At 40.9% G+C, this 144,179-nt stretch overlaps 4 protein-coding genes and 1 pseudogene across 10 annotated transcripts; 2 read left to right on the forward strand and 3 right to left on the reverse strand.

Moving 5' to 3' along the window:
* The first annotated feature begins 330 nt into the window (after positions 1 to 330).
* RXFP3 (relaxin family peptide receptor 3) lies at positions 331 to 3,003 on the forward strand. Its single transcript, XM_054489657.2, has one exon. It carries the CDS (start codon positions 687 to 689, stop codon positions 2,094 to 2,096), a length of 1,410 nt encoding a protein of 469 aa, XP_054345632.1. The 5' UTR covers positions 331 to 686; the 3' UTR covers positions 2,097 to 3,003.
* A 5,541-nt stretch (positions 3,004 to 8,544) lies between these two features.
* Positions 8,545 to 46,684, reverse strand: SLC45A2 (solute carrier family 45 member 2). Of its 2 annotated transcripts, XM_054488511.2 has the most exons (7): positions 46,190 to 46,684; positions 44,227 to 44,403; positions 25,930 to 26,255; positions 16,601 to 16,744; positions 15,573 to 15,696; positions 11,161 to 11,372; positions 8,545 to 8,855 (listed from the first exon to the last, which is right to left on the reverse strand). In XM_054488511.2, the coding sequence occupies exons 1-7, from the start codon at positions 46,572 to 46,574 to the stop codon at positions 8,631 to 8,633; spliced, it is 1,593 nt and encodes a 530-aa protein (XP_054344486.1). In that variant the 5' UTR covers positions 46,575 to 46,684; the 3' UTR covers positions 8,545 to 8,630. The 2 variants fall into 2 exon arrangements, with proteins under 2 accessions (XP_054344486.1, XP_054344487.1); XM_054488512.1 differs by lacking the exons at positions 8,545 to 8,855; positions 11,161 to 11,372; positions 25,930 to 26,255 and having other exon boundaries at positions 15,392 to 15,696.
* Positions 32,848 to 34,627, forward strand: LOC129036869 (26S proteasome regulatory subunit 10B-like; annotated as a pseudogene).
* A 6,801-nt stretch (positions 46,685 to 53,485) lies between the features above and the next one.
* AMACR (alpha-methylacyl-CoA racemase) lies at positions 53,486 to 74,964 on the reverse strand. 3 transcript variants are annotated; one of them, XM_063664704.1, is made up of 6 exons: positions 74,830 to 74,964; positions 73,039 to 73,135; positions 70,513 to 70,656; positions 69,345 to 69,505; positions 63,407 to 63,593; positions 53,486 to 54,242 (listed from the first exon to the last, which is right to left on the reverse strand). In XM_063664704.1, exons 2-6 carry the CDS (start codon positions 73,109 to 73,111, stop codon positions 53,833 to 53,835), a joined length of 975 nt encoding a protein of 324 aa, XP_063520774.1. In that variant the 5' UTR covers positions 73,112 to 73,135; positions 74,830 to 74,964; the 3' UTR covers positions 53,486 to 53,832. The 3 variants fall into 3 exon arrangements, with proteins under 3 accessions (XP_063520774.1, XP_054344909.2, XP_063520775.1); XM_054488934.2 differs by lacking the exons at positions 73,039 to 73,135; positions 74,830 to 74,964 and adding an exon at positions 72,528 to 72,921; XM_063664705.1 differs by lacking the exons at positions 53,486 to 54,242; positions 69,345 to 69,505; positions 73,039 to 73,135; positions 74,830 to 74,964 and adding an exon at positions 72,528 to 72,910 and having other exon boundaries at positions 63,409 to 63,593.
* Positions 74,965 to 84,085: 9,121 nt separating this feature from the next.
* Positions 84,086 to 108,069, reverse strand: C1QTNF3 (C1q and TNF related 3). 4 transcript variants are annotated; one of them, XM_063664703.1, is made up of 6 exons: positions 107,732 to 107,903; positions 100,327 to 100,438; positions 98,089 to 98,142; positions 93,448 to 93,577; positions 88,569 to 88,668; positions 84,086 to 85,398 (listed from the first exon to the last, which is right to left on the reverse strand). In XM_063664703.1, exons 1-6 carry the CDS (start codon positions 107,743 to 107,745, stop codon positions 85,239 to 85,241), a joined length of 570 nt encoding a protein of 189 aa, XP_063520773.1. In that variant the 5' UTR covers positions 107,746 to 107,903; the 3' UTR covers positions 84,086 to 85,238. The 4 variants fall into 4 exon arrangements, with proteins under 4 accessions (XP_063520773.1, XP_063520772.1, XP_054344912.2 ...); XM_063664702.1 differs by having other exon boundaries at positions 107,552 to 107,902; XM_054488937.2 differs by having other exon boundaries at positions 84,354 to 85,398; positions 97,988 to 98,142; positions 107,513 to 108,069.
* Positions 108,070 to 144,179: the final 36,110 nt, after the last annotated feature.

Below are 144,179 nucleotides of genomic sequence, written 5' to 3' on the forward strand. Positions count from 1 at the left end.
CAGCTCTCCCTCGCGGCGCGGGCGCAGCTGGGTTCAGCACCTCGGAAAGCGCCGCTGGCGGCGCCCCGGGATTACGCATGCTCCTTGGGGCCGCCGCCTTGGCCGTGCAAGTGCCACTGTAACTGGTGAGAGCCGCTGGCAACCCACAAGGAGTTGACAACCGCGGAGAGACGCAGACACCCACTAACCTCCAGGAAGCAGAGCGTGGTGGATGGAACTCTACGATCTTTCTCTCCAAGGACGGAAACCTCATCCAAGCAGTCCCAGAGGAAACGGATAAAGGTATTTGAAAGAGACCGAGCAGCCCCAAATCGCACAATTGAGCGGCTGGGGGAGTTACGCGCCAGTGCCCCAGTGACCGCGGGACACGGAGAGGGGAAGTCTGCGTTGTACATAAGGACCTAGGGACTCTGAGCTTGGCCTGAGAACCCTTGGAAGCCGAGTGCTTGCCTTACGGGCTGCGCTCCTCAACTCTGCTCCAAAGCAGCCGCTGAGCTCAACTCCTGCGTCCAGGGCGGTTCGCTGCGCGCCAGGACGCACTTAGTACCCAGTTCCTGGGCTCTCTCTTCAGCAGCTGCTTTGAAAGCTCCCACGCACGTCCCGCAGGCTAGCCTGGGAACAAAACCGGGGTAAACCGTGTTATCTTAGGTCTTGTCCCCCAGAACATGACCTAGAGGTACCTGTGCATGCAGATGGCCGATGCAGCCACGATAGCCACCATGAATAAGGCAGCAGGCGGGGACCAGCTAGCAGAACTCTTCAGTCTGGTCCCGGACCTTCTGGAGGCGGCCAACACGAGTGGTAACGCGTCGCTGCAGCTTCCGGACTTGTGGTGGGAGCTGGGGCTGGAGTTGCTGGACGGCGCGCCGCCAGGACATCCCCCGGGCAGCGGCGGGGCAGAGAGCGCGGACACCGAGGCCCGGGTGCGGATTCTTATCAGCGTGGTGTACTGGGTGGTGTGCGCCCTGGGGTTGGCGGGCAACCTGCTGGTTCTCTACCTGATGAAGAGCATGCAGGGCTGGCGCAAGTCCTCTATCAACATCTTCGTCACCAACCTGGCGCTGACGGACTTTCAGTTTGTGCTCACCCTGCCCTTCTGGGCGGTGGAGAATGCTCTTGACTTCAAATGGCCCTTCGGCAAGGCCATGTGTAAGATCGTGTCCGTGGTGACGTCCATGAACATGTACGCCAGCGTCTTCTTCCTCACTGCCATGAGTGTGACGCGCTACCATTCCGTGGCCTCGGCTCTGAAGAGCCACCGGACCCGAGGACACGGCCGGGGCTACTGCTGCGGCCGGAGCCTGGGGGACAGCTGCTGCTTCTCGGCCAAGGCGCTGTGTGTGTGGATCTGGGCTTTGGCCGCGCTGGCCTCGCTGCCCAGTGCCACTTTCTCCACCACGGTCAAGGTGATGGGCGAGGAGCTGTGCCTGGTGCGCTTCCCGGACAAGTTGCTGGGCCGCGACAGGCAGTTCTGGCTGGGCCTCTACCACTCGCAGAAGGTGCTGCTGGGCTTCCTGCTGCCGCTGGGCATCATTATCTTGTGCTACCTGCTGCTGGTGCGCTTCATCGCCGACCGCCGCGTGGCAGGGACCAAAGGAGGGGCCGCGGTAGCCGGAGGAGGCCCGGCCGGAGCCAGCGCCCGGAGACTGTCGAAGGTCACCAAATCAGTGACCATCGTTGTCCTGTCCTTCTTCCTGTGTTGGCTGCCCAACCAGGCGCTCACCACCTGGAGCATCCTCATCAAGTTCAACGCGGTGCCCTTCAGCCAGGAGTATTTCCTGTGCCAGGTATACGCGTTCCCTGTGAGCGTGTGCCTGGCGCACTCCAACAGCTGCCTCAACCCCATCCTCTACTGCCTAGTGCGCCGCGAGTTCCGCAAGGCGCTCAAGAGCCTGCTGTGGCGCATCGCGTCTCCTTCGCTCACCAGCATGCGCCCCTTCACCGCCACCACCAAGCCGGAGCACGAGGATCAGGGGCTGCAGGCCCTGGCGCCGCTCCACGCGGCCGCGGAGCCGGACCTGCTCTACTACCCACCTGGCGTCGTGGTCTACAGCGGGGGGCGCTGCGACCTGCTGCCCAGCAGCTCTGCCTACTGACGCGGGCCTCAGGCCCAGGGCGCGCCGTCGGGGCAAGGTGGCCTTCCCCGGGCGGTAAAGAGGTGAACGGATTAAGGAGGGCTGGGAGGCCCCGTTTAAGAAGTAGGTGGGAGGAGGGTGGGCAGAGCATGGAGGAGGAGCCTGTGGATATGCCAGAGGACCTTCTCTGGAGAGGAGATGCTTCGAAATCAGGTGGAGAGAGGAAACTGGCAAAGGGGCAGAGACGAGCCCCACGGGCCAGACAGCCAATCTCCGCTCTGCACCCCACAGCCTCTCCTTACTCTTCCCACGCTGGGCAGTGTGGGGGCGCCCAGAAGCGAAGAGAAGCAGCAAAAATGTAGAGAAATTGTCACGGGGAGCGGGGCTTAGCCAAATGATGCGCAGACAATTGTGCCCGTTTATTCCAGCGACTTCTGCGGAGAGGGCAGCCGTCGGCACAAACTCTCCTTTGCGTCTTGGCAAACGAGACTGCAGCAGCGCCAAGGTCCTACTTGCTGCGGGGCTGCCCCAGGAATCTAGAGCTGGGAGGCAAGAAACGCTTTTGGAGTTAAGAAAAAGAACTGACCATCCTGGTCCGCCCCCAGGAGAAACGGCAAAGGAAAGCCACCTCCAATGGAGTCATTATGACAATTATCATTCCGGACTGGGCCAGCGGGAACACCCTGAGCCCGACCTAGCTGCACAGCCCCGGAGCTCAGACGTTAGCAGGGGGATAACACCTGTCACCAGCTTGGGAGAGCGATTCTCTGGGGAGTGTCGTCACTGCGGGAGGGAGCAGACACAGTGTGATTAGAAGGGCTGGACAGGGAAATTTCTTCAGGCTGCTGCCCCAAAAGGTAAAAGGGGGCTCATATGCTCACGTGGTAGCAGAGTTGGAAGTGGAGCGCTGGCGCGTTGCGCGCAGGAAGCCCGGGCGCTCCACTTCCTCTGGAAGCAGTCTGGGTGCCTGTGGGCACTCTGGTCTGCGTGCTGCCGGTGAGCTGGGCCCAGAGGCATCTTGACTAGCTCTACTGGCAGGAGTGGGGGCACTTCTTCAGTTCCTCCCTTCCCACGCTTTGGGAATCAAGCTGTTCCTTTGATTGAAGCCCCGGACCAGCGAGCAGAGGGATGGTTCAGTAGTTATTTTATTATTATTTTTTTCTGGTAGGCTTAGATAGAAGAGCAAGAGATGCCACAGAAATGTGCAAAGGGAATTGGGGCGGGGGGCGGGGGAAGCGGAATCTTGGAAACCAAATTCCTAGAAGCTGGGTCGGATCTCTCAAACAGAGGTGTGGGGTAGGAAAGAAAATAGAAGGTTCAGGTACTATGTTCTAAAGCGAGCAGAGTACTGGGGAAACTGTTCTGAGGGTATCATCAGAATTTCAGGTGTGGGCTTCTTTATTGCTTATATTATTGACAAGAGAAGGTAGGAAATAGGAATTCCCTTCGGACATTACCATCTCCATTTTCCATTTATTCTAAAGAGTGCTTTACATATTAAGCATGCATGACAAATTCTTTCCCAGCCTCCAGACAGTTTATGGAGCTGTCTCTGAGGATTGCCTCACGTTTCTCATGTTGACTCTGTTTTGATCACAGGAGCTTAAGATGTTAAACCCTCACAAAGTCCTTTCTTGAGACTCTTCTGAGAACTGGGATCAAACATTAGTCTACCTACCCATCTGCTAGCTTTCATAGAGGTACTGCTACTCTCTTTGGCAACCTGGTTTGGGGCCAAAAAACCAATGATGCAGGCACCCACCGGCGTGGTTGGTTTAATATAATAAATAGCCATCGGTAAAAACAGGTCTGTTTAAAGAGCCTCTTGAACAGTAGAATTGTTTAGTGATGTCGTTGAAAGTTTTCTGCAGTATCTGAGATTCAGGGCTCAAAATGTGAGATCTACAACTCCCACCTTCCCTGATCTGCTTTCTGTGATTGCAAAACACAGTGAAATGACTAAACACTCATGCCTTCCCACAAAGGCAGAAGCTGCCAGTCTCGATTCTGAGCAGTCTTGTGAAGTCAGCTCTTTTAGGAAACTCAATGGTGTGTTTGTTTTGAAGTTGTCCATTTTTTTCTTCACCCTTTGGGAAGAACAATTATGGATATAGATATTGAATAGCAATTGGGCTAACAAAGACTGAAATGTAAGCTCCACAAAGGTCCCCAAAATACAAAATACATGAAAAAGTAAATACAGGAAAAAACTAACAGTTGCATGGTAGGAGATACATCTATAACACGGATAATAGACTCTTACTGGGAGATTCTTATCAAAGCAAATTGCCATTTCAATTTAACCATGAAATAATGTGTGGGTAGCTCAGAATTTTTAGGAAAGGGTATTGAAGTATGTGCATCTGCCACTATGGACACCAGAAAAACAGAAAAGAAGGAGCTGGAGGAGCGGAAAAAAAATAACCTCTATAAAAAGGGTCACTTGGTCCAAATCCCAAGCACAGGGCTTCTGAGAACATGGCAGGAGGGATCAAAGATCATGACTCTGGTCTACCACGAAGACAAAAGGGTCACCAAAGGAAATGGTCAGATCAATTGTAATCAACAATTACTTTTCGAGTGGCTGTTGTGTGCCATCCCCTGTGCAGGGTGCTGAGGTGATGTATATGAACCAGACATGTTTCTGACCTCCACATGTGAAAGGACAGACAGCGGTGAGCACAAGCAAGATAAGACAGGGAATGATGAGCTGAATGTCAAAGTAAGGCTGAAAGAAAGAAAGACAAAGGAAGGAAAGGTTGATGCTGCTGGGAGATCAAACTTTCTGGTCAAAATAATATTTGAGATAGGTCTAAATATATTGGCACAGTTTAGGCAGAATGGCAGGGGTGGTTTCAGAGATAGAGAGGATATTCGATGCTAATAAAATGTGGTGACTAAAAGCTTTGATGTTGGAATGTCAGATGCTTGGTTGAGGAAGCAGGAAACAAAGTAGTAGGGATTCTCTTTCTCTTGCAGGATTTCCCAGGATTTCTGTTGAGAGTATGCGTCCTTGTACTAGTTTTATTTGTCTGGGGAAAGGAAATTTCTTTTGCCAGAAAGACTATGTCGTTGGTATACTGACAACAAATAGATTCCCAAATGAGGTTAAAGACTTTGAAAATTGGATTATATTTATTCATTCAAACCTCAAGGGAGTTGAGTTCAATGAGTATTTGCATATTTGTGTGTGTGTGTGTGTGTCTGTGCATGCACACATAAGTGCCCTGTGGTTGGTTAGGGATGATTACATTTGACTTCTTGGGGGTTCAATAAGATGGCCCTCAGCTATGGGTCACCTTTCCAGCTGGCCCATCTATTCATTTCCAAATCTTCACACATCAGAACTGTTTTTGGAGAAACGGACAGGAAATAAACACTGAACCCTGGAGAGGATTCCATTTCTAAACTTTGCAGAGGCCAAGTACAAGTAAGGGAAATAAGAGAGGTGGCTTGTTGCTCTTTCTTTCCTAATACCAAGAGCTATGTGCCATGAAGTCCTCTGAACACTTACCCATCCTCATCCCACACAATGGGGTTGGGAGCAGGTGTTTTCCCTAATGACCTCTCTAAATGAGTCATTAACTTATTTCTCCAGGATGGATAATGGCAGGGGCATGGGAAGGTGGAGGAGAGAAGAAGGGGTAGTTTTGTATATATTCTGTAAAAAGAATGAAATTATTTCATTTGGGAGTGAATGTACTAATAGAATACAGGGGGACCTGATTGGGAAGCAGAAAATGAGAAGGGAGCAAGGCTTGGAGGGTGATAAGTAATAGAGCATGCTCAAGCCAGAGAAGACAGCCTGGCTGGGTCTGGAAAGCACCAGAGATCTGGAGAGAATGGGACACACTGCAGGAGCCTGGATAAGGAAGGTGCATGCCCTGCAGGTGACGAGGTTGAGCAGGGGGCAGGAAGAAGGGGCCACTTTAGCATAAACCCCTGCCCTCTATTGTTCCCCCCAACATATACACCAGAAGTGGCCAGATTCACAGGGGCATTTCAGATGCCTTTCTCCACACCCCTAGCACCGCCTCAGTCACAAGTATAGGAACCAGGTAGCTGCAGAGAGTGGATTCTTTAAACACCAAGGAGGCAATGGTGGAATTGAAGCAACAAAGTGGAAGCCCAAGCAGCAGCAGGAGGGAGAGAGCGCCACGTGAGATATCAGGGATGCCGCTGCCTTATAAGACACTTGGGGAGGCTGGGAAGGAGAAGGAAGCTGCAGCACAGAATGACAACAGACGACTCTTTGCTCCTAGGCTGGCCAACTTCAGTAGATACAGTTCTTAGACCTGGGCAGCCAGGGCCCCTGGTCTGGGTGTCATCATTAGAGGAGACCCTGCTCTGCCCCTGCCCCTACCTCTCCCCATATGGCAAGGATTGCACAGGACCTTCTGGAGCCTGTGCCCCCCTAGTCCTCCTACCTGCTAGATTATGCTTGGGTACCTAAGACCTTGGAATTTCTTGTCCAAATGGCCCTGAGTCTATTTACAAGGAATCCATGGGTTCTTTCTTGAGTCTATCCTCCGGAGGGAATTCCATGCCACTGAGTCTGTTCACCCTTAAGTGGCTAAGGGTGGTCATTTGCAAGAGCGGTAGAGGGTGGAGGCAAGTGGGAGGCTGTGGATGTGCTGATGCCAGCATGCACACAAGGACTCTACACTGCTTAGGTAGAAAGAGGAGTAGGGGAAGCAGTGAAGAGGGATGGGCTGTGGATCACGTGCCTCCATTCATGTGCCAGACACCAGGCTAAGTGCTGTCCATACAGAAAGCAACAGAACCAAAGTGGCTAGGTTCAAAGCCCAGCTCTGTCACTTAAGAATTGTGTGGTTTCATATAAGTTATATCTTTCTGCCTCCATTTCTTTACCTAAAAAATGGAGAGTGGTAACAGCACCCACTCCCACAATTGCTGTGTTAATGTTAAAACATTTAGAATAGTGGTAAAGACTACAAAAATGTCATGGTTTATGTTTTGTGGTTGGTTGGTTGGTTTGTTTGTTTTGAGACCAGGACTCGCTTTGTCTCCCAGGGTGGAGTACAGTGACAAAATCACAGCTCACTACAGCCTCGATCACCCAGGCTCAAGCAATTCTCCCACTTCAGCTTCCCCAATAGTTGGGACTACAGGACTATGCCCAGGTAATTTTTTAAGTATTTTTTGTAGAGAGAGGGTCTCCCTATGTTTCCCAGGCTCGTCTCGAACTCCTGGCCTCAAGGGATCCCCCTGCCTCGGTCTCCTAAAGTGCTGGGATTACAGGTATGAGCCACTATGCCTGAACCAATGTTACATACTATTAAACACCACAACTCTCTGAGATAGCAATTCTTATCCCAAATGTATAGATGGGCAAGTGGGCCTTGGGGCGATTACATAGTTTACTGCTGAGTGGCAAAGCCGGGATTCAAAACCAGCTGATTCCAAAACATGATTTTTATTAAACCATGCTTTCCCTCAAGGCTGCTGAAAACCTCATCATGGGGCAGTTGAAGGGGTACGGTTAGAGAAAAACTGCTTAGCTTGGAGAAGAGAAGATCATAGGAGAAATAGGGGGCTGTTTTTTTGAAAGACTTTCACATCAAATCCAGAGGACAAAACAAGGGTGCAGACTAGAGAGAAATATTTTTACTGTGTCAGTGAAATGAACTATTTTAAAGTGGTGAATTCTCCAGCATGAGATGTTTGAGTAGACTTGTCAGGGGTATCATAAAGTAATAGAAATTAATTATGAGCAAATTATGAATAAATTAATATCAGAGAATAAATCATTAGCAATATTTTGAATATTTGTGAATTTGATGAAATATATGATTCCCCAATATATATGGACCCCTGGCTAAAAAAAAAATCAAATCACTTCACAGAACACATCCAAGCATTGTATATGGAATTAGTCTGCTTCTGAGGTGTCAGCAAGATTTGTAATGCCCTGTGAAAAGCAGCTCCTGCCTCTTCCACCCTTGCACCGAGATGCTACCACCCACACTTACCCCTTGCCACAGATGCATGGAGGCATAGTCCAGGCAAACATTGCCTAAAATATGGGGACTGTTGTGCAGAGGATGGGTTTAAAGTGAGAGGTGGGGCCGGGCGCAGTGACTTGCGCCTGTAATCCCAGGACTTTGGGAGGCCAAGGGGGGCGGATCATGAGATCAGGAGATCGAGACCATCCTGGCTAACATGGTGAAACCCCGTCTCTACTAAAAATACAGAAAATTAGCCGGGCATGGTGATGGGCACCTGTAGTCCCAGCTACTCAAGAGGCTGAGGCAGGAGAATGGTGTGAACCCAGGAGGCAAAGCTTGCAGTGAACCGGGATCTTGCCACTGCACTCCAGCCTGGGCGATAGAGCAAGACTCCACCTCAAAAAAAAAAAAAAAAAAAAAAAAAAAAGAGAGAGAGAGAGAGAGAGAGGTGGGCAGATTCCATGGCTGAAATCACAATACTGGGCATCCAATGGGCAGACCCTAAGATTCAGAGCTTCAGAAAATGTTAACTTCCTGCCATGTGCTTCACTGTGTCTGAGGTTAGGGTGATTGTCTCTTTATTGACCTAATCCACATATCTAACAAAGAGAGCCACAAAGCAACAGCCTATCAGTGCCACTGCAGACGCTGTGATCACCACGACGACAACGGTCCCGGCTGTGTTGACCAGAAAGCCCAGGCCACCTCCGACCAGGATCTGAGCCAGCTGCACCATGCATGTGAGGGTGGCGCAGTCCATGCCCTTCCCTCTCACGCTGTTGTCTGGGTCCCCTCCTGGGGCCTGCTGCCTCTGTAAAGGAAGCACAGAACCACCATTTGACCTACAAGGAACTGTCATTTAGGGTACAGGTTGGCAAAATTTTTCTGTGACCAGCCAGATAGTAAATACCTTTGGCTTTGTGGATTATACAGCCCTGGTGATAACTACTCAACTCTGCTGTCACAGTGCAAAAGCAGGGGCAATGTGGAGCTGAGTTGGCTTTCCAATATATATTGATGGACATTATTAGCATTTGATTTCATGTAATTTTCATGAATTGGTGATGTGGAACTGAACTGAATATTGATGGGTATTAGCATTTGATTTCATGTAATTTTCACCTGTCACAAGATATAACCTTCTTTTGAACGTTTTTTTCAATCATTTAAACAATTAAAAGGAATTCTTAGCTTGCAGACTGTACAAAAACAAGTGGCGGGCCATAATCAATACAATGTAGTGGATACTTAATAAATATCCCATTCTTTTCCTTTCTTAGTGTTAAAAATTCAAAGATTTTAAGAAGGATGTTGAATTGCTGATGTCCTTAAGAGAAGCAACTTTAAAAAGCATTTCAATCTTTCAAAATATGGTTGCTACTTGATTAATACAATAATGTTTGGTTAATATTTGATATTTGTTCCGAACTTGTTGATAACTTTGTCATTTGTTGGGTATCTCTTATGTGCTGGGCCTGGGTTTTTTTTTACCTGTTACTGTATTTCAACCTCACCACCTCCCTAGATGCACATGTTATTATCATTACCCCCGTGGTTACAATTATAATACTAGCTACCACATTTTGAGTCTTTGTCAGGTGGTAGGGGGCACTATGCTAAGCACATCCACTATCTTGTTTGCTTTTTTATAAGGTAAATAACATTCTTTCCATTTGCCTCATGAGGAAACTGAGGGCCTGCCAGCTTAAATGATGATTTCCTACACTATTAGGCAAAAGAAAAGCATTATGCTGAAAAACGCATATTATCCTTTGAATAAGAAAGGAAAATAAGAAAACAGATTTACATTTGCTTGGTTTTTATTTAAAAATGCAGGAAAGATAAACAAAAAACTAGTAAGAGTGGTAACACATTAGGGCTGGAGGGAGATGGTAAATGGTAAAGGGAGCACACAGTGTGCACTTTTGTGTATCATTGTGAATATATTATCTCACCAAAAAATGAACTCATTCTAAGTGCTACCTAATAAATGAATAAATAACATCCCCAGTGTAACACAGCTTCCAAGTGAGAGAGGCAGGATTTGAATCCAGGTTTCTCTGAGCCTGAAGTGTAGGTTTTCTTCCCCCAACACCACGTAACACTCTCCTTGTAGGGACAGGTTTTTATGATGACTATCCCATTAGCAGCAACATCCCTGTCATGCACTAAAACCTTGGTGACAATGTTTGCCAGGGGATGAGGAAAGCCACAACTCTTTTTTGAAAGGCTTTTACTCCTGGTGCGCCTCTGCCCTGCTGCCAGATCAAATGATGAAAAACATGGCCAGAATTATAGTCTCATGGTTATATGTTCAGTGTTTTTGCAGTTTCATGCTGAGCTGGATTAAACTTGGAGTTATCTCTGTAGCTTTTATATCATTGCTCCAGTTAAGGAACTGTAAGCTTATTTTTATGGGAAGAAAGTTGCAAATTTTGATAAGAAGAGGTGGTAATTTTAGAGTGGAAATACCAACTCTGTTATAAGCACTGCATAGGTGCTTGTTCACTAGTTGAGTTCCAAGGTTTAAATGGCGCAGGTCCCGCTCAGGGCAGCAAAGTGGAGATTACCACCCATGATTCCAGCTTTCCTTCTCACACATGGGGTCTGACTTACTAAAATCTGGACTCCATTGCCTAGGAGTTTCCTACCCTCAACAAATAATGCCAAGAAATTCCACCATGTACCTCTGCAAGTTGGGGGTAGGGAGACCCCTATTGCGGGTATCTAGAAATGTTGCAGGTGGCACCAGGGAGACCTATGAGGTGGTTATAGAAGACCTGGGTCCCCCTTTTTTTGTCTTTGTGTAATTGTGCGCTGGTTTCTCAGCCTCACCAAGCCTTCTTTTTCTAATCAGAAAAATGGGAGTAACTCTTCTTGCCCTACAGCTCCTTAAGTGAGCAGGAGTTGAGAATAAGGAGGACAGGAGAGCTGGGCTCGGCTGGGCTGGTGAGCATGCCTGTACCAGATCATGGTTGCAGTTGGTTGGGCATTTGACTGCTGCTGTTTCAAGAACCCTTATTTTCCAGCTCTGCTCTACACATTGCTACCAAATCCTCCCCAGCCTTCAGATGAGTCTGGATGTTACCCAAGGCAGAGTTTCAATGACAGCACACCTCCTTTTCTTCCTCGCGGTGGTACTCAGTAATGAGGTTAAAGGGCACGGTGTACAGGGTGCTGGACATTACACCAAACAGGCTGCACAGGACCAGCGTGGAGTAGACATTCGGGAAGAGCCCAATAAATCCCGTCCCCAGGCCAAACAGCAAATATCCCGTGAAGTAAAGACCCTTTAATCCAATGTAGGATACCAAAACTTTCTGAAAGTCTGTGGGAAAAAGAGAGGGAGAAATTACAGCTGGCAGTGCCTCATAACATTTAATAATTTCAGACAATCCTTTCTTCTGAAGATTCACTTTTTCAGACATCCTTTGATACTGAGCCAGGAACAAAAGAATCCCCTTATCTGTGGGTTGAAAACAGCTGGCTTTAGGAACCATTTTAAAGACCTTTGCATAAAGGACAGCTTGAAATTGCCTTGATAGGCTGATTTTTTTTCTACAAAGAAGAGTCTGGCACTGTTTAGCAGACAGCTGGATAGCAAAAAGAAGCGAGAAAGGTGGTGGAAAATCTGACCTAACTATGGGAACCTGGGGCTTCAAGAAAAGTGTGGGTTATTCTGAATCAGATGGGCTGTGGCCCCATAGGACCAAAACAATAACACAGGCCTATCTTGGCCCTACAACCCAAATCAGGTTGGGGAAAATTGAAACAACCAGAATTTACAGAATGATCTAAGTCATTCATGATTTCTTAGCCCCCATCTGAATGGAGTCTGCACACCTGAGAATGAGGTAAAGGATGTGCAATTATCTGAAGACACTTTCCCTGACTTGCCAATCCTTCCCAGACTGGTAAGGGGCTCCCACAGCACCCAGCATCTCCTCATCGCTGGCTCCCTAACTCTTGGTAAACAAGTTCCTTGACTTCTCAAAACCCCAGCTTCCTCATCTGAAAACTGGGAATAATAAAACCATCTTTTGGAGTTGTTGCCAGGATCAAGTGAGATGAAGTGTCTATGAAATCACCCAGCCTAATGCCTAGCATGTAGAAAACATCCAATTAAGCAACAAGACAGGCTGAGCTGGAGACAGTTGACTCTTAACTGGGTTCCTCTTCTAGCAGGTCAACTTGGCTTGCTTATATCAGTATAGTGGCAGAGCTAATTTTTAAAAATGAAAAATTCTGCTTTAAAACATTTTACAGGGTTTTCCACAACGGCAAGGAAAATCTCTAAATTGTTTTTATCTTCCTTTCTTAATCAGTTGTTTTTATTCCACACATTCCTCATCTCTTCCCTACCCCATTCTCCTGGAACACAAGAATCAGGGGATAAATAACAGATACTTGAAATATGGCTATTCAAGAATGACATTTTCCATATCTATTCATATAATTATTGGACTTACACCTTGTAGACAAGCAGCCTTATTTGCAGTACATTTGAATCAATTATGAAACTAAACACTGTCTCACATTGATGGAAGACAAAGCTCTGGAAGTGACAAGTGGGCAACATTACTTCCTCTATTAAACTTATACTATGACAGGAGGACTGTTGTGAAGGTTGAGAATACAAAAATGAGAATAAAGCTAGAACAGTTTCTGCTTGCTTAATAATTATATTTATACAGAAAATGTAATCTAAGGTGTCTCAATACCTAAAAGATACCATCAATACCCATTAGGGAAATGCTGTTATCCAAGTGTGTATGCCAGCAGAGGAGAAGGTAAAGTAGAAGGTAAAGTAGGATAAAGAGGGATTTGGAAACATAAGTAACTTCAGTACAAAGACTGAAAGTCTGGCAAAGAATACTTTATTCACAAAGATAATTCAATAAACTTCAGGGCCAAGCTTGCATTGCCCTCTGATGGGTCGGATACCCAGTGGTAGTCATATCCTCACACAATGCCTGTCTTCAGGACTGGGGGGAAATTATAGATTTAAGCACCAGTTATGACTAGTAGTGTATGATATTATGGTATGAACAATTGGCCATATCTTAGTACTCAGTGTTGTTATTCTAACTGGTATATGTGTACCTGCTGTATACAAAAGGAGCTTGGAAACAAGTCCCTATCAGCATTCTCCACCTCAGCAGCCAGATTGTCCTGCCAACCTCCATGTGGATAGAAACTCTGAATCTGCTCCTGATGTTATGTGATGAATCCAAAATAGAGGGTAATATAGTCAGCTCTGGAAGGAAAGGAAAGGATTGATTCTGCCCAGAGTGGGTTGAGGTGCAGGGGGAAGAAAACTTGAATGATTTCACTGAGGAAGTAATATTTAAATTGGGTCTAAAAACATTATTAGAAGTTGTCCAGTTGGGGAAGTAGAAAGAGTAGTTCGGGTAGAAGAAACTAAAAGCAGCGGCAAATACCCAGAGAGGAGAAAGTCTGCATAGTGGGTCATTGAGGGTGGTTAATTGATATGGGAGTGAAAGAGGGCAAAGTATGAACTAGGCCAAACTGTGAAAAGCTCAGGAATTTGACTTTATCCTACGGGCATGGAGAACCCCTAAAATCCTTGAGCAGAGCTGGCTGGTATTTTATAAATAAAATGTTGATTTGAATTTATAATGGTAGGGATCCCATATATTTATACATTAATAAAACTTTGGAAAACTATTCAACTAATAATTTCTTTTGTAACTAGAAAGGCTTTTAACTAGAAGGGACCTAAAAATAATATACTTTAAAGTTTCAAATGCCATAAAATTTATGCAGACAAGACTAATGGAATGTTATCTAGTAGGAGTTCCCTGAGGAAAAATAAGTTTAGATTGACACATTTTTTTCTGACAAAGATGAAGGTAGGGCTGGATGTAGTGCCTCATGCCTGTAATCCCAGCACTTTGGGAGGCTGAGACAGGAGGATCACTTGAGCCCAGGAGATCGAGACCAGCCTGGGCAATGTAGGGAGACCCCATCTCTAAAAAAAAAAAATTTTTTAATTAATAAGCCAGGCACAGTGGCATGTGCTTGTGGTCCCGGGTACTCAGAGGGCTGGGACTTGCTTGAGCCCAGAAGGTTGAGGCTGCAGTGAGCCATGATCACGCCACTGCACTCCAGCTCAGGTGGCAGAGTGAGACATTGTCTTAAAAAAAGAAGAAAAACAAACAAACAAAAAAATTAGGGTAGTAGTAAATAGTCCCCTCAGCCCTTGAAATCATGAAGGACTTAAGCTGGATAATTTACTAAACCCTTTTAGTCTAACATTCTTTTATTCTATTCTAAGTGCTTGAAATCTTCCTCCTGGAATTTTTCTTAGTTTGCACACTCCAAGGGGAAGAAAAGAGTTTGCTAAATAAATGTAATCTTTAAGCACTACTCTTTAAGTATCATAAATTTTAAAATAATGAATGTGTTTATGTGATTATTGGGCTCATCAACTTCTTGCATGTTTATATGAGGTCCCATTTTCCCAATTGTGCTAAATTTTTAAGAGGTCTTGAGGCAGGTTTCCTGCTGTGCTATGGCTAGGTAAAGGGAAGGGGAAGGGGCCCTCACATATATCCACCCTTTCCCTTCACAAGAAGCAGGCTGACAGTGACAGAGTGAGTCCCCCTGAGAATGGTAACAGGGATTCTCCCCATCTCTTCCCACTTCCTTCACCCGGGCCATATCCCTGCTGTCCCCTGGACCTGTCCAAAGCCCAGAGCCCTGACTTGGAGGTCAGTTATTCTTACAATCTTGCAGAAGAAGAGCCCTTTATAGGAGCCCTTTATAATTAGGAGAACTGCATACATTTTTCAGGCCAGACTTTTCACTTAATTCAATGTATACAGAGCTTGGAGATATCCACACACAGTCACAAGTACAATGCAGCCTGTGGGATTCCCTGGAGTTGTAGCACAGCCACCTGGGCTTACGTAAAGACAGTAGCAGAAATCCCTTTGTTCATTGTCTTCACAGCTGCAACTTAGGTAAGTGGAGGTTAATAGGCTCAGAAAAGCTAGCACCTGGGAAGAAAAGCCAGCTGTCCCCAATCCTGGTGTGGTGCTCCGATAACCCACCCAGCTACACATCTGAGCTGAGGTCATTTTGCATGCTGACTTTGTCACCTGTCATATTAATATCACTTCTCTTCTGTATCATCTACAAATCTGATAAGCCTGTCTATGAAATGCCACCAATGATCTAGCTCCAGTAGAACATGAACCTGCTGGGACTCATCCATCCAACACTTCATCTTGTAAAGATTCCCTTTTATTTTCCAGAGAAACTTGATCAGGAACCCACTGATTCCAAGAGCAAAGTAATCAGTGAGGAAAATGACACCTAGAATTCATGATGAAAAAAGGATGCTTTATATGGTCCTTTTTAAGGTAATAGTTTTTCCTGATGTCCATAGATTTATTAAGATCTGGTATTTTAAACAGTAGGAAATACACATAGAAACATCAGATCCAAGTTGTGCTAGACCAGAACCTTTTAGAAGACATCCTTAGGAGAGAGAGAGACTTACAAGAATATAGTGAGGAAAACACGGAGTTGATGCACAAGCCCCAACATCCAACCTCGACTCCTCTTTCGTAGATGAGAAACTCCGTGGAGTTGTGTGCACTATAGGGATCCCCACGGTACACAATCTGAAAGAGAGATTGGAGGCTGTTGAGGTACTGCAATGTAGTAAGAACCCCTTCTCATGCACTCTGCTTCTCCACCCCTGGGGAGCAAATGTCCCTGCCTGAGGGACCCTTTCTAGAGTACAGAGCTGATGCTGTCATGACAAAGTCACCCCTTCCATCCTATCACATCTTCATTCAAGGGCCTATCAGAAATCTAATGCTTGCTGCATCAGATCTCAAAAACACTCTCTCAGATCCTTCACATTCCTCCTTCCATCTCACAGCTGGCCCCACCTGACTTAGGCAATCCCACCACTCATCTTCTGCTACAGCCAATTGGCTTCTGACTCATCTCCACATGGGCCATTCCCGTTCCTGCTTGGAACATTTTCTCCCTCTCTAATATTCCTCTAACTCCTACTCACCCTTCAAGGCCCAGACCATACTGCACCTCCTTTTTTATTTGTATTTATTATTATATTTTATTTTTTAAGAGACAGGGTCTTGATCTGTCACTCAGAATGGAGTACAGTGGCACAATCATAGGTCACCACATCCTTGAACCCCTGGCCTCAAATGATTCTTCCACCTTGGCCTCCAAAAGCACTGAAATTACAGGCATGATCCACCATGCCCAGCCTGAACCCCACCCCTCCTTTTTGAAGCCTGCCATGATTGCTACAGCTCACATCAATTTGCCCTATTTGTTGTATTTGATTAAATACTGGCAGGCTCCGTAGTGTCCTCTAGTTGTCCAGGGTATAGTAGCATGTTTCTAGACCTGTCTGTAAGCCAGCTTCTTGATGGTACCCTTTCCTACATTCTTACTGTGCCAATCTTAGAGGATAGCCCAATAGAACCTCAACAGGTGTTAATGGAGGAAATGATGTGTAACAGTGAATGTGTGCACAGACATGTTCATTACCTGGCCCATGAAATCTGTGAAGAACAGCATGTTGGACAGGAAGGCCGTCCATCCAATGAGGTGGCTGATGCAAAGGTAGCGGTAGTGAGGAGGCATGCTCACCAGTGCTCTCAGCAGTGACTTTAATGTCATTGCCCTGCGAGTCTGAAATAAAACATGAAACAGAGGTGTGATCTTCACTGCAGAAATTTAGCCAGCTAAGGGAGCCAGAGCACACAGCCATGTTATGTATTTGTCAGTCAGCCATCACACAAAGTGTCACTTTTCCTGGACATGGAACTAAGTTTCCATGGAGTAGACTCACAGGAGGTATTCTGTTAAGCATGAGTGGCTGCTTGGCAGTTTCAGGCCCAGAATGAGGCTTTGGACCCAAGGGCAAAGGGAATGAGAATCGTCCTAGCTTCAGGCCAAGGTGTAGGAGACATTGAGCATCCTATCTCTGAAAGACAGAACTGTTGCACAAGGACAAAGCTCACAGACATAAGCCAGCTCCTAGATGATTGTAATTCTTGGGTCTCTTAACTGTGAGAGCATAGTAGGCAAATCCAAGATGTCTGTCACGATCTTGGTCCCCTGATGTCATCCCTGTGATTATGTGCTGTTACATGGCAAAGGGATTTTGCAGATATATTAATAATTAAGGTTACTAATCACTCACCTTGAGTTAATTGAAAGGGAGATTACCTGGGTGATCCTAACCAAATTCCATGAGCCCTTGAAAAGTACAGAATTTTCTCCAGCTGGTAGTAGAAGGGAGAGTCAGAGCAACTCAAAGCACAAGAAATGCCTGCTTTGAAGGTGGAGGAAGCCACTTGAAAAGGACCTGAGAGTGACATTTAGGGGCTGAGAGCAACTCCAGGCCAACAGTCAACAAGAAAGCAGGGATCTCAGTCCTACAACCACGTGGAACTGCATTCTGCCAACATCCTGAATGTGCTTTGAGGTGGGCTCTTCCCACTGAGCTTCCAGATGAGAATACAGCTCTGCTAACACTTTGACTTCAACCTTGTAAGACCCTGTGCAGAAAACCTAGTGCAGCTTACTCAGGCTTCTGATCTACAGAACTGTGAGATAATAAACTGATGTTGTTTTAAGCAGCTAAGTTTGTGAAAATTTTTTATTCATTAGAACATTAATACAAAGAGCCAGTCAGCTCCCTGTTCTTAGCCAGATGTCTCCTCCCAGGTTATTTCTCTGAATCCTAATGATAGCAGAAACATGTTAATGAGCCCTACATTGAGTTAGAAGTAAGAACAATGTAGAACTCAGATATATATATTTACACGCACGCACACACACACACACACACGGGGTCTTCAATATGTTAATGGAAAATACATATTATGAAAAAATTATGCATGGATTCCAAAAATTTTTTTGAAGCAAAATAAACTCATACTAACTTGTTATAGCATGTCTGAAGAAGATTTAGTTTGAGGCACTGAGAAGGATAAGACATCAGTTTGAAAACAGCCCCTAACAGAGCAACATGAATTCTACTAAAATTGAAGCTAGAATAAACATCAAATTTATGGTGAAGCTTCAGTAGAAGAATGGTGAAACACTGATTTTTTTTTTTTTAAGTTTATGAAGACAATGTCCCAAAGAAATCAGCAGTTTACAAATGGATAACTCATTTTAGGAAGGAACCAGATGGTGTTAAAGATGAAGTCCTCAGGGGCAGACCATCTACATCAGTTTGCAAATAAAAAAGTTAATCTTGTTTATGCCCTAATTGAAGAGAACTGACAATTAATGGCAGAAACAATAGTCAACACCATAGACATCTCAGTTGGTTCAGTTTACTCAATTGTGACTGAAAAGTTAAGGTTCAGCAAACCTTCCACTCAGTGGGTACCAAAAGTATTGTGCCCAGATCAACTGCAGACAAGAGCAGAGTTTTCAATGAAAATTTTAAACATATAAGATCAAGATCCTGAAACATTTCTTCAAAAAGTTGTAACAGGAGATGAAACATGGCTTTACCAGTATGATCCTGAAAACAAAGCACAATCAAAGCAATGGCTACCGGAGGTAGAATTGGTCCAGTCAAAGCAAAAGCGGACAGGTCAAGAGAAAAGACCATGACAACAGTTTTTTGGGGATGCTCAGGCATTTTGCTTGTTGACTTTCTGGAAGGCCAAAGATTGATAATATCTACTTACTATGAGAGTGTTTTGAGAAAGTTGGCCAAAGCTTTAGCAGAAAAACACCCACAAAATCTTCACCAGAAAGTCTTTGTCCACCGTAACAATGGTCCTGCTCATTCCTCTTGTCAAACAAGGGCAATGTTGTGATAATTTTGATGGAATTTCTTTAGGCATCAACCCCACAGTCCTGATTTAGCTCCTTCTGACTTCTGTTTCCTAATCTTAAAAAATCTATAAAGGGCACCCATGGTTTTTCAGTTAATATTGTAAAAAAGGCTGCATTGACATAGCTAAATCTCCAGGACCCCCAGTTCTTTAGGGATGGGCTAAATGGCTGGTATCATTGCTTACAAAAGTAAGCAATGAATTCAATGGAGCTTATATTAAGAAATAAAGTTTATTCTTTTTAACTTTTATCTTTTAATTCTATTTTTCCATTAACTTTAGGAAGGCCCATCCCACACACATATATGTAAAAAATGAATATATAGGCCCCAATTCCTTAATTTAGATTTAAATTAGGTTAAAACTAGAAGCTATAGTTTTTCTGGTTTCAGAAACATTGAGAGAATGAGAAACTTTAAACTATTGATACAACTGTTTTGAAATACAAAGAATGATAATAGCTTTTAGCATCTTGTCATATAAGAGAAGAAAGAAACCTTGGGAATATTAATTGATTAGCTTCCCTGAAGACACTGAGATCATCAACATCAGACACGATTTGGTAATGAGTCTTTCTTGTCATATTTTTATTTATTCTGAATCATGACATTGAGTACTGGCTAGTTTATAAGACAGTCTACTGAAATTTTCTATTTTAACTGTAATAGCATATTTTTTATACTTCTTAACCTTATATAATCATGCTTTTTACTTCTTTGTTGTGGAAAATTATATTCACCCATTTTAATTTTGTTGTGTAAGTTGATTTTTTTAAATTCATCAGTCTTGCAGTATCTAGCCCACTGACCATAACTATACTCATTTTCTGATAATCAGTGTTAAACACTATAGACATTTCCCTAGATTGAAGGAAAATAACTGTTTTTCTGCAAGTAGAATATGGTACCTGTAAAAATAAATGGTTATAACCAAAATGAAGTGCAGAATTACTACTTTTTCATCAACCACAGAAAGAAGCAGCTAACAATAGCCCAAGAAACAACAGCCTGGTTTTCATGCCTCCAACTAAATGGTTTGTCATCACTTTCCTTCCTCTCTTTCCAAAAATGCAAAACTGAGAAAGTGAATCTGGCCAGCAAGTATTCAGCCTCATTCTAAATATTAATATATGCTTCTGACTTATACATAATTTTCAGCCTGCTTTCATTGTTAGCCTAATTTCTCCTTTCTTCTAAAAATAAATATGAGCTTTCAAGATGTGCCTAGTATTTCCGTAAAAGCTGGGAGTGTAAATATTCAAAGCCCCTTTGTATATTTTAACTCAGAATAAAAACCCAGCTGGGATATTATTCCTGACTCATCAATTTCCTTGGTAAAACCCTTTCAGTGGTTCTGAAACCTTGGGAGTTGTTTTACTGCATTTATTTTTCACCACTGTCAGCTGGAGACTGGGTAGCGATGAATTTACAAGCGAAAAAGGTACAGAGTCATCAGGGAGAAAGAAAACTTCACAAACGTACCCTGAAAAGGAGACTATTTAAATATTAAAGGGAGCAACTGATGACATGGAGGAATTGGAGATAGATTTTATGAGATCTGGTTTAAACTCCTGAAATAATTCAGCCCTCTTGCCATTAAAAAAGAAAAATTTGTTCTTAAATTACTCAGCCACCCTTATTTTGGAAAGCAATGTCTTTGGCAAGCAATGACAGCCCTGAAGCCTTGGCCCTGACCCTGGGGAAGTGCAGACTTCCTTTGCTTAACTGGAGACCTCCCAGGGCACACATTTGGAAGAAAAGTGCAAATCCATGACTTTGAGAGTAAGATGTATTACTCTGTGCTATATTCTTAATTTATCTTTTTGTCTTATTTTATTTGCTTATTTATTTATGTTTTTAGAGGTGGGGTCTCACTCTGTTGCTCCGACAAGTGTGCAGCTGCATGATCACAGCTCACTGCAGCATCAAACACTTGGGTTCAATGGATCCTCCCACCTTGGCCTCATGAGTTGCTGAGACTACAGGAATGAGCCACTGCACTGGTCTCAATTTGTTTTTTAAACCAAATAACAAGATCGTTCAGAGTCTACAAAATTTTTCATGTGGCCCCTACTAGAAAGTTCGCTGTATCTGTTGTATTTATTTTTGTACTCGTGTGGGAGTTCCATGCCTTTCAAAAGGCTTCCACTCAGTTAATTTCATTTGATCCTCACAGCAGCCTCTGAGTGGATGGGACAACCCCTGTCCTATGTGACTCTTGGAGGGGGAGTCCCAGTCTATCGAAGGGGACATCAAAGAAGCAGATAATCTATCAGGGTGTTATCTATTATCACGTATATACTTATATTTAGTAAAACCGCGCCTTGTTTTGTTCCCCAAACCACCACATTATTTTTTAATTTTCACTTTCACATTATTTGATTACTTTTTTCCTTATTTTTTATCTATTATAGAAATTTTGGATGTATTGTAGGATTTAAAAATAGAAAATTAAAGCTTCCTGTGAGCCTATCATCCAGATTTTTCATTTTTGGTATATTTCCTTTCCATTTTTTCCTCTATGTACGCAGCTTGTTTTCTCTGAAAATAAAGATGGTTTTGTGTATGTAATGTACATTTTACCTGATATATTTTTAGTAAACCTTCAGAAACATACATTTTTAATGACTGCATGAATGTTTTCATATAGATAGTCCATGATTCTTTGGCTGTCCTGCATAAATGCACAAAGGGCTCCAGTCCAACTAGTAATCTTAGAGTTCTGATTTGTTGGTGAAGGAGGTGCAAGGAGTACAAGTATTCTCTGCCAGGCAGCCTGGTGTAGGGAAAGGGGGTTGAGTCCAGGCATTAGGAGACCTAAAATCTCAAATTTTCTTCACTTGTGTGATCGAGATAAAATGAAGGCTTTATCCCAATGACCTCGCAGTTCCTCCTTGCACTCTTACAGTTATGAAAAACACTGCACTCATCCTAAAATAGGAGCTACTGTTGGAATCATATGAACAGATTACTCTCTTCGACTGTATTCTCCTATCAAGTGGCATGGGGAGAGGCAGGTTGATGTGCTGTGGCAACTCAACTCCAAGGCAGTCATGTTTATAGAATGAGGCCTCCTTTCAGCAGATCACACTCAACCATTTTGCCAATTCAAACATAAGCAGTGTCGAAGTTTACTTTTGCATTTATTTTGGAAAAATGCTAAGCAAATGAACAGAGTAAACAATACTGGAGGAAGCACTTGATCTCAAGGAAAAACTACTCACAGATTTTTATAACTAACAGCTAAGATGTATTGCTTTTATTAATATACATAACTGAATACCAAAAAAATGAGGTTTTCTACTGACTATATGTACCAAAAAAAATTCCCTAAAATACCATTAAAATAAAGTACAGTTTTTAAATTTTGTAAACCACTTCGCTAAATGTAATGTGATATCCAAAATATCCTTTTTGGATCAGAAAAAGGATATTCCCCAGGAATGGGATTGCTGGGTCAAATGGTAGTTCTATTTTCAGTTCTTCAGGAAATCTCCACACTGTTTTCCATAGTGGTTGTACAGTTTACATTCCCACCAGCAGTGTAGAAGCGTCCCCATTCACTGCATTCACGTCAACATCTATTTTTTTTTATTATGGCCATTCTTGTGAGAGATATATATATCTCACAGTTTTTTAATTCACTCGTTGATTGATGGGCATTTAGGTTGGTTCCACATTTTTGCAATTGCGAATTGTGCTGCTGTAAACGTGCGTGTGCAAGTATCTTTTATATATATGATGGAATACTACTCAGCCATAAAAGGAATGAATTAATGGCATTCACAGTGCCCTAGATGAGACTGAAGAATATTATTCTAAGTGAAGTAACTCAGCAATGGAAAACCAAACATTGCAAGTTCTTACTTATAAGCGGGAGCTAAGCTATGAGGATGTAAAGGCATAAGAATGACACAATGGACGTTGGGAACTCAGAGGGTAAGTGTGGAAAGGGGATGAGGGATAAAAGACTACAAATTGGGTGCAGGGTATACTGCTCAGGTGATGGGTGCACCAAAATCTCACAAATCACCACTAAAGAACTTACCATGTAATCAAACACCACCTGTTCCTCAATAACCTATGGAAATATATTTTTTTAAAAAAAGGACATTAGTAGAAAAACTGGTGAAATTCAAATAAGTCTGCTGTTTACCTAACAGTATGGAAGTAGTGATAATTTCTTAGTTTTAACAAAGGTACATGGTTCTCTATGATGTTAACATAAGAGAGAAGCTGGTAAAGCATAGATAGGAACTCTCTCTACTATATGCAATGTTTTTGTAAATCTAATTAAACTTTGATTAAGAAAGCAAAATAACACATAGGCACACTTTGCTAGATGACAACTCCATGGGGCAGAACAAGGGCTGTGGTGTTCACTAGTCTTCTGATGCTCAGCACTGGGTCTGGCAGGGGTAATTAATAGCTATTGAATGAATAAAAGAATGCACAAGTGAATGAACCATGCACGCAGTGCAACGCATTCCAAGAAATCTTATTATTCACCCAAATAAACCCTCCTGGGTACCTCTTTATTCCCTGTAGCAGCAGCTGGATTAATATCAAAAACAAAAAGCAAACCAAAAAAAGCTAACATCAAGAAGTCCTCCACCCCACTAGTTTTGATGGACCTCCATCATCTACCTAATAAAATTTCAGTTCCTATGCTGGCATTCAAAAGCTTCCAAAATCTGTCTCTAATTTGCTTTCCTAACTTTATTTCTAAAGTTACAAACTCTGTGATCTATGGTACCACTTATACTTTCTACAAATATGCTTCATGCTTTAAAAACATTTTTTTATATCTGTGGCTTTGCTGATGCTCTTCTGTCCGAAGTATTTTTCCCCCAAAATCTCTATTTAAATCCTAACTATCATTCAAGGCACAACTCGGGTGATCTCCTCCTTGACGCTTTCTCCATTTATTTAGGCATAATCCTTCCCTCTTTAAAACTAAAAGCAATTGCTATTTTGCCATTTGTGGCCACCTTGGAAATGTGCCATTTGGGTCACCTACCAGAGAAAACACAGTTGATTGACAGCCCCAAACGCTGCTTCTCTGGATCCACTGTTCCTGTTCCTGCCAAGGAGCTCTGTTTCTGTACCTGTTCCTGCCAAGGTTACCCCTTTCCTGGCTGTTCCCAGATAGTGACTAACAAGACGGGGGGTAATAGTGTTAGCCTGTTCGTACAAGAGTTGGGACTCCTCTAAGGAGCAACTTTGGCTGGAGGACTCCTGTTTGGGCTGGGTGAAGCTTTCTTGGAACTTCACTGCATCTGAGAGGCTTCCTACCCTATCCTCTTTCCTTTCCTTTCTTCTTTCACAGGTGTTTGACTTGCATCAAGATAAGAAGACTTTCCCTTCCTATTTCTGCTTTCTCCACTTTATCTTTCATGCTGTTTTCTCTAATGAACCTCTTACATGTCAAATCCTATCTTGGTGCCTTTTTAAAAGATCTGAACAGATACATTGTTTCTATAGCATTTACCATGTTCTATCACGGATTATGAGTCATGGTATAAATGGCTATGCCACCTGTTAGGCTGTAAATTCCTGGGCATAGAGACTGGACATTTGTCAGCTTTATGGTCCCCAAATATCTAGTACAGTGCTTTGCACATACTCAGTACCTCAAGCTGTTTGTTAAATGAATAATGAGTATAATGTGTTGATATATTTATGTGAAGTTTGAAAAAGTGTTTTTGTATGCTTTACCTTAGTTGAACATCCTAATCATCCTAGAAAATAGACTGGCCAAGCCAACAAAAGAAGTTGACCTCACAGGAAGGTGAGATTCACTGAGCTTGTCTGAAAGTTGTTGGAGTCCAGATTTGTGTTCCCTGTTTGTGCTTAAAGCACTCTAGCTTTCTGCCAGGGTCATAATAACAAGACCTAAACCCAACAGCTTACTATGTGGTAGCAAACACTCTAAGTAACTTTACATGGATTAGCCCCTGCAACCTGCACAAAACCCTTGTAGGTAGATGGAATTATTTTCTCATTTAACAGAAATGTAAATGCCCAAAGTCATGCAATCCAGAGGTGGCATAGCCAGGATTTAACCATTGTGCTCTTAATCTTTAGGTTACCCTATAGCAAGCAGCTATTTGTGAGTCATTGAATGAATAACACAAGTCAGCAGCTAGAGGAAACATGATTTGAACTTAAGTCTTCTACAACCTTTTGTCAATCAAGGAATCCTTTGTTCTATATCCCTGAGGTTTTGGCATTCAATTTTAGCTTGAAGGAAAATGCAATTATTTCATCAGTGTTGTCCAACAGAACATTCTACAATGATGAGAATGTCTTACATCTGCACCATCCTATATTTTAGCTACAAGCTCTATGGGGCCTTTGAGCATTTGAAATGTAGCTAATGTAACTGAAGAAATGAAGTTCTAATTTTATTTTTATTTTAATTTAAATAGTCCCATGGGATTATTAGCTACTATATTGCTCAGCTTAATTCTAGTCTCTTCTCTGATCATTTCATCTGAACGTGGTCTCATTTCTCTGGCAGTTAGTTGAGTTTTATTTCAAATTTTAAGCTGATGAATTCATTGTGCAGTTCACTGAAAATGAACTAAAATATCCAATCAACTCATGACAGGCAAATTCAATATGCCCAACTCAGTCACCAACCCAAGGATGCTACTATTTGGAGGAAAAAATTTCTAATTTATGATCCTAATCTAAGAGGATATTTATTCCGGCCTAAGGATGATTTTAGGCTTCTCTTGTGGCCTAATCTTTCTCAACTGGTTTCATCTTCCCTGGTTGGATGCTCTGAGGGAAGTAAGAGACAGGAGGACCAGAGGAAAATGCAGACATTTTTCTTTGAGATATAAAATTTTAATTCCAAGGGATGATAGCTACTGGGGATTTGGGAATTCAATTAGACTCCATGAAACTCTTCTCGTCAAACAAACAGACAAAACAAAGAATTGAAAAAAAAACAAAACAAAGAGCAAGAATATTTTTCCCATGTAAAGAAAAAAATGTTCATCTTTACCTGTTCAGCATGATTTTTGTTTTTTGCTCCCTGCATTGCCAGCTCTGGATTTACATAACCATTTTTAACTTTCTCGATAGAACCATACTCGTACATTCCATCTGATGACAATGGAGGGTCCTGAGGGGTTTGCTGTGGGGGAATGCCCTTTGCAACATCTGTAAGTGGGGCTTCAGAGATACTGCACAGATGAACAATAAAACACAAAGTGAGCACCAACGCAGAGAAGAAGAACATGACCTGGAATTCTGTACCCAACAGTCTTCCCAGTTCCAGATGGGCCCAGTCTATAGCACCCAAAAGGTAACCCAGGGCACCTCCAAAACCTGGAAAGCAAGAAAAGCTATGTTAGCATATTTAGCAAATTATCATTCATTTTCCTCATGCATAGACACTCCCCTTCAGTGGGAAAACTCCCTGAAGATAGCAGAGGCAGCCTGGATATGATTGGAAAAGCAATACAGCAAGAGGCTGGAAAACACACAGCCAGGCAATGTGGGTTCAAGTTTTGTCTCTAGCATTTACTTGCTGTGACCTTAGGCTTCCTCACCCAGAACATGGAGGTAATAGTAAAAGAGTAACCTACTAGTAGAGTCATGATTTGAAAATAGAAAGTGTTCAGGATGGGGCCAGACACATAGCAAGGGCTTACTAAATATTGCTACCATCAGGGATACTGTGACCTTTCCAAAGTGTATTCTCTAGACTCCTTTTGAACTTAGATTTCTGACCAGAAAAAGCCCCAAAGAAAACCAATTTCTGGCAGCAATAAAATTAAATGACTTGTAGTTTCTCTATTATTAAGCTTCCTGGGATGACGTAAGCTTGCAAAGATCAAACACCCTCAAAAGCTGTCTTTCTTCCTCTATTAGAAGCTCAAGGTACTTGTTCCCAGTTGATAGCTGGGAACAGGAAATAATGAGAACAAAAGTTTAAACATGAATTTTTAAAAATCTTATTATCATTTCACAGGACTCCAACCTGAGGTCTTTTTGGCGCTTGTTTTATCTTTTCAGGCTTAAACATAGTGTCACTTAAGGGATACTGAGGAAAGGCTCCTCAAAATCTATTCAACCCTAATTATCCGATATTTAAAATCCCATTATTAGTTATTCCTTTTTTGAGTTTCTGTTTTAAAATACACGTGTTCCTGGTATGGGCAAGAAATTACTCAGCACCAAAGTAGTAACTGTTCCTCAGATGTTCCTTCTGGTGCAGACAACAATGACTTCTGATAAAGGTGGGGAGATAGCATGGTTGGGGAGGTGGCAGTGGACATATTATGGGATGTCGAGGGAATTAAAGAGTTCAGTGCTGAACACATCCACTACATATGTCACAAACTTACGTAGGACTGATCCTCCTGTCAAAATTCTTCAAACGTCAAACTCCCATCATGCCTAGCAACCACAATTTATCTAGCTGAACAGATCAGCTTTCATTTTTGTTTTTGATTTTTTTTGTGTGTGTATGAGTGAAGTCTCTATTTTATTTCTCAGATAAGGACAATATCTTCACAAGCTAGAGAATCAAGGAAGAAAATAGAACTAAAGGAGTTCCTCTCTAACCCTAAATATCTAAAGTTACATAAACTCTGACCTCAAGAACACAAACCTGAATGTCAAGTACCATGAATCCTAATTTATTCAAATTAGTGAGAGAGTAGACGATTTTGGTCACTTCATATTCTGGTTAGTTGCAATTTAACATAGAGACTATTTAAGGAGGACCAACAATCTAATCATTGGATTCCAAAAATAAAGCATCATTAGCATGTCCTGAATGCTGAAGTGTTTTAAGGCAGAATTACAAGAAATTGTGGCCAATAGGGCACAGTGAAGTAAGACGTATAGTCTCTGGAAGCAAGAAATTTATGGTCTAGTTATATGTGAAGAACATATACATAAACAGATAAAGGACAGATGATGGTGAAGTGCCCAGGATTTGAGAGAAAGAGAAGGTCCTGAAACAGCCACACTCTATGACTGATTCAGAAGAATGTTCTGGGATTTGTAGCGCCTCTGGTTATTATTAGACAATGACTATTCAATTGTGGAGATGCAGAAGGTATCAAAGTCATGCGTCAAGCCAAGCAATCAACCAATAAGAATGTATTAAGTCTGCTCCCCAACCCGTTACGACAACCAAAAATGTCTCTAGATATTGCCAAATATCTCTGAGGGAAGGAGGTTGAAAAGTGGCCCCTAGTTTAGAACCCCTGACCTAAGTCAACCCTATGACAGACACATTCCTTTTTTGAAACTATCATTTGTAAACAGATCAAGGGTTTTCACATTGCCATTCAATTTCCTATCACTTATGCCTCTATCTTTCAAATTTTTGTTCAGCTGAGCATTACTGGTTGCCTCAGTTGGAAGAATAGAGAGCAGAAGACCCCTGCTCATTTGAAAGAATTGATATGTGAAATAAATCCTCCACTGTGCAATGGAATGGCAGTTTTATTTTATGGAAAAAATTTAAGGATATGCATATAATGATAGATTTGTATTAGAGATTAATTTGGACAATTGAGTCCTACAATTGGGGAGTTTCCTGATGCAGTTGCATGTCTACTGGTTTACTTTAGTTCAATAAACATGTATCGAGCACTAAATATATGTAAATGACTCTACTAGCTTCAGGGGATATAAACATAAAAAAGACACAGTTTCCCATTTTTTTCCCCAGAAGGTGGTTTCAAGTGAGAAGCACATAATGGGAGAAGCTACTTTCAAAACAGTAATAAATGATAAGCTAGAACTCAGAGCTGGGTACTCAGAGTACAGAGGAGTTTCGAAGAGTCAATTATTGGTGCTAGTTAATGGTATCAAGGTGATGTCGATTATTAGTAAATCTGACAGGATTCCTCTTCATTAGCAATGAAAGTTATAAGAATTCAGTATATCAATGAATTCAAAAATTTTGGAGGTAAAAGGAGATTTGAAGAATTAGATGAGAAAGCTATGAGCTTTAGTGACTCTGTGATGGAAGACCACACAGAGGGAAGAAGGGACTTGGAATCGTGCCTGATTTCCATTCCCATCTTTGTGCTTTCTAGTCATATGCTCTTGGGCACTTCTTTGAGAAACAAGGGTGGTGCTGCCTCCTCATCTGAATTTAGTGAGGATTAGTGCAAATAATCCATGTCAAGCCCCAGCACATACCATGGCAGAACCAGACCCAAAACTGAGTTCCCTGCTGACTTCCTATAGTAACCCTAATTCCAAAGCCTCCCCTAGAAGCAGAAGATAGCTAATGCACTGAACCAGCTGAAGGCAGCCTGCCTGGAACTTGCTGAAAGTATTTAGTCATTTTAGGCCCAGTGATTAGAACTAATGGATCATTCTGAGGGCTGAAACCTGGGCTTACCCCTGATCCTATTGTGGCATGTAGCAACTATCAAGAAAGTAAAATATATCTCAAACTTGGAAAGTGTAAAAATTGCAACTGCTTGATTTTTAAAATATTCCTCTAGAGCAGCCTTCTTAAACTTTAATGTGCGTGCAAATCATGTAGGCACCTTGTTAAAATGCAAGTTCTGATTCTGAAGGTCTAAGGTGGAGCCTGAGATTCTGCATTTCTTTCAAGCTCACCACTGACACCAGTGCTGCTGGGCCAAGCATCACTCTTTTGAGTGGCCAGGTGACAGCAGTTTCCAACTAATTTCCTTTCTTGAGAAATGGCACTTTGTTGTCACAGGATATTTGACCCACAATTCATAACTGATAAAGCACAGTGATTTGCAGTCCTGTAAAATTAAGGTAGTTTGCAGATATGAATAGGGTTTTTGTAGCCTGGTAGGGAAATTACTCCAAAAGTATTACAGAGGGGTTATACTTTTATTGTCTTGTAGAAGGTTAACCAGGTTCATATTTAGTCTAGCATTTTTTATTTTGCTAGACACACACACACACACACACACACACACACTTCCTACAAGAGCCTGGGGGAAACTCTTCTTATATCTTCCCCATTGGTTTCTTTATTAATGTGTTAATTTAAAACCTTGACATAATCTGTAACTTAGAGAATTATTAGCACTCTCTTATCTTAGGGAAGGGGGTAAAAAAAAAAAACAGGAAGAACTGTCATATTTGTCCCAAAGCTACTGTTTTGAAGTAGTTGTAGCTGCAAGTTACAATAGTACAACAGGACATGCCAGGAAAGCAAAGTGGCCACTGGGGGAATTATCCTAACAGAATATTAAGACACTGGAAAAAAATATTTAAACTTTATCTATTTGCTGCCTCAGATATGATGAGGGCCAGTAGAGGGCTGTAGGGATTCATTAAAGGCCTTTCTTTTGCTTCTTCTGCTTAAGCCAAGGGTTTTATCTTCAAAGACAATCTCCCCAACAAAACCTAATTGCGCTATGATAAAGGCTGATAGTTTTACCATTTTACCACCTCCCACATCTACATCCAGACTGTATTTACCTCTGCTGCCAAAATCAGCCTCTGTGAGGCCACTGGAATCAATCACCAGGCTATTGGGCAAGCCATAAGCCAGAGCGTTCGGAGGACATCTGCTGCCACATTAGATAACAAGCTTTTACAAAGGGCCAGAAGTGGTCCAGCTGGCGCCTTCCTCACCAAGCCAGGCTGTGTTGTCAAACTCAGGAGAATAAATGGCTTTAGAAGACAGATGTCATATTTCATAACTAATGATGCAACTTGAACAGTGGCCCATCCTGGAAGAAGTCCAAATATATAGAAATATGTAAAAAATTGTCTTTAGTCCAGAACTATGACAGGTAACATGGGAAAGTGGGAAACTGTCAGTACCAAGGAATCCAAAGGACGAAAGGAGACTCAAGATAGTCCATCTAAATCAAACTCTGCACCTACCATCTGCCTGTAATTGCCTGCAGGTATCAGGTGTGTGGCTTAGCAAGCTCAGCACCAGGGCTGACACAGCTCAAGTCATGAGAGCTAGCTATGTGCTGATTGCTACTTTACCTCTGAAGGAGGACAGACTAAAGAACTCTCAACTTTCCATGGGGTTCATGAGAAAGTCGTTCTGCTTCTTTTCTACATGTTGAAAAAAATAGCAATGAAAGTGTCAGATTAGGTGCATGCTTCCTACCTATTCCCACCAGGTACATACTAAATCCAGGACAGTTAACATAAGTACCAGCTACTCTCTCTCTCTCTCTCTCTCTCTGTGTGTGTATGTGTGTGGTGTCCTTGAGCCATTTGTTTATCAATAGAAATTGTTGGAGCACCTATCTTCACCAGGAACTGTGCTAAACACTTGAGATACATCAATGAGCAAGACAGACATGACCTCTGCCCTCTTGGAGGCTGAGTACAGGAAAAGCAGTCAAAATGATACATGTGTTGTGTTCCCAATGAAAAGAAAAAAAATTAAAACTAAAAAAATTTTTAAATTAAAATTTAAAAAAATGATACATATGCTCTGGTCAAAGACCAGCTTGACCAGACAAGCTGATCCGATATTTCTTTAGGTTTACAAAGCAACTTTTCTCTTCAAAGATGCTGAGATAATATGTTTAAAATATTGCTCACTGTTTCCATCCACCTACCTCTAATCCTGGCAGCCCTTTCTCTCATTGGGCCCTTCCTTCACATTTAAGCTGGGCCAGGATGCCTTATTGCTTTGAGGACAGGATGTAACAGTAGAGAGCAGAGAAATAAGAATGGTTTGTCTTGCTTCGGAGTTCCAAAAGTCCTTAGGCTGCGAAGGCATGGAGAGTAGATTCACTAGAAAATGTGCTTTAAGAACCAGGCTTCCCAGGCTAGACAGCGCATTCATGATGGGTGCACACATATTGGTAAATCCCTTAGGCAGTGATGGTCTTGCTGCCTGCTTGATGGGCCTAGCTAGAGTTGGAAGGTGGGAGGAGAGGAGCAGAGCCTCCCCTGGAAGGCTTGGGGGATCCAAGAGCAGAGAAGATAGGTGCCTCGTTTCCTGGTCAGACCCCATGGAGGCAGTAAGAACCCCAGGAAGAAAAGGCTGTGCAGGAGGTCAGGCATTAATTGGCCTCGTTCTAGAGCCATTTATGGCTGTCTTAGCTTTCTTAAAGTTTACAGAACTAATATTTCCAGTTCTAAGTTGTAATGGCTCAGCACACTGTGAAGTATTTTGCAAAATGTTTTAACTCCTCCTAGTGGTGACCAGGGAGCACAGAGCACAAATGCTAGAATGAAAAAGCTCTGGACTAGAAGTCATCAGCTGAGTTAGACAGCCCCTGTGAGCCACTGCAAACCTTCTTGGTCCCCACCTGCCTCCCTTGCTCCAGCAGCTGCTGCAGTGACCAAATCTAAGCCAGCTCTGGCCAGCTTTGCACTGGACAGGTGCATCTGGATGGTGCCTAACCTGAGGGAAGACACAAACAGCTGGGGTTCAGGGCTTACAAAACCCATGGTACAACCCTTAGTCAGTCAGTACAGACTGGATTAATCTTCCCTCATTCATCTCCTACATGGAGAGTTCTTTGGTGACTTTCCTAAGCCTCCTCACAGCCACCACTTCCTTACTCTTGCTCTCTAGAATCCCTTCCCAAATAAACTATCTGTATACAAACCTCTGGGGTTCAACTTTTAGAGGAATCCAGACTAACTCATGAACCACATCTTTGGTTAGCTGGTTGGCTGGCTGGCTTGTTGGTTGGTTGGTTGGTTGGTTGGTTGGTTTTGCCCCTAGTCTACCACTAACCAGCTGTGTGACCTTGGGTTAGCCACTTTACCTCTCAACAACACAGCTTAATCATTAATAAAATTAGGATGTTAAAATTGAATACCCATCCCACCAATATTTTTTGAGCACCTTCCATATTCCAAGCACTATTCAAGATAGTGGTGGTCAATGAACAGGAAATACAATGTTCTTGTACTTGAGGAGCTTATATGATGGTTAGAGAGACAGACAATAAACAATAAACAAATAGCACTTCTCATCATGGTGGACCCTAGAGATAAGATATTTCAGGACTACAGCAAGAAGCTGCCAGAGTGCATGGATATGGGCGGCCACCTTAAGGAGCTAAGGGAACAATTCAAAGAATGTACCAAGCCGTATGAAAAGTCTGAAAATGATCTGAAGGCCCTAAAAAGTGTTGGGCAGATTGTGAGTAATATGCTTAAACAATTAATTGAGGAAAAATTCATTGTTAAAGCTGCAGATGGACCAAGATATGTTGGGAGCTGTCGTCGACAGCTTCACAAAAGTAGCTGAAGCCAGGAACAGGAGTTGCTTTGGATAGGGCTACACTAACTATCATGAGATATTTACCAAGAGAGGTGGAGTCACTGATTTATAACATGTCTCATGAGGATCCTGGGATGTTTCTTATTCTGAGATTGGAGGGCTATCAGAATAGATGCGGGAATTGAGGGGTTACCACTTACAAACCCAGTTATTCCAGCATGTAGGAATAATACCTCCAAAAGGCTGTTTGTTATGTGGACCACCATAAACAGGAAAAACACTCTTGGCACACAAGCTATTGCTGGCCAGCTGGACTGCAACTTTTTTCCTTTTTTTTTTTTTTTTTTGTTTTTTGGAGACAGGGTCTCACTCTGTTGTCCAGGCTGGAGTGCAGTACTGCGATCTTGGCTGACTGCAACCTCCATCTCCCAGGCTCAAGTGATCCCCCCACCTCAGCCTCTAGAGTGGCTCAGACCACAGGCATGCACCACCATGCCCAACTAATTTTTAATTAATCAATTAATTAATTTTTATTTTTTATTTTGAGACGGAGTCTCATCTGTTGCCCAGGATGGAGTGCAATGGCGTGATCTCGGTTTGCTGTAAGCTCCACCTTCTGGGTTCAAGTGATTCTCCTGCCTCAGCCTTCTGAGTAGCTGGGATTACAGGCATGCACCCCCATGCCTGGCTAATTTTTGTGTTTTTAGTACAGATGGGATTTCACCACGTTGGCCAGGCTGGTCTCGAACTCCTGACCTCAGGTAATCCACCCACCTTGCCCTCCCAAAGTACTGGGATTACAGGTGAGAGCTACCACACCCAGTTACCCAGCTAATTTTTGTATCTTCTGTAGAGATGGGGTTTCACCATGGTGCCCAGGTCCACCTGCCTTGGCCTCCCACAGTGTTGGGATTACAGGTGTGAGCCACCACGCCTGGCCAGGACTGCAATTTCTTAAAGGTTGTATCTAGTTCTATTGTAGACAAGTACATTGGTGAAATGGCTCATTGGATCAGAGAAATGTTTAATTATGCCAGGGACCATCCACCATGCATCATTTTTAGGGATGAGTTAGATGCTATTGATGGTTGTTGGTTTTTCAAGGGTACTTCAGCTGACAGACAGATTCAGAGAACTTTAATGGAGTTACTGAATCAAATGGATGGATTTGATACTCTGCACAGAGTTAAAATAACACAGACCAAATACACTGGATCTTGCTTTGCTGCATCCAGGAAGATTAGATAGAAAAAAAATACATATTGATTTGCCAAATGAACAAGCAAGATTAGACACATTGAAAATCCATGCAAGTCCCATTACAAAGTATGGTGAAATTGATTATGGAGTAATTGTGAAGTTTTCAGATGACTTTAGTGGAGGAGACCTGAGAAATGCTTGTACTGAAGCAGGTATGTTTGCAATTCATGCTGATCATGGTTTCGCAAAACAGGAAGGCATCATGAAAGGTTAGAAAGTGGCTGATTCCAAGACGCTAGAGCTTAAATTGGACTATAAACCTGTGTAATTTACTTTTTGATGGCTATACAAAAGACGTTGGCTTAATGTGAAAATGAAGTTAAAGAAAATACTATATGTGTTGCCAATGATCTCATTAAAAGTGTATGAATAAAAATATGAGTAACATCATACAAATTAGTATAATAATTCAGTAATCCAACTTTTAGGATTGATATGGAAGTTTATATGTTTGCTAATATCGCACATATTGCAGCAGAAGTTACAAAAGAAGAATGTGTTGATGCTTTTTGTATTTGCTAGGTGAGTATTTTGTAAAACATTGAAAATTATTTGAGGTAGTAGGATAAGAAAGCATTTTTGTGACTTATTTTATATCATTTGTTTTCCTCATTCTAAAAAGTTGAATAAAATCTGTTTGATTCAGACCTACAGAAATAAATAAATGAAAAAATAATACAGTGTCAGGTAATGATGGGTGCCTCTGTGACAGGAGTCAGGGCTGGGGGTGTGTGTTTGTGATCAGAGTAACAAAGCAAGGAGGCCAAAAGCCAATTGCCAATTGGTACCTGGGAAAGCACTTTCGAGCAGAGGAAACAGGGAGGACAAAGTCCCCCAGATTCCCACTTCTCTAATCTGACTTTGAGATTCTTTGAGAGTTGTGTTGATCCCATTTGAATGGAAAAGAGATGGCAATTTGGAGACTCAATCACTCCAAATTGCCTAAATCGCCCTTATTATCCACAAGCTGAAATCCCTGTATCCTTGGTTTCTGCCCTGGCCACATCCTTTCCAAGCTGCCTGAATGAGGAGATGTGAAAGTCTACCACGGGTGGAACTTCAAAGGTTTTGTTTGATGAAACAAAACCACTCATCTAAAGACGATTCATAAAGAGAAAAGGTTAAAACAGTCTCAGACATGAAGTGGCTCCTTTCCTCTGTGTAAAAGGTTTAGTCAAAGAGTCCCTTGTTTCAATTTCATTTTTAAGACTCTTTTCTTAGCCCTTAATTGTTTGCTATTTAGAGCATTTTTGTTGCATGTTCGCATTTTTTGTGCATACTTTGAAGTATTAAAAAACAAAAGTTAAAAGAAGTTGATATCTGACAAGTTACCCATTCTTCTTCCAAGGATGTAGTAGGGCAAGTTTCTCACTGAGTCATTACAAATAAAATGTTTGCAGGGGTAGTGGGGATAGCAGAAATCAAGTAAATATAAACATTTGGCATTTCATCTCATTAGATGGTTCATTGTGCTGTGCCTGTGACCCTTGCAAGGTGGTTATTAACTAACACGGTGTAGAGATTTGCAAGCCTGTGAAGGTACAAAAGCTCAGAAATGCTGAGGCTACTTTGCAGTGAATAGGAGGAACCAGGAGCTGAACAGGGCTGGCCTTTCCTGTCATGCCTGATCCCAGCCTCCCACCAAGCGAGAAAGCCCACTGCTAAGAATAGCACAATCTTGGGTTCAAGTAGCAGAAATACGCTTGGTTAGACTCCCTGGGCACAAAAGAATTTCCAGTCTTCCCTGGTGAGTACCACTCTGTTAGCTCACTGGGTTCCACAGCCTCAGGTGCACCCAGCAGTGAAGGATCTGTGTAGTGAGAAGATGTGGGTGGACCCACCAAACCTACCATGGCTACCACATATGCCAGGGATGGAGGAGGATAGAGTTGCCTTTAAATATAAAAGACAGAAGCTAGAGGAATTAAATGTCTCCCTAGGAGCCAGTACAGTCTTTTCTCTAGAAAATCCCCCAAAAATGTCAGAAATATGCTGGGAAATATTTTGGTAATGAACCCTTGGATGCTTATTTATGAAGCATTTGGAAATGCTGGGCCAGAACCACAGCCCTGAAACAAACAAAAAGAATTTCAATTTACTGGGATGATTGGATTCCTTGGGTGAATAATATTTTGCTGTCGATAAAAATCAAAATGGGCCCTGACACTGAGCACGCCTTTGCCAGAAAATGTTTGTTTCAAGCGGAATGCCTTAGTTATCTCTTTGCCAAGGGCATGTAAATTCAGAAAGTTTGGCATGTATGCAAAGACAGGGCAGAGGGACAAGGCCCTGCTTGTTATTTTCAGTCATCTTTTAATGCAGATTTTCATTCAGAGTGAGGATACCACAGACGGGTCACATATCCCACATTTAACTCACCAGAATTCAGCTATTCACACTTTGAACACAGGGAGAAAGAGAGAGATTGCAAGAAAGACAAGAGTAACATTTTAAATACTATGGATAATTCTATTAATTTCAGGAGTAAACATTAAAGGAGAGACAAATCTGCACATATATATATGTGCAGGTTTGTACACACAAAACAAAGCATATTGTATTTTATGAGCAATCTGAGAGATATTTATGAATAGTGTCGATTGTCATTGTCACTGAGTCAGGGACTTTAGAATCTAAGCCTTAAACAAAGTGAGAGACTCCACTGCACTGTCCTACAAGAGGAAGATGTTTTAAGTTGTTTTTCTAGTTGGGGAAAGAAATTGCTTTGAGCCATCCACACAACCTCAGCTGCTCCCGTATGACCAAAGACATGCACCGGAGACAGTTGGCTGAGGTTCGGGGTTCAGTGCTGGTCATGAGACAAAGAAAAGTAATTAAATGAGCATATTTGTCTAATTGATGCAATTTGTCATGTCATGTAAAACCATGAATTAGAAACAGGGTTATGTAACCCTCGGGTCTCCTTTTACACAGCTAACATGTTTAAGTGCCTGCTAACAGCAAGGCAATGAATTAGAAGCCATGGGGAATTTGCAGGTAAACCCTCATGGGAGAGTTTACGAATCTTGTAGGAGGGGTAGATAAATACATTGTAAATTACAATACAGGGAAGAGAGTGAACAAATGCGCAGATCAGGTAAAACTGTGAGCAGGCATGTATATCACTCCAAAATATAATTATCCTTTAATTATTTACTCATATATGGGACTTTAAAGCTCTAATTCATTTTGTTATAATAGTCTTGGTCTTTAATTATTCTTATTAAGCTAACATTCAACTGTGTTTGCATTTTATGTGATAGCTACCAGCTTTGACTATTCAATAGTAATTACTCCTTCCTTTTTGCTAATAGAACCCCAATGTGGTTTAGGGAGATATATGACCAACTCCCAGCAAAACCCTCACTTTTCAACCTCCTTAGGCCACTGAATGCTCACATAACCCAATTCTGCCTAATGAGAAACAAGCAGAACTCTGGGGGAGGGGAGGTTTCTAGGGCAGATTTGCTTTCTTCATTTAAAGAGCGAATGTAGGCTCTTTCCCCATTCCCCCTTCCTTCTCCCTGACCCTCCTCTCCCCTCCTCTTGTCTTGAAACAAACAACAGCTATGGACCTGTAGCAATTGTCTTGTATCCAGGAGGCAACATATCCATAAAGCTGCCAAGGAAACATTAAATTGTTGGCTCTGACATCTAGCAGCTGACTGAAAGCCAGCAGACACCTACTCCCAGACTTTTTGTTACATAAGAAAAATAAACATCTGCCTTTAAGCCACTGTTTTGTGGGCTTTAGCGACTTGCAAACAAACCCTTCCTAATCACTCTATTCCCTAAGCATATACCAAGTGCTGATAGGGAAGGGGCCAAAAACACGGGGAAGGGCTGAAGGAAATCAGCCTGGATTTTTGGGTGGCAGTACCAGTCCCCCAAAAAGATCATTAAAGTGCATATAACATTGTCTCTCATTTACACATCCCTTATCCTCTCACTCATTCACACATATGTTACCTCTGGATAGCCCCCTTCCCTCAAGAAGTTTATGGTGTAATGAGTGTGATTAGAAATGTATTCAAATAACTAACATGGAAGGTGGAAAATGGCAGAGGCCAAGAAACAGACATAAGAAAGTAGCCCTTTGGGGCTGGACTGTTTATTTAAGCTGGGAGATGGTAAAATGTTTTCCTCAGGGTGTGAGCCAAATTTCCCTTTGCCACCAACTGCCCCTCCCTCCAAGGATGGGGTGGAGGTTGGAGGGGTGAGGGGGGGTGGGGGAGATTTTCTTCCCCTCCCTGCAGGACAGGGGTGGAAGGATTTTAGAAGATCTTAAAGGGAGCATTCTGCATGAGAACCTGAGAACAGCTAGATTGGAACACAATACTCCAGTTCCACAACTGCTCTTATGAACACAAAAAGACCTTTTGTGTTTTTCTTGTTTATTTGAAAATTCTAGAATATCTCATTATGCAAAGAAGGAAAAGAAAAGGGACTGGGGAGGAGGGAAGAGAGAGAAAAGCATGTGTGCTCCATCCACATCCCATCCAAGCTTCAGGAGCTGGACTCAGTGGCAACAAGGGTAAAAGTGAAAGGGCTCAATTATGGGCTCAATTGTGTCCCTGTACTCCCCCGATTCCTGTGTTGGTGCTCTAACCCTCAATGGGTCTGTATTTGTAGACAAGGCCCTTAAAGAGGTAATTAAGGTTAAACGAGACTGTAAAGGTGGAGCCCTAATTCAAATCCAATAGGACTGGTGTTCATATAAGAAAAGGAAGAGACAGTGAGGGTGCAGGTGCACAGAAGAATGGCCACGTGAGGACACAGCAAGAAGGCGGCTGTCTGCCAGCCAGAAAGAGAGGCCTCACCAGAAACCAACCCTGACAGCTTCTTGGTCTTGGATTTCCATACTCCAGAACTGTGGGAAAATGAATTTCTGTTTACCTAGTCAGTGATATTCTGGCATGGCAGCTCAAACAGACTATAAAGGCCCCAGGAGGAGATGAAAATTCAGGATGTATGTGTGATCAACTGCAGCCTCAATGGTCTCTTCCTGATGGAGTTATTATCTACCTCACTGGCACCTTCATGTTCATCTACTCAATAAACTTTTGTGCTTTGATTATTTTGTGGATCTAGTCCCCGACCAAGTTAGAAATTAAGTATACCTGCAGTTTAGAAGGGAATGAGGGCCCTTGTTCCTAGAAAGTGAGTGAGCATTTCCAAGCAGCTTTCATCTCCACAGGCAGAAAAGGGGAAAGAAACTTTCAATGTGAGTAAAGACCCAGAACCTGAAGAAGGAAGGGCTGGCTCCTTCATTTGTCCCATTGGTATTTATTTTGAACACCTACAATATGCAAGGCAGTGGTAGAGGAGTGAGGGATGCAGGGAATAAAACAGACCTGCCCGCTGCTCCTGGGAACATGATGAAAAATTATTCAGAGCACAGAGAATGTGGAAGGAGTAATGGGAAGTAAAGCTTGGAGAGTAGGATGGGAACAGATTGTGGCAGCTTTGAACTTCTGTCTAGGAAAATATTATTTACCCATGAGGCACATAGGGAGCCACTGCAGCTCATCAAGCAGGAAACTGTCCTGGTCATGGTTGGCTTTTAAAAATATGAATCTGGAAGCTATCAGTTGGCTCAATTGGAGTGGGAAGAAACTGGAGACTGGAGAACAGTTAAAGGATGAGTACTGCAAACCAATAATAAAATTCTAAGGCCTCCAACTGACTGAGTGGACACCCTTCTTGGCCAAGGGGATCCCAAAGAAACCTGAAAACCTAGTTCAGGTCATGATGAGAAGGTAGGTGTTGGACATACCCTATTATAACCCCTCCCTTTGGAGTTTAGACAGAACTAACCAGCATTAACATTAAAATAGAGATCTTAAGACTGCCATACAAAACAGACTCTTTGTAGCAATAGGATGCCAAATTCCAACCTGACTCTGGTATATCATCACATGACAGATAACAGACCCTGAAGAAAATTAATGCATTTTACCCAAAATATATTTCTTTGATATATCTTGAAATGGCCTTGCAAAGCCATCTTTTGTGGGGTTTTTTTTTCCTGTAGAGAACCTCCTTCCCTTACTAGTTTTTTTTTTTTAGAGAGCCTGACACCTTCTAAGACTCAAAAAGAGACATTTACCATCTATTCTCTCTGAAACTTGCTATCTGGAGGCCTCATGTACATAACAAGAACCTTGGCTTCCACAATCCTCCTTAACTCAAGCATTTCTTTCTGTTGACTTCAACTCTTTAGGCAAAGCTTAACTCTGAATCAATTGCCAATTGAAAAAGTTTTGACTCTACCTATAACCTGTGAGCCCCCCTCTTCAAGGTGCCCCAACTTTCTGGGCCGAACCAATGTATTCCTTACATTTATTGATTTATATCCTTGCCTGTAACTTCTAGCTCCCTAACATATATAAAACCAAGCTATAACTCAACCACCTTGGGCAACTGTTCTGGGGACCTCTTGAGGTTGTGTTCCAAGTCATAGTCATTCATATTTGGCTCAGAATAAACTTCTTCAAATATTTTAATTTTTTTTCCATCAACAGTACTAAACCTCAGATGAGATGTAATAAGAGCCTGAATGAAGGTAATATTAAAATTATTGATGTTTGCTGGCACCATACTGTATACTAATATCAACAGAAAATCTCAAAAGGGATATATTGTCTTAAACTCATAGAAATACCATCAATGAAAAGAGTCAAACTCTGTAAAATATTTGAAGAGATATATTCTGAGCCAAATATGAAGACCATGGCCTGTGACGTAGCTCTAGGAGATCCTGAAACATGTGCCCAAGGCAGTAGGGCTACAGCTTGGTTTTATACATTTTAGGGAGACATCAGACATCAATCAATACATGTAAGATGTACATTGGTTTGGTCTGGAAAGGCAGGACAAATCAAAGTGGGGCTCCCAGGTCATAGGAAGATTCAAAGATTTCCTGATTGGCAATTAGTTGAAAGAGTTTATCTGTAGACTTGGAAGCAATAGAATAGAGTGTCTGGGTTAAAATAAGGAGTTGTGGCAACCAAGGTTCTTATTATACAGATGAAGCCTCCGTGTAGCAGGCTTCAGAGAGAATAGATTGTAAACGTTTCTTATCAGACTTAAAAAGGTGCCAGACACTTTAGTTAATTCTATCCTAAATCAGGAAAATAACTGGAAAGGGAAGAGTGAGGTGTATGGAAGGTAGATTTTCCCCACAAGAGACAGCTTTTCAGGGCCATTTCAAAATATATCAAATAAATGTATTTTGGGGTGAAATACTTCTGTTTCTTTCAGGGCCTGCTATGTTATCATGTTGATACCTAATTACTACAAACAGTCTGTTTTGTCAGTTTTAAAGTCTCTGCTTTAATGTTAATGCTGATCAATTGTGCTTGAATTCCAAAAGGACAGAGGTATAATGAGGCATGTCCAACCACCCATTCTCATCATGGCCTAAACTAGTATTTCAGATTTACTTTAGGATTACCTTGGCCGAGAGGAAGGGTCCTTCAGTTAGCTAGGGGTTAGAATTTTAATTCTGGTTTACAATACTATCATGTATTGGCCTTGGAAAAGTTTCCCTAACACAGAGTTTTGTCTTTTAATATCAAGGCAACAAAGCATGGGTCTTTTAGCCACATCTAATACAATTGTAACCTGGGAAGTGGTGGCCACATTGTCCAATGTCCTGTAGATCAATAAACTCTTAATATCAAGTTCAAAAGCCAGGAAGTCTCCCATGACCTTGTAATTAACTTCAACAAATTATAATAAAACAGAAGGAATTGTCAAATTCAAGTTAGGAAAATGAAGTTGGAATCTATTCTGAGACTTTCCGGCTATGGACCACGGGCAAGTGACTTAATCACCGAACCCCCTCCCCTACTCCAATCAGTGGACTTCAGGTAAATATTTAACAACTGGCATTCCAAGAAAAAAAAAGCCATGATTCATAGCTTTGCCAATTTCTAAAGTTTTAATACTGCCATCATGGCCGGTTTCAAGCCAGCAATGTGATGTCAACAAGTTCACTGAATTCCTAGAATTTGACAATTGATTCTCAACAAGCCAGCATGAGCCAGCTATAAGCACACCACTGCTTCCAAGGCTCAGCTTCCACATCTGAAAAATGGGAATCACACCACCTCCACATGGCCATTGTCAGGACTGAGATAATGTAAGTGAAAATACCTAATACAGGGTTATTAGCATACATGGGGTATTTGAGAAATGTTTGTTCAGTATTTACTGAGCATCTACTATGTAGAAGACACTTCCAGGAACTGAAGATTCATCAGAGAACAAAATAACAGGTCTGCTCAGCTGGGATTGATGTTCTAAATGGGAGAGACAACCAGAAAGAAAAAAGAGAAGGAGAGAGAGAGACAGATGATAGATAAATAAATAGCCAGTCCGTTAGTCTGGTATTGATAAGCACTAGAAAGAAAAATCAAACCTGATAAGGATGAGGAGAAAGAGGAGTGGTCATACTATGTCAGGTATGGTAGCCAAGAAAGACCTCACTGATGAGAGATATCTGATAAGAAATCTGAGTGGAATAAAGGCACGACTATGGGATTATATGGGGAAGGGTGTCCCAGGCAGGGCAAGAGCTCATGCCAAACCCTGGGGCAGGTATGATGGGGTGGGCTGACCCCAGAGACAGAAGGAGGCCAGTGGGGTGGGAGCACCTCAGTGAGGAGACACAGGTGAAAAGTGCAGTGGAAAGGGAAGCCAAGAGCAAAGGTGAGGCAGGGGGAGTCTCAAGCCCCGGCCATGTCTTAGGTGCCTTTAAACACCTGGAGACATAGTGGGCAGGGGCCAGTGACAGACGGGGCTGCACTCCTGCCCCTCTGCCTTCCCTACACAGAGGAGGATCTACCAACTGTTCTCCAACGGCCTCACTCCTTCATGTTTTCAACTATTCAAATGTTTGCTCAAATGACAAATATTGGCTCCAATGGCTTCCGTGGGCAGGCAGCAGTCTTAGCTCTAGAGACAGAAACTATGAGCAAAACTTGAAATCTTGCTTTTCATGGACCTACCTGGCCATGGAAGGAGACAGAATACATCAAAACATAAATAAATGCATCGGCTGGGCTACAAAGACAATCAAATAAGGTGGGCTGATAGAGTCCCTCTCTTAGATATAAAAATCCTCTTGGGCCAGGATCCTCCTGTCACCTTATATTTCAATGCCTAGTTCTAGTACAGTCCTAACTGGTGCTCTGAGTAGCATTGCTCTAAACAATTGACCAACAGTAACCAAAGTAGGCTGGCAACAGCCCCAAGAGATCAAGAGAGCCCCAATTTTCCTCCTGACATGAACTTTTTCAAACCACAAGGTTGAGGAAATGCCAAACTTTTATATAACTAAGAAATCTCTAAGACATGGAGTTTTTTGTTTGCTTGGTTTGTTTTCTGTTTTTGTTTTTTAAACCTGCCACAAAATCATCTGGGGTCTTTATTAAATAAAATACAAATATCTGGGCCCCACCTCAGACTCACTGAATCAGAATAACTGGAGAAGGAGCCCAGGCAACTGTATTTTCAATGACCTTCTAAGGAATGTGGATGCTACATTGCTGATGCTTGAGATCCTCTGCTCTAACGCAAAAGTACAATCCACAAGGCTTCTTTTCATTTCAGTTGTAGTTGTCTCCACAAAGCATTCTTAAGAAGGCTCTTCTGTAAACTTCCTTTGCAGAAACTGCAGCACTAGTCACAAGCTGACTGTTCAGAGAAATACACAGGGAGACAGTGCCCGCATGACGGGAGCAGCCCATCAGCTGACCTGTTCATTCAAAAAACTCCACATGTAGAGACACTGGATGGCTTTAGTGGAAGTGCCTCATTGTCTGAGGAGCTGAAGAAGAGACTTTCTAGAATATTCCCTACCTGTGAAGAGCGCATGGTAGTGGAGGCCCTTCTCCTTGTCCTGATGGGAGCAGACATCAAATAAGTAGGCTTTGATGGGCCCATCAATGAAGTCAGCAGCAAAATCAAAGAGAACGACACCTATCATGGTGACACTTATGGCCCAAACCAGCTTCCTCCTTGGGTTAGCAATCAAAGCTAAAAGAAAAATAAACATTGGTCTCCTAAATCCTGTTTTAGAATCATCCACGTTTTGTAATTTCCACCTAAACTTCTTGCCATAAAATCATCTTCCTTGCTTTTATTTTGCTTTTTTTTGAAATAAAAATAGCTTTATTTTTTTTTCAGGTTTTAAAAATTATGCAAGCGAATGTCCAGAAAACACAAATCTATGGAGACAGAAAGTAAATTAGTGGTTGCTTAGGGCTGGTGCATAGAAGAAAAGTGGACGTGACTGTTGATGGTAATGGGTTTCTCTTTGGGGTGATGAAAATGTTGTAGAATTAGAGAGTGGTAATGGTTGCACAACATACTAAAGGCACTGAATTGTACCCTTTAATTAGTGAAATTTCTGGTATGTAAAATATCTCTTTAAATAAAAAAGTATGCATGCTTATCACAAGCAATTCCAATTCTATTAAAAAAGCTGAGGGAGATGCTTCCAATCCCAGCCCCAGCAAAGGTCAGGCTTTAAGGCCTCCTTTTACGCACTTCTGCACATACAGACACACGTGTACAATGGTAGTCAAATGCAGTGCTTCTCAAAGTTTGGCATATTGAACTATCGCTTGTACGTCTTGTTAAAACACAGATTGCTGGCCCCATTTCCCAAGACTCTGATTCAACTGGTGGGCCTGAAGTGGGCCGGAGAAACTGCATCTCTAACGGCCCCTGCTAATGCTGAGGGGCAGGTCAGAGGCCACATCTTTGAACAGCACTGACGCAGTAACCAACTTTCTTCATATAATTTCAGCTCCTCACAATTTTTAACAGCTGGATTTTCATTCTATGGATACGCTGTAATTCATTTACGCAACCTCCTATAAAAGATACATTGTTGTTTCTCTTGTTTCCGTTTGTTTTTTAAACTTAAGAATAGCATAGATTATATACACATTTTAAAAATTGCAGTATAAAATTAAATAAACAATAAGCCTACCCGCCACTTCTCACCTCCTGTCCTTTAGTAATCCTCCTTAGAGTCAACAACGCTTATCAGCTTTTTGTTCATTCTCCTGGAAATATCCTACATTTGTACATTTACACTTTCTTTCAAATATGTACAAATAATAATTGATTATCCTGCCTCATAATCATCTATTCTGCTAGCTTGAGAGTTAATGATCTACAAATGTGTGCTATTTTTAGTGATCCTTTTTGCAATGCAACTTCATTGTACTACCATCAATTACTGATTAATTGGTAGCTGATTAATGGCTAGAAAAAATGCCTACCCTCAGGTTTGTTTTTGTCCAGAATTTGCAATGCCAGAAAGGTCCTCTTGAACTGATGGGCTTATGCCCTATGCCTATTAAAACGCTCTACATAAAACTATCAACAGAATTAATTCATTTGAATACACAGATGACTTACTGTAAATATTTATGGAGCTAGTTGGCAGCTGGTCAATTTGATAAGAGTATTAAATAGAGCATAATGGGCTCAAAAAGTAACTCAATTGATAAATATGTAAAGATATTCAATTTGATAAAATAGATACAAATTTAATAAAATAGATACAAATTTAATCCTATTTTTAAATCTTCACAACAATGAAAGATATTTATTTTGATATTTCTAGAAGTAGAGGCTCCCCAACCACAGAATCTGGGTCAAATTTGTCAAAGGAGAAGTTCATTGTAACCAAGGAGAGATCAATTCTAACAAATTTCTACGAAATGTCAAACACATTAACATTCTCCTCCTGCAGAGGTACACACTAGGACACATATCCCTGCCTGACCACCTTGTGCAGCCCACTTACCTGCTACAACAGTATCCCCATTGAGGTACAGAGCCATGCCCACGAGCATCATGACTCCCAGGGTGAGGATGTAGGGTCTCCGGCGGCCCCACCTGGACCGGCAGTGGTCGCTGGCCGATCCGACCACGGGCTGCAGCAGGAATCCCAGGATGGGGCTGAGGAACCACACAATGCTGTACAGGCTGCTGGGCAGACCCACGCTGAGCAGGACTGGGGTCACGTACGCTGCCTCCACCGCGTAGCAGAACTCTCGTCCGAACATGGCCATGCTGTGCATGATGAGTCTGCTGGTGGGTCTTTTAGGCGGCTCCACAGAGTCAAAGAGACCATCATCAGCTAGGGATTTATAGATGTGGCGGCCAGCCTGCCCACTGTTGCCACCCATGGCCACTGGGAGAGGAACCTTCCTGAGAGCCCACCACCTCCTGCGTGGTCCTAGGGTGTGTGTTTCAAACTGGATTTGACGTGGAGCCTGGCCGAGCAACCAACAGAGATGGTCAGGCTGGGGGAGGGGCTCAAATTCTTTCCTGCCTCTAAGATCACAAGTTATGATGAGAGGGAGGGGGTGGTGCTGGAAAGCATGACAGAGATTAGCAGCTGTGAATGAGCCCTCTGGCTCCTTAAGACGTTGGAATATTTTTCTAAAGGGATCCTCCTTTGTACTGTTCCCTCTCTCTTTCTTTCTCTCTCTCTCTCACACACACACAATTACACATGATCACACACATGGCTTCTCTCCCTCTCTCACACACACCTTATTACATGTGATCACACATATGGCTTCTCTCAGACAGTATTACACATGATCACACACACGGTTTCTCTCTCTCACACACGTTATTGCACATGGTCACACACATGGCTTCTTTCAGATGCTATTACACATGATCATACACATGGTTTCTCTCTCACACACACATGCTATTACACATGATCACACACGGCTTCTCTCACACACACATTATTACACATGATCACACACATGGCTTCTCTCTCACACACACATGCTATTAAATGTGATCACACCCGGCTTCTCTCTCACACACACGCATATGCTATTATACATGATCACACATGGCTTCTCACACACACATGCTATTACACATGATGACACACATGGCTTCTCTCACACATGCTATTACACATGATCACACACGGCTTCTCTCTCACACATGCTATTACACATGATCACACACGGCTTCTCTCTCATGCATGTTATTACACATGATCATACACATGGCTTCTCACACACATGCTATTACACATGATCACACACGGTTTCTCACACACACATGCTATTACACATGATCACACACGGCTTCTCTCACACAGGTTATTACACATGATCACACATGGCTTCTCTCTCACATACATGCTATTACACATGATCACACACGGCTTCTCTCTCATGCATGTTATTACACATGATCATACACATGGCTTCTCACACACATGCTATTAAACATGATCACACATGGCTTCTCACACACGTTATTACACATGGTCACACATGGCTTCTCTCACACATGTTATTACACATGATCACACACGGCTTCTCTCACACATGCTATTACACATGATCACACACGGCTTCTCATGCATTTTATTACACATGATCACACATGGCTTCTCATGCATTTTATTACACTTGATCACACACATGGCTTCTCTCTCATGCATGTTATTACACATGATCACACATATGGCTTCTCTCTCATGCATGTTATTACACATGATCATACACATGGCTTCTCACACACATGCTATTACACATGATCACACATGGCTTCTCACACACGTTATTACACATGGTCACACATGGCTTCTCTCACACGTTATTACACATGATCACACACGGCTTCTCTCACACATGCTATTACACATGATCACACATGGCTTCTCATGCATTTTATTACACATGATCACACATGGCTTCTCATGCATTTTATTACACATGATCACACACATGGCTTCTCTCTCATGCATGTTATTACACATGATCACACACATGGCTTCTCTCATGCATGTTATTACACATGATCATACACATGGCTTCTCACACACATGCTATTACACATGATCACACATGGCTTCTCTCTCACACACGTTATTACACACGATCACACACGGCTTCTCTCTCACACACACATTATTACACATGATGACACACATGGCTTTTCTCTCACACAATTACACATGATCACACATGGGGCTTCTCTCATGTTATTACACATGATCGGACTCATGGCTTCCCTCACACACACATGCTATTACACATGATCACACACATAGCTTGTCTCACACACACGTGTTATTACACATCACACACGGCTTCTCTCACACACACGTTATTTTACATGATCACACACAGGCTTCTCTCACACACAATTACACATGATCACACATGGCTTCTCTCACACATGTTATTTTACATGATCACACACATGGCTGTGAGGTAATAAAGCCTTGTTACATAGAGGTTATGTCAAAATGTAAATAAATTGATATCTTTTCATAAACTTCTTTTTATAAATATAGACATTCAATTTTTTACTGCAAGTTTTCCACACACACAGCTCAGGAGTGAAATAACTGATTTAAAATGGTGGCAGGTCACACCCTTCTTCAAATCATTAGCTGTGTCAGATCGCCCTGATATTTCTCCCCGTGGTACTTGACACATTTTATGAGATAATTCTGGGTTTATTCCATATCCTGTGTTCGTCTTTGATTTCCTCAAGAGCAGAGAACAGGTCTGTTTTGTTCATTATGGTATCCCCAGCAAGTATCATGATACCTGGCACCTAGTAAATCCTCAATGAATATTTGCTAAAGGAATTATTGAGTGAATAAACCATACATACTACATTTTGTGCTGCCTGTCTGCCTGTCTGCTCAGATCTATTTCCTTTGGTGCTCTTTATCTTATGGGGCTACATTTCCAGGGTTCCCTTGTTTTCCGGCTTCTAGGTAGATTTGGCTAATAGGAGACACTGGTAGGAAGACGAGGGGAGAGAGAGAAGGAAAGAAGCCAGGATATTTCCCTAGATTTCTTTCTTCTCCCTGAGGTATTACTGCTAGTGTCTGTGTCTCCAAGGTGGGTGCAGCAACTTTGGCTTCTGGGTCCAGGTAACACCAGCTTTCCCATCACCCCTGCAACCATAGGAGTGGTCTTGGCTTTCTAGTTTTGTTCCTGTCAGGATTGCCTCACTATCTCCTGGGCTTCTCTGCTCTTTCGTCACCAGTGGAATTCTTTATATTAAATTTCCTCTGTTTTAAAGGCTTCGAGTGGGTTATATTTTCCTTGCTGGACCCTGAGTTCAAATGAAAAGTCTGAGTTGTAGGGAAAACATCTTTTTAAATTATTATTATTTTTATTTATTTATTTAGAGACAGGGTCTTGTTCTGTTGCCTGGGCTAGAGTGCAGTGGTGCAACCCTAATTCACTGTGGCCTCAACTCCTGGGCTCAAATGATCCTCCTGCCCCACCCTTGAGTAGCTAGGACTACAGGCACACAACACCATACCTGGATAATTTTTTATTTTTATTTCGTAGAAACGGAGGTCCAGCCAAGTTCCCCAGGCTGGTCTCGAACTCTTGGCCTCAAGTGATCCTCCATGCCTGGGCTGGAAAACATAACCTTATGGGAAAGTTCCTAAAAATGGTTGAAGAACAAGACTGAAGGCTAGAATATGAAAGCTTAAATTCTGATTCTGCCCCTTCCTAGTTGCATATTCCTGAGCAAATATTTTCAACTGGTATTTCTAAAACTGTGCCAAGGCACCCAGGGCATTAGAGTGACCTCTCAAAAGTATCTCAGAAGATTTAAAAATTTGAACACATAAACACAATGAAACAACATCTGTCAGACATCACATGAACTACTAGTGAGGTAGTTTATGCTTTCAACGTAAGATTGCACTATAATCCTTCTGATAATTTCATATTTTTGTAAGACTGGGTTTTCCAGTCCGTCTGATAAAAAATCAAGTACTATATGGACATCAACATGGAGCAGAAAATGAGGGCAGCAGTGTCCAATCTCATTCCAGGTGAGAAGTTGCACAGTGTCCAATAGGTGCATATATCTCCTTAGTAAGTAGTTGTGATTAACAATGAAATAGAAATGAAAAATATATTTTCTTTTTATTTATGTGTATTATATTTTTCAAACAGCTAATAAGTTGGTAGGACATAAGTATTTAATTTGTTGGGACCTAATTATTTATAAATTGAATGGTTAGATATTTCTTTTGGCCTAAGCCACCATGAAAAAATCACTGAGGTGCTAAGGGAAACGTGAACTAAGAAGCCCTTCTGAGTCTCTGTTTTTTCAACTGTAAGATGAAGAAACCTGCTCCACCTTCCCCTTGCGATTGTTGAACGGCAGTTGAGATACTGCGCATAATGGACCTTATGGATGGCCTATCCAACATCCATTCTCTACTCCCTCCACTCTGATGGCACCTGGATTAGATTGTGGAATCTACCCCTTCCTCACATGCCTTTAGGAAGTTGAGTCCAGGGAAGCTCCAGGAGCAGGCTGGTTTTATGTAAAGACAATCCCGTCTTCTTTGTCAAAGACAGGTATAAGAAAGGCTTGTAACTTAACTCAGTCCAAGGAGACACAAAACGACTTGCTGGGGGGTCCTGAGATCTTTATTTCTGGATGTTGCTGTGTGTGGGTATAAGATCCAGAACTTGCTACCAGCCTGAGAGAAATCAAACACATGGAGAATGGAAAGCTGACAGCCCAGAGACCTACAGGGAAACAGGCCCCAAGTGACTGGATACAGGCAACCCTAAAACTGACTGTCCCTCTGGACTCTAGGTAGTGAGCCAACACTTTTCCTCATTATTTTGGATATTGTTTTTTTCAGTGGAAGGCATTCTGATTCAATATAGGTGAAACTTTTTTTTGCAAATTACAAAGTGTGATATAACTGTTGCTAAAGTTTGGAATGTGCTTAGAGGGAGATCATGAACACCAAGACAAAAGGCCTGGATGCAACCAATCACTCTGTTTCACGTGACTTTTATTTATCACCATACCATCTGTGGCATTTCACCATTTTCTACATTGTAGAATCAAGAGTGTAAATAAATGTATATTGATGTCTTCAAGAATATATCATTCCTCTTTCACTAGAATTTGCCACCTTCAATTGCCTGCATCTCTTCCACTCTCCTTAAAACTTCCTATTTTCTCCTTACCTGTCCCCCTTACTTATTTCAAAATCTACAGCTTGTCAAAAGTTAACTGCAAAAATAGAGGTGTAACATTTTTTTGCACAGGGTCTTAGACTCTTCAGAAAAAGTAAAGTATGGGTCACTAACAAAAGCTACTAACCTTGCTTTTATATATTCACTCTTTAAAAGTTCACAACCTAAAAAAACAATTCTTCATTTGAACATTTTGTGTAAAGTCAACTAATTACAGAAATCAATCCTCTAAGCTAGCCTGTTTATTTACAGATTTTTGCCAACTAGCTTTTATCCTTTCCCTCACTGGTCCATTCAACAGATTTTTTTTGACCACCTATTATAACAGTAACCAAGGTAAAAAGATTTGGTTCATATCCATTAGGATAGTGCTACTCAAAGTGCAGTCATTGAACCAGAATCATAATCACCTGGAAGCTTGGTGGAATGTGGGTAAGACCCACATTCATGGGTCTTATCCTAGACCCATTGCATTAGAATCTCTGGAGGTGGGGCTCAGGAATCTGTTTTAACAGTATCTCCAAGTAATTATTTTGCTTGCTAGAGCCATTACTCTGGGAACATAATGGCCTAGTGAACAATTTTGTAAAGTATAGTAAAGGCAATTACTATCCTTGTAGATGTGTACAAAGTGAGATGGAAACCTACAAAAGGCCTTAAGAATAGGAGCTAATACTGAGCACCTAGGATGTTAAGGCACTTCACAGGCATTGTCTTAGACACCACAATGATAGAGTGAGATTTGAACCCAAGGCCCTTCTGACTCCACAACTCATAATCACTGTACAAAACTACCCTAGGGTTGAAAAGCACAGGAAGTTTCACAAAGAAGGCTGTGTTCCAGCCCAGTCTGAGTTTGCTAGATCAACAGGCTGGAGCAAAAGGGGTCTTGATAGTCCTGGAAAATAATGATACAGTATATAGAAAGGAATGGCAACAAGAGAGACCATTGCACAGTTAGAAATTTCAGGTAGTCTAACGTAAGTGCCAGGGAACAGGAGGACAGGGATGGGACTGGACAGCTAGATAGAAGTTTTATTGTAAGTAAAGGGTTGATATGCTATGTAAATGAGTTTATATTCTACTCTGTAGGAAAAAAGACCACCACAAGATTTTTGCAGGACTGAAAATTCAGTGTGGTGTCAAAAACATACCCAGTGGAGTAACATGATAATAATAATAAGGCAATGATACTAGAGGTCAAGGCTGATAGGGCAACTGAACCAGAGTCTTGGGAAGAGATAAGAGGGGCCTGAATGAAAAGCGCAATGGGGGATAGGCAGAGGGAATGGATTCAAGTGCCGTTAAAGTAGAATTGACAGCACTTCACTCTTGAGATGTATTCATTTAATAAACATTTACTAAGTTTCTACTATGCACTTGGCACTAGGTCTAGGAACTAGGGATTTTACAATGAATGAACACACAAAATCCCTCATAAAACTCCCATTCTAGTGTGTGTTGGTGGGCTGGCAGGGGTGCGAGGGGAGACTGGGGTTAATAAGCAAATAATGTCAGTAGTGATATAGGGTACAAAGAAAAACAAGATAGGGTGAGGGGACAGCAAGTGATGAGGTCGCTGCTATTTTAGACAGAGGCTAGGAAAGGACTCTCTGCAGAGGGGCAGTTGGCAGTGGCCTCAATGAAGTGAGGATAAGCTGAGGGCCTATGAGGGTGGAGAGAGGCATGGTGGGAATGGAAGCAAGAGACTGGTAAGACAGAAAGACTTGCCTGGCAGGACTCAGATGATGGCACAATCTGAGAAAAAGAGGCATGTCAGTGAGGCTAACAGGCAGCTGCACAGAGAAGCCCGGCTCCCAGCAGAGAGGGCTAGATGGAAGGGTGGGAGTTATCTGCCGGAAACCTGGAGATCATCTGCCAGCATTCCCATTCGAAGACACTGACTGAATGATTTCCTGTCAAATTAAAATGGTCAGACTTCTCTATTTCAGGACATTCATTCTGTTAAACAATAGAGCCAAAAATATTTCAAGGAGTCACAAAATGCTATTTAAATGGTATTTAAAGGGTTTTCATGGAAGCATTGCACAAACTTAAAAGCACAAGTTCACTTTAGGGAAAAAGAAAGCTTTATTTCATAAATTACATTATATTAACCCATTCAAAATATGTCAAGAATCTTAATATCAACAAATATATTGTATCAAGCAAACTGGAAGGCAGAATAACTACCAAAATTTAGTATAAATACCCAAAGTATTTATAAATCAAAAGCCCTAATGATAACCATTTTTAGAATTCAATCATCACTGTAGAATCAGAGTCCATAATTCTTTTCTTGATTAGAGTGGTAGGACACTGCAATACTGTTCCTCCACGTTTCCATGCATACAATGTTATGTGTTACTCTACACTGTAAATGCAGTATTCAAATTCACTTGAGCTGTGGGCCTGGAAGTTAGAGACTAGCTTTTACCTTATTACTTTCAATGATCTTATCTGAGTTAAGCTGATAAATCTCTTCGCGGCTGAATCCAAATTCTTCAAGTATCTCCTCAGTGTGTTCTCCTACAAAAGGATCCCTTTTGAAAGAAGGGATGGCTGGGGTGTTTAACAGCAGAGGTGCAGGGCGGGGACTCACGTCCTGCTCCTCATTGGTGATAAACGAGCCCCGTTCCTTGTGGTGATCATGATGAACAACCTCCTCAAGAGTGAGAACCGGAGTCACACAGGCATCTGCGCCGTCAAAGATTTGACACCACTCTGCCTTCGTCTTCTTTGCAAATACATCTGCAAACTTCTTCTTCATTTCTGGCCAATCATCCATGCTCATCTGATTGGGAAGTTCATCAGACTTTAGTCCAAGTCCTGAGGAAAAATACAGTTTCTTAAATTATTATGCTTTGAACAGAGCAATTATAATCAATAAAAATGAATGCTGAGCCCACTGTACTATGCAAAATAAGATGTTCTATAAGGGCTTCTCAAATGAGTCAAGAGAAAAAAATGTAAAATCAGTTTAAGGTTGGAGCCAAAGGCTAAAGAGGGCAGAGGTAGTCAGACTTGTCACTACTAAGATTTTATGATTCATATTTCATCAAAAGTAGTCTGTTTTCAATGGTCTGGTTTCCAGAAATTGATTTCCTACCTCTGAGTAGATTTTGAAAAAAAATTTCCCCAGGGTGTTATTACCAGTCATACTGAGCTAAAATAACTCCCTATTTTCTATAATGTATTCAAACCTTATAAAAAAATAAAATATAAACAATTTTACACATGGCCATCTCAGTTTCCAAGGAAGAAGCCTGAAGATAAATTATTTAATTCAGGATTGCAGTTTTTTAAATACATTCATTTATGTTTATTTTGTTAAAATAAAAGAGCTGGAATGGCCAGGAGTGATGGCATGAGTATAGTGCAAGCTACTCGGGAGGCTGAGGCTGGAGGATTGCTTGAGCCCAGGAGTTCAAGGCCCAGCCTGAGCAACACAGCAAGACCCCCATCATCCATTATCCATCCACCCATCCATCCATCCATACAAACATACATACATTTTAAAAATAAAAGAGCCCAAAAGGGCTTTGCACTAGGATAAAGGACTTGTAAGGTAACCAAAGACTCACGCAAATTGTTCCTATAACAAACAAAACAGAAACTTATTAGCCAGCCAGTCAACAGTGGGGCATGCAGACTTTCCTCTCTGGCATGAAAGGGACTTGAAGGGCCCATCAAGACCACAGTGCAGAGGACATGACAGCAGCTACCTGGGGATTTAACAGGAAAGGTGGCCTCTCTAGCTCTTGACCCCATCTGTGTTTCCTTTACTGACTATGTGGGCCTACCCCTGCAGACATGCTCAAACTCCAGTTCTGATTAAATTATACCCAAAGAGCAGGGCCACTTTACAATAGTTGGTGTAAATGTCCTTTTTCTTCCCCACATAAGCGCATTTTTAAAAGTGCATGGCTAAGTGTCGAATGATAATGAAAGGCCTTTTCTTTATGCATCACACTGTGTGTAAGTTTAGCCAAGTTAATTGAATAATCCTCACTTACAGAATACCTTCCTTCTCTAGCATGTGGACAATCAAGGCTAATTGTAAATTGCTCTGAAGATGGTAAAGTCCCTATAGAGGTAAGAAGACATAAATACTGAAGCCTCTTCTTAAGGTTTTGAGGACTATGAGGAAATAAGAAGAACTAACACAGTTCCAGATTTTTGTAAACAGCCTCCTGTGGGATGTATAAGTACATTTTCTTCTGTAACCACCAGTCTCATTCAAATACCAGGACAGATATGAGGCCATAGCTTCAGGTTATCACTATAATCTACAGGATGTCTTTCACTTGATGTTCTTTCTTGATTGCCCTGAACTCTGTGAGTGAAAGGCACAAAAAATGAGCATTGAGCAAAAAGTAGTGATCTTCACATGCTTTTTAAAACAGTTTCTTTTTATCAGAATGTGATGAGAATCATAACACTAAGTAAAGCTGGAGCCAATATGTTCTCTCTCTAACTTTATAGTTGAGATTACACAGGTCATAGTTTGTATGCTAGAAAAATACTAGAAATCAAAAGCCCCCAGATCCTACCCTAACTCTAACATCCGAATTCTCCCATTATCTACCATCCCTTCGCAGCCCACAATGTCCCATCCTGCCCATGAGCCTGACCAAGGCCACAGGATTAAACACCAGTGGTTTAAGGTGAGCTGTTTGCTGTGCTCCTGACACTCCAATATGGAACTTGGAATCCAGTCCCAAGTCTCAGAATCCGTAATTGTATAAATACAGTTATAGATTGTGGCTAGTTGTTATGGTACAATCACTATGAAATTTCTGGTATTTTAAGTCAAACAGATTTTCAGGAACTAGCCTGGGGACTCAGACACCATTTAAAACTTGGGAAAGCATGTTTTGATTCCAAAAAATAACTACCATACACACACACACACACACACACACACACACACACAGTTACACAAAATGCTTATTCTTTTAAGTACATGCCATAAACTTTACTGCTTTATAATATTAAGTATATAGTAAGCAGTCAAAATTCATGTTGTAAGTATTCAATGATATATGTCCAGGATGGCAATTGTAAACATGATTATTATTATTATTGTTATTTTTGAGACAGAGTCTCCCTCTGTCACCCAGGCTGGAGTGCAGTGGCATGATCTCAGCTCACTCCAAGCTCTGCCTCCCAGGTTCATGCCATTCTTCCGCCTCAGCCTCCCTGTATTTATTTATTTATTTATTTATTTATTTATTTATTTATTTAAGACAGAGTCTCACACTATTGCCTGGGCTGGAGTGCAATGGCACGATCTCAGCTCACTGCAACCTCTGCCTCCCAGGTTCAAGAGATTCTCCTGCCTCAGCCTCCTGAGTAGTTGGGATTACAGGTGCCTGCCACCATGCCCGGCTAATTTTTTGTATTTTTTAGTAGAGATAGGGTTTCACTATGTTGGCCGGGCTGGTCTCAAACTCCTGACCTCATCATCTGCCTGCCTCGGCCTCCCAAAGTGCTGGGATTACAGGTGTGAGCCACCGCACCCGGCCATAAAAATTATTTTCATAATAAAAAGTTGGAAAAAATGTAAATGAACTTGCATAGGGAATTGGTTATATAAATTTTAGTACAGGCAGATCAAAACTATGATATGGCTGCTATATAAAACGGGTGAGGGCGAAGATCTTTTGTACTGACATGAAAGAATGTCTTTGCGATATTGTATAAAAAGCTATAAATTATAAATTTATATAATTATATATATAAATTATAAATTGTAAGACAGAAAATAATTGCTAGGTGTAGTGGCTCACGCCTGTAATCTCAGCACTTTGGAAGGCTGAGGCAGGAGGATCACTTGAGCCCAGGAGTTCAAGACCAACCTGGGCAACACAGTAAGAGCCTGTCTCTACAAAAAAATCAAAAAGTTAGCCAGGCCTGGTGGCACAGGCCTGTGGTCCCAGCTACACAGGTGGCTGAAGCAGGAGGCTTGCTTAAGCCCAGGAGGTCAAGACTGCAGTAAGCCATGTTTGTGCCACTGCACTCGAGCCTAGGCAACAGTGTAAGACCTTGTCTCAAAAAATAAAATAGAATAGAATAATTGTGGATTTGTATGTGTACAATAAAAATTCTTGAAGGCCACATCGCAAATTTTCCCAAAGTGGAAGAACAAAAGAAAATTTTCCCTTCTTACTTTTTAAAATCTGTATTGCGTTTTTTTCCCTAGCAAACATATCATTTTAAATTTTTATTTCATTTTTGAAAATTGTGGTAAAATATACATAAAGTTTACCACGTCAGCCATTTTTTGGTGCACAGTACTAGGGCATTAAGTACACTCATACTGCTTTACAACTATCACCACCATCCATCTGTACCACACAACTCCTGAACTTTTCATCTTTTCAAACACAAACTCTGAACCTATTAAACACTAACTCCCGCTTCTACCTCCCCACAGTCCCTGGCAACCACCATTCTACTTTCTGTCTCTATGAACTTGACCACTTTAGATATTTCATGTAGCGGAATCATACAGTATTAGCCCTTTGGTGACTGACTTCTTTCACTCAGCATAATGTCTTCAAGATTCATCTCTGTTGTAACGTGTTGGAATTTTCTTGTTTTTTTCAGGCTGAATCACATTCCATTTTATGTCTATACCACATTTTGTGTTTATCCATTCATCTGTTGATGGACACTTGAGTTGCTTCTACCTCTTGGCTATTGTGAATAATGTCACTATGAACACAGATATACAAATATCTGTTTGAGTCACTGCCTCCAATTCTTTTGGTTATATACTTAGAAGTGGAATTGCTAGATCATACAATTCTATGTCTAATTTTCTGAGGAAATGCCACGCTGTTTTTGACAGTGGCTACACCACTTTACATTCTCATTGGTAACACACAAGTGTTTCGTTTCCTTACACCCTTGCCAACACTTGTTATTTTGTATTTTTTAGAAATAATAGTTTGAAGGCCAGGAGTGGTGGCTCACTCCTCTAATCCCAGCACTATGGGAAGCTAAGGCGGGGGGCAGATCACTTGAGGTCAGGAGTTCGAGACCAGCCTGGTCAACATGGTGAAACTCCGTCTCTACTAAAAATACAAAAATTAGCTGGGCATGGTGGTGGGCACCTGGAATCCCAGCTACTCAGGAAGCTGAGGCAGGAGAATCACTTGAACCCAAGAGGCAGAGGTTGCAGTGAGCCGAGGTCACGCCACTGCACTCCAGCCTGGGTGACAGAGATCACCCAGCTTTTGAAAATTATCTACTGATAAAACAGCTTTTGAAAATTATCTATTGCTTACCTGATTGTACTATGAGAGACTTGCTATCTCAAAATGTCATAAAATTCTCAGTGTTTTCAGATTTTTTTGTCCTAGAAAATAGCAGGGACGCAGCAGAGTATGTACCTTAAAAAGATTTTGCATACTTATATTCAGAAACTGAAGATACAGATTAAAGTATGGTCTCAAAGATCTAAAACACAAAGGGGAGTAAATTAGGTATGTAATTAGTACTACCTCAAAAATTATTACTATTATTGTTGTTGTTGTTTTGAGACAGAGTCTCGCTCTGTCACCCAGGCTGGAGGGCAGTGATGCGATCTCAGTGCATTGCCACCTCTGCCTCCCAGGTTCAAGTGATTCTCGTGCCTCAGCCTCCCGAGCAGCTGGGATTACAGACACGCGCCACCATACCTGACTAATTTTTGTATCTTTAGTAGAGACGGGGTTTCACCATGTTGCCCAGGCTGGTCTTGAACTCTTGACCTCAAGTGATCCACCTGCCTTGGCCTCCCAAAGTGCTGGGATTACAGGCACAGCCATTGCACCTGGCCCTCAAAAAATTACTACAGATGTGGGGGTTTGTTCAGTAGGACTTGAGAGAGAAGAAATGTACACGTGATTAGTAAAAGTACTATTTTTGTAAATAAATATTATAAAAGAAAGAGAATGCTGAGGCATTTTGGCATGGACTAGGTAGATTAAGTGAAAGGTGATTTAACATGCTATCTCCTATAGCACAAGTCATCTGTCAGCTAAGGATCCTAGGTAAACTTTGAAGGGAGATGAGGGTTAAGGATATCATAAAAGGCTATGGATGCAAAAAGAGGGGGCTATAAAAAAAATCAGTGGAGTTACAAAGTTTAAACTCAGCAGAAGAATACACAGGAGAAGGTGATCAGGAGTTAAAGGGTTGGAGCAATGACCCTGCTAGAAAAATGTCTTGTTTCATTTTCAGTGTTTCCAGAAAGGCTCATTCATTGACGTGAAGTGTGGATGTGAAAAATGAGCACTCCACACATACAGCATTGCTTCTTCATCCGAGGTTTGGCTTTCTGTGGTTTCAGTTACTCACAGTCAACCATGGTCCGAAAACATTGAATAAAAAATTCCAGAAATAAACAATTCATAAATTTAAATTGCATGCTGTTCTGAGTAGCATGATGCATGATGAAACCTCACATCATCCTGCTCCATCCTGCCTTGGACATGAACCATGTCCATCCCATCCACACTGTGGGGCTATCAGCCCATTAGTCACTTAGTAGCCAACTAGGTTATCAGGTTGACTGCTGCAGTATTGCAGTGCTTGTGTTCAAGTAACCCTTATTTTACTTCCTAAGGGCCCCAAGGTTGTAGGCAAAGGTGATGCTGGCAATGTGGATATGCCAAAGAGAAGCCTAACGTGCTTCCCTTAAGTGAAAAGGCGAAAGCTCTCAGCTTCAGGGAAGAATAAAACTCATAAGCCGAGGTTGCTAAAATCAACGGTTAAGAATGAATCTTATATTCATGAGATTGTGAAGAAGGGGAGAAGGAAAAAGAAATTCATGCTAGTTTTGCTGTCACAACTCAGACTGAAAAGTTACAGCCACAGTGCATAAGTGCTTAATTAAGATGGAAAACGCATTAACTTTGTGGGTGGAAGACATAAACAGAAACATCTTCCAATTGACAGCAATCAGGTTCAGTACTATGTGCAGTTTAAGGCATCCACTGGGAGTCTTGCAATGCATCCCCCACAGATAAGAGAGGACTACTGCATATGTTTTAAAATAACAGGATACACCAAGGAAGGGAGTTAACTCCAGAGTGGCAGAATGAGAGCCTTCAAAAACCGGCATTAAAGCAATGAGAACACTAACAACTGTTGGAATTAACTTTTTCATAATTCTGGAAATTAAAAGCTTGCAGCAATCCAAGGAGCATTTATTCAAGAAAAACAGCTGAATCTCAGTAAGAGCAGTGAGCTTTGTGGTGTTAGAACTTGGCTAATTTCATCCCTCTCCCTGTGGTAGCCTTGAAAAACAACTTCCTCTCAACTCTGGTCAGCTCTGAAAACCAGCAGGAGAATAGCCCTGAGAGGAGGAAAAGAAGTTTGGAGCTTGCCCCAAAACCCCATCCCCAGAGAACTGTCATTATTTAGCCTGTCTGGCAGCTCCCTGAAAGGCTCCATTCTCAGGGCTTGTCTTTCTGACTCAGAGCTCACTTTGCTCTAGCCCTAAAATGTTGATTTAAAAAAAAAAAAGGCAATATTTTATCGCAGCTGTCTTAGGTGGTGTTATTTATTGCAGCTAATGAGATGCTGACCAAAAAACTCAAAAGAATAAACTGGGGAATGGGATATCCATAGGGGGCTTTGAAAAACTCCAACATATTCCTGAGAACTTTTTTGCAACTCCTGAGAAGGCCACGCACAAGCACACATGCAGGGCAGTATGAATGCCTGGGAGAGATCTGTAAAGGCCCTCCTCTCTCACCTCTGGCTGACCTTGAGGCTCTTCACAAGCAAGAAGTTAAGGCATACAGTGCCTCAGAAAAAGATGGGAGATTTATTGGTTTAAGGCATTTAAGGGCCAGGCGCAGTGGCTCATGCCTGAAATCCCAGTACTTTGGGAAGCTGAGGCAGGAGGATAGCTTGAGGTCAGGAGTTCAAGATCAGCCTCAGCAAAATAGCAAGATTCTATTTCCACCAAAAATAAAAAATTAGCCAGGTGTGGTAGTGCGTGCCTGTAGTCCCAGCTACTTGGGAGACTGAAGCCGGAGAATCACTTGTATCCCAGAGTTCAAGGCTGCAGTGGGCTATGATCACACCACTGCACTCCAGCCTTGGCAACAGAGCGAGAGCCTGTCCCCTAGATTAAAACAAACAAGCAAACAAAAAAAAAGGCATTTAAGGACATTTCTGTCCAATCATTAGCTGAAGCTAACTCAGCTGACTTCGGTGGCTGCACATGCCAAAGAATACAGATTTAATTTAAGGAAATCATTAAACAAATAGCAACAATAACAAGTCTAGGACTGAGGGGTCCTGAGGAGTCCTGGGAGTTGTCACATTAAATTATTTAAAATGTCCAGTATTTTTTTTTAATTTTATACATTTATTTTCATTAAAACTTATTTAAGTCACTTTGGACCCAGCATGTCCTTAGGTTTTACCCATTCATCAAACTGCTCTGCGGTGAGAGAGCCAAGTTCAATGGCAGTTTCCTTTAAGGTTGATCCATTTTGGGGTGTTGTCTTAGCAATCTCTGCTGTTTTGTCATACCCTATATGAGGGTTGAGAGCTTCACCAGCATTAGCGACTAATTCATTAGCTTCTTGATCCTTTCTTTATTGGTCTGGATTCCCACTATGTAGTTTTCTGTGAAGGAAACTGAAGCATCCCCCAGCAGCCTGAGTGTAACATAAATTTTTAATCATCATTGGCTTGAAAACATCCAACTTAAAATGGCCATTGCTACCTCCAACGGTTACAGCCACACAAAACCCCATGACTTGGGCTGCAACGATGGCCATTGCTTCACACTGAGTAGGGTTTGCCTTGCCTGGCACGATACTGTTTCCTGTTGTATTTTCAGCAAGATCAGTTCTCCCAGACCTGGCCAAGGACCAGAACTCAGAAAATGAATATCATTTGCTATCTTCATCAGACTGCAGGTGGCGGTGTTCATGGCTCCACAGAGCTCCACCAGAGCATCATGAGCAGTCAGAGCTTCCAATTTATTTGGAGCAGTGACAAAAGGCAAGCTTTTTAATTTCTGGACAGAGAGGTACCCTTTATGATCTAGATAAACCATTGTGTTCTTCTATAGTTTTTCCGACTATATTTGAATAGGTGAAGTTAATATGTTTAATCATAAAATGCTTTCGGACGTTTGCAAAAACAATTACTCCATCAGATGAGAACATATCAAAAATTTGAAAAATTTAAAAAAACTCATTCCAGCTATATGCAAATAACTTTTAGTATATGCATCTGAAAAGCTACCAAACATAACAATGAAACTCTAAATTGTAGTAGAAATGTAAATGCACTGTGATCAGCTTTCACATCACTTCAGAGTATATTCTAAAACTTCTTAGATTCTACATTATTTATAGAGTGAACTTTAAATTCAAACATTTCTCAGGAACAAAATGACTCCCATCCAATTATTTAATTAGGGAAGAAGAGATCCCAAATTTTCTTGCTAATTTATGGCAGCTTGCCAAGAAGGCAAGAATCTGCAAGACAGGTAATCTGCAAAGGCATAGTGCTATAGTAACATATTCTAACAGAATCTCATTTGCCAAAATCTTTCCATGCTTTGGTGACTTCTGACATTGAAGTGCCATAAGGGACATCTACCAAAGCATAGGAGCTGGTAGAATACTGAATGGAAAGCAACCCATGTGAGATCATTTCTAGGGAAGAGTAAGATCTGGGCACACAGGGGCGAGATTATCCAACACAAGGAGTGAACTGTAATAAAAGCACCGAACATCCTACAAAAGGGATTAGTATTTTTAAAACCCTCAGCTATTTTATAGACTAGTAAGACTGCTGGTCAATTTAAAAGCCATGGAAAATGCCCCACATTATACTGATGGCTATAATTAGGTTAATTAGAAAGCGGCTATATAATAAAAGACATCATAGATTCCAAAAGTCTTTAAAATAGAACCAAAGAACATCCACAGCAAAAGGGGAACTGGGGGAGACGTGTGAAGTTTACTTACCTTTAATCAGCAGCTCGTAGAACTGGGGTTCTATTGCCCCAACAGCCATGAATTCCCCATCTGCCGTCCTGTAAGTCGTATAGAAAGGTGCTCCACCATCCAACATGTTCTGTCCTCGAGGTGCTTCCCACAGACTCGATTTCTGAGTTTTCCACAGAAAAGAACTTAAATATGCTGCTCCTTCCACCTTTGAGAAAACAGAATACAAGACAAATCCAGATAACTCAAGTGTCAAAGCATGAATAATTCCTCCTATTCAAGTTAAAAAAAATTGCATAAAAATTCTTAGAGTATACGAAGATTCTACCTAATTACACAACTTCTCTGGTATTTCCAGAAAGTGAGTTAGAGCAGTTTGGGTTAAAATAACAATTGGCTGCACTGTTCAGTTCCGAAAATACTTTTAAGACTTAGAAGAAATAACCTTTGCTTTCCATTTCAAATAAGATTGGCAAAATGCTGGTGATTTTTAGCTAGGTGAGGGTACATGGAAGGTCACTATACTATTCTCTCTACTTTTTATAATGTTAAAAACTGCTAAGATAAAAAGTTAAAAATTAAAAGTTTTTAAAAATCCATCTTCTGATCTCCATACCTATAAACACACACATATGTATAAACCATACCACATTTTAAAGGTAAATCACATAACAGTAAAATTTGGCTTATTCTAGCTTGATTTCAATCCCAAGAAAACTGTATTTGAGTATTTAATATACGTTGTATTTCATAATCACTAGGAAGTTATAAAATAAACTAACAATATGGATGACAGGTATGTGCATTTTCTGAATCCAGGCAAAGTGGTTTGGGAATGCCACCTTCCCACTGAGTCCTAAAGTCATCATGCCACCTTCCCACTGAGTCCTGAAGTAATTACACAATAAAGTACAATTATTACAAGGCTCAAACTCAAAGGCTGGAGGCACTGGTCTATTTGAAGATGATGTTCTGATCTTTATGCCTTTTGTGAGCCTAAAAGGCTCTAAAAGGTGGTGTCTCCAGCACCCTAGGAGGAAGGCCCTCAAGGCATCCTCGTCTCAGAAGTTACCAATAGAGGAGGCCTCATTTTAACTGCTAGCAATTTCTCAGTTACTGACTGTGGAACAACCACAAAATGTATCTTTGGATATATCCAATTTTCCCTCTTAACTTGAAATTTCATGCACATCTGAATTTATGGCTGTGACATTTATTATCACCAAATAGGTGAGTTCATAAGTGGCCTATGGCAGTGCCTTTTTTTGAGGCTGGATTATGGAGATATTAGAGTTCCATGTTTATACACATACACACATATATACACATATGCGTGTATATGTGCATTTTAAATATGTTTTATGTTTATGTTATTTAAGCACACATTTAAAGGTATCCTATACCAAATTCTGACTCATCAGAGCCTCAACTCATTAACATTTGTTGCTAGACCTTAAAATAAAGCTTTTCCTTCCGATTTTGCATAAATCTTACCTTGTATTTGAAACACTATTAAGGAAAACTTTTGTTCTGCATGGTTCTCCTCTCCTCTTAATTTGTGCTTACTCATACAAAACCAACAAGTTAGCACCTTCAATAAGCAAGTGCCTGCTTTCCGCTCAAGCTTTGCTTCTCTTAGAGCCTAATGCCGAATCAATAGGGCAATAATAGATGAACTGGAAGCAAGCTTGTCATACAGTGCAAGAGAGAGTTTTAGCAGAGAGTTCTGAATACTGTTTATCTGACTTTCATGTTCAGGCCAAAGAATATGAGAAGTTTTTACACACTGTAGTGAGTCGACCTTGAAACAAAATATTTTTGTTCTGCTTCATCATAAATAAAATGCAATCTGAAATTTTAAGCAAGTTTTTAAAAATATAGGGTTTTTTTTTTTTTTTTTGAAATCGAGTGTCACTCTGTTGCTCATGTTGGAGTGCAGTGGCACAATCTCAGCTCACTATAACCTCCGCCTCCAAGGTTCAAGCAATTCTCCTGCCTCAGAATCCTGAGTAGCGGGATTACAGGTGCCTACCACACCCAGCTAATTTTTGTGTAAAAACTCTAGATATTTTTAACTTATCTCTGTAACTCAGGATTTTCCTAACATCCAGTCAAAATGAAATATAGTAATAAACTGAATACTGAAAGCGATGAGACAATTACCCATAAACTCTAACTTCCAGTGTTTGTGTTTAGCAGAACAGCTTCATTGGTCTGACAAAATAATATATAAATATTGACTATATAAACATAAAATGTTTTATGGTAATAAAATACCCCTTTAATCTGTTTTATATATATTGAACGTCCTGATGAGACTGCTGAAAAATAGACATGTTAACAGAGTTACAGGTCCAGTTGGGCCCACTAAGGACAAAAACAAGCTCTGGTCTAATCCTTAGCATCAGAGGAGGGTACAGGACAAGAAATACAGCAGGAACCCTCCTCGTCTCATCATAAGGCCTAGCAGTGGCTATTCTGGCACACGGCTTCTCTTGCCCCATCACTCATACACCATGCATGCCAGTCGAGAGCCCCCTGACACAGGGAAACCACAGCCTCAATTTGCCACTAACCTTTGATATTGTTAAAAGAAAAACTTTAGACAAATTAATTTAAGAGTTTAACTGAGCAACGAATGACTCATGAATTGGGCAGTCTGTGGAACCAGACTAGGTTCAGAGTGACTAGTGTAGTCCTGTGGCCAGAGAGGACTTATGGACAGAAAATGGAAAATGATGTACAGAAAACAGAAGTGAGGTACAGAAACAGCCGGATTGGTTACAAGTGGGCCTTTGCCTTGTTTGAACACGATTTGAACAGCTGGCTGCCTGTGATTAGTTGAAGTACGGCTGCTGTGATTGGCTGAGACTTGCTGCTTGTTACAAAAGTAGGTTACAGTCTGTTTACACATCCAGTTAGGTCACAGCTCAATATGTAAGAGAAACCTTTAGGTGGAACTTAAAATACTTAAGGGGGCAGCTTTATGCTACAGTTAATTTAACAACACTGTGCTCATCATGTGGGCTCAGACTGAGTGTAAATACAGCAAAACGCACTCCATATTCCAGAGTTATCTTAACTACAGTTTCCAAGGAAACAGCACTACAATAAGGCAGCCTCCAGCTCTTCACAGGCAGGCCCAGGTCTGGAATTCTGCTGCTAAACAATGTGAAAACTTTCGGCCCATTAGAAGGTATCTGCCTCCCCCTAATCAGCTTCTGCAATTGCCTGTGTCACAAGGGGTCCTAGTGATGAAGTAATGACTATGATTTACTGATTCTTTTAGCCTTGTGTAATTAGCAAACACTTACTATCCCCTAATGGAAATATGAACCCAGAAGAAAGATTACAACATTTTCACATACCCTAAAACCTTACTATCTTCTTTATTTTATTTATTTATTTTGAGACAGGGTCTCACTCTGTCACCCAGGCTGGAGTGCAGTAGTGTGATCTCAGCTCACTGCAACCTCTGCCCCCTGGGTTCAAGCAGTTCTCATGCCTCAGCCTCCCAGGTAGCTGGGACTACAGACGCGTACCACCAAGCCCAGCTACTTTTTTGTATTTTAGTAGAGATGGGGTTTCACATGTTGGCCAGGCTGGTCTCGAACTCCTGACCTCAAGTGATCCACCCACCTCAGCCTCCCAAAGTGCTGGGATTACAGGCGTGAGCCACCATGCCCAGCCAACCTTACTATCTTCTAATCATTATATAATTCTGATTAGCTACATTCTGCTGAAAGCAGCAATCACCTTTTATTTATATTTGATGATAATCAATTGCATCTCTTCAGTAAATTATTCAAATTATTACTAGAGACGTATCTAGGCTCAGATTCTCCTTAACACTCCCAAGGCTCCATGTTTGCGCTTAGTTCATTCCTTTTGGACCCCAGGGACCATGCCCATGGGGCAGCAGGGGAAGTGGTTGAAAGCAGTGGCTTTAGGGTCCAACTGCCTGGGGCAGTGCTTCGGACCCTTTCCCATCATCTCCTTTAGAGGAAGGCAGTTAACCTCTCCAAGCCTTCAAGTCTTCAATGCCAATGACAGTAGCACGTCTCCCTCAGGGAGTTGTGTGGATAACAGAAGCCCTGCGGAAGGTACTGGTCTTGAGTTTGGCGGGTACTGGTGTAAATCCGGTGCTGCTATCTCATGCAGCGACTATGCCATGACTACGCCAAGAGCTGGCCCACAAAAGATAAACCACACTCCCCTGCCGCTGGTACACACTTCAGAGAGGGCACACTGGAAATGTGAGATGTGCCCTGATGACAGTGTCCCACAGGCACACACTCAGTATAGGGCTGGTCATGATTCACCATGAAGAGGAGAAGGAAGCGCAGGCTGAAGCTTTGGAGATGAGGGGGTTTCTGGTAGAAAATGGATTTTGTGAAGATCATCCAGGACCCAATCCAGTTGACACTCAGTTTCTAAACTCTTGAGGTATCCACCAACATTTGACCCTCTGACCATTCCTTTCTTTGGTTTCCATGACAACACTAGATTCTGCTTCTCTCCTTAGCTGTCCTCAGCCCTTGCTTCTCTTTTCTGCCCACGCATTCCTTAAATGCTGGTGTTCTATCCCCTTTCCTAGTGGATCACATAGTCTCATATGGCTCCCAAATAACTCCGAAATCTGTTTCCAGTCCCTAACCTCAAGTATCCCACCTGGATATCTGAAAGGCACTTCAAAACTGAAAAGACCAAAACTGAGTTCCTTTTCTTCTAGTAAAAATAATCACAATGACAAACTTTTACAGAGGGCCCACTGTACGCCAGGCACTGTTCCCACACTGAACAATGGATGAACTCATTGAATTCTCATAGCATCTAACAATGCTATGAGGTGGATGTCATTATTATCTCCATTTTACAAAGGAAACTACAGCACAGAGAGGTTAAGTAACTTGCCCAAGATCACAGAGCTAGTAAATGGCAGAGCTGGGACACAGGTAGTCAGCTACCACTCTATACTCTGACCACTGTGTTCAGCAGTCTTCCCTCAGGACACTAGCAGGTTATCCAAGCCAGAACCGGGAAGCCAGCCTCAACTTCTCCCTCTTCGCTCCCTGTCAGTCCATTATCAATTCCTAGCAATTTTATATCTCCAATGTCCCTTCAATGCAAACCAACTCTACCATTAACTGCTTTAGTACTTGCCCTGATCTCTTCAGCAATAACCCAGCCATTGGTCTCTCTACCTCCAGTCTTGTCTCCTCAAATCCATTCTTCATCCCACCTCCAAATGTCTGTGAAAATGCAAACACGCAGTGGTGGTGCTGGAGTGGGCTCTCTTACCCACTAGCTGTGAGATCTTGAGCAAATGGCTATGCGTCCGTTCCCTCCTCTTTAAAACAACAACGTATTCCAAATGCAGTTTTGAGAATAAGAAGAAATCACACAGCAAATGTGCTCAGCAGAACATGAGGCAAGCACTCAGTGGATGACAGTGAACAAACAGAAGCATTATGATAACAGAGCATCCCCTATAAAATGCAGCAGGAAGGTTTAGACAGGGAGGTCCATTTGACCTTAGCATTCCTAAGAATTTTCTCTACCTGCTGAGGGAGACTTCTTGAACTTTTTTTGAATGACGACTGCTTGAAAATGATATACTAAGCACAAGAGATACTTGGGGAAAATTGTTGAAATATTTAGGTTGGCAAATATTTGGCAAAACCTGCAATTACTTTTGCACCAACCTAAAACAACGTAGGAATCACATGAGTCACAGAAAGTTTAGAGAACTGACTCCAAGGACAGATGATCAAATATGGCATTCTAACAGATATATAAAAGACATAAGTCTATATTAAAAAGAAAAGGATATCCTTGGTAACTTGGCTTGAAACTTCAAATGTCATTTATCTCTTGTCTTCTTCCAAAAAAGGATTTTAAGCAGCCATATCTTAAACTTAGGGACCAGTGGCAGGCATCTACCCCAATTAATACTTACCATATTTGCATCAATGACCTGACCCTTGCCAGTGCGTGTGCGGTCAAAAAGAGCCATTATAATGCCCAATGCGCACATAAGGCCACCACCAGCAAAGTCAGCCAGGAGATTCAGTGGGGCATACGGATTCTCACCACTTCTGCCAATTTTTGAGAGAACACCTATATCATTAAAAACAAATTTAATGTCTCTTTTAAATTTAATCTCTTCTTAAAATAAATATGTGAGCATCTTAGAGGAATAATCAATCTCTCCAGTAGATACTAAGTGAAAGCCAGTATACATCACTTTTCCAAATCTGAGCTTAGTCAGTAAACTCATAAACAGGCTTTCCCTCAAGACAGGATCCTTGTTTTGTTGTTTTCCTCTCTAAAACCTATTCCAACCAACATTTTCAAATATTGCTAAGTTTTTACTCACTTACTTTTGGAAAAGACAATGATTATTTATTTTGTGGTTTTAAAACAGTAAATGCACTTTCATTCTTAGTAGAAAGAAATGCAAGAAAATACTTGTACACAAGAAAAAAAAGGAATTTAATTTTTAAGTAGATGTGAAAAGCCAATTCTATACCCACTTCTTTCCTCAACTTTTAAATGTGTACTCACAGAAGATCTGAAACGTCCTATAGTCAACAACACATAGTTCTTAGAATTCTGGAATCAGGCCTATCTCACATGTTGTCACAGGCAAAAACTCTAATAAAGTGATATTAGGACCTGAAAACCATGGGCTTTTTTTAGTGCTCATAGAAGTCTGAAACAATGACTCAGGCAATGATTCTCAATATGGTGGGTGGAGATTTCAGGGTGGGGGGGAGAAGTAGCTGTCAGAATCGAACTATGTCAACATTTTCAAACTACAGAGCAACCATCCCTAGTACCCAGTAAGCCTCTTAATTCCTAGCAGGGGTTTGTCTGATAATTGACTCAACAAATGTAGTAAATAAATGATAGTAGTGGGCATGTATTATCCTTCAAACGTGTTAAGGGGAAGGTTGAGAATGATTGTTTCAAGACTCAAACCGATCCATTTTAAACACCCATGCTCTCTTGATTGATTCTGATAAATATTTAAATCTTCACCTTTACAAATTGTTAATCAACATACCTGTAGATCTTGATGGAATAAATTAAAAGTGTAGACTAAATTTTTTTTTCCAACATACCTGACAAAGCCAAATAGTTGATATCGTGGCCAGCTAACCGAGAGAAGCTTCCTGACTGGCCAAATCCACTCAGCCTGGCATAAATAAGCCTTGGATTTTCCCGCTGCAGAATCTCTGGGCCGAGCTGGAGTTTCTCCATGACACCTTAAGAGAAAAGTAACGATCTTCTTAAGAGAGTATGAATTGAGGAGGGAGATAATCCCTTCTCTGAGACAAACATAAAATAGCACCATTGCAAGTAATATTAATAACATTTGCTGTGGGCTAATGGCATGTTTACTGCAGTTAAGGACCCAAAGAGCGCAGCCACCATTTCTGGAATGTGTGGCTTCTTCCCAGGATGTAATTTCTCCCAGTACATCCCTGTTTCCCTCTAGGTTTATCTAAGCCTATTTATTCAATCCCCAGAGCAGGGTCTCATCCCTTTAGTAAATCCCTTTTCTCTCTTTCTATAACGCATCGGTGTTTACCACATCCCACCTTAGCTGCACTTGCTGGTACATGCATACACTTATCTTCCCTATCAGCTCATGAGCTCCTCCTGCAGCATTCACACCTGATGTTTCCACAGGCGCTAAAGTGCCTAGCATCAGTACCTTCACGAAAAAGTTTAGCACCCATCTGTAGAAAGAGTGGTTAGTGACAATAGTACCTAAGAGTTTTCAAACTATCAACAAGTATAATATTTATAGCACAAACCCCAGGTAACCAGCACCTGAAATTTCCTGGGATTAAAAGTAATCAAAATTACATAATAAACTCACTGTCTTTACCTTCCTAAGGCTAAAATAAATCACAGAAAACATCTAGTCATCTACCTAAACACCAGTCACAACTCCTCACCCGGAGGCTATATCCATATTCCCAGCCGACCTTCCTCATAATTACATGACCTTGGACAAGCCTCCCTCATCTTAAATGGAGCATTCTTAAATTATTACATAATCTTAATTATTAAATCATTATTGTTACAAGCCTCAAACACAGCTGTGAGGATTAAATGAGTTAACGCATTTAAATAAGCCGGCTGTGCCATAGGCATTCATTCACCATTTACCGATTTCCCACTATAGACCAGGCAATGCTTTGGATTTCTACTTGAACAAAGTTATTCCGGCAGCTGTCTGAGAATCCACTGAAGTGATACCAGCCCCAAACACCAGTTTTTAAAAGGCTGTCACACCAGTGTCAAGGCAGTTGCAGCAGGTATGGAGAGAAATAGTCCGAGTGGGCTAAGGAGCAAAATGACTGTATTGATGATCATTGAAATTGGATGTCAAAGGAAGACTGGAGTCCATGATGAAGTACAAGTTTGAGATTCAGGCATTCACTGAAATAAATAATACAGAAGGTGGAGATGCTGTTTTAGAAGGAAGAAGGAAAGGCTCAGTTTGGGATTTGTGGAAGCTGCCTGGCGGGCAGCCTTGACGGCGATGCCCAGGACCTGTGTATGCCAGCGTCCGCGGCTCTGAGAGGGGGAAGTCTACAAAAAGGTGAAAATGATGGGAATGGGTAACGGAGCTTCAGGGAGCAGATGCTGAGACTTAGAACGCCAGCATTTCAGGCAGGGAGCGTTAGCCTGGGCCCGTGGATGGCTTGAGGGTACAGCACTCCAAAACGGTAGCCGAATGACCGCCTATATGCAGTTTTCCAGGAAGGGAATCCTATGGCTTTCATTAGATTCTCACAGGGTTCAAGACCCTCAATTAATTAAGAAAGGCAAATACGGAACGTTTCTTAGAAAAAAAAAAAAAAGAGGAATTTGGGAAGGAGTCAGAGAGGCAAAAGGAGAAACCGGGCAACAGCAGTATCTCAGAACCCAAGTTTTGGACAATCCAGTTTGGGATGAATGATCACTAACAATACCCTAGGAGACAAAAATCTAGAAGGCTGGGGCCGACAAGGGTTCTTGCGGCAACAGGGCAAAGGTGTGGCGGGTGCAGCCTCGATCGAACGGCCAGGCCCCTCCCCTCCGTGGGAACTTCCCGAGAGCAGCCCGCGGGGCCCGGGCTCACCGCGGCGGAAGGGCTCCAGCAGCACATCCGACCGCTCACACAGACGCCGCAGCACGGCGGCTCCCCGCGGCTGCTTCAGGTCCAGCACTAGCGAGCGCTTGCCCCGGCCCAAGCGGCTCACGTCATAGCGGGAGCCAGGCCGGTCCACGCGTACCACCCGCGCCCCGAAGTCCGCTAGGACCATAGCACAGAACGGGCCCGGGGCCAGGCCGGAGAGCTCCACGACCGAGATGCCCTGCAGTGCCATGGCGCTTCCCAGTGCCCCCTGAAGGAAACTGAGCAGCCCTTCGCCCCAGCCCAGCGGCCTGCAGGAAGCCCTCCCAAGGTCCGGCGCCGCGTCCCAAATGCATCACCCGCGTCCCTCTTTTGTGGGCCTGCGCGAGCCCGCGGAGTCTGCGCACTGGCGCGCTTCCCCACCCCCGGCCTCCCGGGACCGCCAGTGCCAAATGCACCAGGTTGCTTTCCTTTTCCTGCAACCTAAATTGCTGAGTCCTAAATTGCAGGGACTGACCTTTGGAGCTCCTGCTACCGTCCTCTCTGGACGCTTTTATTGTGACCATGGCGATCCCCAGCCGTTGTACCATTCGAGCCCCTACTCCTGCCTTGCTCTAGGGAAATAAAATAACGTAAACACGTAAGAACAATGCGAAAGCGTTTTCTTCCCTAGGCTACAGATTGTCTTCTTCACCGCCCCTGCTTAGCTAGCTAGCTAGCTGGCAATTTAATCCAGAAACGGCTTGCGATCCCTCCTAGATGCACTCGTTTTGAGTTAGAAACCCTGTGGATTACATGTCTTTTTAAAAAAGTTTAGACTACAGTAGGAAAATTATTTTAGTATCAGAAGAACATCAGGGGTGTAGTACTCATCAGAGCTAAATGAGAGCGCTTTAAAAATGTTAGTTTGTCTTCTGCCATTTCTACAGAAAGCTGCAATTTCAGGTTTTCAACCTAATAAGTGGTATTTAAGAAAAAAAAAAGCAATCGCAAATAGCCCCACTGCTTTTACAAATCATTTTTTCTTTTCTATGTATAGCCTGTCAGGTGGCCTAATGTAATTTTTGACATCTCTAGGAATTTGCATAGAACCAGAAATGAGTGCCAGAGATATGCCTGCACTAATCTTAAGTGGGGATTTATGTATTTCTCAAGCAAGTGATTAAAGCAAAAGTAGGCACGATTGTAATCAAGATCTTTTAGGCAAGAAAGTAATGATGAGTTTTAGAATTATTTTAGGACTCTGTGGCTTTCTCTTCATAGAAATAGAAAAAAGAAATTGTATAAAACCACAAAAAATCCTGAATAGCCAAAGCAACACTGAACAAAAAGAACAAAGCGGGAAGCAACACACTACCAGAATTCAAATTATACTACCAAGGTATAGTAACCAAAACAGCATTCTATTGGCATAAAATAGACATGAAGACCAATGGAATAGAATAAAGAACCCCAAAATAAATCCGTATATTTACAGCCAGCTGATTATCAATAAAAACACCAAGAACATACATTAAGAACATTCTATTCAACAAGTAGTTCTGGAAAAACTGGAAATCCATATGCAGAAGAATGAAACTAGACCACTATCCCTCACCATACACAAAAATCAAGTCAGAGTGGATTAAAAAACTTAGACGTACAACCCAAAACTATAAAACTACTATAAGAAAACAGATAAAACACTTCAGGACATTGACCTAGGCACAGATTTTATGACTAAGACTTCAAAAGCACAGGCAACAAAAACAAAAAATAGGCAAATGGGACTATATTAAACTAAAAAGCTTCTGCACAACAGAGGAAACAACAGAATAAAGAAACAACTTATTGAATAGAAGAAAATATTTTGCAAATTATTCATCCAACAAGTGACTAATATGCAGAATATACAAGAAACTCAAACAACTCAAAAGAAAAAATGAAATGATCTCGTTAAAAAGTGGGCACAGGATCTGAACAGACATTTCTCAAAAGGCATACAAATGGCCAACAGGTATATGAAAAAGTGCTCAACATCACTAATCATCAGGGAAATGCAGATCAAAACCACAATGAGATATCATCTTACTTCAGTTAGACTGGCTATTATCAAAAAGACAAAAAATAACAAATGCTGGCAAAGACGCAGAGAAGAGGAACTTATATATACTGTTGGTGGGAATGTAGATTAGTTTAGCCATTATGGAAAACAGTATGGAGGTTTGTGAGAAAACTAAAAATAGAACTTCTATATGATCCAGCAGTCCCACTACTGGATATATGTCCAAAAGTATCAGGGGAACCCGCCCCCAATATTTCAACGTACGTTCTTTCTATTTTCCCTAAGTGTCGGCCAGTCTGAGAAATGAAGGGAAAGAGTACAAAGAGAAGAATTTTACAGCTGGGCCACCAGGGGTGACATCACGTATCGGTGGGTCCGTGATGCCCACCTGAGCCGCAAAACCAGCAAGTTTTTATTAAGGATTTCAAAAGGGGAGGAGGTTTAAGAACAGGAAGTAAGTCACAAAGATCACATGCTTCAAAGGGCAAAAAACAAGAACAAAGATCACATGCTTCTGAGGCCAATAAAGATCACAAGGCAAAGGGCAAAGCAAAGATCACAAGGCAAAAGGCAAAATCAAAAACTCCTGATAAGGATCTATGTTCAGCTGTGCACATATTGTCTTGATAAACATCTTAAGAGAAATCAGTATGTCAAAGGAACACCTGTACCCACATGTTTATTGTAGCACTATTCACAATAGCCAAAATATGGAATCAACTTGAGTGTCCATTACTGGATGAATGGACAAAGAAAATGTGTACATATACACAATAAAATACTGTTTGGTCACAAAAAAAGGATGAAATCCTGTCATCTGCAGCAAAATGGATGGAACTCGAGGTCATTATGTCAAGTGAAATAAACTAGACACAGAAAGAAAAGTATCACACGTTCTCACTCAGATGTGGGAGCTAAGAATTTAATCTCATAAAGAGTAGAATGATAGGGGGGCAGAGATGAAGAGAGATTGGATAATGGGTATGAACATGTAGTTAGATAGAAGGAATAAATAATAGCTACATAATAGTATTTGATAGCACAGTTGGGTGACTATAGTTAACAACGGTATATGGTATATTTCAAAATAGTGGCCAGATGCAGTGGCTCACGCCTGTGATCCCAGCATTTTGGGGGGTTGATGCAGCAGGATCACTTAAGGCCAGAAGTTCGAAACCAGCCTGGACAACATAGTGAGACCCCATCTCTACAAAAAACTTGAAAAATTGGTGAAACCCTGTCTTTACTGAAAATATGAAAATTAGCTGGGCATGGTGGTGCGTGTCTGTAATCCCAGCTACCAAGGAGGCTGAGACAGGAGAATCACTTGAACCAGGGAGGCGGAGGTTGCAGTGAGCTGAGATCGCGCCACTGCACTCCAGCCTGGGCGACAGAGCAAGACTGTGTCTTGGAAAAAAAAAAAAAATCTTGAAAAGTTATCTGGATGTGGTATACACCTATAAACCTACTAGCTCATGAGGCTGAGGTCTGAGGATCACTTGGGCCCACGAGTTTGAGGCTTCAGTGAGCTATAATCACACCACTGCATTCCAGCTTGGGAGACAGAGTGAGATCCTATTCCAAAAAGCAAAACAAAACAAAAAAACAAAAACAAACAAATAAAAAGCTAGAAGAGAAGATTTGAAATGTTTCCAACACAAAACAATGATAAATGTTCTGGGTGATGAATATCCTAAAAACCCTGATTTGATCATTACACATTGTATGCATGTGTCCAAATATCACATGTACTCCATAAATATGTATGAATATTATGTATTAATAATAAATCAATAAAAATTTATATGTTGAATCCCTAGCCGTCAATACCTCAGAATGTGACTGTATTTGGAGATAGGGCCAAAATGAAGTCATATGGGTGGGCCCTTATCCAATATGACTAATATTCAATCCTAGTATCTGTAGAAGAGGAGATTAGGACCAAAAAAACACAGACCTAGGGGAACCATGTGACGACACAGTGAGATCAACTGAGGACACTTGCTGTCTTCAAGCCAAGGAGAGAGGCTTCAGAAGAAACCAAACCTGCCAACATCTTGATCTTTTATCCTCCAAAACTGTGATAAATTAAACTTCTATTGTTTAAGCCAACCAGTCTGTGGTATTTCATTGTGGCAGCCTTAGTAAACGAATACACCCTCTGCCCCAAATTACAGATGAAGTCTCTAACGAGGGTCTCAGGTCATCTAACAGACTTCATTTTACATCTCAGAGAATTGCTTTAGCTATGGAACCATGCTTCTTAGATTCCGGGTTTATTTACCATAAATAATCCTTTGGCCAGGGATATCTTGTTAAGTGCATTCAGTCTTTCAATTCTCCTCCTCCTAGACAATATCATGCATCTATTTACACAAAATCCAGTTAATATGGAGATTCACTTGCCTTTTTCTTTCTCTTCCAGGGCATCCCTGTAGTAAGGGGGTAAATGCATCATAACGCAAGCTGCTTTTAAACTCCTTCGATAGCTAAAGTCTTCTTTAACTTTCACCTGTAGTGAGATTTCTTTGCCTCCGCCACCGCAGCATTCAAAAGATAAACACAGCCAGGTGTGGTGGCTCATGCCTGTAATCTCAGCACTTTGGATGGCTGAGGTGGGTGGATCACTTAAGGTCAGGAGTTTGAGACCAGCCTGGCCAACATGGTGAAACCCCATCTCTACTAAAAATACAAAAATTAGCTGGGCATGGTAGCCCCTGTAATCTACTCCAGAGGCTGAGGCAGGAGAATTGCTTGAAACGAGGAGGTGGAGGTTGCAGGGAGCTGAGATCGTGCCACTGCACTCCAGCCTGGGTGACAGAGTGAGACTCAGTTTAAAAAAAAAAGAGACAAACTCTCCCATGATTTTGATGTATGTCCTACAGTCCATTATATCCATCTGCAGACATAGCTGTACTATTTATATACTATATTTTGTTTTGTCAAAATGTTATTTTGGTTATTATTTGATAAAGTATAGTTCACTGGAAGGATACCAAGTAGCTCATATAATTGCTGGGAAAGCCAGAATTCAGGCAATTGGCAGGGCACAGAATAGTCTGGGCTGCTAGAGTCACATTCAAGGTTGCAGCATGAATGTCTGGTTAGGATGGAGAGTCTGCACAGAGACTCTACTCACCCCTGCCCTGCTGAACTCCTGCCAGCTGTGCAGGATTGGCACCAGCCTAAATCTGACCCAAATGGGCAGAGGGACTAACTTGAAGGGCCTCCCACTGACAATTAAGATGGAGCCGTTAAACTGGAATAATGACTGTGGTGGATTAGAACACATCAAATACTATGAACATTCATGAGTTCACAATAATGGTTTTTAAAGCCTTCACTAATCCCTGCTGGAGGTTGTTAGGGCACCAACTTTTTATTGTAAAAGTTGAATATTTATCTTGCCCTCCATATGAATGGTATTTCAGGATAACCAAATAGCTAATGAAAGAATATCTGTCTTTAAAACTTTCACTATTTTGCAACCCCAAATGAAATAGCAGATTTCAGCTATAATCCTAAGTGGCTGCTGAAAACATTAGGCAAAAAGCTAAAGGGGGAAATGTCTTAGTCTCTTCAGCTGCTATAACAAATCACCATAGACTGGGTGACTTAAACAGACATTGATTTCTCACAGTTCTGGAGGCTGGAAAGTCCAAAATCGAGGTGCTGGCAGAGTCAGTTCTTGGTGAGGTCACTCTTTGTGGCTTCTCATTATGTTCTCACAAGGTAGAGAGTGGGAGGGAGAGAAAGAGAGAGGCAAGCTCTCTCTCATGTCCCATGAGTACACTAATCCCATCATGAAGACCCCACCCTCCTGACCTAATCATATCCTGTATTAGTCCGTTCTCACACTGCTATGAAGAAATACCTGAGACTGGGTGATTTATAAAGGAAAGAGGTTTGACTCACAGTTCAGCATGGCTGGGGAGGCCTCAAGAAACTATCATGGCCCAAGGTGAAAGGGAATCAAGGCACTTTCTTCACAAGGCAGCAGGAAGGAGAAAAGCTAGCAGGGGATATGCCAGGTGCTTATAAAACCATCCGATCTTGTCAGAACTCTCTCACTATCATGAGAACAGCATGGGGAAAACTGCCCCTGTGATCCAATTACTTCCCACTGGGTCCCTCCCACGAAACATGCAGATTATGGGAACTATGATTCAAGATGAGATTTGGGTGGGGACACAGCCAAACCATATCACCTCCCAAAGGCTCCATCACCAAATACCATCACACTGGGGATTAGGGTTTCAATATGTGAATTTGGGGGGGATACAAACATTCAGTCCATAGCAAGGAACTTATAATGTATAAATCTGGCTTTGACATCCTGAATCCACTGATAACTTTAATATCGATATAATAGGGCACTGTGTACCTCCCTGTATGATGCAATGGACAGAACCACCTAAGAAGTTTTTCTGCAAAAATCTGAAGCCTAAATTTAATCAAGCATCTTATTTATCTACTTACAGGAAATATAGAGGATAGAGGATGAACCAAAGGATATAACTGGCAAAATCCACAATGTTAGAAAGTAAATGATAAATAAGCAAGAAATTATTGCACATTTAAAAAGACATGGATACATCAATTGAATGTAATATACAAATATTGTTTGAAATCCTGATTTAACCAAACATACAGTAGGAAGGTATTTGTAAGACAATCGAGATATTGTTAAACACTGACTGGATACTTGATAATATTAAGAATTTTTTTCCTTTTGAGATTATCATTTTTCTTTTTGTGGTTATCATCTTGTTTTTTTCTTTTTCTTTTTAAATAGAGCCAGTCTCAAATTCCTAGGCTCAAGCGATCCACCTGCCTTAGCCTCCCAAAGTGCTGGGATGACAGGCATGAGTCACCTCGCCCAGCCCATGTTTTCTTTTTATGGTTATATTTTTTTAAACTAATCTCTCTGAGATACATGCTGAAGTGTTATAGGCCTTGAAAGCTAATCAAGGAACTTATAATTTCTGACAAACTGGATTTAAGAATTGCTATGAATCTTTGGCCTTTGTCACTCTCATTCCCTTCTTTTTTGAATAGAAACTTTTATACCTGTTGTATGTATTTTCCTGTCCTACTATTTTATTAGATGTGGGGGGCCAATAACTTTTCTTTTTGGTTTCACAGCTTTGCAGATCAAAAGGAACTGTACTCAAGGAGCTGGACTGAAGAATTATTTCCAAAAGCTTCACCCATATCTGGACGTGATGCAGAAGATGAAATTCTAGACTTTGAGATGATGCTATGATGATGATGTGAGATCTCTGAGGACCTTGCAAGAAAATGACAGTATTTTGCATGTGGGAAGTATTTGAGTCATTAGGGGCTGGAGGGCAATCTAAGGTTAACTTTAAGATGGCCCAATTGATCCCCTCCTCCTGGAATTCATGCCCTTGTGAAACCCCCTCCCTTTGAGTTTGGGCTGGCCTGGTGACTTGCTTCCAACCAATAGAATACCACAAGGTGATGGGATGTCACTTCCATGATTAAGTCCTAAGCTGTTGTGGCTTTTATCTTGCTAGCCGACTTTCTGCATCATATTCTCAGTTTCCATGCTTTGATGAAGTTAGCAGTTCATTGGACAAGCCCATATCATAATGAGCTGAGGGTGGCTTCCAGACAATAGCTAGCAAAGAACTGAGGCCCTCAACCCAACACCCTCAACAAATGGAGTTTTGCCAGTAACCCTAGGGAGCATGGAAGCAGAGCCTTCTCTAGTTGAGCTTTCAGATGACCCAGCCCTCGTCTATGATGGTAGACCTGTGAGAGCTTCTGAAGCTAAGAATCTGCCTGAGCCATGCCTGGACTCTTGACCCATACAAACCATAAAATAATGAATGTGTGCTATTTTAAGCTGTTAGTTTGTGGTCGTTATGTATCAGTAAATAATTAAAACATGCAGTAACTAATTTCTCTTTTAACAATTCTTTGAGGTACATGCTTGCAGACAACCCAATTTTACAAGTGAGGAAACTCAGGCACAGACATTGAGTAACTGGCCCAAAGTAACTCATTTATGCTAAGAGGGGAGAGACTTCTTTCTTATTCCACAATATTGCTGTGACACTAAAGAGTCAAAATGAGTGACAGTGGATGTGTTTTGTGGGGTTTCTGCAAGGGAAATAAGGGTAGAGAGTATTTTTAAGACATTCTGCAAAGCATGGTGTTGCTATGTCCATTCCACTGGATTAACACTTACCATCCAAACAGGGGTTGTGCCTCCTTACCTTGCACTGTCCAATAAACATTTGGAGAAGAAATGGTGTGGGGGTGGTGGGGAGAGGGTGGGATGTATGGTCAGCATTAGCAAGCTGTGAAAGTTGCAGATACCAGGATGAAATCACTTTCGTCAGACCCAGGCAAAATAGAGCTGGTAAAGCCCGAAAAAGAGGATGCTCGTGCTTATATGTCTGAGATAAGAAGAACTGTTTCCAAGAACTTTCTAAAAACCCTTTGGTTTATGACTAGACATTCTCCAGGACTGCAATAATTCAGATATGATGTTCTCAAGAACACTTGCCCACTAACAGCGTCTCCATCCATAAACTGCTAACAACTCTGGCTTTCAACCTCTAGAACCAACGAACTCTGTTTCTAAGCAGCTTATGTAAACCTTTTTTTGCTAACAAAAGTTCCCCTTCCCCTTGCCTCACCAAATGTACTCATGGTTTGCCATTCCATGCATTCAGATTATAATACTTATTTCTATTACCAAGTAAACCCAACATATTTAATTTTTTTTCTAGTGTCTTTTTTTGTAAGGTTGACATAATCAATGCTTGTCTTTAAAAGGAAAAAAATGTGAGCACCTCAAAACCTCCCATTTTCAGCAGATTGATTTTCCTAAAACTTAGCCCTGGTTACATCAAAATATTGATCACAATTTAACAGTGATTCTTTAGCTGCTAATTTAAGTACAGGTCTCACCTTGGCATTGAAAGCCTATGGCATTTCTTCTGTCTCCCTTTCTAGCCATACCTGCCTTAACGCTGCATCAGCAATTCATTCCAGGCTGACCGCACACTATGCTGTTGCATACAAAGAGCTTGCAGTTACCCTGCCTCTTTTTTTTCCAAACTATTTTTCATTGCATAGAACACTTTGTCTCCCATCCTCATGAATCACAATCCTACCTATCTGCAGCATTTCTAGCATCTCAAATATTGCTAGTAGGAGTGCAGATTTCTTGGAGGACAATTTGACAATATTTATTGGCAATGTTGAACCTTACCTGAGCCCTGTGTTCTTGGAAAGGCACTTTAAAAATCCTCCTTCCCTTTTGTTCTGGGAAATGACTTGCTGCAAGGAATCATGCTTTCTCTTACGACTTAAAACTTTCTTGTTTACATTAGGACATGACCAGGCACAGACCCTCTAAATTCCCACTTTTTTTTGTCTTATAAATGTTAGCTGAAGTGTTTGTTGAACTGTTCAATCTGGGCAAAAGGCAAACTAACTTGACTTGACCAAAGTTTAGTAAGGCTTTTCCCCTTTGCCCAGGCACCTAAACTTTGGCCCACTTTGGGCATTGGAACATGGAACCATGTTAAAGTTAGAGGCCCCTCCTCCAGGGAACTGGCTGAACTCAGGAAAAAGTGTTCCCTAGTCAATGTCCCATCATACCTGTCACTCATCCCATCCCCTGCACCCAGTTCTTGTTTACTTCTCTCCATAAAAGAAAGCCTATTTGTGTCTGTCCTCTGAGCTACAGATCTCATAGATCTCAGAGCCTTTTCCCTGTTGTTGTAGTCACCTTCCCCTTATGGCAATAATCCTTTTGAATAAAGTCCCTCCTTACATAAGTTTAAGCTATTTTTTTTAAAGTGACATTATTAACAGCTTTTAAAAATGTCTAGGCTTTTTGACCAAATAATCTCACTTCTAGAAATTTAATCAAAGGAAATAATTATATGCACACATAGTTTTTTTTTAAAAAGAGAATGTTCATGACATATTATTTGTAATCGAAAAAATATATAATATTTTCCAAAACAGGAAAGTTAAATAAATTATGCAGCCATTAAAATTATGTTTTCAAATTGTCCTTAGTAGCATTTGAGAGTATTCTTAATATGTTAGTCCAACCCATTAGAGTAAGATACAAAAATATATAAAAAGCTAATTTCAAATTGTTTTATTAGTATATTTAAAAATAAAAGCCATAAATACATGCAGGAAAAGACTGAAATAAACACTTTAAAATATTAATATTATTTAATATTTGATGGGATATTTAATTTTATGCAAAATATTTTGGGGAATTTTATGAATTTTCTATAGTGAGTTTTTTTAATCAAAATATTATATATATATATATATATTTAAATATAAGACTTCAAACATACCAAAGCAAGAAAGTGTCTCTGGCCATCAAATATTATCTTTTCCACAAGCTTTTCTTATGCTCTCAGCTAGATACTGTTTCTCTCTCCTGTGAATTCCTAGCCCTTTGCTTTCTATGGCTGTAAAAACATTCTACTTTATGTTTTGTTATCCATGTACTTATTCTCTTTAGCCTATTGTTCTCTACTAGGTTGAAAAATTAGGGAAGGTAAGAATTGTACTTTAAATGCCATAGGAGTGTCTGGAATAGCAGAGTATCTTGCATAAATTAAATGTTTATGAATTCCAGCCACATCGTTTGGAGTTTACATTTGCATATTCCATCCTCTGAATTATTTTTTTACATTTTAATTTTGACTTCAGCTTTTATTCATGATACACTCAATAAAATTCCTTCAATATAATCTCTTTGTTGTCCAAGGGTCAAATATAATGTTTTCTACACTGGAAAATTACCAAAGCTGATCATTATGTGAAACAATTCTACACCGTATTACATCCCTGAAGCAAGCAGAAACTCAAGTGCTTCGTTTGCAGAGTTGTTTTAAGATTTAGAATTTGCAGCCGGGTGCGGTGGCTCACGCCTGTAATCCCAGCACTTTGGAAGACCGAGGCAGGCAGATCACCTGAGGTCAGGAGTTCCAGACTGGCCTGGTCAACATGGTGAAACCCCGTCTCTATTAAAAACATTAAAAATTAGCTGGTCCTGGTGGTGGGTGCCTGTAGTCCCAGCTACTCAGGAGGCTGAGGTAGTAGAGTCACTTTAACCCAGGAGGCGGAGGCTGTGGTGAGCTGAGATCATGCCACTGCACTCCAGCCTGGGCAGCAGAGTGAAACTGTCTCAAAAAAAAAAAAAAAAAAAAAAGATTTAGAATTTGCAAGTTTGTTTATTAGATGGTACATGTAAATTTCCTATGACACCTACCAACTGTTTCCTTTTTAGCATCTCAGTTTTGGGACACTTGTGAAATTAGTCTTCCAAGTATAATTCTGGTCATGGGTAAATTGTGAAGGCATTGGAAATTATCTGCACCTTTTCCCATCTCTGTTGTGAATGAATTTCCCACACACCTGGGACTTGTTGCCTACAACCAAACCTTGTGTGTCACTAAGGTGAAAACTTAGAATTTAAGCATGAACATTACAAAGACTTCAGGTATGTGATTAAAAAAACCTCTTTCCTTAGAGGTATTCAGATTTTATTTGTGAGCCCTCTAAACATCAATGTCTTAAAGGGTTGAAATTATAACAATGGAATAAATGAAAAGTGAAGTTTTCTGGAGTCACATGACCCTGCTGTGTGCCCAAGTCACCTATTCACACGGCTGTTCACATCATCTGCATGAAAATATTTTCACTTTCTGTTAACCATAGTGATTTACAATTCTATGACTCTTAAACTTTATTAAAAACAAGTTTAGAAAGTATCTTTAACAAAGGTGTGTTTATTTCCATATATTGCTCATTACATTTTTCTTGCCACAGTTTTATCTAAAGCTAGGTCAAAATTTTTCTCTAAGGTATTTATTAGTAGTGTATGTTCTTTAGATATAAAATCCCTCTGGTCAACATGCAACATTTGAATATCTATTGGCATTGTACCTCTATGAAATATTTATGACATTTGTTAATAGTGAACCTCAACCTCCTGACCCCACATCCGAAGTTGGGGGCGATGTGGGGGAACATACACAAAATTACAACCACATTACTGGTCAAGCACTTTATAGCTAAAATCTATTGACTTTAAAATAGCATTGTATGTGAATTCAGAGTTTTAACATATTTTGTGGATCAAAAGGAAAGGGTCAAAGGCTAAGCTGAACACGGAGGGCACTAAATTAGCTAATAAGGCAGCTAGTGCCCCTGTTCTTGCCCCAGCCCTGTCACATCACTGCATCCAATTCTCTCAAATGTTATAAAGAATAATGAACTTAAAACTTCAGGGGTTCCTGAAAACTGGTATTAAATTAAAAGCAGAGCAGTCAAAATTCTTCGCAAATGACTTCTGTGATAGAAAAAAAAATTTCCAACCTGCGTCAGAGGAGAATTATCTTTTAGGTGTCAAGGAAAGAGTGATAAAGATGCTGAGTATATTAGTCAAGGTCATCTGAGAAGACTATTTTGTGGTTGATTCTTCTGAGCCCCTGAGTTGTCCAACATTATTGGCGTACCTGTAGCATGAACAATATTGTAACCAATAATTTTTTGAATACAGCAATGTAAAACCCTCAACTTGAATGTTCCTCAGATCACAACAAATCAGCTCAGCTACAAGTCTTCCCCAAAGTGGAGCTATTCTAGTCATATATTTACTTAGTTTCAAAGAGCAGGAATCCTGCAAAGGTGGAGAAGCGCTGGTGGTCCCCATGGAGAGCGCCATTGCCCATTCGCAGCCAAACCTCATCCCCTTTGGCTAGCTTCAGCACAGCATGATTGCTGGATGTATCTGATTTGCCCTTCATTTCATAGCTGGAAAGAAAAAGAGGAACAAACTACTTAGTCTTTGCCATGAACAACCAGCTCTTCACCAAAGTCTGTGCTCCCCTTCTCTCCTTCCCACAGGTATAATCCTGTGGCTAAGTTCTCTAAACAGCCTGTGAGCAGAAATGACCTATATGCCACTTCTAAGGCTGGCTAGTAACACTCTCACAGAACCCCTCCCTGCTCCTTCTTATGACTGTCTGGAATGTTCATGACAATGACCAGAATGATCTTAGAAGCCATATGTTTAAGACTGGGTTCTTGGAGACTGTGTGGAAAAGAGCTCTCTCTCTGCCCTACTCCAACCTGGAACAACCTTGGGCTGTTTGATGAGAAGGAAAGAAAGTTATATTATGTTTGAGCTATTCCACCGGGTTTTTGTTGCAGTAATTTAGCTTCCCCTAACTAAGCTAGAATTTGGTACAAAAGGAGGCTGCTCCACAACCCAAATAAAAATAGGCTTGCACTGGCTCATGGTCAGGCAAGGAGCAATGCGGAAACAAATATCATGGTCTGGGAAAGCAGAAGATCCATGTTACACTGTGCAAAAACCTTTGGAAAACGTGATAACTTGGAAAATAGATCTAATGCCTGTAGGGTAAGAAAGGGAAGTGATTGGAAAAAGCCAGAGTACTCTTTGCTGCTTTTAGAAAGATGTCGCTACAAAAGATGAGTTAGGCAAAAACTGACTTGTTTGAAGAAGAGGAAGTAAATAGTGTCTACATGGTTGGGGCCTAACAAGGTTAAAAAAGCCAGGTGTCTTTATATCTGGAAGAGCAGTGCTAAAGCTGATGTTTTTTCCTTAAGACTACTCATTCAGCAGCCATAAAAAAGAATGAGTTCATGTCCTTTGCAGGGACATGCATGAAGCTGGAAGTCATCATTCTCAGCAAACTAACAAACACAGGAACAGAAAACCAAACACCGCATATTCTCACTCATAAGTGGGAGTTGAACAATGAGAACACGTGGACACAGGGAGGGGAACATCACACACCAGGGCCTGTGGCATGGTGAGGGGAAAGCGGAGGGACAGCTTTAGGACAAATAACTAACGTATGCAGGGTTTAAAACCTAGATGATGAGTTGATAGTGCAGCAAACCACCATGGCAGATGTATACCTGTGTAACAAACCTGCACATTCTGCGCATGTATCCTGGAACTTAAAGTAAAATAAAAAAAAAGACTACTCATTCAATCAAGTAGACACAGCTGTGGCACAATCTGATGGATTAAAAATATTGCCTTTCTGCCCAAATCTATTGCTTTAGAAGGCCTCAGGGTAACTCCATTAAATTGAGAGAAAGGCATGAAGACAAGGAATAGCAGGCTGAAAACTGTCAAGAAAAGTATATGGAGTGTGGTTTAGTAACACATGTAACTGACTTGACTTAATCTATTTAACAAATGAAGTAAAAGCCAGCTAAGTAAATAGAGTAAAATTGAGTAAAAAATAGAGTAAAAGCCTGCTAAGTAAGTTTCTGAGGAAATGGGTTTGCCAGAGACCCAAAACTGGACTCAAGAGGCTTGGGCTGTTTGACTCAGCTTTCAAATTTGCACCAGCAGGAAGTGGGCTGTGAGAGAGCCTCGAGGAGGGCCTGCTCACCTTTCAGATGAGCCACAGAGAAAAGCAGATAAAGAAGACCCTCCCAGAGGACAGAACCAGGAGCCAAAGAGAAAAACAGCCAACAAACCAATCTGATGAAAAGGACTACTCATTGACTGACTCAGGGCTTTGAGCTGGATGTGTTATTTGTGCTTCACGGGCTGTCTCCCATAGGGACAGAGAGATGGGGAGACATGTATTGTAAGTGTAGGAAGAAGAGTTCAGCAGATATTTGGAAGCCAGAGGGCAGAGAAGGTTAGCTGTTCACCAGAATCCCCTTTCTTCTGTTCCATTGGCACTGCAATTCCATGTCACCCTTGCATTTGTTGGGTGGAAAACAATGTGACTAAGTTCTCCGAACAGAATTCCTGATCCATAAATATTTCCACAAACTTGCAACAGCAAGCTTTTCTCCTTCTGACTCTGGCAATGACAATGACCAGAGAGAATTTCAAAGTCAGTTTTTTTGTTTGTTTGTTTGTTTGTTTTTTGTTTTGTTTTGTTTTTGAGACGGAGTCTCGCTCCATCGCCAAGGCTGGAGTGTAGTGGCGCAATCTCAGCTCACTGCAAGCTCTGCCTCCTGGGTTCATGCCTTCTCCTGCCTCAGCCTCCCGAGTAGCTGGGACTACAGGTGCCTGCCACCACGCCCAGCTAATTTTTTGTATTTATTTATTTATTTTTTTAGTAGAGATGGGGTTTCACCGTGTTAGCCAGGTTGGTCTCGATCTCCTGACGTCGTGATCCGCCCGCCTCAGCCTCCCAAAGTGCTGGGATTACAGGCGTCAGCCACCGCGCCTGGCTCAAAGTCAGTTTTATAGAGAGCAGAGCTGCTTTCATCAGCCTGGCTTCCTCAAAAAACAGGAAGAATAAACCCACTCCCAACCTGCACCCCTCCTACAACCCCTCATTCTTTCCCAATCTGGAACTTTTGCCCTGGACTGGTCAAGAAAAATCAACTTCTAGCATGTTAGAGTAACTGGATCTCTTAGTTGCAACAATTTCACCTACCCTAACTCATCTTTCTGTCTTTTGGCATTTCAAATACATCTTCCCCCTCAGGTAAGGCTCCGGAAGTAAACACAGCAATTATCACACATCATCAAAAATAACAGGGAAATGATAACAGCCACAAAGTTTTTCATAGATAACTCATGGCCCATTTAATTGTAAGAAAGGTGTTGGCTCTCTGCCTCTTTGCCACACTCCAAGCTAACATCAGAGGGCATGGGAGAATGGGAAAGCAGAAAAAGGGGCAGAGAGAGAGGAGAAAAATAATGAGTTATAAAAATAATCCAAATGATTGGTTATGGGGAGTTCTGCTAGTAATTAATGCAAGGCCTCTTATCAACCTGCTGATGCTGAAGTTCATCAGATTTATTTTTTCCCAAACAATAATGATGATAATGTGGCCATATTGGTGCATGAGGGCTCTTATTAAGGACAGGGGCCATGTCAGGCTCTACTGACTCCTATACGCTTCCCTGTCATTAGGAATTCCTTGAACAAACAATGGCAGCATGGATGAGACCCATGATAGAAAAGACCACCCACCTGTACATGCTGAAGACTGTATTGCCATTGTGCATAAGGTACACATACACTTCCTCAACATCCTCATGCTTCATCATGCTGAAGGTGAAGAAATACACGCCTGAAAAAAGCAGGTATTTATCCATGTTGATATTAACATGTTATACATTGAGGACCTGGAGATACCTGGAGATTTGCCAAATGCCTTCACATGTCTTTTATTGATATTCTTTGTAGTATGGTGTCTCTCCTTGGCCTTAATTTGCAGGAATGTCCCTTTATCTACTCCCCTTCCAAGTGCTTTCAAGTGCTTTGAGACTTTCTCAATGTGTACACTGTGTATCCCGAATAAGACTTAAAAGTCTTTAAGAGAAGAAGCCTACCTCATTTTAGCTGTATCTCACTGCCTTGTGCCCTGACAAAGTGCTTTGGGCAAAGTAGGTGTTGTTCCTGGGCACAGGTTAGCTATCATCCTCATGTACCACAGAACTCATGTTACCAAGGTACAGAGAGGTTTGTGGTTGAACAACGATGCTCCGTGACTTAAGAAAATGAGCAACTATAACAATACAACAGATGATTAAACTCACCAAAGGAATTAGCCAAAGATAAGGAAATCCTGGAGCACAGAATAAATGTTTATGAGTTCTAAAGAAATGATTCTGGTAATTTCTCATGCTATTCCTTGTATGTTGGTGAAATTATATACAATAAACAGAAAGACCCAACTTAGACTCAGCAACGGGACCTTGTCACTAAAAGTCTGTATCCTCTTCATTTGAAAAAGACCAACATATATTTTAAAAGATTTGAGTTTTTTAATAAGAGCCTAGGGCTCTTAATTGAAAGCAATATAATATGACCTAATATACTCTAAATGCCAGCACACAAGATACTTTCACTGAATAATTAAGAAGAATCCAATAGCACACAGACAAGACAAAAGGAAAATTTTTCAAACTCTAAATGATCTGGGATTTTGGTGTGCATTTTGGAAAGGTGAATGAACATAAGTCATCAAGCTCTTACTGATTTCCATGTTACATTTTAAACAAATGGCCTTTCAAGACAATAACCCAGAAATAGCTTTAATAAAAGATAGTTCTCTTTCTGTCTCAAAAGTGCAATCAAGTAAGATGAAAGTTGTAAGGGTGCCGTGTCAATTCACCTGATTCTAAGTCAAATTAAACAAAGAAGTATGATGATGCTTTGTCTAGTGCCAGGAACGCATATTCAATGTTCTGGGAACAAAGGAAATGGCCTAAAAGTTTAAAGTTTATCATGCCTATTCATATGCCTAGAGATTGGCCCACAGAGGAAAAGTAAAAGCAGATAAAAATTAAAAGCCTCAAGGAAAATAGTTTATATGTGTTTAGTTTTTCACATTTTACAAAATTTCATATTAGACACATACACATACATAATTTTCAATTCCTCAAGAAGATAAAGCTGAAATCAAAATGACAGGAAAATATATTAGTTTTTCTTACAAAATGATGACTACTATTAAAAATAGGTTGCAAAAACGTGTTAGAAAGAGGAGACTAAAACACCAGATGGTAAATAAATGAAATGTCTGGAGTTGGAAATACCGAAGTGAGTATGTATTATACCCACATGTGGCTTTCCTGCAAGGCAAGGTACTGAAACCAGAGGAGACACATTTGCACTATGGTTTGGAGGTCTTTGTGTTGCTGTAATTTCAAAAACCAGCCTTCTCTGTCTCTTCACTCCCAAAGCTGAAAAGGACAAAATGGTCTTTTTGCACTCTATTGCAAAAATGGAGACTGAAACAGAAAACTGTGAGAGTCAAATGACAGCTGGTATCACTAGAAATTGAACGTCTGGCCCCAGAGAGCTCTAAAAAATTAAATCCTTACTTAGGCTTCAATTATAAAGCCACTTAATTCCATGGAAACGTGGACTAGGTATTTCTAGGCACTAATATAATCTGTGGCATAGATAGCATTTAACAGAATAGTTATAAGAAAATTATGACATAACCCTTCAGAGCAGAAAATCACATAAGAACATTTAAAGATGACTTTCATGACATTAAAGTGTGATGAAAGATTGCTTCTATCATTTCATATCTCAGTTCATTTCTGACTTAAACTGAGTAGAAAAAATAAATCAAGGTGCACTTAAAAGCATTTGTGAAAATCTGACAGGGCCACTGCCTCCATCAGAAGTTTCTTCCTTTTAATTCTGGTTACCATATAGAGAAATGAATAGAATTGAAAAACAAAAACCAAATAAGTATCCATGTTCTGCAACGCTCGGAGACTGGAAGAAAATCAATGAACTTCAAAAATACCTGTAAGTGCTGCCAAATGCCCTTGAGGGTGGACAGAGTCATGTGGAGATAACACGAGGTTGAGCCAGGCTCTGAGGAGGCCAGGTGGCAGCAGGTGTCACACAGTGTCAGGAGAAATGCACTCCCTGATAGTGAGGGCCACGTGGAAGAGCAATGCTGAAAACAAGCCCCTGTGAACAGGGCTGAGCGGAAGCCAAGGCTGTGTTTGGGGTGATGGTTGCTAGATACAGTGTAGGATGTGGAAAGAGAACCTGCAGTGGCCAATCTCAAAATCTGCCAGCAAAAAAAAAAAAGAAAAAAAGAAAAGAAAGAAAAAAAAAGGCTCCTGAAGGCAAGGGAACCAGGATGTATAAGGCTGGCTTCAGAAGACTTCATGGACCCAGTGCAGTCTGGAGAGGTAGTGGAAGTGTGACCAAGAAAAACACACATCAGGGCCTTACTTAAAAGAATCCATTAGTCCACTGGCAGCAGCGGAGGGAGGCTTTGAGTTATCCAGTCTAGAAATTGCCCTGGTCCTTTCTTCACCAAGAAACTAGAGCATATGGCTGGTCTAGGAAAATTCAACTCATTCAACCATCAGTTAATTTTTTAAAGTAGAAAAGAAAAGCAAAAACGACCCTAATGGATTAACAATACTCTCCAAGAAAAAATGTTGTCATGTAGTAGATGAAAAATGTAGCCATGAATTTATACTAATAAAGCAAATACCTGTATAAAAGAACATTATAGAACAAAAGGAGTGAACCCATGGTAAAAATGGCCAGACAATAAATGGAATTAAAAGCTGGGAGCATCAGAAAAACCTGGTGAGATCTGAATAAAGTCCATAATTTAGTCATAGTATTGTACCTAGGTTCATTCTTTATTTTTGTAATTGCACTTTGGTTATTTAAAATGTTAATAGTAGGGGAAGATGGTTAAACAAAATATGAGAACTTTGTATAATATTTTCATAACTCTCCTATAAGTCTAAAATTAATTCAAAGTAAAAAGTTTGTAAAATGGGATTTTCTATTTATCAACTGTCCAGAAACTTGAAAGCACATTTTGTTGATAAGGCTATCAGGAAATAAGTGCTTTCATATCTTGACAATTTAAGCATATTGGTACAACCCTTACAGGGAGCAATTTGGCAAAATTGATAAAAATTATGGATATGTTTATACTGATAATATTCCTAAAACTTTAGCCTACAGATATACCTGTAAGTGATAAAGTACAAAGTGGCATATTCTTGCTGGCATGGTGGCTCACACCTGTAATTCCAGCACTTTGGGAGGCTGAGGCAGGCAGATCACTTCAGGCCAGGAATTTCAGACCAGCCTGCCCAACATGGTAAAACCCGTCTCTACTAAAACTACAAAAATTAGCCAGGTGTAGTGGCCTGGGTCTGTAGTCTCAGCTACTCAGGAGGCTGAGTGGGGAGGATCACTTGAGCTTGGCAGGCAGAGGTGGCAGAGGTTGCAGTGGGCCGAGATGGTGCCACTGCACTCCAGGCTGGACGATAGAGACCCTGTCTAGAAACAAACAAACAAAAAATCCACCACCACCAAAAAAAATAAAGCAAACTGGAAACAACCCAAATGTCCAGCAATAAGGGAATTCATTAAATATACTTTGGTACGTTCAGCTATAAGAAAGAAGACGAAGTAATGATGTGAAAAGATTTCTAAAATATATTGTTAGTTTTTTTTTTAAAGCAAGACACAATCAGAATGTAGAGTGTCCTAGCTTTTATATAGAAATACGAGAAGATATATTTGTATTCATTTGCATAAACAAACTCTTTTCAAACTCTTTTTTTTTGTTTTTGTTTTTTTTGAGAGGGAGTCTAGCTCTGTCGCCCAGGCTGGAGTGCAGTGGCGCGATCTCGGCTCACTGCAAGCTCCACCTCCCGGGTTCACGCCATTCTCCTGCCTCAGCCTCCTAAGTAGCTGGGACTACAGGCGCCCACCACCACGCCTGGCTAATTTTTTGTGTTTTTAGTAGAGACGGGGTTTCACCATGTCAGCCAGGATAGTCTCTATCTCCTGACCTCGTGATCCGCCCGCTTCGGCCTCCCAAAGTGCTGAGATTACAGGCTTGAGCCACCGCGCCAGGCCTTAACTTTTTAAATAAGTAAATGTATTACCTGCTCAATTTCTTTTAATTAAAAAAATAGGATCAGGCACTCCTTGAGGTGGTGGCAAGGGGAGGAAACAGTTATGACACATTTAAACTGAGAATTATGTTTTAAGGACTTTTAAAGTCAGAGGTAACTATGTCCTCTTAAGAATTATTTAGCTCAGTCTAAATCAGAGTTGATAATATTAATGACTATGGCCATATTTTAAAAACTATTTTTGTCTTTTCAGATTCTAATTCGTTTACTTTGAAATCCAACAGAAATCTATATGAGCTGTTTGGTTTAACTTGAATCAGAAAAAAATAACTACCTTAATGTCTTTCTTTATTTCCTACTCCCTTCCTCCTTCTTTCCCTCCCTCCCTTTCTCCATCCCTCCCTCTCTTCTTTCTTTCCTTCCTTAATTGTCTTTATTGTTACATTGATTAACTCAGTCTTCATCCTATGTTTCCATCTCACCTGATACTGGGGCCCCAAATCTACCAGTCATGACATCAAAGAAGTTTCCAATGTTGGTCTCAACACTGCTGAAGATAATCCCACTGTTCTGATTGCTGAAGTGGGTTGCCAGAGAAGCCATGAATGCAATCTAAGGAAAGAATTATTGGTCAATAAATAGGCAATTTATCTTAAAGAAGTCAAGTTTTTATGCAGATTAGTTTGTTAAACATTATACATAACAGCAAAATTGGGAATAAACATCAATCTATGGAGAAAGAAACAAATAAATTATGATAATTCCAACATTTGAATGCTATGCAGTCATTAGATTGACAATGTCTATCAACAGTTCTGAACATAGGTTTCAAAGATTATTTGTCTTTCAAATGATTTTTGAAATATTAAAATTCTGTTATCAAATAATACCAGAAAAATTTAGATGAAATTTTCCACTTATAGCCGTGAAATGCACATTAGCAAATTCAAGGACCTGAGAAACCCTATAGCCAAACGTTTTAATTTTGGTAACCCTGCATTGTTTTTTCCCCAGAAGATACCTATTAATTTCTTTTTTTTTTTTTTCTTTATAGAGACAAGGTCTCACGATGTTGCCTAGGCTTTTCTCAAACTCCTAGGCTCAAGAGATCCACCTTCCTCGGCCTCCCAAAGTGCTGGGATTATAGGCGTGAGCCACGGTGCCCAGCCTATTAATTTCTAATGAAATTAATTCTTTGAATACACTTTGAGAATTCTTGATGCTAATCTAAATGTGCATCTATATAAAAGGAGAAAATGTCTTCAATACACTGTTTACTCAAAAAGTAGACAACACAAGATCATTATTGTCTGATACCAGCCTACATTAACTGTGTCTGTGTGGATGGAGTTATTCTGTGTGCAATTCAGAAAAATATCTGCAAGAATATTCTTGAAATTATTAATAGCAGGTCTTTCTTGGTAGAAGTTTCATGGGAAAGTTTTCCTTTCTTCATTACACTTATAATTTTCAAGTTAGCATGTATTAATTTTATATTCAGAAAAAATATACTAATTTTAAAGCTATAGAATTGTATTTATTTACATGAACAGACATTTAGGATAGATTGTCATTCTTGAAATAAAGTAATAATATGTATATATGTTCCCATCATATTTAAAAGTAACATGTATATAAGTATGCATAAATCTGAAAAGTTACATAACTGTATGTTAACAGTAATCATCTCTTGGCATGTTTTATTATTTTTGGCCCAGAACTTTTCTAATTTTTTTTAACAGTGAAAAGATATTATGCGAATAACTTTGAAAAGGTAAAAAGGAGTGTTTGCAGTTATCTAAAATACAGAAAAATGGTTTACTAAAATTAGCAATCTTTTTGAATATTAGAACAGCAAAAATTTCTCAGCATGATTTTGGACAAAAAAAAGTCATATTGGAACTGTAAAATTTAGAGATGGGGGAATCCGAGAAATCATTTAATGGTCAACATCCATTTCTGGGAATGGTTACAAGTACTTCATGTGTAATCTTTTAAGGGACTTTGAAAGCCTCTGCTTAATCAGTAAAAGATCAGCAAAGAGAATTAACTTGAGAAACCCGCTCATGGTGGCAACCAAGAGGCTCTATGAGTTTGGGAATAAGGCTGTCTGTTTGGGTCCAAAGATATGAGATTAAGGTCCACCTGTCTTAATTCTGTCACTTGGCAATTGAGTAATTAGTAATTGGGCCTCAAATTTCTATATCCCCTAAGTGGAGAATGGGGTAGTACTCTTCCTCCTCTTGCCACCACTACTACTATTGTTACCACCTCTGTACTATTAATATCCAAAGTCAGGGTTGAAGTTCAAAATACAAAATGTTAACAATAATTTTAAAAGCCTTGAGACAATTCCACCTGTCAAGAAAAGCTTTTGTCACTATTCACAATAGCAAAGACATGGAATCAATCTAAATTCCCATTGATGATAGACTGGATAAAGAAAATGTGCTACATATACACCATGGAATACTGTGCAGCCATAAGAAAGAATGAGATCATATCCCTTGCAGGAACATGGATGGAACGGGAGGCCATTATCCTTAGCAAACTAATGGAGGAACAGAAAACCAAACACCGCATGTTCTCATGTATATGTGGGAGCTAAATGATAAGAACACGTGGACATATAGAGGGGAACAACACACACTGTGGCCTACGGGAGGATGGAAGGTGGGAGGAGGAAGAGAATCAGGAAAAATAACCAATGGGTACTAGGCTTAATATCTGGTGATAAAACAATCTGTACAACAAATCCCCATGACACAAGTTTAACTATGTAAAAAACCTGCACATGTACCCCTGAACTTATAATAAAAGTTAAAAAGAAAAGAAAAGCTTTTGCTTAAAACTACCATTGAAGAATGAGCCGTGAAAGTCAAAGTTAATCCTTCGTCCAAATGAGTCATTGAAACTGAGTGTAAGTTAGATTAATAAATTCTTTAATTTGCTGGGTCCTTCAAAGAATGTGAAGTTCCCTCCTTCACAATCTGCATAAGACCCAAATGATTGTATTGTGATTTTAGGGTAAAATAGCTGATGGGGCAAATTTAATAATTGCCCAGAATGTTCTCTATCAAACTGGCTACTCTAGGGCCCCTTCTCCGTGGTTTACCATTCATAGGTTATGGGTTAGACTGTCTAGCTTTGAGATGTTTATCTTCTGTCTTATTAAATACCTTAACCTGGCTGAATGGTATCTCTAGCCTTTTTGTTTGTAAATTTATACTGGCACATGGATCCCAGGTTGCTGAAATTATTAAACAGCATTTGGCTAGGCACAGTGGCTCACACCTGTAATCCCAGCACTTTGGGAGGCCGAGGCAGGCCGATCACTGGAGGCCAGGAGTTTGAGATCAGCCTGGCCAACATAGCGAAATGCTGTCTCTACTAAAAATACAAAAAAATTAGCCGGGCATGGTGTCACGCACCTGTAATCCCAGCTACTCCAGAGGCTGAGGCAAGACAATCGCTTAAACCTTGGTGGAGGCTGCAGTGAGCCAAGATCACACCACTGCACTCCAGCCTGTGCACACACACACAAAACAAAACAAAACGGCTTTCATTTAAAAGTTGCAAAACCCACAAATGACAGTAACACACTAACCATTCAAGTTATTTTAAACTTGAAAAACCAAGGCCCAGAAAAATGATGGAACTTATACAGGGTCAAACCACCACCATACATGCACAAATGAAAGACAGTTTCCCCCCAATTGATCTTTCAGGCAAGAATCGCTTTATAGTCTAATTCTTCAAAAATCTCTCATGTTGCAGGATTTTATCTCAGTTACTTTATTTTTATCCACAAGTTACTTTTTTTGGGAAGACACTAGTCAGAAAGAAAATTTTTTAAAAATGCTAGTTTTCAATGCTGATAGAAGTCCCCTGGAGGGGATCCATTTCAAAATATTAGCCCTCCTCCACCTTCCAGAAATAACCCAAAGTTAGTAATTTTTCTTGTGACCTAACCTCACATTTACAAGTTTAAGATCTTGTTGGCAATAAGAACTTTAATGATCATTTAAAAGAGAGATAAAGAATAGGTAAATGGGTACTTGAGCTTGGAATAAAATGTACAGTTTTAACCTCATAAATTGATTTTTTAAACTTTATGCTGAAATGAATGTAATCTGGTCTGGAACACTGAGTGGATGACTCAAAACTGAAATTCTCCATTGATAAAGAAGATTCTGACAAGAAAAGCTCAAGTAAAAATTATACCACAAGGTCAAGTGTGGTGGCTCAAGCCTGTAATCCCAGCACTTTTTTGGGAGGCCAAGGCAGGCAGATCACTTCAGGACAGGAATTTGAGACCAGCCTGGCCACCATGGCAAAAACCCGTCTGTATTAGAAATACAAAAATTAGCCAGGTGTGGTGATGCATGCCTGTAATTCCAGCTACTAGGGAGGCTGAGGCAGGAGAATTGCTCAAACCCATGAGGAAGAGGTTGCAGTGAGCCAAGATCGTGCCACTGCACTCCAGCCTGGACAACAGAGCAAGACTCTGTTTCAAAAAATAAACAAAAATTATACCACAAAATCTGAGTTGAGAGAAAACAATATATATCAGTATTTATGTATGGATTAGTATATGTAAATATAACAATGTTAATAAATACAATATTATAACTAGACATTTCATCATTCCATTTATATATTTAAATGTTTATACATTCAAGTTGGCCCAAACCCTTATTACATCTTATTACATTCTTAAAACATCTCATTTGGGAAAATAGGAGATGAGTTTATATTTAGGGTTGCCTTGGATTTGGTCCTATGAGGGACTTAGATTTCACCCTTCATAAATGTCTCTCCTCCCTAAGAATAATATCTAAGTCCTCCTTTTGGACAGTGTAGGCCTTATGCAAACATCCTGTGATGTAGATGAACAAACTGAGACTCAGATTTACTCAGGATTGGGGACGACTAGAGGAAGCGCTCGAACATCCTGATTCCTGGCCCCTTGTGGTCAGGCAGGTTGGAAAGCCACCAGGAGATGTACCAAGGATGGTTTACCTGAAGTTCTGGTGGAATCCCTGGGTAGCCCTTCTCTCCTTTGGGGCCATGCTGCCCCCGCTCCCCTCGAGGCCCCAGGTCACCTTTGTCGCCCTTCTCACCTTTGGCTCCTTCATGACCAGTGGCTCCATTGTTGCCATTGTTTCCATGGTTTCCTTAAACAACCAGACATCATCACATGAGAAAACCCAGTCGCTCATACTTACCATCCATTTCTAGACATACTGTCCAAATTCAATTATGAAAGGGGACCATTCAAAACAATCCCAAGTATAACCAAGGGGTATCATTGTCTAAATAGGGCACCAGGCTCTGAAAGAAGGCTTAGATACCCTAAAGCTCCAAAGCCTGTTTATCCTTTGAAGCAAGTCTTGGAGGAAAAATTGTGTAGAATTCTAATTATCACATTATCATTTAAAATAGCAAAGATTGGAAACCACCTATATAATCACCCATACTAGGAGGGCATGACATATTCTAGAAACTATGTTATATAGTCATAAAAAAGAAGGCTGAAGAAAAACATTTAATGATATAGTGATATTTATGATATTTTTAGATTTTAAAGTTATAAGTGGCCAGGTACAGTGACTCACAACTGTAATCTCAAAACTTTGCGAAGCCACAGTGGGAGGATCACTTGAGCCCTAGAGTTTGAGACAAGCTTGAGCAATATGGCGAAATCCCATCTTTACAAAAATAGAAATTAAAAAATTAGCCAGGAGTGGTGGTGCACACCTATAGTCCCAGCTATTTGGGAGACTGAGGCAGGATGACCTCTTGAGCCTGAGAGGCCAAGGCTACAGGGAGCCTGGATCATGCCACTTCACTCCAGCCTGGACAAAAAAGCCAGACCTTGTTTCAGGCAAAAGAAAGTTATGAGTAAATAGAAATAACATGATACTATCTTTGTTTGGAAAAATATGTATTTATGTATTATATCCATAGGGAAAAAAAGACAATAAGTTACAGAAAAATATTCACAGAGGTTCTTTTCTAAATGTGGAACATGAGTAATTTTCATGTCATTCTTTATATTTTTCTGTCTCTTTGAAGTTTTCTACAAAATACACATCACTTTTATAACTGGGGAAAAGGTAAACTCATTCATTGAACAAATTACAGCAATGATTTTGAAAGCAAGAGTTGGAAAACAATTTTAACTTTTCCCTTTGCCACCAAGAGACAATTTCTACACCTCTTCTTTATTTTTAATATTTGCTAAATTTCAGGCTTTTTGCTGTTTATTTTGCATGCTACCCTTGGTTGGTTATCATACCAGGCTTACAACCCTTCCAAATGGATGAACTTTGACTGTGTTTACAAATTAATGTGTTCAGTGACAAAGCCATTTCCTGGTTAGAAAACATTTAACCAAGGCCAACCTTTTGTGTAACCTCAGAAGAGTTAAGACCTGAGAAGATTTTACAAGGGTCGAAATAGGCCCTACCCTACATCATTGCTCCTGCTGGCTGCTGTCCTTGATGGCCAATGACATAGATTCCAAGCCAGTAAGTGTAGTTTAAAGTTTAACATAAGATTTTCTTGCTGTAAATTTGGTTTTGTGCAAGAAGCTACTCAAAAGTAGAAAAAAAATTGAACCACATCTGATAAATATTAACATCAATGAGAGTAAGTCACAGAAGAGCCAGTGGACTTTGGCCAGACCCTGAGATGAGGTCCTACCCTAGGGATTAACCTGAGGATGAAGACAATAAAACCCAAGATAGGCTTGGGAGCCCCATATTGAGGGGACCTGGGCTACCCTTTCCTGGACTGACCCAGGCTACCAGCAGGCCCGCAGCACTCCCCTGTGCCTGGCAGCATTGGCACAGTACAGATGACTGAACTGCTGGTCTAGTGGGGTCTGATGTAGCTCCAGAGCATTCCCCATACCACTACATGGTACTGGAGCTTAAAAATGTTTCCATGAGGCCAAGAGTGGCATGAGAGTCAACTGAGAGATGGCTGAACATGGAGGGATCCTGAGACTGGAGGAAGAAGCACTTAGCTGGACCTAGAGTCACACAGAAGGATGCACAGCTCAGTGACTGGCATTGAGATGGTTGTAGCCCAGAGCAGTAAGCTTTTGGCTCTACTCTGCCCTTCATAAAGCACGCTGTGGCAGATATACTGGAACAAAGACTATGACCTGGTCCTTTTGGACTCAATGCTGTTGAGGAGCCTCCCAGCCTATGAATCTGGTATTCCAGGGTGCCAAGAGTCTAGCGGATCCTTTGGATCACACAGAAGTGATCCCAGATTATTTAGGTTTGCCCTTTCCTCCTACTTTAGCTCAGGCTGCAATTAGATTGACAGTATGTCTTGCTCATCCTTACCTGGAATGCCAGGAGGGCCCGGTGGCCCAGGGGGGCCTTGGTAGCCTCGAAAGCTGTAGTCTCCATGACAACACTTACTGCAGTCTGGGGGTAGTCCTCCGGTTTGTGGAGACTAAAAAGACAGAAAGAGAAGCTTCAGAAAAGAAGGTACTTGTGAGCAATTAGGATTTTTAAATTTCCACTGGCCTTGGCCCTTAGGTAAGCTTAATTCCAATCGAATCACAGCAAGATCAGAAAAGATGGGATAGGGTGGAGATATCAATGGCAAAGGGTCAGGGAGTAGCTAAGGTCAGTTGATGACCAAAGGAAAAGGCAACAAGAAAGTCAACAGAGGGAGATGCTCTTTGAAAAGGCGTGTGGGTGGGGGTGGGAAGTTGGGTCCTATTTCTGGAAAGTGCCTTCCTGCTGCTACTGTAACAGCAAAGGAAAAGAAACTCCTTCAGAAGTGGACTTGGAAGGCTTTTCTCTTCTCCAACTGCCATAGCCCCAGATGTAGCTAAATTGAGTAGATGGTCCTCAATTACAAGAATTATCCACTTTAAGCACTGTTTTTAAATGCTTACTATATCCATGATACTGAGTTAAGAGCTAGATTAAGATTTCTTAGAAATTCTGAATAGTAACATTAGTTTTTCAAACAGCCATAGCACACTTAAATTGTCTTAGAAAACGAAGGAAATAAAGTATTTTTTAGTCCAATCATTTATTTACTTATTTAACTGACAAGTAGAAATTATATATATATTTATCACGTATAACATGTTGTTATAAAATAAGTACACAGTGAGCTAATTAACATATGCATTGAGCTAATTAACATATGCATTGTCTCATATACTGTTTTTGTAGAGAGAGCACTTAAAATCTACTCTTAACAATTTTCAAGAATATAATACATTGCTAATAACTATAAGTCCAATACATTTTTATTAATTATCTGCATCTTGAAACAACTTTAACTTTATAAGTAAATCAACTATTTAACATGATTTCTATTTCACACATTCCACTTTAAAATGTGAAATGATTGGGCCGAGCATGGTGGCTGACGCCTGTAATCCCAGCACTTTTGGAGGCTGAGGCAGGTGGATCACCTGAGGTCAGGAGTTGGAGACCAGCCTGGCCAGCATGGTGAAACCCTGTCTCTACTAAAAATACAAAAATTAGCCAGGCATGGTGGTGCATGCCTGTAATCCCAGCTACTTGGGAGGCTGAGGCAGGGGAATCACTTGAACCCAGGAGGCGGAGGTTGCAGTGAGCTGAGATAGCACCATTGTGTACTCCAGCCTGGGCGACAAGAGCAAGACACAGTCTCAAAAAAAAAAAAAATGTGAAATGATTATCTCACTTTTTAAACCAATATTTAATAAGCACTTAATGGGTACTAAACATGCTCAAGTATGACACTGAGTGAAATCCTAAATTTCTAAAATATATGTTTACTATCAAAGAGCTAAAGACCTAGTGGAAGTTGATTGACAGGAGAATTAAAGTTGCTTATGAAATTTGAACTCCCATCTAAATTGGCAACTTGCCTTATAATTATGTCATACAAAATACTTGTGGAAATGTTCCTAGACATCAATTATAATTCAACGGTCTTTTGAAAACAGCATGTTGTTGCTAAGAGATTCATGAAAAAAATGAAGCAAAGGAGAGAAAAAGGAGGCCAGGGAAGAAGAGAAAGAGAAAGGAGACACAGAGGGAGGAAAAAAGAATTTAAAATTCAAGTTGTATTTGTCACTAAAAATTTAAGCAGAGAACTGGATCAAAACTTCACACAGTTAAACATTTAGATCTTACTTTCTTTTCTTTAATAAAAAATGGGCTTGAATTTTGTTCTCACTCTCTCACCGCTTTGTCCTAAAATTTTCCACAAAGCTATTCAGGGAAAACACTGAACAGTATCTGTAGCACAAGCATTCTCCTGCAACCTCTCAGAACCCAAGTCTTGCCTGATCAGGAGCTATAACTTAGAGCTAACTCCTAGTCTTGTCTTCAGTCTACCAGGCTCAAACCTGGACAAGAACTAGAGTCTATGAAAACCTTCTGTCAAATTGGTAGGGGAAGAAAAGTCAATTAAAGCCATTGGTTTGAGATGAGGGATTTCATCTCAGGGATTTTATCTGAGGGATTTCAGGACACTTGGAAAGTCAAAGACACCACGGCATGCCCCACCTTCTAATCCAAAACTGTAATCTGAGAAGGAAGGATTCCATATTTCCTGTTATGGTTTTGCCAATGTGAAATTCAGCCTTTTAAACCTCAGAAAATCCAGGGCTCTGCCAATGATGAATTTTAAGGATGGAGAAGGGAGGAGAAGGAGGGAAAATCCTCAAGTGGAACCATCGATGTAGGAATGGAATGGAAATACTGAGATGCTTAGGAATGTTGAAACACCCACTGGACTGAAACCAGAATTTCCATCACGGTGCTGCGTGACCTTAGAGAAGTCGCTGTTCTCTGGACATCTTTTTTTGTTTGTTTCGTTTTTGGCTATTAAATCAGAGGATTGGATGAGGTGGTGTTGGTGCACAGAAAATGACTCTTCAAAATATGTGCTTCAGCGTGTTGAGTGCTTTGGAAATGGAAGGCTTCAGAAATAAGCCACGAAGATAAGGTGAGCACAGGGAGGATAGAAGGCTCTGCGGAGCAGGACAAAAGCTTGCTTGATCTTGATTTTCAGTACAAACGCAGATCATGAGAGAGGGGCCTCATGATCCTTCTGAACTTTGGTGTTTTAAGAAAGACGTATTGGAAGAGCTATCACAGGGAAAACTGGCTTGTGGCAAATCTCTTATTAAAAAAAAAAAGAGAGAGGTCTCAGATCCAAGGTCTCTCTCTGACCTTTCCCTGCCTCCCAGTCTCTCTGATCTTCTTTCCAGAAGTGCCGGGAGGGACTCTGTCTGGAATTTCTTTATTTGACTAAGAAAACGTCTTTCCAAAAGAAATCCAATTGTCTTAAGACCCCCTCCTTAGGAATCTCATCAAATAACCAGGAAAGATCAGCCACTGGAGAAGTGAAGAGACTGGGAGTCATCACAAGGCTCAGACAGGCTTTTTTTCTATTTCCTGAGGGCAGCTAGGAGCCATAATCTGGGAAGCTTTAAGACAACCTCTGTTCACAGTAAATTTCTCTCCCTTCCCTTCTTGACACTGTCACAGTAGGTAGCTACTCAGACATGAGCAGGGTAGGGGAAGGCTCTACCTGACCCAGAATATCAGGTGATCATCAGGTGATGATCAAGTGGCTTTTAACTGTTTCTCTAAAATAATAATTGGTTGCAGCCAGTGCCGGGGAAAGGCAGTCTTCCTAAAGATAGAAAAAACCTGAAACTGGTTATCGGCAGCTTCCCAATAAGATCTCAGGAGTTGGGCAAGTGGGCTCAAGCATGTGCATTAAGAGGCAAAATGGCAGAGTTTAATTGGCAAATGACCTCCTAGGAGCATTTGGCTGGTAAGGGAAGAATACCTCAAGTGAGCATGGTTACAACTCCAGTAAACATACTATGCAGGCTCACCTCCCAAGTAAGTCCTGGCAGGCCACTGCACATGTGGACAACCCACCCCAAGGGAAGAATCAAGGGAGAAGTAACGCAAGACCCCAGAAGTATGCCAACGTGAAAAAACCCCAAGTCAAAAGGTCAAACCGTGCACTTGTCTTTCAAGTTGCCCATTTGGCTCTTTCCAAGTATACCTGCCTTCCTTTTATTCCTGCTCTAAAACTTTTTAATAAACTTTCATTCCTGCTCTAAAACTTGCGTTGGTCTCTCCTTCCGCCTTATGACCCTCAATGGAATTGAGGAGCCAAGAATTGAGGTTGCTGCAGACCCCTATGGATTCACTTTTGGTAACAACACCTCCCCCAGGGCTCAGAGGAACTTTGTAATTTACTTCTACATTCCCCAACTCCCTGCTACCCTACGTGGAAGGGTGTGTAAGCATGCATACTGCATTGGGCTATTGGGAAATCATCCCCATGCGGTATGTTTTTCTCCTGCTGATCTGCCTTTGGACAGTTAATTTTCAGAGAATCTTCAGAGGATGAAACAAGAGAAGATTTCCCACTTTTTCCCTACAATCGTCTTGCATTTTTTTCCAGCTCTACAATGCAAAGATACTAAAGTATTTTCCGAAGCCTCAAATATTAATTTAGAAACATTTTGTTTTTAAAGTCTAGTATCTAGGCACAAGAATTCAGCTCCAGGAGATGAAGTTGCTCAATGCTAGAGCCAAATAGGATTGGAAGTGCAAGACCAAGCTACTTGAGGGCACTTTGAGGGCACAGAGCTGCCACCAGAACAGTGAGAGACTTCTGGTTGTTACTAGTCAAGCGCCTCGTGAGAACCCTTCAGCAACATTGCATTACACGTTCCTTCCTCTGGCCTTGTCTTTCAAAGTTCAGTTGAATGGAGCAATGCTTTTGTATTGTTGAGTCTTTTGCTGGAACTCTTAGAACAAGTTGGAAGGGATGTGTTAATTCAGAAGTTTTCTCCTAGGTAAGGGAAAATTACATGTAGGTAGTTGCTATTTATGATCTCCTTGTTTATCATCCTCTTTCCCAAAAGCAGGACAAATTTGTATGCAAAAGGCATGTAAATTTGCAGCACACGAGAAAGAGTTTGTCTCTAAGAAACGCTCCATCAATTTTGTAGATGGTGGCCTAGGGGTAGTGAGGCAGAATTGAGCTCTACTACTAGTAAGTGACTTCTAAGAAGGAGAGTCATAGCTCCTTTTTTTAAACCTCCTGCCCCAAAAAAAGGGAAAAGAAAGAAGAAGAAGGGAAGTGGGAGGAGGGAGAAATGAGTACCTGGGAGAAGGAGGGGAGATTGACAAAGGTGAATGACAAAGAGGCTACAGAGAAGAAAATAACAGGAAAAAAGAGCCCGGGTCTGCCCACCCCAAATCTCTGGCCATTGTACTCCACCATGAACCCACAGCTGGAGCATCTTTTCCAGACCATATATCTGATTACCTCACTGTCCTGCTATGAATAAACAAAACCTAGCTAGCAAAGCAAAATCTAAGCTTCTAAACCAGCTAGCAGAATCCTTCTTTGCACTAAAATCGTGTAATGTCCCGTCGTCCCCCCAACCCCCGCCCCTGCATCCCTAACCCAGGAGCTTCAGCCACAGCCAACTTCTCACAGGCTTTCCAGTCTCTGTTGCAGCACTTTTTTTTTTAATTTGCTGTGGATAGTCATTCTTTTAATCTCATCTTTTAAGATCCAACTCAAAAACTATCAGTACTTTGACACTTTTGCCCAACTGCCTTTCATGTACTGACTTTATTTAACAAATGCATTTAATTAAACTTAATTTAATTAACAAAAATTTATCTCTACTACAGCCCTTCAGGATGGTTTGGACATGGGAGCTCAGGCATATTTATCTTTATATATCCCTGGCCCCCCTTTTAAAGTTTGGTACAAAGTAGAAGCACAAGAAATACATGGGAACTGAATGAATAAGAGGAAAATTGAATTATGATCAAAGAAGAGGAAGAGGGGAAGTAGGGAAAGAAGGAAGAACATAGCACAATCCTAAATTCAAACTGTGGTCTCCATAGCCATTGGTAGAGGAGTTGTATTGAAAACTTCCAGATTGTCAGTAACTCTAAATATTCTCAATATCTCCTGTTAGTGGTTTGTTTGAAAATACTTCAGGAACCTAGAAGGTAGAGTGATGGAGAAATGTGATTTGGATTTCAGTGGCCTGCCGGGTGTTGGTTGTCAGGACATAATGACCAAAGACAACCTTTAACTTCCTTCTGCTTCCTCTGGGGGAATCACACTGTCATGGCCAGGAAAGATACCATCTGTTGGCCAGGAAAGATACCATGTGTGAAATGGAAAGTCCAGATCAAGTCTTGGACACAAGTGAAAACATCTTCACCACAAAACAAAAACAAACGAAAACCCACACACAAATTAGTGTTAATCATTACCCTTTAGCCAAAAGATTGTCAGATGAATAGACAATCTCTAAAAGTGGCTTTCAAAAGATAGGATCATATTTAGAGATTATCATTTCTTCCGTGGTTCCTTAAAGAAGCAATTTTCTCTGGATACATCCCCCACAGAATGGTCTGGACAACTGCCTTGTGTGGTCAAGTTAGAAGTTCTGGGTTAGTTTCAAATCTGCAATTGATTCTGTGTGTGATCTTGGCCTGATCATATAACCAAACAACCAACCCAAACTTCTGAATCCATGGTGAGAAGGATTTAGATTTCAATTACATGAAATTCTTCAGGTCCTATTTAATGCATTAAAGTAATCAAATCTTGTAGTAAAAACCTGTATGTTCAAATATCATATAACTCAAAGTAACTGTTCTTGCCCCCTCTAACAGTTTTCAGCATACTAGATGTCTAGAGGGTAATTCAAAACATGTCTCTTCCTGTACTTAATATTTTAAATTACATTGAGTTTCACCAATTTGCAATTCACTATACTGAAATCTTAACTCACTCTCATACTACCAAGAGTTAAAGATATTTCCTTAGAGCTGAATTTATAACCTGAGAAATGGATCAAGTCCTCTGTGATTATCAGGCATCAAATCGTGCTATAAGATATGCATTTCAAACAGTTTATTTTTTATTTAACTCTTTAATTGTTTTTAAAACAGGCTGAACAGAGAGGCTTAACAATCTAGAATGCTATAAATCAAATAAACAAGATTGCCTGAAATGTCACAGTATACTCACAAATCAAAGTAAAAAAACTTTGATTGCTTTTGACAAACTCAAAGGGCAGCTTCTCCCTGCTGGAAGGGATTAAGAAAGTCCAATTCTCTTAAGAACAACAAATGATTGTCTGCAGTGACCCATCTGCCTGCATGGGTCAGCACTCCTTTCCGGACCAACAGAGCAAGAAGGAAATCAAGTCCCAGCATAGCAGGAAGCTGGCTGGCCAGGTTCCCCTTTCTGATGGGGTGATACTATGGCCACTATCCCATCACATCATTGCTGCCTCTGCTGATTCTCTAACAGAGACCGACAGTCCCTCTTGTACCCGAGAGCAATCCAGAAAGAGATTCACAAGCAGCTTAGCGAACTTCTCGAAAGCATTCATTGATTCTAAGAATCGTAGCCAAAAAAAGAACAACAACAACAACAACAACAACAGCAACAACAAAACTCATTAAGCTTTCACAAAAATCCTTAGAAGAGAATTCTGAGTACCTGGCCCCAGAATGTGGTGATCTGGGCTAGGTCATCTACCTCGGGGTGCGGTAGCTCATCTGGTCTCAGGGATTTTAGGTCTGTAGAAGTGTTATTATCCACAGTCCCAGTTTTAGGATGGCTCCGCTCTCTCACTTTCTCCCTCCTGGAGCCGCTACGGCCAGTCTGCTGGTGGCTTTGCACTATTCTTGCCACCACTTTATTAGTTCTTCCGCTCACCTCCATGTATTCATCTTGACACAGGCAAAAAGGGAGGAAAAACAAAGCCAGCAGTTGCCAATAGATGAGCTGCCTCCAAAGCATGATTCTCAACAAAGCCTCAGAGTCTCCCTGAGAAGACAGCAGGGCTCCAGGAGCGTGGTCTCCTCGGGCAGATGCCAGGACTGGAGCTGAGAGCTGCAGCGGCGGAGTGGTTTTATACTTCGGTGTGTAATAAATAAGGCTGTAGGAATGCCAGAGTGACAGCAGCCCTCCTCCCCAGGCAGAACAGCCCCCATTCATCATTTTCCCACACCACAAGAAGAACGATTTGTGTGCACAGTTCCCAGTTGGCGAAATTCATAAATGTCACACCTTGGCACGTTTCTGTTGAAGTGTGAAGAAAACATACACAACCAGCTGGGAACAGAGAGCATGTGTCCAGCAGTTTGCTTTTGTGATGAGACATGGAAAGGCTGTGTATTTGCAGTCTAAAAAGCCTTTTGGAAAAATCTACCCTTGTGCTTGCCAGGAAATTCAGGCTTAACTGCATCAGTTTTGTCTGAAATGGCAGTGGGAACCCATTCAGGGCTTTCACGACAGCTCTTGCTTTCTAGTTGTACTGTTAGTATTTCCCCACTTTGGCCCACTTAAGGTAACTCATTTCCCCTTCCAGATACCAGTGGCAGAAGGCAGTTGGTTGCCTACAAAACACTGAGCAGGATTCAGGTGCAGTGTCTCTGGGTTTAGCAAAGGTATTTCGCCATCCTCAGCTTTACTTCTTTTCCCCATGACTTCCCAAAAGCCAAAATTAAATCAAAGTTAACCAAGTCACTTATTGTCAGATGAAGATAAAACACCGTGCTTTGTGTTAAGAGAAGGCTGTCTCCAGCTCCTCTTTCTTTTGACATATGCTTGATTAAAATAGAAATGGGGCCGGGCACAGTGGCTTATGCCTATAATCCCAGCACCTTCAGAGCCCAAGACAGGAAGATCCCTTGAGCATAGAAATTCGAGGCCAGCCTGGGCAACTTAGCAAGACCCTGTCTCTACTTAAAAAATAAGTAAATAATAAAACTGAAGAAGTGGAAAGCACCGAACACATTATTTCAAACATAGCATATCCAGATTAAGAGGATTCTCATGTTCTTTGCTTTAGTTGCTATACTTTTATTAATTCAGCCAAAAAGAAAATGGACATCCCTAATTGCTTCAGGATAATAAATTAAGAGAATTTAAACAGTTTTGTCATCAAAAATTGCTTCTATTTACATACAATTTTATTTATATTACTCATTCACTCGCTTAAGAAAATGTTACTGGCCTTCTCTCATGAAAACTGGAGAGACCCAGGACCGTAAAAAGCATAGGTAGCAAGCGTCTGATGAGAAGGGGGTGAGGTGGCACTGTGGGAAACTGAGGCTTGGAGAAGCTCAGCTTGCTGATGAAGAGTCAGAGCAGCTGGGGAAAGGGGAGAGGAGAGAGAGCTGTTGACAGCTGCCCCCATCGCTCAGCCAAGGGCCTGAGAACCAAGAGCCATCTCTAGAAGTGGCCAGAACTGTCAAAAGCTAGCCTGGCCCCTCCTGCAGCTACCAGAACAGCCGCTTCCAGAGTCCACACTTATACATGGAAAGGGTTTGGTGCTGGGAATGGAGGGAGAGAGTTACTCTGTGAACTAAAAGCTCTCCAGGCCACAGTTCAGGGGCCTTGGGAGTCATGTTCAGTCCAAGCAGTCAGTTCCCACCTAGTAGGGCATAAAAACTCAGCCATCTCCATGCTACAAGTCTACCCTTGAGCATCAAAACCTTCCTCACTGGAGGATTCCTTGAGTTCTGTCATGTCCACTGTTAAAAGGTAGATGTCCCTGGGAAGGGAAGTGTGTCAAACTGTTATTCTTAGTAACTGAGGATTTTCTTCCCAGACCTGGAGCTGGAGCTGGGGAGAGGATGGAGCCTGTGTTTGGAGGATGAGCAAGAGGATGGGCTTTTGCTGTGGGAAGGAAAGCCCAGAGCAGTGTTTCAGTAGGGGGTGTTCCCTCATCAGGGAGGCCCGGAGAAAATGTCACAGGGAGACCACAAAGCAAGCAGTGGCTCTGAAATCTAGGTCGCCCAATTCACAGGTTTTCCAAGAGCTGCCTCTGGCTTTCGCCATCATGCATCCCCCACGATGTGGGCCATCTTGCTAAGTAACTACAAATCAGCCTCTGATTTTCCACCGAATTGACTTTCCATTCGTGTTTTCAATCCTGTCATCTATTCTAGTGGTTCTCAACCCTGGCTGCATATTAAACAAAGGAGCTTCTAAAAATATTAGTGCCTGGACTCTATCCCAGACCAATTGAGTCGGAATCTGTATTGGGGCCTGGGCAGTTTTTAAAAGCTTCCCTCAGATGATTCTAAGGTGCATCCAGGAATCACTGACCCATCCTCTCCTTGACTCAAAAGGAATAAATAATAATATCCATAATTTGTTAAGCACTTACCATGTGCTAGCCAAGTACTACTTTGCTTTATCTCATTGACTTCTGTCAGCAAACCTATGATCCCATCTTATAGATGAGGTGATAGAAGCTTGCAGAGGTAAAGTGACTTGTCTTGTGTTATGCAGCTGGAAAGAATTGGACTCCATCTGTCTTTTCAGAGTGAGTTCTCCTGACTTCCTATAGAGAAGGATCTACAGAGAAGGACTCTGAAAGAAGGATCTCTCCTTCTCTCTGCCATTGGCCCATTATTGATCTCTCCCAAGAAATCAATAACGGGTCAATGGCAGAGAGAAGGAGGTCAGTCTGAGAGCTGCCAGGGAGCCTGCCCTCAAGAATTGGGGTCAGAAAGTATTATGGGTTGGATTATGTACCCCCAAAAGAAATTTAAGTCCTAATCCCTAGTACCTGTAAGTTTGACCTATTTAAAAATAGGGATTGTTAAAGTAAATGAAAATAGAGACGAAGCCTGAAGAATCCCTTAGCAGACAAAGCCAATTAGGTTTCATAAGTGACCTTAACCTTGCTTGGTTTGCAAACATAGGCAAAACTTAACTTCAGCAACTTTTTGTAAATGCCTGTATTAAAGAAAAACACAATGTAAGTTAAATGACTCAGAAGCTTTCCAATGGGAGAGACCAAATAAGGTAATTGTACAACTGTAACCAATCAACTATTTTATTTGCTTTATATCTGTGTTTGTCCTGTAAAAGCCTCCCCACCCCTTGTGTTCCCTTGGTAGAGCTCCTGAACCTCTTCTGGTTTAGACTCATGCCTGAGTCATGAATTGCTGTTTGCTCAAACTCTTTAAAACTGTATTGTGCCTCAGTTTACTTTTGAATAGGTCTTTAAAGGTGATCAACTTAAGATGAGGTCATTAGGGTGGGCCCTGACCCAATATGACTGTGTCTTTATAAAAAGGGAGAACTTAGACACAGAGGCAGACATGCACACAGGAGAACACTATGTGAAAATGAAAGCGGGGATGAGGGTAATGCATTTATAAGCCAAGGAATACCAAAGATTGCCAGCAGATCACCAGAAGGTAGGTGAGAGGCATGGAACAGATCATTCCCTCACAACCCTTAGGAGGAACCAACCTTGCTAACACCTTGATCTCAGACGTTGAGACTCCAAAACTGTGACACAATAAATTTCCCTGTTTAAGTCATCTCATTTGTAGCATTTTGCTATGTCAGTCTTAGCAAACAAGCACAGAGAACATGTATGAAAACTTTTTAAAACAACAACAACAAAAGCACTCCAGACCCAGTAGAGGTCTGGAGTCTATACATGTACTATCTTGTACATGCAGAGATGGCAGTCTGAAAAGATTTAGTAAATTGCTTAAGTTCATGGGTAGTAAGTAGAAAACTGGGCCAGAGAGAAGAGTCCCTCATCTTTCAATATAGGTATCTTTTACTTCCCTCCAGTAATTTCTCATTAAATGCATTTTAAACATTGGTTTATTATTAAATCTTACTTGGTTATCATTTCATATATGCTCCAGAATGTTCCTTATATCTAGTTTTCAAAGATATGAATAACCATTGGGCATAATTTTTCACCTATGGGTTGAATATTAAAAATATCTAGAATCTGCCCCAGGCAACCTCCATGGAGGTGATGAAGTCCCAGTTCTGCACAGTTGTCTCTGGCTGTGAAAGTTCACAAAGGACACCTGAGGACATCAGGCTCCTGGATACACTGGGACTGTCACTGCATCCTGCCTGCCTTGGCCCCAAGGGCCCAGTTAGGATGTTGGCACAGCCACTAATGTGAGCAGCAGAGGTGCGGATGCATATGAATATACATGTAAAAGCCAGATCTGTGACTCAGCTTTGAAAGGCAGAGGCAAATATTTGTTTAGCTTTACAAAGAAGGCCGTTATAAGATGTGTAGGTACCCTGTGGCCTCCCCCATGGTGCTTCGCTGTGGCCTAAGCCGAAAGGAGATCAGTTATGGTCTCGCCAAGGGACAGTCAAGAACTGTGTTGGACTGAACGTGTCTTTGTATCAGTGCCAACTTAAAGAGCAGCTAAAGGAGGCAACTGTTTGCATGATTTTCGAGAGCAGTGGAAATATGACCCACCTCTCTCTTGCTTCTTCCCAATGAAAAATACTCCCTGTACTAAGCACAGTGAATTCTGAGATTCTAAAATCAAGGCTTAGTCTCTTTGATTTAAATCAATTAGAGATTTATTAATATACAAATAAAATTAATATACACCTTGAGATGAGGTAGTTTAGCTGTACTGGTTGTTTATGACTTCATGTTAAGGGCTTTTTCAGATGCTCTCCAGAGAAATTCTAGTTGAAGAAGAAGTTTTAAAAAGAATCAGAGTGTGTTCAGAAAGGAGACATTGCCTATAGACATTAGATATTGCCATTTGAAGAAAAATGGGTTCACCTTGCCACCAGTACAGGGCAAAATGAGGAACGAAGGAATATGAGAGGAAGTTGGTCAGCTGGTCAGGATGTTACAATTTTGGTGGAATTACATGTTTAGGGTCATTATTCAAGTGCAGGAAACTCACTGCCAGTGTCCCAGGAATGGATCTGTCTCCATCACAAGAATAAGGCTTTCAGAGACTCATGTACAAAAACTATCATCTTAATGTATTCATTTATAATGAAAAATATAACTCTCAAGCTGGCTACATGTATTATAGATGTTGGCTGAAAAACAAATTCTCTTGGTAGACAAATCTATTTGAGAAGCCAAATACTAATCAGAGATGTGTGTGTTAAGCATGGTAGTGTGTGTGTGTGTGTGTGTGTGTGTGTGTGTGCATGACAGTGGGAGAGAGAGAGAGAGAGAGAGAGAATTTGTTGGATAATGTTAATGGCTGGTGTCACTGAGCATTTGTGTCCGTCAGGCTCCAAACAGAAAAACAGAAACCACACAGATATTTTAAGACAGAGAATTTGCTATAAGAAATTACACAACACAGGGAAGTAACCATCTTGTAAGGTTGAGGGAACCAAGGGGAGAGGGTGGTGTCATCTGAATTTAGAAGCCGGAAGAAGGGGCCCTGCAGGCTTCTGTGTAGGGGGCACTGCCCAACTAAAACTGATACCTTTGCCAGGGTACAATGAGAAGAATTTGGGGAATACAGAAAAAAGTTGACCTGGAACAAACTATAGCTACCACCAGGGTTAAGGGCCATTGCTCAGATGACACAAAAGCAGCAAGCAAAAAAAAACAAAAAACAAGAGCAAGTGTCTTCTACAGCCATCCAGGACCCTCTTCTGTCACCCCCTATGGGTTGACAAAGGAGAAAAGTTATTTGCAGAATCTGAGTTCCAACATCCCAGGGCAGAGTTTTGAAGGGTGAGCTGGAGCTGAGAGACAACAACGTAAAACCTGATGCACCAATCTCTAGGAATGTTCCTGCCACAAGGAACAGACACTCAAGCTCCTGGGGCAGAGCTTGAAACACATCACCCAGGTTGGTCTGTCTGAATTCTCCTTTTGTAAATTTTATTCAGATCACTTCCATCTTTCCTAATCGTTTCTTTCTTCAGACAGAGGACAATATAATTCCTTATACCAAAGCTTTCTTTTTTCTCCTAGTATTTGCATCCAGTATACCTGGACCGGATTTAGGGTATTCACAGACGATCTTTTGAGTCTTTCTCACTAAGATGACCTGCTAACTGTGTATTGGACAGTGGTGGCTGTAGCTGGTTCCAGGTCAGCTTCTTTCTATATTCCCAGAATTAGCCTCATTGTACCCTGGCAAAGGTACCAGTTTTAGTTGGGCAGTGCCCCCTCCTCAGAAGCCTGAGTCTCAGCCCTGTAGGGTCCCTTCTTCCAGCTTCTAAATCCAGATAACACCAACCTCTTCCCTTGGTTCTCCTAGCCTTAGGACACAGTGACCTTCCCCAGGGCTAGCCTGCTCAGCCCTATTTTGCTCTTTGAGAAGCCAAGGTTGACTTCTGTAGATGGAAGTCAAACAAGCTTGATACAGATCATGAAGAAGCCTGAAGCAGAGGCAGCTCTGACACTCCGGAACCCAGTTTCCCAACGGGACCTTGCTATACTGGCCTCCTAGTCATTTGAGAAGGCAAATTGCGTTTACACAATGAAGGCAAGACAGGGTTTTCTTGAAGATCTTGCTTAGCTACAGCAGGATCTTGAAAGATCCAAGCAAATTCCTCAAAATGGGAGACTGATTTTCAGGAATTGCCTAATATGATTATGAGAGCTGGCAAGTTTGAAACTCAAAGGGCAGGCCAGTAGGCTGGAAATTCCAAGAGTCGATATTGCAGTCTTGAGTTTAAAGGCAGTCTGGAGGCAGAATTGTTTCCTCTTCAGGGTCCTTCAGTCTGTTTTTTTAAGGCCTTCAGCTGATTGGATGAAGCCTGTCTACATTATAGCAGGTAATATAATTCATTCAAAGTCTACTGATTTAAATATTAATCACATCTAAAGGAATACATTTACAGCAACATCTAGACTGGTGTTAGATAAAACAACAGGGAACCACAAGCTAGTCAAGTTGACACTAAAAATTCACACTGTAAAAAGTAAATAAACATCCCAGGAGAGTTGAGAACATTTGATAATCATGAAGAATAATCCAATGATACTTGAGACACTGGAAGATAACTTTCTCATTCTGAAATATTCCAGAGAAGATGGGATAAGCCTTTTTGTATGAAGCTGCAGAGAACACCTCATTGTCCATATCCCCAGTTCCTCCAAGCTCAGCCTTCTTTAGGGTTCCATAGACCTCTCCACCCCAGTTAGACAGTTACTTCCATTGCTCATCAATCCTTCTCATGTGCTCCTCTCTCCTAGTCATTGTCTCCTTGCCTTAAAATTCCTCCTACTTTACTCTGTCTTCATGAAGTTTATCTAGGCTTATTCAGATAATACCACAAAGGGTTCTCTTGCTGTTATGGTACATGTCCGAGCTACTCAGTGCTTGGCATCACCTCTATGGCAGACACTGTTTGTTGTTATTTTCTTTTTTCTTTTTGTGGAGGCCAAAGCAACTCCATCTTGAATGCTAATCTTCCGTGTTGACTTCTGATTAACACCTGTCATGGGAAGGCCTCTAAAATTTCCAGTATATTTATTGTTCCTTAGGTAAGAGCACATACTTACTGTAAATCCTGTCCTTCGGTTAAAACAACCTTGATGTTATCATACCTCACTTGTCCTACACATCCAATCTGAATCACACATACCCCTTCCCTATGACATATAAGTTCCGGCTTTGGGGAGTAATGGCACAGGGATCCATCATCTCCTCTCACCACCACTTGAGACACAGACATGGCTTCTGTTCCTAAGTTCCTATTAAGTGTTTCTTTCAGAGAAACTGCATATGTCGGCTCCCGTCTTCGACCTCTCAGCTTCCTTGGACTTTGGGGGTAGGTTTGCATAGACCTGCCCAGCATGGAACACCTTGTAACAGAGTCTTGATTTTGTTCTTCTGTCTTTCAGATAAAGTGAGTTCTAGTCACAGGAAATAAAATATGACTAGATTCATCTTTTGGCCAGAGATTATTTTGGGCATGGACTTGACATTATATGATAAAGAAGAGAATCTGCTGGGGAATTTTGGGAAGGACTCCTTATTCCCGAAAATGGACATACAGAAAGGAAATGTACTTTTTCTCTCTCTTCTTCCACTGAATATAGTCATGTTTACATACAAAATGGGACACTACAGCAAACCCTAGGATCGCAGAGCAGAAAGATGGAAATAACCTGGTCCTAGATGGCATTTGTGAGCCACCAAATTACCTAATTACCCAGTCTTCAAACCATTCAACTGTCTTCTATGTGAAATAATAAATTTTCTATTGTTTACACCTTTGAGGTGGTTCAACATTGTCTTTATTGTGTTATTATTAATACTCTACATATCTGTCTTATTTTTTCAACTAGATTAAACATCCTTGAAGGAAATAACAATACCATGATTATCTTTGTATACAGCCTGTTCTGCAACTCATACATAGTAAATACTCCATAAATGCCTGTCCTTGGTAGAATAAGTAAACGGAAAATATAAACCAAATTAATGGATTAAGTATGTGCTGTACTGGTTAGTTAAACACTGCCTGAGCTCAAATAAGGCAATTGTAAGGGAGCCGAAGGATTTAGAGAGCTGGAAATCCTCCATTTATTTGGTTGTCCCAAGATACTTCCTGAGGAGGCAGGGTACTTCCTCTACATGTCCGGTCCTTCTTCTGGGAGGCCTTTCCTGATTTCTCACAACAGAAACAATGCCACGTCCTAGACATTTTTCCAGTTAAATTGGGGCCAGCTGACTGGGTTCTGGCCAATGGGTGTGGGTGAGGCAAGCTATTCCTCAGCTTAGCCTTTGAAAACATTCAGTGAGATCATCCTACTCTTCCTCTCCTCCTTCACTTACTTTGGTGGCCATGTGTTCCACGTAGTGGTGCTATGATGGCAGAGTCTCTGTCAGCCTGGGTCCTTGAGTGACTGGGTGGAGAAGAACTCTCTGTTGACCCTTATAAAACATGTACTCATGGTGGCAGGCACCTGTAATCCCAGCTACTCGGGAGGCTGAGGCAGGAGAGTCGCTTGAACCCCGGAGGTGAATGTTGCAGTGAGCCGAGTTCGCGCCACAGCACTCCAGCCTGTGTGACAGAGCAAGAATGCATCTCAAAAAAAAATGTACTCCAAGTTATTAACAAACTTTATTGTGTTAAGCCACTGTGCTTTCAGAATTAATTTATTACTACAGATAGTCTATGTACTGTCCCACTCGATAGACATCCTTAACTAGATATGTTCTTTCCCCTATGATCTCAGGGCACTAAAATGTCATCTTTGCAGTACTTTCCAAATTAAAATTTATATTTATCTATTGTATTCTTTTGTTAATGCTGTTCTCTTCTCACTAGATCATCTGTACCATAATGAGATCCTTATTTTCTTACTACTGTACTTTTAATGCCTAACATAGTGCCAGCCATATGATAGATGGCAATAAATATCTGCTAATGAATGGACAGATAGAAGGATGAATAGATGGATGCATATCGACTTTAGCTGCAGACCCACCTGAGTTTGAATTCCATCTCCTTGACTTTCTAGCTGTTACTTTGTCCTTTCTAAGTCTCAGTTTCCTCATTAGTAAGATGAGGCTCATGATATCTATCTTACATGGTTGTTGTGAAGATTAAAAGAGACATTGCTGCAGCAAAACACTTTCTTCCTAGCACAGTGCCTGGCACCCACTCACTGTCAAATGTTGGCCATTATTACAGCTCAGGGATTGGAGAAAGGGGCAGAGCTAAAGAAAATTACTAGACAGAAAACATCAAGTCTGCATAAATTGTTTTGTATTTCCTGCTCGTGATTAAGCAATTAAAATAGGATTTGAGTCGTTAAACCTATTAAGAGGTTACAGATCACTAAAAACAATTTTTTTTTTAATAATTGGCTGGGACAAATTATGCCTCCATTGAATTCAGCTCCAGATACTACAGGGTGTTGGTGTTAAGTTTGGGAGGCTTCTGCAATTTTGAAGATATTTCCTTAATTTCTTCGATTTTTCCAAAGATGAATTTGAAAAAATAAGGCCAGATTTCTATATAGAAACAGAGATAAACATCTTAAAGGAATAAAGCTGTATAAATTTATGAATAATCCTTATAAAACCTTGAGTCTGCCTTGAAAATTAATCACTGGATTCAGCAAATAATGGAGCTGCTCTGTCTTGCCTGCTTTCATGGTTTGCCACAGGCTGTTCCAGGACTCTGAAACTATTAAGGAGCAAAATGTTTCCACATGAGTAATGCTGATTTCAGACACTCCACCCGAACCACAAAGGGAGCAGATTTGGGGTTGGCATCTCAAATACATTTCTTTATTCTGAGCCTTAAACTAGCAGTAAAGAAAAAGCATTCTTGGATTCTAAATCAGAAGTCCACCGAACCGTGTCCCGTTGGTTCCTGTCTGCTGGTGTGACATGGGGCTCTCATCTTTCAGAGTCATTTGCCTGTCTGTCTGCATGCCTTCCTACAAATCCAGTCAAATGCTCATGCTCCATAACTGCATCCTTGGAGGGCCCCATTTAAGACAGACTTTGGCACATAATCATCCAGTTTTTATGCACCTAACTGGCATGTGTATCTCTGGAAAGGACACCTGTGTGATGAGCAATAACAGTACGACAGGATTTTAAGAAAAGCAGAGCCAGCTGCAGCCCATTTAACCCATTTCCCCACCCTATTATACGTGACTGAATAATAGCCCAGAAAAGAGAAGTAATATGCCCCAGGCAATGCAGCTAGTTAGTGGCAGCTTCAGAACCAAAGCATAAGTCTGCTGACTCTTAGTCCAGCGATCTTCATGCTTCATTATGGGTGACATATTGTGTATCTAGTACAATTAGATGTTGCTCTTCAGTAATTATGTACTGAAAGGAGATGAATTAATAGTTTTTGCTGGCTAGATTATCACTCTGGTTTCTAAGCTAAACTTAAATGCCACTACTCCTATTAAGACTTCCCTGATGAGGCAGAGTGACAAGTAGAGAAACAGGCTGAGTATGGAAAGACCTGGCGTTGGGTCTCAGCTGTTATAATTAGTGGTGTGACCTTGAGCCCTTTGCTTCTGCACACTGCCCAGAAGCATGGCTTTCAGAGTCCCCCAGAACCAGGCCCCCAGACGGGGAGTTCAAAAGGATTAAAGAGAGTTGAGCTGTTTTCATCTCTTTTTTCTTGTTTGCTCCTATCCTCTGGGAAAATGGATCTTAGCCCTCTGAAAAAGAGCAGACCTCTTGTATTAATCCTCCACATTGGGAAACTTTAGCTGGAAAAGGAGGGTATCTAGGAGAGGTGTGAAAGATGAGAAAAACACAGTTCTGTACCTCAGTTCCCAGAGATTCAGATGCACTATCCAGGGGCCAGTAGACTTTTCTGTAAAGGGCTGCGTAATAAATATTTTAGGCTCTGTGGACCATAGAATCTCTGTCTCATCTACTCAGTCTGCCACTGTAGCTTGAAAGCTGCCATGAACAATTCAGAAATGAATGAGCAGGGCTGTGTTCCAACAAAACTTTATTTATAAAAACAAATGGCAGCCCACTGGCCATAATCTGCAGACTGCTGGTCTATTCTAAGCCTGATCACTCCAGGATCTTCTTGACTGAATTATGATAGAGATTGTCAGGGAAGTCACTGTGGTTCCATAACTCAAGAAAAACTATCAGCACATGGAAAAATAGAATTTTTAAAAGGGCAATAAGTAGTGCTTCTAAACCAACTGTAGGAATCTGCATTTTTTTTTAAATTCCTATCTCTCTCCTTTTTGGTTTTGTCTGTATCTTCTATATATGTCCATATTTTTATCATCTCCTCTATCTCCTCCTTTTCTCCCTCCTTTTCCTTTTTGATTATCATCATCACTACTCTCTGCCATATGTAGACCAAAAAACATGTGTATCAATTAAGGATTTGAATATTAGCAACAGAAATAATCACATGATGTCTTAGGCAGAAAAGTTTTGCATCAAAAAGTTACAAGGTGCTCACAGAATTGACTGGCAGCTGGAGGACCAGGCTTGGAAAAATGCAGGAAAAACTGTATACAGGATTCCACACAGGAAAATAATCAATTATTTTTCAGCAGGAACAGTTTGGCTATAATGTCACTGTTGGTGGAGTCAGACCTTGCATCCTCCTGGACACCCATAAACCACCATAACTAATTCTTAACTGACCCTTTGTTCTTTGTCATTTATTCCAAATTCTTGGGTAGGAGTTATCCAATTATCTGATTGGCTGATTCTAAACTACATGCCCATGCCGTCGCTACCACATGGTAGAAAGAAGGGGAAAACTCCAAACTTAAGTTCTACACTGGACAGCAGGACATTAACTCCCACTACTGTCACACAAAAGGAGGGATTCTCACCGTATGAAAAGTATGTAGATACTCCACAACAAACACAATGACAACAGCCAATCAGCACAGATGAGGCATTCAAAGCCAAAGTTGACCTCTGTGTGAAACATCCAATTAACATCTGAGGACTGACATACAAGGGGTTGATTCTAAATTGACCACAGTATTATTACTGTGTTCTGCCTATGGGTTCAGGCATGGGAGGGAGATATAAATTGTCAACCTAATCAAATTTACATTCCCTGGCTGTAGAAGGATTTTCAATGCATAACACAAAGTTTAAGGCTACAGATTAATCACTGACATGGATTTATACCCTGATAGGTGCTGGGTGACCCACATCTGTTTCCTAAGTCCATGGGGAATTTAATAATAAATCAAAACTCCAGGGACAGACTCAACATCCTGGCAGTTATGCCCATGAAAATCTAATATTTTCCAATATGCAGTGGGAAATCTGCATACATCTGTCTTCAGCTATAAAACACACAGCAGCTGGGGGACAGCTGCTCAGCCTCGGGGAAATAGGGTCAATTGTCCTGTGACACTCACCCCGTCAAAATCTGGACCCTCTTTAAATGGCTGCAGTTCCTTGTATCAACCTACTTTAAGATGCATCACCTACCCTAGTCATTTTCACTAGAATTTCAGAAACCTCCCTTCTCCAATTTAGAAATGGCATCCATCAGTTTTATCCTGAAATGCATGATTCTACACTTGCTCCAGAAAAATCTCATTACTTTCACAGGAAGGTCCTCTGCTTTGATTGAAAATTATGCAACGTTTTGATGAGTTCCAAGTCATTATTTTATGGTTTCACAATAGAAAACATATCAGGGAAGGGAAAGAAGGGGGAGTGAGGGAACAGAGTCAATGTGTGCAATCCTGGATGTTCATCATGCTACAGCACTTTTGTCTTTTCTGTTACTCATGCTTGTGCATATTTTAGTTCACCTTTTATTTTTGACATCATTTTGTCTCTAAGAATTGTACTTATTAACTTTTACCATGACATATATATATATAGAGAGAGAGAGAGAGAGAAAGAGACAGGGTGTCAGCCTGTTGCCTAGGCTGGAACGCAGTTGTATGATCACGGTTCCCTGCAGCCTTGACCTCCCGGACTCAAGTGATCCTCCCACCTCGGCTTCCAGAGCAGCTGAGACTACAGGCATGTGCTACCATGCCTGGCTAATTTTTTCTTCTGGTAAAGGTGAAGTCTCACTATGTTGCCCAGGCTAGTCTCAAACTCCTGGGCTCAAGTGATCCTCCCACCTCGGCCTCCCAAAGTGCTGGGATTATAGGTGTGTCTCACACCCGGCCATGACTTTTACATTCTAATGAACCAGTCCAGGTAGTTGAGACATTTTCATGAATTGGAAATACAGTGCAGACAGGAAAAATAACGAGAAAAAAACGCAATTTTAATAAGCACAAATAGTAACCTACTAATGCCATTAGCAGAACCACATCCTTACTGGAATGTGAGCAGAGGTCACCTGACCAACGCAAACTTTGGGTTCCCTTTAAAAGTAGAACACTTATTAATAATGTTCAGGAATCTGTGAGATAATAGTTAATCTTTCATTTCAAAAATTTCCAGCTGTACATCCATCAACGTATTTTCCTCTGAAATGAGATTAAACCACCTGCTAACCACTTGATTGACATGCAACAAACAGCGATCCAAAGACCACACTTTGAAAAGGACTCAGCCTTCATGTCAAATATCAAGAGATAAGTAGAACAGATGCTGTGGGGATGTTTGGAACCCTAGAATCACTGGCTTTTTAGTTGAAAGGAACTATAAGAATAATCTAGAACAATGTTGAAAATTGTGGGCTGTGTGACTCAGAGTCACTTACGATGAATGTGTGAAACCGAGTCAAGCAGAGGAGAAGGGTGACTGTGAAATAGTAATAAAAAGAGTTTTAAGTGTCACTGGTTTTGTTATTCAAGAAATAGATTGAGGACAGACAATGCATTGGGACATTCATCATCCCACATGCCATGAGGACCAAGTGTCTGGCAATCTCTAAGACATTTCTTCCCAAAGAAATTATTTTTCCAGTTTGTTCTCTACAATTCTCATTCCTATAACCAGTTCTCCAAAAATATGGACTTTTCAACAGTTCTAGAATATTTAATGTATTTTCTAATTTCTTAGCAAAAACCCTTTATTAGAGGGCTCTTTTTGGTGACTAGGGTAAGTTTCTCTGAATCAAGGAAATCTGGTTTTACAGCAGTGAGGAAGGCTGGAGGCCAGGAGCTTATGGTCCAAGTTGGACAACTTTATTAAGGGGTAATGAGGCATCCTGGTCTGTGAAGTAGGCCAGGAGATGCCGCAAGTTTTTAGAGCCCACAGTTCCTCCAGCAGAGCCAGGTAAACATATTTCTTACCATTGTAAACATGCCAGTGTTCGTGCCATGCCATTAACCAGTAAAAGGGACTTTGATTGTTTTTCTGGGCAAAAGACCTGCCTCCCTGCCTCGGCTCCTGGGCTTCCTTCACTCCACTCCTGGACCATCCTTGACAGAAAAGAAGAAGTTCGTCCTGTTCTGTAAGAGGGCTCCATCTGCACAAACACATATCTACCACACTTGCAGACACTCTGTTGTTACAGCATGAAGAACAGCAGCAAATGAGTCTTCTGGGATGCTTCAATAGGATTTATTTTTCCATCCTATTTATTTCCTCTCTGTGGATACCATTTGAGGCTTCTTTTTTTTCAGATCCAATTCCCCACCCCACCCCTTTACCTTTGCTCATTTTCTTTGAAGTTCTCTGAAGGCCACGTGCTCCTGAATTCTGGTTTTGTCACCATCACTTGAAAGTTGCTGATTTAGGGTGAAGAGTGGAAGAGCAGAGCAAAGGTGTGGGAGACAGAGAAAGGGAAGAGGAGCAAGGAGCAAGATGGAGACTTGTTTCATCACTTTTCTGTCGTATTTCCTGCCAAAGTATTAACCACACTTTGCTTTCCTGGCTCACTGGGCAGCCACTCAGTATACAGACCCCAAGGGGTCCCAGAGAAATGTCATTCTCCTCAAAATGTAATAGCCTTCAGCCCAGACAAAAGCCTGAGTCAGACAAATGATAGGCTGGTGAGAGAGACTTGGCTGGCTCTCAGAGCAGACTGGATCAAGGAGGAGGTGGAAATGTTACCTGGCAGGCAAGCTCTGAGTTTTTCCCCTTCCTCTAGGAGTGGGTCAGGTCACAGGCCTAGTCAATGTGTTAGGTTGCACAAAGTAGACTTTCAAAGGCCACTGTTGGCATCACAAATGCCCTGACATGCTGTTTGTCATTCTCCATGATGCACAGCCAACTGCCCTGTCTATTTCGATCAGTAAATCTGAGAGGACACCCTTTACAGCATATGCAGGAGTCCTCTCCAACTCTCTTTGAGGTTGAAAATAGAAGTTGGCCAAAACATAGTCCCCCCACTCCAGGGACTCAAGGTCAAGAGGAAGAGGTCACGACAAGAAACAGAATTACAGCCACATAAAAAGTTATGGTGAAGGTTTGAACTGCGTGCAGGAGAGCAGATGCAAAGCTGAAGATGCCAAACAGGTTTCCTCCCCTCTTAACAATTGTATTCATTTACTAGGGCTGCTGTAACAAAGTATGACAGACTGGGAATCTTAGACAGCAGACATTTATTTTCTCACAGTTTTGGAGGCTGGGAGCCCAGGATCAAGGTGTACAGGGTGTGTGTCTCCTTGGCTTGCAAATGGCCGTCATCTTGCTGAGTCTCTCCATGGTTGTCCATGTGTGCACATATCTGGTGTCTCTCTGTGTCTCTAAATGTCTTCTTCTTATAAGGCTACCAGTTGGATTGGATTATGGCCCACCCTAACAGCCTCATTTTCACTTAATTAACTTACCTCTTAGTTCCTTCAGGCTGCTATAACAAACTGCCAAATACTAGATGGCTTAAACAACAAGTATTTATTTGTCACAGTTTTGGAGGCTGGACAGTCCAAGATCAAGGCACCATCAGATTCAGTATCTGACGAAGGCCTGCTTCCTGGTCTGTAGACAGCTGTCTTCTCTGTGCCTTCACATGGCGATAGGGGCTGGGGAGTTCTCTGAGGTCTCCTTTATAGGGGCACTAATCCCATTTATGAGGGCTTTGCCCTCATGACCTAATCACCTCCCAAGGGACCTCTTGCTAACACCATCAGCTTAGGGGTTTAGAGCTCAACTTATGAATTTGGGGGAAATACAAACATTCAGTCCATAAAGACCTTATCTCCAAATATAGTCATATGCTGAGGTGCTGGGGGTTAGGGCTTCAACATATAAATTAGGGTGGAAGGTTGGGACACAGTTCAGCCCATAACAATAGCTATGACACATAAAGATCCTGGATGCACCTCAGGCCTTAGCATCCCTGGCTCTACTATGTGCTGAGTCTGCCACAACCACCACTGCTCTGGGCTCAGGTCCTGCTGTCTCCCTGAGAATAATAGGCAGGCCTCTGAGGGGCATTGTTAAATGATGGGAAGTGGCCACCTTCCTCAGGACCTGATTGCAGATTTACTCATGCCATTAAATTATAGCCTTCTAAAGACACAATCAGTGCATAGAATGTTACTAGTGTTACACCAGCTGTCTCAAAGAGACCTTTCATGCAACTACTTCCTAATTTAAATGACATCACTGCCTGACTCTGTAAGGCTGGCCTTGAGCAAAATAATAGACCAAACAAAGTACAGTCATGTGTTGCTTAATGATGGGAATATGTTCTGAGAAATGCTTCGTGAGGTGATTTTGTTGTTGTGCAAACACCTTAGAGTGTGCTCACACAAACCTAGATGGTATAGCCTACTACACACCTAGGCTGTATACTATAGCCTATTGCTTCTAGGCTGCAAACCTGTAGCAGGTTACTGTAGTGAAGATCATAGGCAATTGTAACACAATGGTATTTATGTATCTAAACATATATAAACAGAGAAAAGGCAGAGTAAAAATTTGCTATAAAAAATTAAAAATGGTATGCCTGTGTATTAGTCTGTTAATAAGAACATACCCAAGACTGGGGGCAATTTATAAAAGAAAGAGGTTTAATTGGACTCACAGTTCCACCTGGCTGGGGAGGCCTCATAATCATGGTGGAAGGCAAGGAGAAGCAAGACATGTCTTACATGGATGGTAGCAAACAGAGGGCTTAGGCAGAGAAACTTCCATTTTTAAAACTGTCAGATTGCTTGAGACTCATTCACTATCACAAGATGGCATGGGGAAAATCTGCCTCCATGATTCAATTACCTCCCACTGGGTCCCTTCCACAACATGTGGGAATCCAAGATAAGATTTGGGTGGGAACACAGCCAAGCCATATCATTCCATCCCAGCCCCTCCCAAATCTTATGTCCTCACATTTCAAAACCAATCATGCCTTGCCAACAGTCCCCCAAAGTCTTAACTCATTTCAGCATTAACTCAAAAATCCATAGTCCAAAGTCTCATCCAAGACAAGGCAAGTCCCTTCTGCCTATGAGCCTGTGAAATCAAAAGCAAGTTAGTTACTTCCTAGATACAATGTGAGTACAGATATTGGGTAAATATAGCCATTCCAAATGGGAGAAATAGGCTAAAACAACAAGGTTACAGGCCCCATGCAAGTCCAAAATCTAGCGGGGCAGTCAAATCTTAAATCTCCAAAACGATCTCTTTTGACTCCATGTCTCACATCCAGGTCACGCTGATGCAAGAGATGGGTTCCCATGGTACTGGGCAGCTTGGCCCCTGTGGCTTTGCAGGGTACAGCCTCCTTCACAGCTGCTTTCATGGGCTGCGCCATGATCTCAACCGGCTAATGCCGGGAGTTCAGGATGACAGCTTTCTGCCTCTAGTTGGCCCTTGGCTTCCCCAGGAAAATTGAAAGTGGAAGCTGGTTCTGGGCAGACCAATGCTCCCAACCCAGAAGGGTTGGGGGTTGTTAGAAAGCCCTTCACTAGACAGCCTCACACCTGGGTCTTAAGTCCGGCTGCCATGCTAATCGTTTTTAACCAGCCAACAGGTGCCCAGTATTTTCCTCCAATTCTAAGGAAGGATAGGATAGACTAGCAAGTGAAAGGGGTCCAATATTACTCACCACTTTGAAGAATCCCCGTACAGGCTGCCAGATGTTATAGGATGGTCTTTGTTCTTAGAGCTCCCAAAATGTGGCGGGCCACTCCCAAGATGGGGGTGGGCCGCTCCCAAGATGGCAGCAAGCCTTTCGTTCTCTGACCTGGGGTTCTTGGCCTCACAGATTCCAAGGAATGGAACCTTGGGCTGTGCAGTGAGTGTTATAGCTCTATTAGAAGCCATAGGTCATGGAAGAGAACCATGGAACCCAGCGACTAGTGTTCAGCTCAATTAGGATGACCCTGGACACTTAGCTGTGCAGGAACAATGGCAAGCCTTTAGCCTGATCAGGAGCAGCAATGGGTGCCTCACTGGATCAGGAGTGCAGCAGACACTCTGCCTGATCTGGAGCGGTGGAAGTCAACTGCAGGTCTGGGACAGTGGCAAACAGCAGTAGTGGATGGCAAGCAAAAGCTCAGCTCAAACTGTAACAAACACAGACCAGAAGAGTGTGCAGTTGCAAGATTTAATAGAATAAAAACAGAGCTCCCATACAATGGGAGGGGACCCAAAGAGAGTTGCCTAGTCTTTTCTCTTAAGGCCTTCAACTGATTAGATGAGGCCATCTACATTGTGGTGTGTAAAATCATTTATTCCAAGTCTACTGATTTAAATGTTAATCACATTGAGGATTTAAATGTAAGACTCCAAATTGTGAAAAACTTAGGATGTACCCTTCTTGAATTGGTCTTGGCAAAGAATTTTTGGATAAGTCTCCAAAAGCAATTGCAAAAAAAATAAAAACTGACAAGTAGAACCTGATTAAACTAAAGAACTTCTGCACAGCAAAAGAAACTATCAACAGAGTAAACAGACAACCTATGGACTGGGAAAAAATATTCACAGACTGCACCCAACGAAGGACTAATATCTAGAATCTGTAAGGAATTTAAGCAAATCAACCAGCAAAAAACAGATAACCCCATTTAAAAATGGACAAAGGACATGAACAGACACTTCTCAAAAGAAGACATACAAGCAGCCAACAAACATGAAAAAATGTTTATTACAAATTGTAAGAAAAATGCAAATCAAAACCACAATAACATACCATCCCACACCAGTCAGATTGGCTATTAAAAAGTCAAAAAACAGGTCATGCATGGTGGCTCACATCTGTAATCCCAGCACTTTGGTAGGCTGAGGCAGGCAGATGACCTGAGGTCAAGAGTTTGAAACCAGCTTTAACCAACAAGGTGAAACCCCATCTCTACTAAAAATACAAAAATTAGCTGGGCACCATGGTATCTGCCTGTAATCCCAGCTACTAGGGAGACTGAGGCAGGAGAATCGCTTGAAACCGGGAGGCAGAGGTTGCAGTTACCCAAAGTCAAACCATTGCACCCCAGCCTGGGCAAAAAGAGGGAAACTCCACCAAAAGTCAAAAAACAACAGATGCTGGTGAGGATGCAGAGAAAAAGAAACACTTATACACTGTCAGTGGGAATGCAAATAGTTCAAACACTGTGGAAAGCAGTTTGGAGATTTCTCAGAGAACTTAAAACAGAGCTACCATTTGACCTAGCAATCCCATTACTGAGTATGGAAAACAGATCATTATACCAAAAAGACACGTGGACTCATATGTTCATTGTTGTGCTGTTCACAATGGCAAAGACATGGAATCAACCAAGGTGCCCATCAGTGATGGACTGAATAAAAAAAAGTGATACATATACACCATGGAATACCATGCAGCCATAAGAAAAGAATGAAATCATATCCTTTGCAGCAGTGTGAGTGGAACTGGAGGCCATAATTCTAAGCAAATTAATGCAAGAACAGAATACCAAATACTACATGTTCTCATTAAAAAGTAGGAGCTAAACATTGAGCACACATGGACATAAACATGGGAACAATAGACACTACAGACTACTAGATGGGGAGGGAGGAGCCCATGGCTTGAAAAACTACCTATTGGGTACTATGCTCACTACCTGGGTGCAATATACTCATATAACAAACTTGCATATATACCTCCTGTATCTGAAATAAAAGTTGAAATTTTAAAAAAATAATAATTAAATAAATGTTAATCACATCTAAAAAATACCTTCACAGCAACATCAGACTACTGTTTGTCTAAACATCTGGGCACCATAGCCTAGCCAAGTTGACACATAAAATTGACCATCACACCTGCTTAAATGCCTCCAGAAGCTTCTCCCTTCTAAGCACATGTTCCGTGACCTGTTGATTGCTTGCATTTCAGCCTCAGCATGAAGTGCTTCCACCTCATCTTCCACTCCAGTAAGGCTGACCCACCAGCAACTTCCCTTTTTATAGCATTCGTTTATTCAACCAGTTTAATGAACAAATACTTGCTGAGCTCCTCCAAGGTACCAGGCACTCTCTAGGCTAGGCACTGGAGACAACAAAGTTGACAAAGGCACACACTCCTTTTCTCAGAGCACTTACATCTGTCAGTACTGCTGCACTCACCACATCCACAGAAATGGCTGCATCTACATATTTCTCTCACCAGGCAAATCCTATGCGTCTGTTTGTATCCTCCACTGCACAGACAAGCATGCATGTATATCTACAGTGTATAATTTTTGAAGGTCACAAAACTAATCTGCAAAATCTCAGTTTCTTAATTCATTCCAATCCTAAACTAAATTTGTATTTTGAGCTGTTGTTACCCTTGGAACTGGGAACAATAGTGCCGATAGATGACATTTTTGGCAATTGACTAATAATTCAATCACTTTGAAAATGAAATTTTTCAGTTTCAGGAGGCTACCTTTTCCCATTCTTTTTCCCAGTGTGACAACTAAGTTCTTGGGCGAATGTTTATACCTGAAGGTTATAGCTAAGGTATGCCCTTAGAGGGGGGTGTAGAAAACTCAGGTGTTCTTCTGTGCCCCTCTGGGCCTAGGAGGGTCTCAGGGACTCTGCTGGGCCTTAGCTGCCTGCACACCTCGAAGCCATGTTTATTTTCTGCTGCAGGTTCTTTTCTTTTAATTTGCTGCTTCCTGTGCTTCACCCTAGGAGTGAAACACGTTTTCTCTGCTTTCAGAAGGAGCAAGGGAAACAAGGTTGAATGTGGAAGTTTGAGACAGCAGTACAGTTCTAGGGATGTTTGGCAAGGCTGATGGGGAGTCCTCTCATCAAAGTCATTCATCTCAGAAATGGGCCTGCCTGGTATCCCTTCCACACTCAGCCATAGTTGAGGAGCAGCCTGTGGAGAGGGTAGTCTCTGCAGGAACCCAGTGATGAATTTCTAAGCACAGCAGCAGGGGCTGTTGGCCACTTATGAGATAAATAACAATATCCAAAATATTTTCAAAGCATTGCATCATCCAAATTGAGAGGTCAGTATTTTTTGGGAAAGCCATTTATAGCTAAGGCATGGTAACTAGATGGAAATAGAGTACATTTGGTTGCTAGAAATTCTTCATTGGTTCATTTGGTCAGTCATTCCCATTTTCCAGGCTCCAGCTGACTTTATCCCTACACTCAAGAAGTTTACACTTTAATGGGGAGACAGATATCCATTCTTAGCAAATGTATAATTACAAATATATTTATATATGTACATACATGCATATACATATGCATATACATTTTTAAGATAATTGAGGCAGTGTATTAATCCCTTTCTAAATATTCTCATATTGAATTATTTAATATAGTGGATTTCTGTAACTGTAACTAAGAGGCTTGGAAATGATGACAACAAATGTTCCTGTAGCTGTGGAAGTTATTTAAAATGCATCTAATGCAGAGTCCAGGTACTGGCTTTCTTGTGATGCCCACCTGTAAGGTTCTGGTAAAAGGCTGAGTCCCATGATAGCTCAATAAAGGTGAAAATCAGCATCGAATAAGGAAGGGCAAAGGGTAGGCTACATCTATGAAAGGGAGTGTCCATCTGCACCCATATCACCTGTGAGAAGAGGGAGTTTTGCTATGCAGGGAGCTAATGGTTATTTGCAAATTGCCTTTCTTAAAGAGACTCCTTTCGACATTTGAATGTCAGAATTACCGCCCTAAAATGTAGTCTTGGTGTTAGTTGAAACTTTGGCTTACAAGAGGCTTGTTGAAGAAAAGAGTCAAACTCTGAAAAAATATTTGAAAAGATTTATTCTGAGCCAAATATGAGTGACCAATGGCCTGTGACACAGTCCTCAGGAAATCTTAAGAACATGAGCCCAAAGTGGTCAGGCACAGCCTAGTTTTATACATCTTAGGGAGACATGAGACATCAATCAAATAAACATAAGATTTATATTGGTTTGATCTGGAAGGGTGGGACAACTTAAGTGGAATGAGAGGCTTCCAGGTCATTCCAGGTAGATTAAAATATTTCTGATTGGCAATTAGTTGAAAGAGTTATTATCAATAGAAAGGAATGTCTGGGTTACAAAAAGGGTTGTGGAGATGAAGGTTTTGTCATGCAGATGAAGCTTCCAAGTACCAAGCTTCAGGAAGAATAGATTGTAAATGTTTCTTATCAGACTTAAGATTTGTGTTGAAGTTAAAGCTGATCAGCTTTTCCTGATTTCCGAAAGGGAAGAGGCCATTCCAACCCTCTTGGAACATGGCATTCCAACCCCCTATTCCCATGATGGCCTGAACAAGTTTTTCAGGTTAATTTTGGAACGCCCCAGGCTGAGAGGAGGGCCCATTCAAATGGTTGTGTGAGCCTTAGAATTTTATTTGGTTTACAGGCTGGAAACCTGGGCTTGGTCTGACCACACCACTGTGAAAAAAGTGGTAGCTGATTGGTTGGCTTGAACTTCTCTGACAGTGTTTTGGCAAAATGGGTCTGTCATGAATTGCACAAACTCAATATCTGTCTGTTTCTACTTATTAAGGTAATGAACATTCCCCAAGTCACTATGAACCAATATTTTTTTTTAATTTTCCCTAAGCACATCCTGTGGTCAGGACTAATATTTGAATAATAGGTTTTTTATTTGTCTTATTCCTTTTCCTGGAGTTTCATGGGTAGAGATCTGCCTTCTTCATCTCTCAGCACCTAGCTCAGTGACTAAACAGATTATTGGCCCATTGTCCACCACCACCCATGACGATCAGAGAAAACCAAAAACCTGAGCTCCCCACAACTTTATGTCAGAGATGCTCTTATCTAAGTCCCCTTTGTCCCAAGCCTTGTAATCAGGGGAGGCAGTCATTGCAATTTGTGAAGGAAGACTCTATACAAATGGGACTTCTGGCACCCTAATTACAGCCATAAAGTCAGTTCCCAAATAGGATTCACAGCTGCTCCCTCTGACTTGACCACAGGCCACATGGCAACTGGCTAGCCCCGTAGTGCAGCCAAGCCACTCTCAGCAGCTCATCAGTGAATCTTATTCCCCTGGTATTATAGGAACATCTGCAAGATTCATTTTGTCCTGCAGAGTAAGGAAAAGAAAAATGCCACATACTGACTTGCTTGTTAGAAATAAAAGACTTTCCATTGAGCTGAGCCATTTGCTTCTGAATAGCAATGTAAATAAAGTCATTCTGCAGCTGGATCTCCTGCAGCCTAAGAGGCCCAGGATGGAGACAGGGCTGTCTGGGGCAAGTGTCATCTTGGCAGATGGGAGAATGTAAGGGCAAGCATGCTGAGCAGTTGTTGTCTGTTCGAAACCTCTAAACATGAGAAGGTGGGAGAGAGATGGATTATGAAGAAGTTCTAGGCTGAAAGCATTGCACAACTCTGAAATAGGTATTTAATACCAAGTATGAAAGGAAAATAAAAACTTGGGACCCCAATTCACTCTGCCAAAAGAAAAAAATTAAGCTGAAAGCTGAGTCATGCAAGAAGCTACCTTTCCTTTTGTTCCTAAGCAGACAGTTACAGATAAAAGGCTAACTATCTCCACAGGTAGGTACTGTATATTCACCTTATCTCAGGTAAATTGCCAGTTTACTGAGCTCCAGACAAATATATAATTGACTATTCCCCTACCTGCTCCTTTTCTCTTGCAACATGTGGATTCAGTAATGTGACCACACCTTCCCTTCCAGCCTGCTTTTTCTCCTTTAAATATTGAAGCCCTCAAAATCATATTTGGAGAAAGGCACAGACATGTCTCCCAAGGGCACTTCCTTAACCTTGGCAAAATAAATTTCTAAATTGATTGAGACCTGTCTCAGACACATCTTGATTTACAAATAGGCAACCAATGGAAGGGATTCTGAGTGGAGGTGGTCCTGACCTTTGACAGACCTCCTATTGGTGCTTGGTACCAGCTTGAGCTCTTTTTATTGCTCAAACCAACAGGATAATTTGCCAAGGTCCAGGGATTCCCCCTCCAGAAAAATCTCTAATCTCCCAAAATTTGGTTGAGATCTAAGGTTTACCTTGCTGTACAATTCCTTTTCTGGAGTTTTACTTCCAACAAGGAAGGCCAGATTTCCTGCTTCCTTTATGATGGAGAGTAGGCAATTCTTTTCTGCAGTTTCAGTTCACTTCTGTAAACCACGAAGTATTTGAGGATAGGTCTCAATTGATTTAGAAGGTTCTTTTGCCAAGGTTATGGACACATACCTGGAAGACAGATCTGTGCCTTTCTCCAAAGATGATTTTGAGGGCTTCAGTATTTAAAGGGGGAAGGCAGATACTGGGGAAACAAAAAGAAATTTTGAAAAGATGTGGGTAGATAAGAAGCAAGCAGTTGCATTCTTTTGAGTCTTTGATCAGCCTTTCACATTTGAGGCGGTTAGAGGAATCATCACTTATGCATTCATCTAGCTCAGTGAATCTGCATTTTTATGTAAGATAAAATAAACATAAGACAGAGGAAGCAATCAGATATGCATTTATCTCAGATTAGCAGAGGGAGGACTTTGAGTCCTGTCCTTTGTCACATACTTGTGATAAGCTTTCAGTTTACATTGTCAGGGTGAAATTCAAGAGTTGTTTTAGGGTAAAAATCTTGGGGCCCACAAGGAATTTCCTAGGGGGCAAATTATGGGGATTGTAACTTTTTAAAAAAAGTCTTTGTAGCTATCTTTTTTAGAAATGAAATGAGAGGCAAGTTTGCCTGATGCCATTCTCAGCTTGGCTTTTCCCTTTGGCTTAGTGATTCTGGGGTCCCTAGATTTATTTTCCTTTCACACTTCCAATAGGGAAGGCAAGTTTGAGTTTTTGTTTGCTTCTAACATGGTAGAGAACAGTCTTAAATTTAAAACTGCCTGTCTAAATACAATTGGTCTCCTTACACATAGTATGAAAACTGTAAAAAAAAAAAAAAAGAAAAAGAAAACTGTAATAGTCATCATTTAAAGTTATTTGGTAGATTACCATATTTGGTAGAATATGGTAGATTTCTATAATTTTATGTTTGACTTGGCATCTATTTTTAATCTCTCTCTAGCACACCAGACTCTCTTTGTACTTTGAGAAGTAAATTTCTCAATCTGATTTTCACCTCAGAGTTGTTCCTTTAGTAGGCAAATTTAGTGCTATCTCGCTGACAATTGCCTAGGGTAATGAAAAAGATTATCAAGAAATTGGAAGCCTATAAGACGTAAAAAAAAAGTGGTGTTATGAATCTGTAAGATCTACTCCATATCTACATGTCTAACATGTCTATGTGTTTATGTGTCATGTAGGTAATGTTTCACTACCAAAACTATATAAAAGAGATCTGATTAACTGGCTTAAAGAAAAAAATCACTTAAATGAAATACTGTACCAGAAAAATAGAAAGTTTAAACTCAAATGCTTTCTGAAGTTCATATCACTTAAGAAAATCCTTAATAAATAAGTTGGTTTAAAAATTATTGGTAAAGGCTGAGTGTGGTGGCTCACACCTGTAATCCCAGCACTTGGGGAGACTGAGGTGGGTGGATCACCTGAGGTGAGGAATTTGAGACCAGCCTGACCAACATGGTGAAAACCTATCTCTACTAAAAATGCAAAATTAGCTGGGCATGGTGGCACATGCCTGTAATCCCAGCTACTGGGAGGCTGATACAGAAGAATTGCTTGAACCTGGGAGGCAGAGGTTGAAGTGAGCCGAGATTATGCCATTGCACTCCAGCCTGGGCAACAAGAGTGAAACTCCACATCAAAAAGAAAAAAAAAAGAAAATATATATATATATATGTAAAATAAAACTAGAAATGTTTTCAGAATTGTCAACATGCATTATTGTTTAGATTTATTGGTCAAGCCATTTGATATTTATCTCTGCTAGATACTATAAGCTTCAAAATTTGGCATGAGAGTTATAAAGCTTGCAGCCCAAAAGAGAATCATGTTTGTGTAATTTTTTAACAAATAAGACACTTAATATTGTTGGTTTAATGAAAATAGCTAAATCCTGAGTTATTGAACAAAAACACTCATTTGGTTAACCTTAAGTTTCTTATTAGGTTAACATCTGAAATTCACAGGCTACAAAAATGATTAACAGAGAAATAACTTTAAATAATTACTACCGCAGTTTTCATAGGTAATTTAGGTAAACTATTTTTTAAATTAATTAATTAGGTAAATATAAAGAAATAAATGCTTGTAAAAGGAAAATATCTTGAGCCCCAACGTCACTAAGCTAAAGGGAAAATTCAAGCTGGGAAGTGCTCAGGGCAAATCTGCCTCCCATTCTATTCAAAGTCATCCATCTTCTCACTGAGACAGATGTACATTCTGATTGCCTTCTTTGGAAAGACTTATCAGAAACTCATAAGAATGTAACCATTTGTCTCTCACCTATCTGTGACCTGCAAGCCCCCCTCCCTGCTTCAAGTTGTCTGGACAGAACCAATGTACTTCTTACACATATTAGCTGATGTCTCACATCTCCCTAAAATGTATAAAACCAAGTGGTGCCCTGACCACCTTGGGCACATGTCATCAGGACTTCCTGAGCCTGCGTCATGGGCACATCCTCAATCTTGGCAAAACGAATGTTCTAAATTAACTGAGACCAGTCTCAAATTTGGGGGCTTCACATTTTGGTAACCACTAACGGGTTCTGAGTGGAGATGCCCCTCACCTTTGACAAATCTCGTATTGGTGCTTGGTACCAGCATGAGCTAACTTCATGGCAAAAACCAACAGGATGATTTGCTGAGGTCTAAGAACACCGCCTCCAGAGAATTCCTAATTTCCCAAAATTTAGTCAAGATCTAAAGCTTATTTTGCTGTAAAAACTCCTTCTTTTTTTTTTTTTTTTTTTTTTAATTTTAGTTGCTTCCAACACAAGGAAGGCAAGTTTTTCCTGCTTCCATGATGATGGAAGGTAGGTAACTGCTTTATGGAGTTTGAGTTCACTTCCAACAGGGAACATGAGGGTTTTTTTTTTTCCTGCTTCTAGGATGGTAGAGAGCAGTCTTCAGCCTGAGACCCATCCCTAGGTAAGTAATTGAATTGGGATTTGTCTTGGCTAAAGTTAGATTAACAGCCAGATGGTCTTAATTTCTCCTTACCATTAGAGCACTCAGTGATCTTACCATTGGAGTTTCTTTGTTGTTTGTTGTTTAAGGGTCCTAATTCTACTTTGAAGATGCATTCTAAATAGTCTTCTCCATTGTCTTTTCTCCCAAATTTAATCTTAATTTGGTTTGTCAGTGTGCATTTTCATGAGGAGCTGAACTGTTGTTTTCACATGTTAATGAGAGACTGAGCTTTCTCAGCTCCGAAGAGGAAGGGCATTTGTTCCTCCCAGCCAAAAGGTGTCTCTGGGTGACTGGGGGCCCCATCAGAGTGTCTAGGGCATTGATCCCCCATGCCATGACATGTAGTGGCCCTTCTGGGAAACCCCCAACAAAAATTAATTTTTAAAATGGCTCATCCAGGAAATACATATAAGGGCTGATCACCCAGCATTTTTAGCCCTCTCTGAGGTCATAGACCTCTGGAGAAAGAAACTGAGAGAAAGAAACTCTAGAGAGAGAAATGTAAGAGGGTGGACATGACTTAGTGGTGACACATTGTGGAGTCCTGATCAAAAGCAGCATATATCAATCCACCACACAAAAACCTTAGTCAAGAGCTCGGTTCTTCCTTTTAAGAAAAAAAAAAAGCAGGAAACAAATAATCTAAGAATGAGAAAACAAGGAAAATGACCCCCTTTCAAGGACTCCATGGGTTTCATGGCACATCTACTTGCCAAAGTTTATGTAAAATTAAAATAATATGGTCTTTGTGAACAATTACCTTGAGGAAAAAGAGCCCGAAGGTCAACCTGCAAACTATAGAGTTCCTAAGTCCTCTTTTTCTCTATTTTTTTCTTTTCTGCCTGCTCTAAATATGCTGTTATTTTTCTATTAAGACAAAAACCACTGTTTAGATCCAACAAGTCCTTTTTGCAAGCCAATGATTTCATGTTTATCTCATGGCTAAAAGTTCTGAAGTAAAAGCTATAAAATCTTTGTGTGTGTGTGTGCGTGTGTATGTGTGTGTGAACATATTTAAAAGGCCTTTATAATTTCTATAATTTTATGTTTAATTGGCAATTAAAAATATTTTAATTTCCCTCCAGCATACCAAACTTTTTCTCTCTGCATATAATGTAAATTTTGCTCTTTGACTTTCACCTGAGTTGCTTTCTTTAATATGCAAATTTAAGGCTATTTACCTGACAACAGCTCAGGGTTGTAAAACAGGTTATCAGGAATCTGAAAGTCTAAGATAGGGAAAATAAGGTTTTTGTGAAACTATAAAATGTACTTCTATCAGCATGCCTAATGCATCTATGTATTTATGTGTTGGGTACACAATATTTTACTACTAAAAATATATAAAAGATCCCTAATTAATTGGCTTAAAAGTAAAATCAAAGTGCTAAAATTAGATATGAAAAAGGAAAAGACTAGTCAAATGTTTTTTCAAGTTTATGTAACTTAACTAAAATCTTTAGTAAATAAGCTAGCTTTAAAATTGTTGGCAAAATAATATTAAAAATGTCTTAAGAATTGCCTGCATACATTGTTTGCATTTATTAATCAAGCAAGTTCATACTTATCCCTGCCAAATACTATAAGGTGTCAAAATTTGGCACAGAGTTTACAAACCTATAAACCTAGCCCAAGACAGAATGATCTTTGCTTGTGTAATCTTTAATGAATAAGACATTGATATTGGTTTAATGATAATAGCTACATCTTGAATTGTTAGTAAAATTACCATAACTTCTAATCTTCTGTCTTTACACAGCCTAGTCCATGGGCAGTAAGGAGGTTTGTTATGGGACAGGACTCTTATCATCTTTGTTTCAAAGCTAAAGTATAAGCTAAGTTCCTCCCAAAGTCTAGTAATTAACAAGGACAGCTTAGAGGTTAGAAGAAAGATGGAGTCAGTTAGGTTATATCTTTTTCACTGTCTCAGCCATAATTTTGCAATGGCAGTTTCATAACTTTAAATCTTGACTATTGTAGTTTTCATGAATAATCTAGGGAAATAATTAAAATAATTAGGGAAATGTAATGGGATAAATACTTGTAGACAGACTCAGCATAATTTAGACTCTAAAGTTATATTAAATTAAATAATAGATATTTCATTATTTGGGTATATTCCAATAAATATATATTGTAGGAAAACTTTTTTTTTTTTGAGACAGAGTCTCGCTGTGTTGCCCAGGCTGCAGTGCACTGACATGATCTCAGCTCACTGCAACCTCTGCCTCCCAGGCTCAAGTGATTCTCCTCCCTCAGCCTCCTGAGTAGCTGGGATTACAGGTGCATGCCACCATGCCCAGCTAATTTTTGTATTTTTAATAGAGATGGGGTTTCACCATGTTGGTCAGGCTGGTCTTGAACTCCTGACCCCATGATCCACCCACCTTGGCCTCCCAAAGTGCTGAGATTACAGGCGTGAGCCACCACGCCTGGCCAGAAAACATTCTTACTGAAAAAAAAGGGAGAGTGTTCTTTTTCAAAAAAGGTGAATAAGTTTTATCTCATTCAAAGCTTATTTAAAAGTTATGTATAAAACAAGGTAAAAGGTACCAGGAAATAAGACAGATGTAAATAAAGTTATAAAAATAAAGATTTTTTTTTTTGTGGTAAGAAATCTGAAAGAGAAATAATTGTATATGAGAAAGAAGCTTGTATGGTAAATTTAGTCCTAAAATAAAATGACTGGTTGTTAAAGAAAGAAGGATATTCAGGACAAACCAGAAAGTCCAGGCATGTCATGAACAGTTGGTTTAAGTAATAATAAGAGAATTTATTTGAAAAAAAAAACTTTCATATGATCAGGTTGTCATATTATTATTAAGTTTTGGTTTGCTTATGAATAAAAACTGAGATTAAAAAATTTTTGGATTAAGGTTATTACATCCATGTTATCTTCCTGTATGTGTTTTTAAAGTCTTGTGACATTTAGGGCTTTGAATCCTCGGTCTTAAAAGGACACCAAGTCTTGCTAAATCTTAAACACTGACAGCAATTAAAGCCTCATTATTAAGCCCCATAGAAGGTGTCAATCAAAATAAACTGCATTTCTGAGACACAGGGCCAGAAATTAAAGCTATTCAACTCCTCAAGGCCCAGGGACTAAAATGTAAGATGCAGGCACATGAGATGGTAAGGGTGAGTTTTGAAAGATAAAATTAAGTTCAGTTTCTCTATAAAGTAATCATTAATGTCAAAGGGGCACTGATGCAAGATCAGCATATGGGCCCCTGTGTCAGATTTTCTTGAAGCATTAACCAACTCCTTAATAAAGGTTGTAAGGGTTATAAAAGGCTTATGGAAGCTATATCTGATGGTCAAAATTACAATTTTATAGATTGTTTATAAAATTTTGGAAAACAAATTTAATTGGCTTCATGTTGTTTTTATTAGGGCTATTGCTTGGAAAATTAAGTCTCCTCTCTCAAAGAATAAAGGTTTTGCCTTTTTTAAAAAAATCCTTGCATTATCACTTTGGTTAAATGAAAGACTTATTTTGCAATGACCTGTGATCCTATTTTGTGATATCAAGTGTTTTAAACCTTTGATATTTGACAAACTTTCCAAAGTCAAGTTATAAATTATGTTTTCTTCTGACCTAATTAATTCTTTAAGATATTAGTTTCCCTAACGTCCAAAAATGACATAATTTGGCTTATTTGCAACAAAAAAATTATCCAGGAGGTATTGTCAAATATGAAATGGTGTTTGGTTTTCTTTGGACTGTATTTGTATAAATATGTTACTGGTATGTGTTCCACAATTATGGGAAACGCCTACAATTCTGATATAACAGTGTACATTATCAGTAATAATTATAATTGTTATGTTAAATTATTGTGTGCCACAGAGGTAACAAATTTCCTTTTCAGTTTTGTCTTTGACTATGACTGCCCTAGAGCTTTTTGTCATCCATAGACAAGCCTTGTTTTGGTCCTCTTTAGAAGGTGGTTCTATAATCAGCTATGGAACTCTAACAGGTGTTCTTAAATGCAGGTTTCTGATAACTTTGGAGATTGTGACATTATAATAGAGGGAAAAAAACTTTCAGGACTCTCATGGAGAGCTGAAACGCTCATGAACATCAAGCAGAACAAGAGTTAATGGAGTAAACTGAACTGATAGAAAACTAAAGCAATCATTTTAACTTTTGCTTTAATCGTTGCTAATCCTTTGTGGGGTTTTTTTAGTCTTGAAACTTTCGTTTTGCGCTATTGACAGCTTTTAACAATTTAGTGTAATCCTGTGAACAAAATTTGGAGCATATTTGTTTCTGTCTACCTGATTTCCCCAGAATTTGGAAACTATTGGTGAGTATTCTTAACTATGGCAATATAGTTATTTGCATAAGTTCAATAAGAATCTAGGCAGGGTGCAGTGGCTCACACCTGTAATCCCAGCACTTTGGGAGGCCGAGGTGGGAGGCTGAGGTCAGAAGATCGAAACCATCCTAGCTAACATGGTGAAACCCCATCTCTACTAAAAATACAAAAACAAAATTAGCTGGGCGTGGTGGTGGGCACCTGTAGTCCCAGCTACTCGGGAGGTTGAGGCAGGAGAATGGTGTGAACCCAGGGGGCAGAGCTTGCAGTGAGCTGAGATTGTGCCACTGCACTCCAGCCTGGGTGACAGAGTGAGACTCCATCTCAAAAAAAAAAAAAAGTATCTGTTTTCATTTGTAACTGGAAACAATTAGAGAAACTGGTTATTTTACCAAGGCTTTGACTGGAATGGTGTGCTTTCCTTTAAGGAATCAAACTTGACTTATGAAGCCAATAAAGCCGTTGGAAATAATGGCCTTATGTTTTGTGTACACAATCCCTGTACAGGGTTTCTGACCTGTGGTAAGTTAAAGAATGTCATTTTCTGACAGGCCCAGAAGCCAGGTTTATCTTGGAACTGCAAGAGAAGAGGAAACTCACATTAAATAAACATAGTTATTTAATGGCACAGATCCATGGCTGGGCTGAGCTTTAAAAAAGTCTTATCTGGGTCACATCTGTAATCCCAGCACTTTGGGAGGCCAAGGTGGGCAGAACACTTGAGGTCAGGAGTTAGAGACCAGCCTGGCCAACATGGTGAAACCCCATCTCTACTAAAAATACAAAAATTAGCTGAGTGTGATGATGGGTGCCTATAATTCCAGCTACTTGGGAGGCCGAGGTGGCAGAGTTGTTTGTACCTGGGAGGCAGAGGTTCCAGTGAGCTGAGACCATGCCACTGCACTCCAGCCTGGGTGACAGAGCAAGAATCCATCTCAAAAAAAAAAGTCTTATCTGAGATTTCTCCTATGGAACAAAGTTCCATCAAAGCCAATTTAAAAGCCTATGTAAAAAATAATTATTCTTGCTGCACTGTATACAAATAATTAGGCCAAGTATAATAAAGCAGACTAGTCCTACCATGATTTGTCTTTAGTAAAAATGGGAAATGAGAGAGAAAAATTATGTTTCAAAACTATACATCTGTTGTAGATTCTAGTCTTGCCTAATGATTTTCTTCTACAGTTTGGACCAATTCTAGATTTTTTTGGCTAGAAGTCTTCAAAATAATGTTTTCAATTTTTTTCCTTGTTTTTTTCTTATTTTTCCTAATTTGGAGTCACTGAAAACTAAGCTATGTTTTCTTAAAGTCCTGTGAACTGAAGCCAGACAACTTAAACTTCAGAAGAAAATAACAACAACCTATTTCCTTGCATAAGCCACTTTCATACCTGCCCACTAATGTCTGGACTTCAGAGTAATGTGACCTATATCAATTTTTCCAGGATTGTTCTTTTGTTTGTCGTTGTTTTTCTCCCTTCCTCCCCTATTGTGGGATCTGGTCAGCAGCCTGCAATGCAACGGGGCTCTCTCTTTGTTCTCAGGTGGATTGGCAGGTTGAGAAATAATAGACACACACAAGATAGTGAAAGCTGTGTCCAGGGGGGTCACTGCCTTCTGGTCCCATGGTGCCAACAATGCACTGGATATACCACCATTTATTATTAAGTTTAGTGAGGGCAGGGGTAGGTTAGTGAGGGATTTAGGGTCATTTGATTATGAGGTCAGATGGTCACATGGGGATGAAGTAATTCTTTAACATAACATTTGTATGTAGAAGTGCAGTACATTTGTATGTAGAAGTACAGTATACAGAGATAAGAATTTACAGTATACTGTGTGCATCAGTAATTTCTAACAGAGCCTTAAAACAGAAACACAATCTTTCTGTAACCTATGATTAGCAAGATATTAATCAGCAGCAACAATTGCAGCAAAAGCTGGTTACAAACAATCCATGGAAACAGGACATGAAGCTAAACAACTGATTAGACCAGAAATTCTCAGAAGGGAGTATGCCTTAACCCTAAAAAGGCCTAGAAGAGCTGTGGCAAGATGAGGGCATTTATAGCCCTATCTTATCCATATGGACAGGTGCCCCCCATGCATCTGTTTATAGGCTCTCCACAAGGGTTGCATTCCATTCCCAGAGCTATGAACATCTGCTTTTCTGGGATAGGATTCTTGGTGATGTGAAACCTCCCTGACTGCACGTCCATTCATAGGCTCTCTGCAGGGGGAAGCACATCACGCACTGTTGGCTCATTCTGGCAGTCCAACCTGGCATTGTCTTTACACAATCCTGCATACAATTTTGTATTTACAATAATCAAGAGCATTTCATCTTTTATTCCATAGCAATAGTTTCATGGGGTCTCCCTACACTCCCCCTATTTTCTCTTCATAAGACATGAAACTTCACAGACTGCTAAAAATGAGCTTTCGGGACCTAACCCATCTGGGAATAAACTATCCTAGCCATGAAAGATCAGATAAAACCTGAGATCAGAGACTCATTTTCTTCTAAAATGCTTTCTCCAAAATATTTTTTAAAAGGAGATGGGGAAAATGTAAAAGGAAGATATCTTGGGCTCCCAAAATCACTAAGCTAAGCTAAAGGGAGAATTCAAGCTGGGAACTTCTCAGGGCAATTCTGCCTCCCATTGTATTCAAAGTCTGCTCGCTTAGATAGATGCACATTCTGATTGCCTCCTTTGGAAAGGCTTATCAGAAACTTAAAAGAATGCAACCATTTGTCTCTCACCTACCTGTGACCTGGAAGCCCCTCTACTTGCTTGAAGTTGTCCCCCACTTTCTGGACAGAATCAACGTACTTCTTACACATATTGATTAATGTCTCATGACTCCCTAAAATGTATAAAACAAAGATGTGCCCTAACTACCTTGGGCATATGTCATCAGGACTTTCTGAGGTTGTGTGCACATCCTCAACCTTGGCAAAATAAACATTCTAAATTAAGTGAGACCTGTCTCAAATTTGGGGGGTTCACATGCTTGTTAATAAACATGTCACATAATGTAGAATCTGAAGTTATATTGAACTAAATAGTAAATATTCATTAAATGTCTGGGTCATTTTCAATTAAAAAATATATTGCAGGTAAATATTTTTCTTGCAAAATCCATTCTTATTTAAAGGAAAATGATTTTTGTCTAATTCAAAGGTTATTTATAAAACAAGGTAAAAAGAATCAGTAAATAAGAGAGATATAAAGAAAGTTATAGATATAAAGAGATTTTTTTGGTAAGAAAGGGCACTTGAGATTGTAAGGGCCAATTTTGAGAAATAAAATTCATTCTGAGTTTCTCTATAAATTAAACATTAATATCAAAGGGACACTGATGCAAGACCAGTGTCTGGGCCCCTGTGTCAGACTAACAAGGTTTTCATGAAGCATTAACCCACTTTTTAATTTAAAAAAAGTATAAAAAGGTTTATGGAAACTATATCCTGTGGTCAAGATGATTAAAATTTAATACATTTGTTTATAAGATTTGAGAGACAGATTTAATTAGCTTCATGCTGTCTTTATCAAGGCTTATTGTTTAGGAAAGTAAGTATCCTCACTCAAATAATAAGGTTTTTCTCTGTTTAAAAAAAAAAATTGAGTTGCCCATTTGGGTAAATGAATGACTTCTTTTACAATGACCTGTGATCCTATTTTGTGATGTCAAGTGGTTTAAACTTTTGATTTTTGACAGACTTTCCAAAATCAAGTTCTATATTCAGTCCTTTTGACTTTATTTACTTTTTTTGACATTAGGTCCCCTAAGTCCAAAAGAAACATATTCAGCTTACTTGTTACAATAAAATCATGCAGGAAATATTGTCAAATATGAAATGGTATTTAGCCTTCTTTGGATTATATTTATGTAAATGAGTTATTAGTATTTGTTCCAAAATTGTATGAGACTCCTGTGATTCTGATGTCTTAGCATATATTATCAGTAGTAATTATAATTATTATGTAAAATTGTTGTATGCCACAGAAGTAACCAAATTTCCTTGTCAATTGTCTCTTCAACCATGGCTGTTCTAAGACTTTTGTCATCTGCAATTGTTGTTTTACTTTGATTCTTTCACAGAGCAGTTTATAATCAGCTATGGAGCTCTGAGGAGTACTCTTAAATACAGGTTTTGTATAAATTGAGAGATTGTGCCATGGGAATAGAGAGAAAAATTTCGAAGATTCTCATGGAGAGCTGATGTATTCATGATGACTGTTGATCCAATATCAAGCAGAA

Source organism: Pongo pygmaeus, chromosome 4 (assembly GCF_028885625.2).
Source record: "Pongo pygmaeus isolate AG05252 chromosome 4, NHGRI_mPonPyg2-v2.0_pri, whole genome shotgun sequence".
NCBI classification, from domain to species: Eukaryota; Metazoa; Chordata; class Mammalia; order Primates; family Hominidae; genus Pongo; species Pongo pygmaeus.

Coding starts and splice junctions, on each gene's coding strand:
- RXFP3 (XM_054489657.2), top strand. CDS start 687: ATGCAGATGGCCGATGCAGCCACGATAGCCACCATGAATAAGGCAGCA.
- C1QTNF3 (XM_054488937.2), bottom strand. CDS start 108,016: ATGATGAATGGGGGCTGTTCTGCCTGGGGAGGAGGGCTGCTGTCACTC. Junction 93,578..97,987: donor GGATTCCACCAGAACTTCAG/GTAAACCATCCT, acceptor TTCTTTCCTTAG/ATTGCATTCATGGCTTCTCT. Junction 88,669..93,447: donor ATTTGGGGCCCCAGTATCAG/GTGAGATGGAAA, acceptor TGCTTTTTTCAG/GCGTGTATTTCTTCACCTTC.
- AMACR (XM_054488934.2), bottom strand. CDS start 72,774: ATGGCACTGCAGGGCATCTCGGTCGTGGAGCTCTCCGGCCTGGCCCCG. Junction 69,506..70,512: donor CAACTATTTGGCTTTGTCAG/GTATGTTGGAAA, acceptor TTAATGATATAG/GTGTTCTCTCAAAAATTGGC. Junction 63,594..69,344: donor AGGTCATTGATGCAAATATG/GTAAGTATTAAT, acceptor GTTTTCTCAAAG/GTGGAAGGAGCAGCATATTT.
- SLC45A2 (XM_054488511.2), bottom strand. CDS start 46,574: ATGGGTGGCAACAGTGGGCAGGCTGGCCGCCACATCTATAAATCCCTA. Junction 15,697..16,600: donor TCACAGATTTCATGGGCCAG/GTAATGAACATG, acceptor TCTCTCTTTCAG/ATTGTGTACCGTGGGGATCC. Junction 11,373..15,572: donor GTTTTCCTCACTATATTCTT/GTAAGTCTCTCT, acceptor TTTTTCCCACAG/ACTTTCAGAAAGTTTTGGTA.